At 40.9% G+C, this 144,179-nt stretch overlaps 1 pseudogene; it reads left to right on the forward strand.

Moving 5' to 3' along the window:
• The first annotated feature begins 49,139 nt into the window (after nucleotides 1-49,139).
• LOC146608642 (uncharacterized) lies at nucleotides 49,140-103,255 on the forward strand (annotated as a pseudogene).
• Nucleotides 103,256-144,179: the final 40,924 nt, after the last annotated feature.

Here is a 144,179-nt window from a genome sequence, read left to right on the forward strand (position 1 = left end):
TGTTAGCATGCTATCTGTGCAGATGATTGCAAAAATTTGATGTTGCATTAGCATTATTATGAAGTTGTTTTTGTTCTTGATGCAGTTTGCATTTGACCACTACACCTTTGTCCTTTTGTGCAATTAAAAGAAAAGATAATATCTCCACTGCTGAAAAGTTAGAGCCCTATCTACCATTTTCCTCCCTGGATACAAATGGACACAATTGTACTGCAAGTGTGCAGGAGGAGAAAAATACATGTTTGATCTTTTTTTTTTTTTGCATGTAATTCAAGTATGACAAAACTATAACTATGAAATAATTACTGAATCTAGTGGACTAGTACTATATTTACTTTATTATTGAAAGATGTAATGTGATTACAGTAATTACTGCTCATCAGGGCCTTTGTTACTTGCCTATCTTTAACATCACAAAAGTTCTTATCTATTTTTGTGTTAGCATACTGTCTATGCAGTGGACTTCAAAGAGCCAATGTTGTGTTTGCAATAGGACAATTTCTTTCTGTCCTGGACACAGTTTGCACAGTTTGTGTAGGACAGATTATACAATAGTGGTTAAGTAAATTCACCAGAGAAGTCATGTTGATGAATACAACCCATTGTCATTTTCACTCTTTGTCTTTATCAAATGCAATCCAATGACTTTCTGGACAAACCTTAGATGGTTCCCATCCCAGAGAGATGCCAGAACTACCCCTGGATGTAGACAGTACTCCCTTTGCATCTACTTTGTTATGTAAATGGCAGCAGCACAATCAATTTAGAGCTGACTTAAACATGAATAAGCTGCATAATTATTTTTCTTTGAACACGCGCATGCGCAAATATATAGTGTCACTCACTGCTGACATTTGTGAGTTGTGATTATTTTTTGCTAAGATATGTTTAAGAAATCAAGTTATTTGGAGCTTCAGAGCAGCTGCTTTGAAATGTCCGCGTGACCTCTGGTTAACAAGGAAGTTTTAATGGTCTGCATGTCAGTCACCGTTTCATACTTGTTTTGTTTTCTTAAAGCAAAATCATAAGAATTATGTAAATATGCTTTATTGAAAATTCATCTGCTTCTCCTTACTACTTTCTGTGTTCATACACATGAAATTAAGCAGACTCAATGTGTTGACAACTACTGACACTAAGCAGAATTTAAATATCATGGGATGAGGTCTTGGATACGCTGCTTAACACCTGATGTCATTCGAGCTGACTTTCTACTTTCCACTGAAGGTGGCAACAGTTTTGCAACATGAGAGTAGAGTCAATATTCAAGCAGAGAATTAATGTCTTATATTTTATTTTCAGTTTTATTAAAAGTAATTAAAATTTCCCACATGTGGCTTGTACTTAGTACTGAACAATTAGCGCTCTTTAGTGACGAAAATACCAAGATTTCAATACTAGAATACTGTAGGCTGCAATTTCTGGACACTAACCTTTAGGATAATTTTGTTTAATCCATATAATCTCTTTCAACATATCTTTATTAAAATATAAGCTTGCAGATTTGTGAAACTTCAAAGAGGAGAGCTGTTTTTGGATGCTAGGAAAACTCAACAACTTGGCTTTTGAACTTCCCCATTTCCAAAAAGAGCAAATTATCTTAGCTGGGTCGAACGCTCCTGTGATGACATCAAAAAGTGCCTTTGGCTCATTTGAAGTAAATATGAGAGTGCATTTATTGCCTACACTTTGTTTCTCTGTATCCATTTTGTGTCTACTTCACCACACTAATGCGTCGGCACATCTCAGAAACACAGTCCTTTCTCTCTGTTGACATCGAGCGTGACTTTCAGCACAGTGTTCACCTCAACTAAATGGCGTTTCTTGATGGTAGTGCATCCCTGTTGCCTTTTGACTCTTGCTGAGGGGTGCGAGCCAATAACTGGCCGACATTGGGGGTGTCTAGTCAATTTAAGCTGTTGGGAATGTTGCATCTAGCTGTGTGAGTCATGAGTGCTTTGATAAGTCCTTGAGTGACCTATGAACACTTGCTCGTTCAGTGAATAGATGGCAGTTGCCGAGGGGTGGATTCACTTTTTGTTTTTCATGAACTTAATGAGTGTGTCATTCATGACAGTCTATTTCAAGCCCTTTCAGATGAATGTCTTCATAATGTTTTATTCTGAATGCACTGTATGTTTTGATTAACATTAAACCAATTCTCTGCCACTACATGATTATTTGCGGAATATTCAGCATTCGCCCGTGCTGATAAACACAAATTTTGAAAATAAAGCTCACTGCTGCGGAGGCAAAAACAATGTAAATCTGATGAAATGAATCTATACAAGTTAAATTTGGATCAGACAAGCTCATTTCCATAATTAGCCGATTGTGTTTAGAGAGGGAGTCATTTAAATGTGCTCACTGTTGAAATGTTCATGTCTTGAGTCATATAAAGCAAGGAATTTAGCATCTCTAATCCACTTGCATGCTGTGGTTATTGAAACATCTTTTTGTTGAATAGCGTATGGAAGTCTGATTAGTGAATTTAGCTAGCATATAACCAAGGAACAATGTCATAGAATTTTATAATAGATAAAGATCTTCCTTCTTCATCATTATGTATGTGTATTTTTGTTATGTTTCTTTTGGCAATGACACTAAAAGATGTTAATTATCATCCAAAATAGAATGGACAGTGTAGAAACCAGCACGTTACTTGTGTGCATTACTTATTGAACATAGCAAGCTGGTAAACTAAACCTTCAGTGTCTCTTGCTGTTAAGAGAGTTTTGGTTTTGGTTACACTGAATCAACCGTGGTGTGACTTACACATGTGTATCTTCTGAACATGTTTAATGCTGACTGGAATATCTCAAATACAGCAACCTCCAGAGCTGAAAAAGGATTTCAGTGTATGAGTGCAAAAACTATAGTTCTTGGAGCGGCCTTGTGAGGGTAAACCCAGAGGTGAGTCAGTTTTGATCTCCAGTAACCTTCACTAATTCAAGTCACTGAATTGGACCCCTTAACCATGTGATGTTTGTGCTTTTGTGGAGCATTGTTAATGAAATTATTTGACAACAATAATATGTGCTGTGTAGTATTGACTATTCAAAATGTTTTTGATGAATAAAGGGCTAAATTTTATATTTTCTGCTACTCAGGCCTAGTTACCACGTGTCTGTGCAAATCGTAGTCTCAGTTTACTGATCTTAGCTCACAATAGGCACCCAGTGTGGTCTTCTGCTGTTGCTGATGTCCATCTGCTTCAGGGTTTGACATACTGTATATTCAGAGATGCTCTTCTGCATAGCTTGGTTGTTGTGAGTAGTTATTTGAGTAACTGAACCCTCCTATTAGCTTCAAGCAGACTGGCCATTTCCTCTGACCTCTTGTGCAGGAAAATCCCAAGAGAACAGCAGTTTAAAAAGACCATCTAGTCTGACACCAACAACCATACCATGTTCAAAGGCACATAAATCACTTTTCTTCTCCATTCTGATGCTCAGTTTGAACGTCAGCAGGTCGTGTTGATCATTTCTACATCTCTAAATACATTGAGGAGCTGCCATGTGGCAGTGATTTAGGACCTTTATCCTTTCTATAATTTGGATTGTGCAAGTGATCAAAGAGTGGAGATAACTTCTCTTTGTCTCATTTCATGGTACTTGGCTTGTGTTTTCCTTGTGTGATCACGTGACTAGATCAGATAACAGAGTTCATAAGGCAGCTTTGACTCACCATGACATCAACCACTAAGATTCAGGTAAGGCAGGCACTGGCACTGCAGGAGTAGCTGTTAATGCAATGTTTGGCATTTGATAAACATTAAAAAAAAACCCTACTGCTCAAACATCTTTATGTCAGACTGCACATCTTTCCAGCATCTTTAGAGTTGCATTCTTATGGTTTGGGAGCAGGTCTTTTCTTACTGTCAAAATTCAGTGAACAAGTATCTGGCACATGTAAACACAGGTATTATAACATCAAGGCTTGTAGCTTTACACACTACTATATATCTCTGCCAATTTTTAGATATATATACTGATGGAGGTATATACCTGGTTATTCACCAAATAAACCACTGCACCTTCATTATCTCATTTGTCATGTCATGTTTTCAAATATTCACACTGGCCTACTGGAGTCTCGGTATTGCTGGTGTTACAGCACTGAATTATTTTTATTTTTAGAGTTACCTCATTTAGCATGAGGAAAACATTTTTAAGCTTGAATACCCAATCAAACGTTAAAGTAATGCATCACTGAATGTAGCCAATAATGTTGGAGTTATCAGTTATCAATAACCATCAGCCATAATTACTTTTTAATTTAATTCCAATTAACTCCATGGGTGTTTTGCTAAACTACTTGAAATCCTTTCTTATCTTACTGCCCACTTTTTTTTATTTTATTTAGAAAACTGTTGCTGATAAGATGATAAACGTCTTGTATTTATCATCACCCTACCTCCAAAACATTGTAAACTCATGACCAAAGATTACTTCATAACGCTGCGTGTATCCATCAGGTTATTAGAAGCAAATGTAATTTACAGAAGTCTAAGACAGAAAAAGCTGCCAGCATTGCATGAATATGCCTTAGGGTGCATCATTCCAGGCATGTCTGCAGTAGTTATTTAAATTGTGGAATACCTCCTTTCATTTGCTCCACTTGGTTAAACAAAGGCATCCAAATTGGGGTGCACACCAAAAAAAAAGCCAGAGGGAAAGTGCTTATAAGTCTTTGTTCTTTTTCAGGCAAACTGAGGTGCAGTTCATTAGAGTAAAATCTAAACCAAACATGGGAAACAAATGAAAAAAGGAAAATGCAAAAGACTTATTACTTTGTGATGTGTAATGACCTGTGTTTACAGCCTTTGCTTAAATTTAAAAAAAAAATCAGCAACAAAAAGCAAAAAAGCTATAACTAGTGTTTATCTCAAGCAATTAACCTATGTTTTCAAAGCGAATCACCATAAAAAATATAACAAAGAAAAATTAAATACAAAGACATTTTTTAAAACCCTTTTGCACTTCTGCCAAGTGGTGTAGTTCGGTGAGGCCACAGAGAAAAAACTTGTTGGTGCTTTACTCACATGGTGTATAGTGCAGGTGGGGTACTGCATACTTCAACGGAGGACATACTCAAGCAGTGGAAAAAATACTTCAAGGGGCTTCTTAATCCCACTGACATGTTTTCTAGGCACGAGTGAGATGACTAGCACATCACTGAGGGCGAGATCACTGAAGTAGTTAAACAACTCCTTGATGACAAGGCCCCCAGGTGGAAGAGATCCACCCCAAGTTCAATAAGGCCCTGTATGTTGTAGAGATGTCTTAGTTGACATGTCTCTAAAACATCACATGAAGCTCTGGGACAATGCCTCTGGACTGGCAGACTAGGCTGATGGTTCCCGTCCTTATGAATGATATGTCCAACTATGGAGGACTCACACTTTTCAGTGTTCCTGGGATGGTCTATGCCAGGGTACTGGAAAGAAGCAGGTGCAGGAGGAACAATGTAATTTTCATCCTGGTTGTTGAAAACTGGACCAGCTTTTTATCCTCTTGAGGATATTTCATTATGGGAGCTTTTCCAACCAGGGCACTTGGAAAAAGCATTCAACCACGTTCCATGGGCTATTGTGTGAGCTGTGCTTCGGGATTAGGGGTGTTTGGCCTGTTGGTAGGAGCCCTGGCCCTGTACAATCATTGCAAGAGCTTTGTCCACATTACCGGAAACAAGTCAAACTCATTTACAGTGGAAGTTCGACTCAATCAGGGCTGGTCTTTGTTCATAATTTTCATTGACAGAATTTCTAGGCAGAGCCCTTCACTTTGGAGGTCTCAAGAATGGCATCTCTCTTGTTGCAGATGATGTGGTTCAGCTTATACTGAATCAGTTTGCAGCACAGTGTAAAACACTGGAAAAAAGTATTAGCATTTACAAATCTGAGGCCATGTTCCTCAGCCAGAAAAGGGCAGAATGCTCACTGCTGGTCAGAGATGAGTTGGTGCACCCAAGGACAGGAATTAAGTATCGGGGTCTTGTGAAGCCAAAATTAAGAAAGGTTTTTTTTTATTGATGCTTGATAACGAGTTCAAAAGGAAACTGAATTATGCGGAACTTGTGGAAAACATGCTGAAAGCATATCCACTAATGAGTGCCAGAATGGTGTTGAAAATGCACTTTTTACATTCTCATTTCAACTTTTTTCCACCACATCTGCAGCATAATCTGTGACTACTCTTGGTTGTTACAAAGAGAGACAAATATGCAGAATGACTGCAAAAGCAAGTGCCTCAAGGATTATTGAGCATGTTGACCTTGTATTGTTTCTTGGTTTGTTTATAACCACATTAAAACTTTTTTTTTGTGTGTGTGTAATAGTTAAAATTCCAGACATTTTAATGATATGTTAGGATTTAAAGTGTCAAAAAACACTGATGTGTATCTCGAAAACTTGAGGCACAAGCTTAAATCCGATTTCATATCTCAAACCAGTGTAACAAATTGGATAAACCAAATTGGATGATCTTTTTGTATTATTTTGTAGACCTATGAAATGATTTAATATTGCATTGCTATAGCAACACACAAATCACATATCATTTATTTTCTGTACTTCAAGGTCATGGACCAAATCCATTAGGCTTTTGGAACATACTCATGACTTCAAAAAAGTATTGATGTTTCTATACCACTGGGATCAGTGTCAGTGTCCGCCCAGACAACCCCCCTCAGTATTAGCAATCTGCAGTGTGTAAGCAGGCCAGCACTCAATCCCATGTATGCATCTTCCTCCCTGTGGGCCAGCTAATGCGCTATACTTTGATCTTCGTGGCCATTTCTCATGTCTAAAAGGAGCGAAAAATGAACCAGAAGGATGGACTCTCCCCCTTTCATTTGAGAGAAGGAAAAGCAGACGTGTCGTTTTTTGCTGCGCAGTGGGTGAGGGCGATTCATCTTTGCCTGTGTCTTGTTTCCTAATCAGCTCACGGGGTTGCAGTGCACTGCTCTATTTGTGAATGGTGCTGACAACAGAGGCTACTTGGCTGATAATCCACTCCATCTGCTGTGATCGACACCGCCAGATTGGAGACGCTTCCTGGGTCTTTTCCACATGTCGATGCTCTCTCTAGGTGATTGGGTCCGCACCAAATTACTTGTCGCTTTGATATAACTGCAAACATTAGTCTCCTGCTATATTTTAAAATAATCAGCTTAAGTTGTTTGAATATTACCATTGTCTAAGGATGCATTTAGGATTATGTTTTTTCATCATACACCATATACTGCATGTGATTAGGTCCATATTTCCTCAGCTTTTTAATCACACTTAAGTCCCAGCACAAGCAGGTATTACATAACAGCTCGGAGTGTGATTTATAACACAGTGCCTTGCTGCAAGAAAAGCCCCTACAATAATGTTATTGTGTTTTAATGGTGCTATCTGCAAGCTTTAAAGTTCTCATTGAAAGTAGTTCCAGCTATTGTTTACATCAAATTGCATAGTAAGTGGCTTTCAGGACTTGTGTAGTGAACATAATAAAATCAAAGTTTAGTTTGCGCTTCAATGTTGAAGTTAGAAATTAAGGAGGATGAACACTAAGGTATTTTTTCTCTGCACTGGTAAGATAGCTTTGAAATTCAGGGCTGTCCTTGATCTTCACATATTTTTAAAAACGTGGATGGCAGCAGTGAGACATTGGTTTTAGGCACCATCGTGCAGAGCTTGCGTCAGAAGCAATCCCTTTACAGGCTGGGAGTCAAAAAATACAAAGTTAAGATTGTCACGCTGTCCTAGCAGTGAATATAACAGAACTGGAATGGCTAGAAAATGTAAAAAAAAAAAGAAAAAAAAAGAGAAAGAAGTTACTATAATACAGGTAAATTATGAAATAGATTGACAAATTCCTTTTTGAAAGGTGGGCCTTTGTACTTCTTTTTAACCGTTTTGGTATTAAGATCAAGCTCTGTCCCAACACTTTGAATTTATACTTTCAACATAGCATAAAAAGATTTGCCAACAACCCCGGAGGTGACTTCCTTCCAAGGTCAGGTTTGTTTTTCTCTGAAGAAAAACTTTTTTACCAACTGTGCGGCTTATTTCTTTGTTGCCGATCAATAAAGAACTGACAAAGATCATGTACACATTAATGCTCTCTGGTAGAATTACCCCTTCATCTACAAAAGGAAACTGCGCCAACACTTTTTTGTTGTTATTATTACATAATATTAAACAAGCTTCAGGGTCTGATGCTCTGAGAGGTGCTCCCAAAGTCTCAGAGGTGTTATCACAGGTTGGGTATGAGCCTTGAAGCTATATTACACACAGGATGTGTAGAATCTGACAGATGTGGACACACAGGAAGGTTTGATAAGCTTCTGCCAAGAAATGTAGAAACTGTTATGTGCAGATCTCATTTCAGAAAAAAACACCAGTGAATTATATTCTTGTATTTAGAATTGTGATGTATATGATTAGAGGCTATAACAAACTGCTAAGGCAAACTACAGAGACATGACATTTTGACATTAATGTGAAATCAGCATGTGATGTAATGACAGCCTTTCAGCTGGACAGTTTTAATCCAACAAAACAAAAGTGCTTAAATGCGGGACTAGCTAGATGTCAGCTAAAGAAACAATGTAACTGCATTAGTGTTATTTAACAGTGTAACCATCTGGTTACTTTTCTGAATCCACAACAGTTATGCCCTGATGTTACTTAGCAATTGGCTTTACTTTATAGGCCCAAATGCTACAGCTCACTTTTCTAAACAGTTTGTGCTGGAGATGACACCGAGACAAGCTCATGTTTGTCCAACTGATGTAATTACCATAATAAAGAATTACTGAAGAGGAAGCACAGCCACAATAAAATAAAATGAATTATGGAGCCTACAGTACTTATTTCCCAATGGTGCCCATCTGCCTTGGGCATCACAAGGCTAACGCATTCCAATCGTAGCTCCAAACCATAGAGAGGACAAGGGAGGCCTTTTGTTTTATTGTTTTTACTCTACCCTGGCTCATTAACAGGAAACTTTTACTCTTTAAATCAACTCTGCTGTGATGATGGGGAGGAACATATAGATTAACACTGGCAAAAGCAGGTTGTTTCTTCTTTTATTTTAGGGCAGCAAACACATAATAAACCTTCAGTCTAACATCTATTCTTTGTCTTGTTTAGACACATTATTAGCAGTAACAACTTGGTTACCCATTTTGGCATGCACTGAAAATATTAGTTCTTCTACACAACTGTCACCCACCTACCCTAACACGGAACCTTTGTCACTACCCCCGAAATGTCACCCCATATGCCCCTTACCCAATTTTTTACTTTAAAAAAAATAAATAAATAAGTGTAACAAATTTAATTTTAGATGTGCCACTTCTCACAGTAAGAACTGCAAGCAAGCATTGGTGAAAACTGGCAATGAGTGGTTCACATCACTGTGGAGGAATTTTGATCCACTTTTCTTTGCTAAATTGCTTTAATTCAACCACACAAGAGGATTTGAAGCATGAATCAATTAAGATCATATCAAATTATCCCATTCTGATTAAGGTCCGGACTACTAATAGAGCACTCCACACCTTAAATTAGTCTTTATTCTACTACTTTATTGCCATTCAGAGGTGCACTAGCTGTTGTCTTAGTTTTATCCCAGTTACGGGACTCAAAACTTCAAAAAAGTTTTTTGCCCTCATTGGACCATGGGATATTTTCCCCAAAACCTTGAGGATCATCAAGATGTTTTGGGGTAAATGTGAGATGAGCCTTTGTGTTCTTTTTGGTCAGCTTTGGTTTTTGCCTTTGAACTCTCACATGAATGCAATTCTGGCCCATTCTCTTTTTTGTTTTTGAATCGTGGACACTGACCTTAACTGAGGCAAGTGAGGCCTGCAATTTTTTAGATGTTCTTTTGGGTTTTTTATGACCTCCTGGATGAGTTGTTGACCTGCTCTCATGCCTGGAAAGGTTCAAGACTGTTTTAAGTTTTCTTCTTTCATGGATAATGGCTCTTACCATGGTTCAAGTCAAAAAGATCTTTTAGCCTACTTCACTTTGTCAGACACATTCTATTTCTTTTAAGTGAATTCTTGGTTCAACAGATCTGGCAGGAATCAAGCCTGGTTATAGTTGGTAAAACTGAACTCAGCTTTATGGTTAATCACATTTCAGTCATGATTTAACGAGGAGGACAACTGCTTTCTCACACAGGGTCAGATAGGTTTGGATAACCTTTTTCCTGTTATAAATGAAATCATCATTTTAAAAACTGCTTTCTGAAATATTTAAGTATCACAAATATGCAAAAAACTACCAAATCAGGAAAACTTTTTCATGGCACTGTATATGCAACCCTGGCCTGTTTCTTTTTAAACAGTCTGTTTATATGTATTCAAATTATTGTAAAAGGGAATTATTATTTGATAATACATTATATTGCAAAAGAAAATTAGTATGTTTGAAGCATTGGCATGAAAAGCCAAATTCCATTCAAATTCTGATTTGCAGTGTTATGCAGGGCTCATGGGAGGCTGCCCTACGTTTTAACAAACCACCAACCAACAGCTGTGCAGTGGGAGTCAAGTACTGCTGCAGTAGCCAGCAAAAATTAAATATGTGAGCAGCATCCATCAAGTATTTAACCATATGACCTTTATCAAAAGTAATTTGCAGCAGGGAGTTTTATCATACTCCACACGGACTACATGCATAATACACCATTGGATAACTGGGTACTGTTAGTGATTTCTCAGCATTTTATTTCTCAGACATGTACTCCATCTTGGCACTAGAATCTGATCCAGCTCCATATAACATAAAAAGTCAAGAGAGGAAAACCTGATGTTTTTGTTGATGAGCGCCAGGCAGCATCAAAACCCATCAGCCAGCCATCCGCTGTTATTACTTTTCCTCATTTTACATCTTTGGTGATCAACGGTCTATGCCAATCCAGTGTGGTAATTGCCCGTACATCTTCACTAGTGAAAAGGTTAATTAGTATCCTATTATGCGAGGTGATTGAAAGCTATGATAAATAATGTAATGGGTTTTACTCAAGCTTTGTTTTGCTGCAGTATGCTGTAACCAGCAATGTCCCCATTCTGTTGAATGCAAATATCAGGATCTCCTTGAGGATATGTATGCAAAATACAGCACACAGTTGTACTCCAAGGATGAACTGATTAGATTTTTGTGCTCAAAGGTCAAGGTCACAGTGACCACAGTGACTTCAAATCTGGCATAAATGCTCAGTTAGACTCAAAAATGTTCTAATTATAGTTTGACAATCCAAGCTTAGACTAAGAGGGTTCATCTTAAAAGAAAAATTAAAAAAAAGACCCATTTTTGGATGAAACTCAACACTCCACAAGGTAATTATGAGAAAGTTTCAGAGGAGTGCATAAAAGGATAAAGAGATGAAATGATTTAAATCCAAAAGGTCACTTACATCAGATTGTTCTTCAAATTTGCCATTATTCACCATCATAATGTAATGTGCTATTCTAACTATAGATGAATGAAAAGTGAGACACACAACACGTTAGGTTTCCTGTACCAACCCTACAGCATAGTTGTTTGCTTATAGCTATTTCTAATTACTTGCTTCACTTACCTGTTTTGAGCTGAAAAGGTGCTTTTTAATTGCTGTTTCCATATTTCTCCATATTGCTTGCTCCACCCTTGTTAGAGTCACTTTGTTCAATTAGTCCTGTCCTTTCTTGCCGTCAGTTTGTCTAGTTGTTCACATTTTGTTCCGCTGCCTTTTATTTCCTTGCAGATGCTCTGTGTTTTTTGTTTTTCTCTCATTTAATCTTATTTACTCGTTGGACCTTCTGTTGACCTTATTTAGGATTCACCTAGCTCACCTCAGCAATGGCTTTTGTTGTCTTTATCCTCAGTAAGTGATTAAAGCTAATTTTTATTTCTCCGCCTGCCTGTCCAGTATTTCGGTCCATTTCATTAACTTTTCCCCAAGAAACATTATCTTTCAGATAATGATATTGCCCTACTTTACAAAAGTATGTGCAAACGGAATGTTCAACATTTTATTAAGTCTACTAAATTATAAACTAGAAAATGTTTGTTGCTTAAACATATGGTGTTGCACTACTGAATATTCACACATTTTTTGAAAACATGAGCCGTTTGGATTTGATACCTAAAAACAGGGGCAGGCTGTAAAAACAGACATGTGCATTAACATTTTTGGGATGTTTCTGGATGAAATAACAGCACCATCTCACTGACACTACATCTGACAGGATAGAAAACACACATAATCCATTAGTATCCAGGCTGTGTGGAGCTCCCAGTGTCTTCTCATGAACATAATGGAACAAAATGGACACATTCCTCCACTCACCACATGAGTCATTTGCACGTATAACGCAACAAAGAAGATGAAGTTGACGCTGCATCTGTCATGGTCCTGGGTCATTTTGGCCCAGCGTTTTGTGTTTCCTTGAAGTTCATTTTTGTGCTTTGTGTTTATTCTGATTTTGTATTTAGGGTTTAGGGTTGAACCTGTAGTTTGGTGTGTGTATTCAGCCCTACCTGTGTCTGTCCTTGGTGTTCTGTTCATGTCCCCGTGTTGTGTTGTAAATCAGTCTGTGTGTTCCTGCTTTACTTTGAAGGCTCATGTTCTGGATTTCCTATTCTATTTTGAAGGTCTGTGTCTGTTGTCATTGTGTTCAGCTTGTGTCCTCCGGTCCTCATGTGTATTAGGTTCAGCTGTTCTTCCCTCCTGTGTGTGATTACCTGATTACCTTGTGTGTGTATATTTAGTGGGTGTCGGTCTGTGTTCATTGTCGGCTCGTCTGCGTTCTATGGTGTTCCTGTCTCTGCGTCTCTCTGCCCCGCACCCCTTTTGTATGGTCTCAGGTTTGTCATTTAGTTCTCCCAGTTTAGGTTTCTTCAGTCGTTTTGTCATGCCTCACTGCCTGTTTCTGCCATTGTCACTTTGTAAATAAACATCACTCGTATCATCAGTCACTGCTGCATTTTGGGTCCTCCCTTTCCTCCACACCACACGGCTCATTCCGCCAGCCGTGACAGCATCTGGCTTTAAGTGTAAAGATATGCCCTGACTGCAAAATAGACCTTGGTGAAATGCTTAACACACTTTTGCACACACACACACACGCAACCAAAGTTTATTTATATACAAAATACTATTGTATACTCAGTTCCGCATGAAATTTAACAACTAGCCTGCAAAACTAGAAAACAACCAGCAAACATAATGCAAAAACAGAGCATATATAGGGTTATTGTATATAGATTATATAACATATTAGTAGTTATGCGTTTTTCTGCTTTCCTGCCATTTACATATACAACTCTGGAGTTTATTTCCTGTTGTCACTGTGGTAGAAATGTAGTGTAATTAACTAAACTACATTCTTAAGTATTTGTTGTATTACATAGCAGTGGAATTCACAGTGTACTTTTTTTAAAATATATTTTAACTGTTATAAGATCTTAATACTTTGTGTAAATGAGCTGCGGAAAAATATTTTAACCTTTGTGAAAAAATATTTCACAGGTTGAAATGTGCAAAAAATCATGCTTTATAAAGAACTAAATAAAGGCAACTAGGCATCAGGAAAACATGCAGTAACCACATCCGATATATTTGATATTACCAACTTTGGTACATTTATAGATCGCTGTGCAAAAGTCTTGAGACACCCTTCCATTCTTTCCCACATGGAAAAGAAATAGAAGAAACTTATAAAAGACTTGCATCAGGTTTAGCTTACTTCATATAGTGAATCATATAAGGCTTATATGATTTACTCATCAAAGTGGCCACTTTCTCATTACTTTCATATATTGTTTTAGGAAGTATCCAAAGCATAGTTTCATTTATATAATTTTTCAAGGGACCTTATATCTGTTTTCACTCTTGTATGCTTTTCATACAAGTTTCACACAAGACAGATACAAACTTTATGAGGTTTATAAATATATTTTCCATATGGGTTATATTTTACTTCCAAGGAGCCACAACTTTGTACTCTTTAAGTTGGTCTTGAGCAATATTATTCCAGACTTTCTGAGGTCCTTCAAATTTTTCTGTGGCTGATTATTTACTTGTTTCCTTTCCAGTCCTTGTACAGTATCTTAGACCATTTTCCTAAGAAACATCAAAGAAATGGATCAAGTGGGGCACAAAAGAAGATGTGGCAGGTCTAAAAAGAGTGAACAACCAAATGAACAGTACCTCAAAAACATGCCCCCTCAGACAGTGGTTCCCAAACTTTTGTGGCTGGGCCCCCCTTTATTTTCAAGAAAATCTTTGTAAAACTTAGTTTTTGCGTTTACGAGGACGAGGAAAACGGAGGTCGTTCTGCAACGTCAAAGGTATGTGCCTTTTTTCACATCACGCTGTGCACCACGTTATTGTTTACATGAGATTAATTTCTACAATGACAGATAGAGACAAAATACTGTTACTGTTAATCTTAAAATCTGAAGGTTTTACACCCTTACATATGCACACACAGTTACTGTCGCTCCATTTAGAAAGACGGAGGCGTCATGGTGTAATTATTTTACGTGTAGTTGTATTTTTTTCCTGTGTAATAATATTCAACATTGCTATAAATCCATTTTTCACAAAATGCCTCTCTGTGAAAAATGAGTCCCACTGTAACTTCACTGTATAAAGAGCTAACATCTCCAAAATGTCAGGAATCAAGAATGTTTGTCCGTGCTTCGGACATCCCAGCGTGTGCTCCCGACTAGGGATGGGTACCGGTATCCGGTGCCATTATGGCATTATGGTTCTGACATAAATGGTAGTAACCAGACCGAAAAGCAGCGCACATTTCGGTGCTTTATTTCAGTGCTTTTTTTCCCTGAGATGTCATACACTTTGGATTCTAGCCAATCATTTTCCCTTTCCAAGGACAGTAGGCAGGCACAGGTACGTACGTTCTTTTAGAGCAGAGCTACAGATTAAAAATGCCCAAGGCGAAGCGGTCAAACATCTGGCTGTACTTCACAGCAAAAGATGCAAACTCAGCAGCCTGCAACAAGTGCTTTAAGTGATACTGTGCAAAGGAGGTAACACCTCGAATGTGGTGAAACACCTGAAGATGCATAGCGTTTTTTTTTAAAAGCCGAGAAATGCACCGTATTTGATAGCTTGCTGCAAGACCTCACACCGAGCACATCTACTGCGGGTGTGGTGCCTGTTATCGGACCCGGAGTTAGCAACATCCCCAAAGAACCTGAAGAGGAGAGTCCTGGCCCCTAGCCCTGCCAGTGTAGCAGAAATGATGACGGATGATGATGCAGCAGCAGCCGTTCTTCTCTGGGTGAGTAGCTTAATGTTGTTTGTGTGTAATTTTAGGTTAACCACGTTATTAAATTAATGCACGTAAGGTGAACTAGCAAACACTGTCGTAGTTACATGCGGGTGTCTTCTTGTTTGATGGCAGATATTCCCTTCACCCTGGCTAAAAAGGCTAAAATGACCAAAGAAAAAGTGGAAAACAGCTAAACATGAGAGGTTTTTGGACAAAGTTTGTGTTTTTTCCATTGTTTAAGCACTGCTTCCAGCCAAGAGTGATACCATATATGCCCTATAGCTGCAGAAAAGGCTAACATTGTTATCTTTTTACCAAAAAACAGCTAAACATGAGAGGTTTTTGGACAAAGTTTGTGTTTTCCATTATTTAAGCACCGGTTTGAGCACCGTTTAAGCACTTGCACCGTTTCAAAAGTACCGGTTTGGCACCGGTATCGGATAGAACCTATTCTGTAGGGAAGATCTACCTTGGTGCTTGTGTAGGTGAAGCCAAAGGGAAGATATGCTTCACCATATTTTCTAGTATTTGACTTGGAAGGAAATTGGTTCGGAAACATATTTGGCAATGCTTCATCTTTTGCTTTGCGTTTGTGTTTGTGTTTGCATTGTTTGTGGGAGCCCCGTCAGAAACCTGTCCATTATGCTAGCAGTATCCAAGCGTTTTTTTTTTTTTATTCATACCGCGCCTCCCTTGCAATGGCTCTGCGCCCTCACCCACCCACTTTGGGAACCTCTGCCCTAAGAAATCATAAAAATCCACCCCCTGGAGAGACCTTGCACCTGGCACAGGTGAAAGGTACACAGTGAGTGTCTACAGCCATCTCTAAAACATGGTGGAGGAACTGTCATTGTTTGTGGTTACATGTCTTGTTGAAATTGTTAAAATTATGCATAAAGAAATACTGTCAGATTTTGATTCACCATGTAATAACATATGCCTCTGGTTGGCGAAGGCTTTATTTTTCAGCATGACAATGATCCCAAAAACATCATTGTTTTTCCAGTAAAAGCATACCTGAATAGAAAAACACATAATGGAACATTATAGTTCATGGATGATCCTACCCAGAGCCGGGACCTAAACATCATTGAAGCAGTGTGGGATCATGTTGACAGAGAACAGAACAAAAGGCAGCCAACATCCAAAGAGGAGCACTGAATATCCTTCAAGAAGCCTGGAGAACTATTCCTGAAGACTACTTAAAGAAATTACCAGAAAGCTTGCCTATATGAGTTCAGGCTGTATTGGATAATCAAGGTGCTCTGTTTTATGTCTTCAGTACTGTATATCCATGTATTTATGTACATATTTCAATAAATCACTGCACATATTTCCCATTTGTCTCAAGACTGTAAATGCACAGAAATGTAGATATCAAGCTATTTTATGATATCATTCTGACTTCCTGTTAATATTCTATTTCTGGCTTTGATGGGAAATCCATATCTCTAACAAGGCTTTGTCTTTGAAGTATCTTATTATCCAGTTCATGTCACTTACATTGTACCATGAATAGAGATGAGAATATGTTGCGAGAATAGAAATTGACACTTTTTAGCTATTCTGTTCTGGGTGCTCGGTAGACTTTCTTTTTCCATCTTCAAAAGTTCGGGCTCACTATACAAAAAGAGCATAAGGACTGAATGGCAACCAACTTTGACAGAAGGGCTCATCTCATTTTACAATTTATAACGGTGATTGCATTTCTGGAAATATCTGCAACTGCACATAAATGAAAGCACTGATGTACAGCTCTCTGTCATAGTTTATTTCTTTTATGAAGCAGTACAAGATCTGTTCTACTTCCGATAAGACATAAAGAAGAACCTCCCAAAGTCTGACAGGAAAGTGCAGGCCCATATGCTCCTAAATCACTGAGGTAGACATCTATCTCCATCATCCACTTATCCCTGGTCAGTGTCGTCCTCAGTCATGCTTGTTACTGTTATTTGCAGATGCATCAAGCTATTATTAGTTAGTTAGTTTCAGCTGATTGAAAATGACTTGTTACTGTGGGTGGTTAAGCGATGCCGCTTGGTAATGAAATAATTTAGTTACAGTATTGTGTGTTGTGTTGTTCTTTATTTCTTTATACTTTATATGGAAAATTGGAGATAGGTGTACTGATTTCTTTGAAACATGTGCAAGCTCCCATGGAAAAAACAATATATAAGCCAAAACCAATCACAGCTCGATCTGCATTTACCAATTTTATCCATTAACACAGCCTGAACTCTCTTAGGCAAGCTTTCTTGCCATTTCTTTCAGCAATACTCCATGCAACTTGATGGACATTCAAAGCTTGTCTTGGAAAGTTGGCTGCCTTGTGTTCCATTCTCTTACAACATGATGCAGCACAGCTTCAATAATGCTGAGGTCTGGGCTCTGGGGAGGCTAATCCACAATTAATAGTTGTACCTTTGTGTGTTTTTCTATCTGGGTATGCTTTTACTTCATTGTCAGTATGTTTGGGAAACTGTCATACCAAAAACAAAATGAGGCCATTGCCAGTAAGATGCTTTCCACATGGTACTCCTTGCTGGATGAAAATCTGTAATAGTATATTTTTGCATTCATAATTCCATCAATTTTGACAAGCTCCCCAACATTACTCAAAAATTGATCGCCCAAGCCATGACAGAGCCTCCACCATGATTTACAGATGGTTGTAGGCACTCACTAGTGTACCTCTGTACTGACCTATTGAGAATGACTTGAAAACCTAAACTTAAAAATTTAAGTTTAGATTAATCTATTCATCACTCTACAAAACCGACTGCTAGAGGGTTTTTTGCATATTGTTTTTACTATTTACTATTGACTTAACAACATAACTTTACTGTAACTTTACAGCTACTGTTCATCTGCTGTAAACAGATTTTATTTACTCTTATCCTATAACTTTTTTTTTTTAAGGAAACACAAACTATGAGATATTAGACCTTTAGATAGCCTGGAGAGCTACTATTCAAGACCACTTATTAGAGTGGATAAGAGATTAGAAGAAAGGCTGACTCCCGGGAAGCAAAATATAAAGAAATAAGTGGTGACTCGAGATTTTTACACAGTTCTGCACAGTAGTGTATACAAGTATTGCAAAAATTCAGCACAATGGGAACATCTTTTGGGGATGGGACTGGACCAAAGCCAGTCTGTAACACCAAAATTATTGTGCAACTGGATTTCAGATTGCACCATCAATAAATAAATATATATATACACTGTTGCTTTAAAGAAATCACTAACATACACAAATAGTTCTTTGGTTTAATCAGCGGCAGTTGATTAATCACTGTGACAGACTAACCAATGACTCTATCCCCTCCATACTTGTGAGTAGACGTGGGTACCCTGCAGAAACAGGCCTTTATGCCATTCCGGCCTCCAAGCCTCAATTTTGTCAACAGGCCATAAAATATGCATAATTCTTTGAATCACAATTATGTACGCAGTTTGCAATCTCTACCAAAAGGGGACTGCTTAATCACACCAGAGAGGTGAGATATCACTGTCACTGTGTTTACTTTGTTGGTAATCTATAGCCTCGTTCCCAATCATGATAACTTTATAATCCACACATAGAGACAAAGGGGACACAAATGTTTTTCACGCTCCTCATACATTTCCTTGATTAAAATTTCCATAACATCCTGAGGGGGAATCTTTGTCATGTATTATTCATATCAAACAACCTTTAAGCATTTAATAGAATCTTGTAAGAATGCACGCATATGCCCATGTTTTAGATTAGTATGCATGTATAAAAAAAATCAGATTTTTGTTTTTTTCATTAAACAATGTTAATGGCTGAAAAAAAAAAACAGACAAAAGAAATAAACTGGCCTGGACTTTGATGTAAGGTTTCCCCCCAACAAACAGTGCACTGATATGCAACAGCCTTTGGCAGAGCTGTCAAGATTACTCAAGGCTGCACTGACACAAGGTCATGATGCAAAATAGCATGAAAACAGCATCCTTGTATAGACCACAATATAGCGCTGACCCTGCCCTTAAGGGTACCCTAAGGAGGATGTGTTAATGTGACCAACAACAAACAACTCTTTTTAAATCAGCTTCTACTTCTGAAAAGGAAAAAAAGTGCACAAAGAAGAAAAAAAACTATAAATACATAGCCACGCAGTCATTTGTAACACAAAGTAATCAAAATTGTTGCCAGTTTCTTTAATAGTAGAACTAGGTCGGCATACTGATTGGCAGACATCCATGTTAACAATGAAAACCAAACGGTCGACAACGTATTTAACACTAATAGTGATATTTTCCAAAACCTAACCAAGTAGTAAGCCAAACCACATAGGGACTGATAAAAGGTCCCTATGCAGTGAAACCTACCTCTTAGTATAGAGTTTTGTGGGCTTTTATACTTCCTTATCTCAAAATAGTTATTCTTGAGCATTACTCAGCACATTGCAAATTATGCTAACGACTACAGACCTGTCAGATAAAGCTTGCCAATGTGCTGCTGCTAGCCCATCTACTAGCATATATCATCACAACAATGATCAGGACGAGTAACTGAATATATCGAAATAGGTCAACAATGCTATCATATGGCAACTGCATTTCAAAAAGTACCAAAGAAGTCTGTGTTGACATTTGTTTCCCTCATAGTCTATAGACTATATAATTATATTATACAATGATTAGTCAGAAACACTGCAACATTGGAAGCCAATCATAAGTTCCACTGCTAGTTGGGAGAAGCACTTATAAGTAGGTTACATCTTTGTTTACATTGTTGGTCATGGCCAAGGCATTACATTTTAACACACTAGGTAGTGTTAATGCCATCAACACATGTATTTTGAACTTAGCCCTGAGCTACGATCTGCCACTTACCAGCTATCCTCATCCCTTCATATTTCTTCTTTCCCTTCTGGGTGACAAGTTATGTTTCTTTGGAGTCTTCAATGGCCTGAGAGACTACATTTAATTTTGGGGGAGGACTGCAGCTGGCAAGGGTGGGTAGTGGAACAAGGATTGTTGTGGAGTTCAAGATCATAGAGTCCACCTATGAGGCAAAAGATTCACCAAAAAGACTGTTACTCCATTATTTATATGTCACAAAGTACTTGGCAATTAAACTATTTGCAAAGATGCTCATTCTCGTGCATGCATACATAGGTGCACTGATTAAATGACCTTAAACTCTGTTTGCTATTGTAAAACATTATACTCAGCTAGTGTAAAGCAGATGAGAACCACATGTAATAATACTTCATATTTCCTAGGTCTGCACAGACTTTGTGATCGTAGATTGGTGTCATCTGAGATAGACTCCAGCTCTCTTTTGCTTGCAAGATTGTAGCATTTGCTTTCCCACACATAAATTTGTGTTGACTACCTTGTATTTTGTGTTTTGTCATCTTCTTACCTTATCTAAATGTATGCTGTTCTCAGCAAGAAGAAAAAGGAACTGTTAATCTTCATATTGTCTTGAAACCAGCAACATTATTGATAATATAATTATGTATTTATGATATGGAAATGTAAAAGTGTAGCTTAAATTACTCCTTTAATAATAAATCTGATTTCAGAAATCTTTAAAAGTTCAGTGAAAGTTACATGTGGATTATACAGACGTACTACAAACCCACTGTGGGCTATAATTATGTAAATTAACAAGTTAAACAGAACATTTGGTGAGGGGCATTTTTTCCCCACTCTGTGTGGATACGACATGCATGTGAACGGTAGTTCAGCTGCCAACCTCATGCACAGGTAGAGGTAGGCAGTGTGCAGTTGACACAGAAGGGTCATCAGCTCATGCAGTTCTCCGGTGCCTTCAAGCTACAACAGCTGGGCCATGTGTCAGTTGTGTCTCTCTTTTCCATCCACCTGCGTACTCCAGTTTGTTTCAGGAAGTCCAGTCAACAACCAGCTTTCTCTGATGAGGCTTTAGAATGCTCTTCCTCCAAAATCTATTCTTCTCCCTTAGCCCGCAGTCCCTGCATCAGCAGTTTACCCATGACATATTTGTTCCGTTATCCCAATCGCTTTCCCTGCTTTATGTTTATACTCTCACACTACCTTGACAGTTATTTTGTAATTTCCACCACTGAAGCTGCTTAAGTGTAGCATTGTGAAAGCTCCATTAATTAAAAAAAAAGGCGCGCGTGCACAAAAGGGTCCAGACGCAGACTCAAGCGCTAGCAGAAAATGACACTTTATTATAACAACAAAAGGCGACCCGGGAAAACCAGAGGAGCAAAAACGAGGAACTAAAAAACCCGAGGAAACAATGAGGCGAGGATGCCGGAATCGGGACCGTGGGAGGCTGCAACAGAAAGGGGAGAAGATCACTAGGGGGCCCGGAAGCAGGGGAAACACATCAAGACTGAGTTAGACTAGTTGGTTTACGATTAGAGCGGGACAGTGGGAGCTCAGAAGGGAAGTCCGTGAGAAGGGAATCTGTGGAGGTAGTGAATGGGCCAGATGATGCACTGTGTGATCCAATTGAGCAGGAGGACAGGCAGGTGGCAGACGCTGAACGCCAGATCGAAACCACAGAGAGGTGATTAACGGATTGGCGTGGAGCATCCGTCAGCGCCGGGTTTAGTAGCTCTTCAGGCAATCACCCCGATGGAGAGCAGGTGTGCCGGTGATGGCCCAGCCTGGGGGTGTGGCTACCCGAGCATCACACATTCCACATACACACACAGGACCACGGACCATGATAGTGCCGCCCCCCCTCAAGGGTCGCCCCCTGGCGACCGACCGGACTGCGGCCTGCGTAGAGAAGCATGGAAGTCAGCGACGAGGGATGGATCCAGAATGAAGGACCGTGGAACCCAGAGGCGGTCCTCAGGACCGTACCCCTCCCAGTCCACCAGGTACTGCCAGCCCCGCCCGCGCCGGCACACATCCACGATCCGCCGGACCGTATAGGCTGGGTGGCCATCGATAAGCCGGGCGGGAGGAGGGGGCTCAGACGGAGGGCACAATGAGCTGTGACGAACAGGTTTGATCTGGGAAACGTGGAACGTGGGATGTATGCGCCAGGAAACAGGGAGTTTAAGCCGAACTGCCGCCGGGTTAACAACCGCATCAACTTCATACGGGTTGATGAAGCGGGGGGCTAGTTTCCGGGATGACACACGCAGCGGAATGTTTTTGGCAGCCAGCCAGACCTTCTGGGCGGGGATGCGATGGCGGTTGGCATGGCGTGTGTGCTGTTCCTTTGTCCGCAGGAGAGCTTGGCGGACCCTGAGCCGGTCTGGCAGCGCCGGACATGATGCCGTGCGGAGGGGACTGCAAGATCGAGTTCATTCTCAGGGAAAAGTGGAGGCTGATAACTGAGGGAAGCTTCGAACGGGGACAAACCAGTGGCAGACGAGGTAAGTGAGTTATGTGCGTGTTCCACCCAGGGTAAATAGGTGACCCAGGAGGTGGGGTTTTGGGACGCTACGCATCGTAGCACAGCCTCAAGCTCCTGGTTAAGCCGCTCGGTCTGGCCATTAGATTGCGGATGGAAACCCGAGCTTAAACTAACTCTCGCGCCCAGAATGGAACAAAACTGCGGGCCTCGGTCTGAGACAATGTCAAGGGGAATACCATGGAGCCGGAAAACGTTCTCAATCAGGGCTTGGGCTGTGTCAGAGGCGGAGGGTAGTTTTGTTAGCGGAACGAAGTGAGCGGCTTTAGAGAATCGGTCGATGATGGTGAGGATGACGCTCTTTCCCGAGGAACGAAGAAGACCTGTAACGAAATCTAATGAAATATGAGACCAAGGCCAGTGAGGCGTGCTGAGCGGGTGGAGCAGGTCCGCTGGGTGCTTAGTGGATAATTTATTGCGGGCGCAAACAGCGCAGAGAGACACGTACTCCCTAACATCTTTTCTTAAAGTCTTCCACCAGAAATTTCGTTTGAGAAGATCAATGGTTCTACTCACGCCATGGTGACATGAAAAACGTGCGGTGTGGATCCAATGAATTACCGCTCCACGGGCAGCAGCGGGTACAAAACGCCGTCCGGGGCGGTCCGGTACCTGGGTCAGGGTCTCCTGGGAGGGCCTGGCGGATAACCTCCTCAACATCCCACGAGAGGGTGCCCACCACACAGGTGGGGGGGGGAGAATGGTGGTTGGTGACGATGTTTCCGTGTCTGGGGAGTACTGACGGGAGAGCGCATCTGGCTTGACATTCCGTGAACCTGGGCGATACGAGAGAGTGTTAGTTAAAGCGGGTAAAAAACAGAGACCAGCGGGCTTGTCGGGAGTTTAAGGTAAATCAGATTCTTATGTTCCGTCCATATGAGAAAAGGCTGCTTGGCTCCTTCCAGCCAGTGGCGCCACTCCTCCAAAGCAAGTTTTATGGCCAAGAGCTCCCTATCGCCTACGTCATAATTTCTTTCAGTAGGAGTGAGCTGGCTAGAGAAGTAGGCGCATGGCTGGAGCTTACCTTGAGGCCCAGACCGCTGAGAGAGAACAGCCCCGACTCCGGTGTCGGACGCGTCCGCCTCAACAATGAATTGTTTGGTGGTGTCGGGGTGGAGTAGAATGGGTGCCGCAGTAAACAGTTCTTTTAATTTAGTGAATGCTGTGTGGGCCTCCGGGGGCGAGGTGAAAGGTACCTTAGAAGAAGTGAGGCGAGTGAGAGGCGCGGTGACTTGACTGTAGTTTCGGATGAAACGTCGGTAGAAGTTTGCAAACCCGAGAAAGTGTTGAAGCTTCTTCTGCGAATCTGGGACTGGCCACTCCAGAACTGCCTTGATCTTAGCTGGGTCCGTCTTCACCTGCCCTCCTGCTAAGATATAGCTCAAAAAGGAAACTGATGAGGCGTGGAACTCACATTTCTCTGCTTTGACAAATAGTCTGTTCTCCAGTAACCGTTGCAGGATGCTCCGGACGTGAATGGGATGCTCCTCCATTATCCTGGAAAAAACAAGGATGTCATCCAAGTGTACAAAAACAAACACGTTCAGGAAGTCTCGAAGCACATCATTCACTAGAGTTTGAAAAACTGCAGGGGCATTTGTTAAGCCGAATGGCATAACCAAATACTCAAAGTGGCCCAGTGGAGTGTTAAAAGCGGTCTTCCACTCATCCCCGTCTCTTATCCGGACCAGATGGTATGCGTTTCGCAGATCCAACTTCGTGAAAACGGTGGCTTCCTGGAGAGATTCAAAAACAGAGTTAATCAGCGGAAGAGGGTATTTGTTCTTTACAGTGATGTCATTTAAGCCCAGGTAATCTATGCATGGCCGCAACGAACCGTCTTTTTTCCCCACAAAGAAGAAGCCTGCAGCGACTGGGGAAGAAGAGGGCCAAATAATACCTGCCGCTAGTGATTCTTGGATGTAGTTTTCCATTGACTCCCTCTCATGGCGCTCCAGGTAACAGGTCAATGGCGCAGGGAGTGAGCCTTGTCCTTGTTAAACACTTCCTGTAAATCATGGTACTTGGGCGGGATGGAGGAAAGATCAGGTGCTTGTGAAACAGGTGGGGACAGATTCGCTGGTGGAGCAGGAACTGCTGATCTCAAACAATTAGCTAGGCAGAATAAGCTCCAACTGGCGATCTTGCTCCCTGCCCAGTCAATGTGGGGATTATGTCTTTGTAGCCACGGGTAACCTAAAATGAGCGGGGTGTCGGGGGACGAGAAGGTAAAGAATGAAAGTGATTCATTATGATTCCCAGAAGTGACTAATTTTCCAGGCGCAGTCTGATGGGTGATGAAAGCAAACACTTGATTATTCAGAGCAGAAGCAGGAATGGAAGGTTCTAACGGAGTGAGTGGTAATTCTAGCTCTTTAGCCAGCTTCTCATCCATAAGATTCTGCTCCGCCCCTGAATCCACTAATGCGCTGCATGTAACAGTCCTTTTGTTAGTCACTATGGCAACGGACAAAACTAATTGGGGTCTGATAGAATTTAATGTGCTGCCCACCTGTATCCCCGAACCTACCGGTGAGCTGGTTCGTTTGGCTGAACCGGGCAGCTGGCGATGCGGTGTCCCGGCTTCCCACAGTATAAGCAGTCCCCGGCCCGAAAACGGCGTTCCCTCTCCTCCGGCAAGAGCCGAGAGCACCCGATTTGCATTGGCTCTGGCGGAGGAGGTGATGGTGAGCGAGTGCACACCGCTGGAGAACTAAATGAGGACAGGGACGGTGACATGCGAAACTCCGGGTGCAACACGGGTTTCGGCCTCTCTCTCCCGCAGACGCTTATCTATTCTACGGGCGAGTGACACCAGATCCTCGAATTATTTAGCTGCTTCATGAAATGCGAGCTGATCCTTCATTTGTTCATTCAGGGAGCGGAAAAAATTCCCCTTAGGGCCAAATCGGGCCAACGGCGGCAACACTATGCTGGCCTTGGCGGAGCGCCAATAGCTTTTGAGCGGCATTGTCCTCGGAAACCGGAGGAGAGAAAGTTACTTTGAATTCTTCGAGGAAGTAATCGAAGTCGCAATTATGTATCGGGTTGGAAGATAAATAGGCTTCAGCCCACGCCAACGCTCTTCCACTCAGCAGTCCCACAAAGTGGGAAATTTTGGCTGCGTCAGTGGGGAAGGTGAGTGGCGAGCGACTGAAGAAAAGGGTACACTGAAAAAGGAACCCCCCACACTGGTCCAATTCACCGTGGAAGGGTTCCGGCGGCGGAGACGTCACACAACGGTACGCCGGGTCGGGTTGTTTAGCGCGCATCTCTCCCTGTGTCTCGCTAAGCTCTTGATACTGATCCTGAAGTGATTAAAGTAACTGATCGTGTCGGCCGAGCATAGCACCCTGCTTATTAATAGCTGAGCATATTGAGTCTGCTGGATCCATTCTGGCCAGTCTGTACTGTCATGAGCCGCCGTGCACGTGCACAAAAGGGTCCAGACGCAGACTCAAGCGCTAGCAGAAAATGACACTTTATTATAACAACAAAAGGCGACCTGGGAAAACCAGAGGAGCAAAAACGAGGAACTAAAAAACCCGGGGAAACAATGATGCGAGGAAGCCGGAATCGGAACCGTGGGAGGCTGCAACAGAAAGGGGAGAAGATTACTAGCGATCCAGGAAGCGGGGGGAACACATCAAGACTGATTTAGACTAGTTGGCTTACGATTAGAGCGGGACCGTGGGAGTTCGGGAGGGAAGTCCGTGGGTGATCACTGGGTGATCCAATTGAGCAGGAGGACAGGCAGGTGGCAGACGCTGAACGCCGGATCGAAACCACAGAGAGGTGATTAACAGACTGGCGTGGAGCATCTGTCAGCGCCGGGTTAAGTAGCTCTTTAGGTAATCACCCCAATGGAGAGCAGGTGTGCTTGGCATTCAATATCTCCCCACTGTCCCCATGGCAACAGGCCATCTTCAAGAGATATACATAAAGAGGAGTCTGAAACAAAGTTGATGGAAATGGAAAAATGATAGAAAGTCAAGAGAAATACATTTACTTAAGTAACAGGAAGCTTGGTTGCTCAGTGTTTCTTTGTATGTATTTGTTTAGATTTTGAGAGTTATTAAATTTTAATAGACAACTTTTCAGTGAACACCAAAAATGAAAATCATCTAAAACAGCGGTCCCCAACCCCCGGGCCTCGGACCGGTACCGGTCCGTGAGTCGTTTGGTACCAGGCCGCGAGAGTTGAGGCTCAGGTGTGAAATGTATGGTTTTCAGGGTTTTTATCGCTTTTCAGCGTTATTTTGTTATTGTTTTTATCGTTTACTCGGTTTTCCTGGGTATTTTCATGTGTGTTATGAATAAATCTTCTTTTTTTCAGTACCGGTACTAGTTTTATTTTGTTGTATTTATCCGCGACACTTTAAAGGCTGGTCCATGAAAATATTCTCGGGCATAAACGGTCCGTGGCGCAAAAAAGGTTGGGGACCGCTGATCTAAAATGCCCAATCTATGCTTCACTGGTCATTTTGATCTGCCCAAGCTTTGCATTTATATAAAGTAATCTTTATTTAAATGGTGAACTAACTTTAACAGAAATCTTAAATTGCATATTGCATATGCTTTCCATGTTACATTGTGTAGCTTATTTGTCAAAAGTTGTATTTTTTCATAGGACAGATTTGTTTATTTATTTATTTTTTGTAAATACTGAGACAAAAGGCATCCATGTGTAAAGAAATCATTAAATTGACAGAAGGCAAATATTCTAAGTAGTTGGATCTCACCCACCTCCACACACACACTCAACCACAGGCTGAGTTCACAGGCTAAAATTTGTTACATCATTATGGATGCTTATCCTACACAAGTGGAAAATTCAATATCTATGTATACGTATAAATGAGTCAATACAGCACAAGGAAACCACTTAAATAGAACGATTTATTGGATAATTAAAGCTAAAAAACACATTACCTGTGATTTTTAAAGGGAAAATAGTAATATGTTGTGAAGGAGCCCCCCTCCCCCCCAAATGCTTAGCATGATAAATTCACGTTATTTTGCGTTTATAAAACTATAAATGTATAAAATTGACTTCATTTTCAAAACTTTAACTTGCTTTAACTGCAACTTTAAGTGTGAAAGGCTTATTATTGTTATACAATAGCTCTATTGTCACTGTATCAAGCAGTGAGTTAGTCTTTTAGATTGCTGATTTATTTCTTGTATTATCATGTGATGAACATGCACCACAAACACATGGCTTGGGGTCCAATGAAAGTTTCTAAAAACCGCATTCTCTTCAATTTCATGCCAAAACTACATATAATTACCACAAACTTATCTCGTCATCATCTTGCCACACATGCCTTCAAAGCCCTGTCAAAATGCATATATGCTTTTGATCCAATTTATCTACCCCTTTATCAAGTTGCAGCAGGATTATTGGGATCACTGTCTGTCGGAAGCAATCTGGGGCCCCAAGATAGAAGCATGACCAGCCAAACTCTGTTTTTCTGCTTGGTTAATCCGACAGCACCTTCTGAAGAGTTCCAATTAAATCTCTCCTTCAAAGAATATGTGACTGCTGGCGCATAGACAGGATGAGAAGGCTGGGCGGGAGGAAGAGAAGGATAGGGGAGGGGGGACGAGGTGTGCGGTCTTCTGTTTTAATCATTCCAGATCAGTGTCACCCTATTTAACTAGGCCCATGCACACCAGAAGAATGAGTTTGCGAGAACAGTGGCGATTAAGCATATTCACTTTGTGCATGTGTGTGTACACAGACGTCGTGTGGATTGGATGCACGCGGTTTAGAGGGCTGAACTGATAAACACATCATATATCTGATGATTAAAGGTGATAAGATAAATAACATCTTAGATCAGATTTGTCAGCGCCTGTAATTACAGGGCTGAACATAAATTTCATTATGACATACTGTATTTGCCCCTTAAATTAAATTAAAATAATAATAATAATAATTTTATATATAAAATTATAATTATTTTGGGGACAAAATCTATAATAATCCTTACTTTTAATATTTCTAAAGTCATAATTCCAGTCTTGCACAGTGTTGGATGGTCGTTTTCCTTGGGCACATTTCTCAAATAAAGGAGAAGTAGAATATTCTGGTTTTATTAGTAATACAAAATAAATTATTTAGGTTAACGCCCTAACATTATAGCTTTTGTGTAAGTTCATGACTTACTTTTGCTGCCTCTCCGGACCACTCCTCCTCCTGCAGGGAAACCAGAGACGCAGCCGTCAACACTAACCCTCCGCGGGCATATATGAACAGCACAGACTTAAGCTAACACACACTGACTTGGTAAGATCACTCAATGATCCCGCGCCGGTGGGAGCTCCAACTCTCTCCTAAGTAGCTCCCCCGATGAGCCCTGATCACCAACCGGTGTGGCATGAACTTCAGGTGTGGCCAGTCCTGAGCTCCATCCTCCAGCCACACCCGCAGACATACACACCCATAGCCTGCCTATACATATGAGTGGGACACAGACTAACACAGCACAGTGCAGAAAAACACATACATCACCAAAATAATAATAATAATAATAATAATAATAATAATAATAACAACATCAACATCAACAGTCAAAACTGCTCACGGACCCCGAGTCCTCCAGAGCTGGGTCCGTGACAGTACCCCCCCTCTAAGGGTCGGCTCCCGACGACCCCAAAACAAAAAGGCAAAAAACAGGAACACCAACCCAGGGCGGGCGGCGGGGGGACCAGGACGGAGGGCCCAAACCCTCCCCGACAACACCACTAAACAGCAAGAAAAAAAAAAAAAAAAAAAAAACGAAAAAACTCAGTTCAGTAGTCCAACCCCAGCCCTACTGGCAGCAAACATAGTTTTGGGTGCCGACCCGGTGGGCAGCAAAACGGGCGAGACCCGCCGTGGGCAGGCAGAGGCCGAAAACAGTTCAGGTGGCCTACCTCTAGCCCCTTGATGGAAACGCAGCAGCTCCGGCGGCCACGGGTCCGGCAGCAGCGGCGGAACAGTTCAGGTGGCCTGCCACGGGTCCGGTGGCGGCGCTGCTCCTCTGGCGGCCTGCCACAGGTCCAGTGGCGGCGCTGCTCCTTCGGCGGACGGCCACGGGTCCAGTGGCGGCGGCGTTGCAACAGCTCCGGCGGACGGCCACGGGTCCGGTGGCGGCCGTGTGACAGCTCCGGTGGCCTGCCACGGGTCCGGTGGCAACGGCGTTGCAACAGCTCCGGCGGACGGCCACGGGTCCGGTGGCGACGGCGTTGCAACAGCTCCGGCGGACGGCCATGGGTCCGGTGGCGGCGCTGCTCCTCTGGCGGCCTGCCACAGGTCCAGTGGCGGCGCTGCTCCTCCGGCGGACGGCCACGGGTCCAGTGGCGGCGGCGTTGCAACAGCTCCGGCGGACGGCCACGGGTCCGGTGGCGGCCGTGTGACAGCTCCGGTGGCCTGCCACGGGTCCGGTGGCAACGGCGTTGCAACAGCTCCGGCGGACGGCCACGGGTCCGGTGGCGACGGTGTTGCAACAGCTCCGGTGGCCTGCCACGGGTCCGGTGGCGACGGCGTTGCAACAGCTCCGGCGGGCGGCCACGGGTCCAGTGGCGGCCGTGTGACAGCTCCGGCGGATGGCCACGGGTCCGGTGGCGGCGGCGTTGCAACAGCTCCGGCGGCTTGCCCCGGGTCCGACGGCAATGATGCTGCTCCTCCAGCGGTCTGCCCTGGGTCCGACGGCAACAGCGCGGCTCCGGTGAGCAACAGCGAGGAGCGGCACACGACCTATGAAGCGCCGGTCGCTGACGTAGACGTGGGCGGCGTGGAGGGCGTGCTAGACGTGGACGGCGTGGAGATTCATCCTGCGCGCCGACCTCCGGCTCTGGTCGAGCGGGTCCCTCCGGCCCGCCGAGCCCCTCTCTCGATGGTGGCCGCTCCTCCGGCAGCGACGCTGGCTCCACCGGCTCGCTGAGCTCCTCCTCCCACTCTCCGGGCTCTTGCTCCGGCTCGCAGGGCTGCTCCGGCTCCGGCTCCACCGGCTCCTGCTCCGGCTCGCAGGGCTCCTCAGCCAGCCGTGCGGGCACCTCCCGCTCTCTGAGCTCCTGCTCCGCCTTGCTGAGCTGCTCCTCCCGCTCTCCGGGCTCCTGCTCCGGCTCACAGGGCTCCACGGCCGGCCGTGCGGGCACCTCCCGCTCTCTGAGCTCCTGCTCCGCCTCGCTGAGCAGCTCCTCCCGCTCTCTGGGTTCCTGCTCCGGCTCGCCGGGCTCCACGCCAGTGTGGATGTGGTTGAACGCTGCTTGCGAGGGCGCCTTCTCCTCCGTGAAGGCGGGGCCGTGTGCATGGAAATCCGCTGTTCATCTGTGTTTTGATTGTCAATGACAGGGTTTATTATTGAAACAATTGAGTCTGGTTTACTCACTGCGGTAATGAGCGCTGTCGGTCCGTTGCCAGCTGACCGGGCTGAAACCGCAGGAGTGGGTTGAGGCGTAATGGAATGGTGGTGGAGAGTGCGGCATGCCTTCTGTAATGGCAGATCAAACGATTGTGCCGCGAGCATCGACGGGAAAGCCCTCCGCCGACGCGTGAAAAACCAAGCGGCTAGAGTCTCTAGGAGAGCAGCCGAACTGTCCGTGCTCAGGCCACCCAAGCCAAATAATTCAAAACTCGAGCTCTCCCTTAAACTAGTGACCAATTGCCTAAGCTTGTTAATGTCCAAAATGTTCATGGTGAGGGTAGTGGATGTGAGGTAATTGTCAAGGAACACTACCTGTAGGTGTCTCTTGTGTGGGTCTACAGCCTGGATTACGCTCCGGCAGTAATCCCATAGCTGCGCGAGCGATCTCTCCTCCGTGGCAACTCCTGAGTTTGCTGGGTCCATGGTTGTTGGCGGGATCATTCAGTCATGGTCTGGCTGGCAGACCGTGGGGATGTGGGGAAAGGAGGACCCAAAACGCAGACTCTGCGATGCAAACAGTGCTCTTTATTTACAGTGAAAAGGCTGTAAATACAATAACTCCCCGTTGCTTCCTCGAACCCCGTGTGCGTGCTTCCCTCCGATATCTGTGCTCGTGCTCCCCGCTGTAGTGTTTCCGCACCCCCGTGCGTGCTGCCTCTCCGGACCACTCCTCCTCCTGCAGGGAAACCAGAGACGCAGCCGTCAACACTAACCCTCCGCGGGCATATATGAACAGCACAGACTTAAGCTAACACACACTGACTTGGTAAGATCACTCAATGATCCCGCGCCGGTGGGAGCTCCAACTCTCTCCTAAGTAACTCCCCCGACGAGCCCTGATCACCAACAGGTGTGGCATGAACTTCAGGTGTGGCCAGTCCTTCCGCAGGGCCACACCCCTCAGGCCTGCAGGTGGCTGAGCTCCATCCTCCAGCCACACCCGCAGACATACACACCCATACCCTGCCTATACATATGAGTGGGACACAGACTAACACAGCACAGTGCAGAAAAACACATACATCACCAAAATAATAATAATAATAATAATAATAATAATAATAATAACAACATCAACATCAACAGTCAAAACTGCTCACGGACCCCGAGTCCTCCAGAGCTGGGTCCGTGACATTATTATACTTCTCCTGTTCCTTATCTGGCTCGACTTAACCTAAATTCAACAATTAAACGAAGCAAATCCTCAAACAAAGGTGAGTAAAAACTCGATTTAGTACCAAATACCAGAGCTTCAAATGTGATTGCACAATGTCTATTAATAATTAAATAGATTGGTACATATATACACATTTCTACTTTATATAAATACTCAAGCTTTATCTTACAAGAAGCCTCATTCACCCATCCACACACACACATATCTTTGCCTATCCCTGCAAGCTTTTAATCTAACATTCATGCACTCACACTCTGGTGGTTTCAGCATCTTGCCCAAGGATGCAGACCACCAACCAACAACCCGTTCTACCTCCTGATCCACAGCCAGCCCTTTGTACACTGTAATTCAGATGACAGCTAAATGAAGCAAAATGGGCCAGAGACAGAGTATTGGCATTGGCCTTTGCATATTCCCCTTGATACCTATGAGAGAGCGTGACAAACAGAGTAAGAGAGAAGGGGTCGAGGATGGGGCACAGAAATGAGAAGAAACAGGTATGTAGGGCAGCAGGCATTTACAGACGTATGAGGTTTGGGACTGCTTGTGAGCTTATTTACAATAAGTCAGGTAAGGTTTTTCTAGCTATAGGTGCCTTTAAATGAAAGAGGTGGAGGGAGTGGCATGTAATATTACTGCATATTACTCATTAGTTCTCTTAAAAGTAATAAAGACAATGCAGTAATGTAACTGTAAAGTAATTACTGACTCCTAGTACGGTTACCCATTACATTAATGCATTGCTAAAAAAAAATGTAATGTGGAAGTTGTAATATAATGATTACAGTAAGGCGTTACAGAATAACGCCTTACAAAGTAAAGTGTTACACCCAACTAATGACAAGTCACCAACATGGACAGGACTACAGAGCAGCTGACAAAGGCACAAACCTCAATCTGTAATATTAATAACTGTAGTATTAAAAATATAAGTAGAACTTAGACATGTAATGCAGGCTGAAAGCAACACAGCTGCTGAAACCAAAGTAGCAGTGTGTGAGTGTGTTCAACAGGAAAAAGGCTGTGAAGTAGAAAAGTGTTAAAAAGCTCTGTGTGACAGTGTGTGTGTACTCTTCATGGTCTGGTCAGTATGACTAAAAAAGCACTGTAAAAGGACTGCGTAAGTAAGTTAAGTGTGAGTCATTTAATTCACAGCTCTGTAGGATAAATATAAAGAACTATTGGAAAAAAGTGTGCTTAGTCTACTTTATTATTACAACTTTAGTACACCAATTAATACTATTACATGTACTACCTTAGTACATCTCAAAATATTACAACATTGTGAAAAAAGGTATTTTTCATAATTTAAAAAAGGTGTAATATATTCTATATTATGGTATGTAATATTCTGTTACATATATATTATCTTAGTGTGCATCCTCAACAGTCTGTCACAGGCTTAACTCTCGACCTATAATTGTTGTAACGCACTCCAGCATCCCAACTATGACTTATAGTTTGAAAAGTGGAGAGGTTTTAAGACCAATCTAACACCGTTTGCAATATACAAATAACCAGCTTCATTAATGTGTGTTTATTTTAGTGGTCCTCAACTTCAATCTTCAATTTTTGTTGAGTGTTTCTCATCTTGAAAATATCCCAAATATTCTCTCTGGGGTTAAGGTCAGCCTTGGTCCACTGCTTGTCAAGCTTCCCAAAGTTCTTAAATTAATTTTTCTTGACATCCCTCTTAAGGCTGCAGTCATCCCTGTTGCTTGTGACACTTTTCCAGTCAACTTTCCATTACTATGCTTCAGTGTTGGGGAGTAACGGAATACATGTGCCGCCGTTACGTATTTAAAATACAAAATATGAGTAACTGTATTCCGTTACAGTTACCGTTTAAAACGGTGGTATTTAGAATACAGTTACTTTGTTGAAATAAATGGATTACACGGTGGTACTTTCCTGTTTCATATTGTTGCGGGTCGGGACTGTTTGGGTTTTGTTTGACAGTTATGTGCCGTTGTTCCAGGCGGGGCGGCGTTGTGGTTGCTATGGTTACAGGGTGACGCTCTCTCTCTGCATGTTTCCTGGGTGAGAGAGCGCCTTTTTGTTGTTGTTGTTGTTGTTGTGCTAAGCTAATAGGCAGAATGCTACAGGCATAGCTCTAAAGAATGTAGCCTCGTGGGCAATGTAGTCCATGCTGCAAGGAGAATGGACTGCGACACGCTATGTGTCTGTGAGTGTGAGGAGGAAGAAAAAGGAGAGTGGAAAAGTACAAGCTGTCATCGAGCAGAAATGGGAGCTGGAAGCATGTAAATATAATAATAACCACTGCAGCCAAGAAGAGAGCCTGAGGAGCCCAGTTGTAAGTAAGCTATTAAGACTCGACTGTACGCTGTGTTCGTGTTTTCCTCCGAAAACAATAAGTTCCGTTGGAGCAGCCTTTCAACTCCTCTCTCTGTCTCTTGCTAGAAAAGTTGACCCAGACAACAAAGTAAAGCTAGTTTTCAGCTACGAGCCCAACTCGAACCGAGTATTAGCCAGAGGTCCCTTTACTACGGTTCGGAGCCGCGGACCTTCAGTAATAGTAATAAATCACACAGCAATAGTACATTCATGTAGTTGTAAAAAGCATGATAATATATTAAGTAATCCAAAGTATTCAGAATACATTACTCTCATTGAGTAACGTAATGGAATACGTTACAAAATACATTTTGGGGCATGTATTCTGTAATCTGTAGTGGAATACATTTTAAAAGTAACCTTCCCAACACTGGTATGCTTCGATGCATCACTGTGCAAAAGTCAGCCAGCCTTTGCAGCATTAAACTTCTTGGGTGTCAATGACCAAGGTCAGAACTCTCCAACTGAACTAGTATTTATAATGTTTGAATAGCAAGTTACATAAACTGAAAATGAAATATTATATTCTAAAAGATTTATTTATTTTTAGGCTTTTTAGGGCAGGGTATTGTTAGATTCAACTGAAATTGGAAGTATAAGGTGTAGAACTTGCTTTGATTATCTCTCTTGCCTGTGATCTTATTCTTCTAATCAACTTCCAAATTATACTTTGATTACACTTCAATACAGGTGCATGCTTCCATGTGAAAGGTGTAGATAATCATCACTAGGGATGGGTTTTTAAATTGTTTTTTTTTCCACAATATTCTTTTTTTTTTCTAAGACCCCAGTTAGTTTTAATTAGTGATGACTTTGGTGAGTTACTCAATAACTTAAACTTAATTCCCTATGTTTCCATTCTGCTTTCTTTTCTGAACTCTGTCTCCCTGCATCTCTCTATTTGGTTTAACAAAGCATGACACTGGCATATAAGGTCACCATGTTCAAGACTTAAGTGCACTATTTTAGGATCATATCACTATTTTAAGGCTGACAGGTGCAGCAAAGTTGCCATGGTGATGTACTCCAAAAGGAAGTGAACCACCTTGCTAACACTGAAAGCTCACGATTAAACCTGAAGTTACCTCACTAACCCCCAAATCCTGCTTTGTAGTACAGGCCTCAGGTGTGTGAGTTTCCTCTTGTTTTCTCCCCACTGGGTTCCATTGTTTATTCTTGGTTTTCCTTTCAGTTACTCCAATTGTTTTTGTTACCTTTGCTCTTTTTCCAAGCTCATTAATGTTGTGTATTTAGTCTGTCTGTTCCTTGATGTTGATTATTAATATCTATCATTTTAAATCTCTTTCTTTTTCATTTACCTCCCTGCCAGTCCATTGGTATTTTGTTATATTTTTGTTATATTTAATATATCAGTGTTGCGCAGTTTCTGCAGAAAAATTTGAAATGTAATCACATCTTTGCCTAATTACTTGTGGATGGTGTGTGAGGGAGGAAATCCTATTGCAATGCAAGACAAAGGAGATAACAATCTCCTTGTTAATACAGATGATATGAATTTTCTCTCTCTGCTATTGTTTTTTTTTTCAAAACAAAGAAATGTAATGAACAAAAGAGAGCACTGAAAGTTAGTGTCAGTAAAGTATCTTCAGCTTGTTTCCTTTCCATCCTCCAGTCATCTCAAAGTCAACAGTGCGTGCCAGAGGCAGCCTCTGCCAGAGTGAGTGGCCAGTAATTATAGTACGCATGACAGGTATTTTTCTGCTAATTAACTTTAGGATAAGCAGGCAACAGTGCATGTTTTCCACTTTATTAAGCACTGATGTTAAAGTGGTGGCAGTTTAAAGTGTGTCTTACTGTCCTAAAACTGTCAGTATAGATAGCTGAATGGATGAAGGGTGAAGTCAGCTGACATTAGAGTCTACTGCAGGGTGAAGAGGAGTGGACATCAGGCTCGAATTTGCAGATGAAAGAGATAAATATGGATGAATGGCTAAGTATATACAGAGGACCCTGTGTTAAGCTGAACCCACTAAAGCTGAAATTCCACTACAAAGTATCAAGACTCTAAAGCACCAGAGGTGCTGACACCCTCTCTGTCCTCATCCACACATTTGTGCGGGAAAAAAAAGCCTCTTAGGGTTCAAAACCGATTTAATAGAAACTCCTCAAATTTTTTTGCAAGAGTGTACACAGACACTTTGCCACAGTTAAAGAGATCTAGAACACAAATGTAATGGTCTCCCATCACAGTGTGACAGCTGCTTCAACACCCCACCGTGACATCCCCGAGTGGATTGTTCACAGTAGAAGTGATCCCCCACGAAATCTTCAAATAACCTCTAATTGTCAGAGTGAAGAGTGTGCAACTGCCCCAGCTTTCTGTGGCATGCTGAACCCCTCTTATGGCAGCATTGTATTAATGATACACACACTTACTGTGTGTATCATTTTAGATTTTAGATGTCTAGATTGCTCACAATAAAAGCCTGAAATGCACATAGTACTCTATTTTTAGATGAGAACTGCTTATTTTGTTGTGGTCTTGTAGAGTTATAATTTTAGTTCTGTCTGTCTGAGTTGAATTGTATGAAACTTGGTGGAGTATGGACAAATGAAGAACCCATTAAATTTCTGTGGGCATCTGGAGAGCATTCTTAATGATAAAATTGTGATTGAGGGCTTTGGCCTTGACAGAGTGTGCACTCTCAAAGTGCCCTTGAAGTTTAGTTTTTGTGATTGTGTTATTTAGATATAATTTTAGAGTTATTATTTATACTTTATAAAGAATACTTGTTGTGTTCATTTCCACCTTCCCAGCTGGTAAGGTTGTAAATCATGGAAAGCTGCCTTATTAAATGTATATATTCTTAGTTATCGACTGCTGGGACTTGGTGCAGTTTCTCGGTTCATTGTCTAAGACAACCTGTTTTTGGTTTCATCCTTCTGTTTTACTGAATTGTACCTTTGTAAACAGAAGGATTGGATAGAAGTTCAATGAAACGTCTGTGCTCACATTTTTGTGCCTGAGACGACCATATTGACAATGTTCACTTCCAGTGATAACTTAAAGGGTAAAATATGGTTTATAGTTTATATATATTCTTATTATGGACATAAATTTTCTAATCATTTCTTTGAACTATTCTTTCTCCATTGTTACGACCCAGCTCTGCTAGGCAACAGGGGATGTAACATAAATGAGCCCAGAGACAGGAGGGTTAGATAAAAAGAAAAACAGAAGGTTTATTACAACAACTGAAAACTGTTAGTGAAACAACTCACTAGGCAATGAGGGGATTTAGGCAAACACAGCAAACAAGTCATATATTCAAATAACACTAGTGGAACACTAATCATCTAAACATCTCACAGGCGGCAACTCAAAAACAAAGGTTGCAAAGGGCAGCAATACAAAGGAAAAGGTAAAGGCAGGAGGGACAGTCTACACATCAACAAGTCCCCCACGGATGAAGACTCCTCAGCCTTTTATACTCCCAGGTAAATGCAGGCAGCCGCGTCATTGGTCCATCGTATTCAAGGCTCCTGCAGCAGCCAATGATCTGTGTGTGGTCTGGCACACTCTGATCTGCATGAAGTTGGGCGGGCATAGGTCCCTGGCCAGCCAATCACCCGTGAGTCCTGGAACGCTTTGATTTCCATAGAGGAAGGCAGGGCCACATGAGGCCAGGGGCCGTAACACCATCGTGGAGTGATTGTATGTATTACTTCTTTTCTGACTTGAAAAAACAATAATTCAGGTCACAATTTTTGAAGGCACAACTGTATAAATACATGCCAACATTTTAACCATCTAGCTGTTTAGTTGAGGTAAAGTCGAAAAATTGGGAGAAAGTCCTCCTTCTCTATTATTCCATCCACTGTAACATTCTGCCACCACAATACTTGACAGCTGGTACTGTGATCTTAAGCTTGAAACACTCACCTTTACTTCTCTGAACATGCTTCTTGTCATTATGGCCAAATACCTCAATCTTTTTCTTGTCTGACCTTTTTTTCCAGAAGGCATGTGGCTTTTTCATGTGAGCAGTTGTGAATTACCGTGAATTCTAAAGGAGATGATTTTGGAGCAGGGCTTCTTTTTTAGACATAATCATCTTGGTCCATGGCATTGTAAAACTTATTTCACTGGAAACAGTTTTCCAGCAGGTTCCAGATCATGACAGGCTTGAGCTTTGGTGGTTCCTGGGTTGTTAGCTAGTTCTTTCAAAACCACTTAGCAGAAAAATAACATTTTTGCATGAACAGAGCTTCCATGAAGCTGTGTTATAATTGACATACTTTCAGTTAAAGAAATTGGAATAATTTGATACTGGCAAGTAACTGAAAATAAGCATGTGTTTATCTTTACGATCTTTGTGGGTTTTTTGCAAAGTTTTGGGTTAGATAACACTGCTTCATCCCTTGAGTTTGGTCACCTTTTATAATCGAATAGGTTAGTGTTACGTGTTTTACCCAGCCAAAAAACATTCCTTTTCCTGCTTCTTCACTCCCTTTGAATCGAGTTTATGTACCTGACCATTTTCACTGTTCAAAGAAAATCTTTTACAAACCTCACCAAGCCCAGAGAACTATTGCTCAAGATTACTTTATAAGAGAAAAGTCAAACTACTTTCAAGCAAAATTTAAAGAAATCCAGGGTAACTCAAGACTTTTGTTCTTACCTGTCTGAATTCAACTGATGTGGAACAGAACTCGCTGAAGCACTATGGTACGGTGCATTAATATCCTCATATGATATTACTCATAACAAGTTGTCATTTTTATAAATTGCCATCTCACATTGCACAGTTTATGTAAATGAAAGTAACTTCTCAATGACCAAATGCATCACAGGTATGCAACATTAATTGCTAATGGCCTGTCAGGTGAAATGAACCACAGAGCACACATGAAGCATGGTCAGGCTTTAAGTATGCTCGAGCAATTTTTTAAACTCCTACTTGCTAGCAAACATTTAAGGTGCAAACCAAAAAGGTAAACAGATAGGTCATTTCACAGATTTGGCTTAGTGGCTATATACTATTTATGTTAAACATCTGTGACTAAGACATACTTTACACATACTTTACAGCAACCATGCCCTGTAGCACTGTGCCACACATTAAATATTTTTTATTTGCAAACATAAACACAGTGTTGTTGCTGCATGAAAGAAAATCTTTGTTCCAAGACAGCACACAGTGATGCAATTTTTTTGCCGCTTCCCAACCCAGCAATCCTCGTCTCTGGGAGGCTCTCCCTCCTTGGCTACAAAATGATGGCACATATGCATGACAGAAAAAGAATCACCGGGTCTCTTTGATATGATTCTTCTCTCCATGCCTTCTCCTTAGTTCTTCTTGCAGGCCCGATTCGCTAGGGACAGATAATTGTTGGGAATCTTGCTCACTCTTCTTCCACCTTTCTCTGCTTGGAAGTAATGATGGTAAGCCTTTTGAGGTACAACAGGTCTAGGGAACCAATTACGAATTCCGAGTTTAGCTGGCATCAGAGGGAAGGCAGGAGGACCACACTGCTGAACTTTGTTAGGTAATAAGTCAGAAATAAGCCATTAACAGTGAATTTACTTTGTTTGAGATCTCACCCTGGATGAATTCAAAGGATTCTTTTGTGAACAAATTTGCCAGAGTCGATGGGACCTGCTAATGCTAATTGTTTAATTACAAAGACCACAAAACGAGGAGATGATAGGAAATGAGAGGATTTCTTGTCGTTGGAGGCAATAGATTCATTCCATTTTAAGCTAGATAATCCTTTAAATCAAGTCAAACATGTAGCCTGGACCTCTTTCTCAAAGGAAGAGAATCAATTACAGAAAACCATAATCAGGGTTTCTTAAAAAATCTCTAGAACAAATGGGTCAACATGTTGTGTTGCATGAATAATGGTGCACTCCTTGCACTTTCTGTATTCACTCCCCCTGCTTGCTTGCTCTCCTCGGCTACTCTTGCTATTCAGTTGCTCCCCACCGCCACCCGCCACACACTTGAATGAATGCCTCAGCTGCAAATTTCCATCAGACTTGTGAAATGAGTGCCAAAAACAAAGACTGCAGCTGTGTTTTTAACCAAGGGAAGCCTTTTGTCTTAGGCACAACTTGCAATGCTGTTGCCTCCCCCCTTCATTCCACACTGTTGTCTCATCTGAGTTAGCAGCCGGGTCCCTTTGCTGAAAGATTTGTCTCCTCATGAGACTTTGAGTTTGAATGTTCCATTCTGCCGCTTACATTTTCACCCAGACTTATTAGGTCTGCGATAAGGTCCGTGGCTGCACACACAGGAAATATTGATTATCCCACAAGGCAGAGCAGCAGGGACATGAGAGCTATTGGTGGGGGGTTGACAAAAATCAGTTCAATTTCTCTTGAAACATCAGAACAGAGTAGCGTCAAGCACAATCAGTCTTTTTTCTTTAACTGCAGCGGAGTCAGGGCCCTGGCTGTGTGCTTTGTGAGTTAATGTGAAAAAACTCCCTTGATGATAAAACACTATCTGCCTGCAATAATCACAGAAAGTGCAGTGTTCTACTTCTTCAATCTGCAAACGTGTCTCACTCAAATTCTGTGATCGCGTGCCAGCAGGTGGGATGTGAGGTCAGAATCTTTGAGAAAAGACGCATGCCGACAATCGCGCTCCAAATACCCACAATCTCTTAGTAAATTTGCCAAGAAGGTTTTTACATTTAGATGCTCTGGAACTCTTTGAGGCAAAGCTTCCACTTTGGGAAGATAATAAAGCAAATGCCCCTGAAACCAATAAGAGGTAATAAATGTGAGTAGGCAAAATTTCTCAAAAAAGAAAGTTGTTACAAATGTTTTAAATACTATTCCGAATCTCACAAAAGTCCTTAAAGCAATAATTCAATAAACTGTTTTAGATTCGATAGACTGCCAAGAAAGGCATTGCTACATTACAAACTTGGCTAGAGGTTTGGAATGGATCAATATAGCTACACATTGTGATATCAGAGTACAATTTCTGTAAAAAGCTGGTGACACCTTTTGATATAACCCAATTATGCCTGGCTTATGAATAGCATAACGAGAATAACAGTTTCAGTATTTAAAGAACTGCATTTGTTTCCCGTCCTTCAACCCATATTAAAAATAAATAGATAAAACTCTTTGCTCGTGAAGATTATCCAGAAAGGCACAATATCATTGTAAGAGAATGTTGCAAGGATCCAAAAATCAATAGCAGCAATCTTAAACATGACTTAACTCATCTACTGTTTTCTTCTGTGGGAGAATGAAAGGGAAGGATAGTGAACTAGTAGTGACAGATGAAGTTATACTGTACATGTGTTGCAAAGTTAAGCATGAAGTTTCATCAGAGGCAGCCGTGTAGACAGTATAAATAGATGACTGCAGCAATTGCAAAATCCTAACTTTAAAGCTAACTTTAAAGTTTGGCCCCTGGTGTACCAGTCACACTGGACAGGATTACGCATTTGATTATGTTCACCGTTATGGTGCAAACTGCTTGAATGCACTTTACCACACAGCAAACCATATTACTGTTACATATTTAAATTTAAAAAGTTTCAGAAGACATCAGCAGGAGAAAGATAATCCAAGTCAAGTTCACTGACTTGAATTAATGGAGGTGAGTCCTACCACCCAGGTTTTTGGCTTACCTGTCAATCATGGCTGCTATGTGTCCAATTTAAAAAAACAAAAAACAAATGAGTGACGCACAAATAAATAAATTAATTAAGAAAACATGACTTATAGGCATGAAGGATTAGGTTAACAAATAAAAAATCAAATAAGTTGCATTTTTAGAACATTATGTATTGGCTAGTGCAGTGGTTCCCAAACTTCTTTTGCTAGGCCCCCCTTTGTTTTACAAGAAAAATGTTTGCGCCCCCCGTGCACGCGCGCACGCACATGCACGAACACATCCTCCAACCACACACACCGATATTTTGCTCCATTGCGGTTTCTTTCACACCTCAAACATTTAGTTAACAATTAAGCAAATACAAGTAATCTGCAATAAACGACAGATAGTAATAAAATAAACTACTAACTCTTTTAGGCTACCTTCAAACATATTTTTGAAAACGCAGCTGTTTCGTCCACACGTAAACAGCGGTTCCTATCACCGAAAACAGAGATTTTTTACAACTCATTTTTTTCCGTTTACGTGTGGACGAGGAATACAGATTTCGTCACGCAATATCAAAGGTATGTGCCTTTTTTCACGTCACGCTGTGCGCCACGCTTACATGAGATGAATTGCAGAATGGGAGCTAGAGACAAAATACTGTTACTGTTAATCTTACTATCTTCAGGTTTTACACGCTTACACATGCAGTTACTGTCCCTCATGTAGAAAGGCAGAGGCGTCATGGTGTGATTATTTTACTGTAGTTGGGTTTTTTTTCATGTGTAATAATATTCAACATTGCTATCAATGCATTTTTCAAAAAATGCTTCTCTGTGCAAAATGGGTTTGAAAACATAAACAACTCTGGGATACTGTTTGTCCGTGATTTGAAGAGCCGATCCCACATAGCAAGGAAACATTGAAACATCCATCCATCCATTCGCTACCGCTTATCCTTTTCAGGGTCACGGGGGGTGCTGGAGCCTATCCAAATCAAATTCAAATTCAAATTCAAATTTTATTTGTCACGTACACAGTCATACACAGTACGATATGTAGTGAAATGCTTGGACAACTGCTCGTGACCTAAAGAAAACAAAAAAGGAAAGGCTATGAATAAGATAGGAAATAAATATGAAAAATTAAAAAGAGTAAATGTAACTAGGAAGGAATAAAATATAAATTAAGGTTAAAAATGAAATAACTGTACAACACAAATTAGAATGAAGGGTAAATTTAACTGGGAAGAATAAGATAAAATATATAAATTAAAGTCTCAGTGAACACAGGAGCTAGCTGGTATGCGCAGTCTCTGAGGATACGACCTGGGATGCCGTCTGGTCCTGCTGCTTTCCTGGTGTTCACTCTCTTGAAGGCTCTCCTTACTTCATTCTCGGAGATGACGAGCACGTTTCCGGTGCTGGCAGTATCTTCCTGTCTGCAGCCGTTAGCGCCGCTAACACTAGCATTGTTGGAGACCTTAGCTGCAGCCTCGAAGCGAGCATAGAAAGTGTTCAGCTCGTCTGCCAGAGTCATGGCCGCGTTCGTCATACCGGTTGTTGGTGCTTTATAGTCCGTTATTGTCCTTAGTCCCTGCCACAGGCTCCTAGAGTCACTCTGTTGGAGTTGTGACTCTAGTTTCCTCCCGTAGCGCTGCTTCGCCTCTTTCACCGCCCTCCGCACGTTATATGACGCGGCTTTGTACGGGTCCATGTCCCCCGTCATGAGTCCCGTGTTGTAGGCAGCGGTGCGGGATCTCAGAGCGTCGCGGATGGTTTTATCCACCCACGGCTTCTGGTTGGGAAACGTAGTGATAGTCTTTGTCTCCACGGTATCATCCGCTAGTTTCCCGATGAATCCCACAACCGCTTCCGTAAACATGTTGACGTCATCGTCGGAGCTGTTTCTGAACATGCCCCAGTCTGCGTCATCGAGTGCGTCCTGTAACGCGGCCACCGATTGATCCGTCCAGCGCGCGACCTTCCTCTGAACCGGAACTTCCTGTTTCAGCCTTTGTTTGTATTTTGGCATGAGGAAGATGGCGGCGTGATCAGATTTGCCAAACGGGGGGCGGGATTGTGCCTTGTAGCCGTCCTTGACCGTAGTGTAGCAGTGGTCCAGTGTCCTTTCACCCCTGGTGGGGCAGGTGATGTGTTGATAAAAGTTCGGCACTGCGCGTTTGAGGTTGGCGCTATTAAAGTCCCCCGTCACAATAAGCGCAGCGTCCCGGTGTTGTGTCTGGTGCTGTGTGAATGCCTCATGCAGCTCGCATAAGGCGGAGACCGTGTCCGCTTGTGGTGGAATATAAACGGCACTTATAATGACCGATGTAAATTCCCGAGGTAGATAAAAAGGACGACACATGATGGACAGTAGTTCCAGATTTGGTGTGCAGGAGCGTGTGAGAGGAACAACGTTCGCACTGTTGCACCAGTTGTTGTTCACCATTAAACACACGCCGCCTCCCCTTGACTTCCCCGAGTCCCGTGTCCTGTCCATGCGGTGAACCGAGAAGAACTCGGCCAGCTGGATGGCGTGGTCCGGCACCGCTGGGTTCAGCCATGTCTCGGTGAAGCAGAGGAGATTGCAGTCCCGAATGTCTCTCTGGAACTTTATCCTGGCCCTGAGGTCGTCAAGCTTGTTCTCCAGTGACTGGACGTTGGCGAGCAGGATGCTAGGCAGAGGTGTGCGGTGTGCACGAGCTCTCAGCCTGTTCCTGACGCCGGCTCGCTTCCCTCTAGGCCGCCGCCGCTTCCCTTTGTTCTCCCTCAAGATCTCACTCGGCCAGCTCGGATCCGGAGTTAAAAACTTCGAATTGTGAGTACATTGTAAACCAATAGAAACAAGAGTGTCACTGTCATACCTAATGTACCCAATGGTGATGATTTTGCCGATTTAGAAACGCTGAAAACTAACTTAAAAAACAAAGACAAAGAAAAAGTGGTCGGAGCAGTCGTGATGGCAGCCGACCTCACCGGCGCCATCTTATCATCAATCCCAGCTGTCCCAGCAATCCCAGCAATCCCAGCTGTCCCAGCAATCCCAGCAATCCCAGCTGTCATAGGGCGAGAGGCGGGGTACACCCTGTACAGGTCGCCAGTCTGTCGCAGGGCTAACACACAAGGACAAACAACCATTCATACTCACATTCACTCGCACATTCACACCTAGTGGCAATTTGGATTATCCAATTAACCTATCCCCACAAACTGCATGTCTTTGGACGGTGGGAGGAAGCCGGAGTACCCGGAGGGAACCCACGCAGACACGGGGAGAACATGCAAACTCCACACAGAAAGACCCCGGCCTGATGGTGGAATTGAACTCAGGACCTTCTTGCTGTGCGGCATTGCTGTGCGGCATTGAAACAATGTTTAGTCAATATCAGGCGATGTCATTGAATCAACGTTGAGGTGTGACGTTGACCTAACGTCACTCTTGCACCCTTTTTTTATATTGAAACAATGTCGGGTTTTGATATTGAATCAATGTTGAAACCTGACATTGATTCGACGTTATATTTTCTAATACTGTTGACATTGAAACAAGATTCTGATATTGAAACACTGTTGAGCTATGGTGTTGATTTTACACCTCTTTCGCAGTTGCTTTTTATTAAAACAAGAGTTAAATCATGACTGGAAATCTACCTTTCTTTATAGGTATTTTAACCAATACTAAACTACTGCATGTTTCCATCAATACTTAAACCACCTAAACACATAATTGTACTTATTCCTCAAATTGGACACCCTTTATAAAAAAAAAAAAGTCTCACAATGTATCATGTCAATATTAATATCCTAAAATTTAGGAATTCATGGCACCGAGACAAAAATGTGGCGCACAGTGTGACGTCAAAATAGGCGCATACCTTTGACGCTGCGTTTTCTCCGTTTTCCTCGTGTGCATGAACTTTCTCCGGTCAATTCCGCTGAGAGTAAATCTAATGTCCCGCTCTACTGTACAAGACAATGGTTACCTGGAGGGATGTACCACTGTGAGAGGGGTGCTGCGGAATAGTCCAAGTGATCGCTGTTTTAATTTCCCAGTCAACTATACATAAATTGCACGTCGACACGATTTTTTAAAGTTGGTGAACTAGACCAAAGTCATTGATAACAAAAGAACAATAAATCTACTTTCTCTGGTACTTTATACCCTCTCAGTTGCAATGCAATTTAACGCTCAACTACAAATCGATGGGTTTTTGATGGTGACCGGCGCCGAATGATGGTCAACTATAAATAGACATTTTCTCTACGTTGTTGTTGTCACCTGGTCGACTACAAAAAGATCAAATATCAATGACAAAAAAACAACGGTAAATCAACATCATTACAACGCCCCTATAGTAAGACCGTCGGTTTACCACAGTATTTCAATATTGTTACAACATTGGCATTTCAACCCTGACCATAACGACGGATCGGATGAAAAATCAACATCAATTCAATGTTGTCTTGCCATCTGGGCGTGTGCTCCCGACACAGGGAAAACCAATTTTGCAGGGGAGACCTACCTTGGCACTTGTGCAGGTGAAACCAAAGGGAAGACATGCTTCACCATATGTCTTTGGCTTAGAATGAAGTTAATTTGGAAACATATTCAGCTATGCTTCATCTCCTGCTTTGCGTTTCTGTGGGTGCCCTGTGCTAGCAATGTCCAAGCGTTTTGTTCCCCCCCTCCCGCCCTTTTCATACCGTGCCCCCCCCCCTGCAATGGCTCTGCGCCCCCCCTAGGGGGCGGGCCCCACACTTTGGGAAGGTCTGGGTTAGTGAATTAAGCAACATGATTAAAGTGGCATTGGCAAATGCATAAAAGTATTATGATAGAGAGAACTTTTTTCAGCCATATAATAGAAATACTAATTGAATAAATACCCCACTTCCCCGTAGCCTGATGTGGAACTCTTGGACGTTTTTTCAAGATTGGGAGGTCTTCACTCAGTTAATGAAACCCTCATTCATTAACTTTTAATGAAAATTGTTTCAGAGTTGGGCAATTTTAAATCCCTGATCCGCTTTATTTCAATTTGTTCAATTTGTTTCAAGGTAAGTTAGACACCAGGAATATCTTCAGGGGCATTTTATAATTACAGTCAAATGGGAGATCTCAATTTATTAAGGAATTCTCAAATAACATTGAACATTTAAATTTAATTTGATTAGAAATATTCTCTCTGAGACACCAACGATAAGCTGTTGTTTATATGCCAATGAGCAAAAACTTGGTTTATTGGTGAGGTTGTCAAGTTTCATGCATTATATCAATCACACTTAGAATCAATGTCAGTCCCCGCTGTTCTGTCTCCTAATCAACATACCGCAAAATGTGTGGCCTTGCTGTGGGGAAGGTGGCAGAGGGGACAGCAAGGCTTGGAGCACAGACAGAAAAGAAGTGAAAGATCTTCAAAGCATCTGCTTTACAAGTCTGATGCATTCTCACTAGCTGTGTTAAAATCCTTTGTGTCTCATTAGGCTGCGATTTTGGGACTGTGCCTTTGTGCAGTGGACAAATTCTGTTTGAAATGCAAGAGGGGAGAGCGATCTTTCTGCTTTCAGCAAACCCATGGGCTAAGGCTTTGTTAGTGAAAAGATGAAGATCACTTTTTTCAACAGTAACTAGATTATTCCTTCTTTTTTAGGAGGGGTAAGTGTTTATGAAAACATAGTTTTAAATATGATGAAAATGTGTGATTAAAATGAGCGACATCAGGGTCATTGGTTGATTTGGATAAGATTTAGAATTACTATCCAAAAAGGGCAAATTGCTGTACAATGATTATAGCACATCCAAGAACAAGCTCAAACAACCTCAAGAGTAAACGAATGTACTGTATAACCATCATGTCAAATGTGAAGAAAACAAAAACACCTATGGTAAAGGTAGCAGCAACAGTAGCAAAAATAAAACAGCCATACCAATAATGACTAACACCAAAAATAGAGTGATTAATTTCCATTACTCCAACAGAAATTGTGGATGTCTGTTAATCCAGCCTTCGAAATGGATCTTTGTATTAAGCCTTTCTGGTAGGTTTTTAATATCAAAGTTTCAGAATCAATATGAATAAAGTTTCCTTTTTCTCATCTGTACACACACAAAACTCCACCATGAAAAGAAAAATAACTGGCATCATAAATATGAAAGATTGTACTTTGTCGTTGCTTTGCATAAATGTATTAAGATTATTTAAACATTATTTAAACCCTTTGTTCAAACATTCACAACTCTGTGTTAGAAAGACCCAGAGATACCTATACTCTTTCACTTGAGAATCAGCACTTCTAAATCTGATGCTGCAAACATGTGGAGTGTCCACTCTGGGTCAAAGAGAAATTGTTGACCAATTTCCACCATTTTACACTTGGCTGTGAATCGCTCCAGTGCAAGCTTGAGGTCACCACCTGATAAAGCCAACAGAACCATCATCTACAAAAATCAGAGGTCTGATTCAGAGGCCATCAAATTGTAAGCCTCCCACCATTTGTCTAAGCCTGTAAATTCTGCCCATAAAAATGATGAGGGACACAGTAGAACACCTTCTTCAGGTTAACAAAACACATGTAGGCTGGTTGGACAAACTCCCACGTACACTTAAATATCTTTGAGATAATAAAGATTTTGCTCTCTTGACTCTTGGTGGCGCTGTCACTTGGTGTTTGCTCGCTCTGCGGTAGAGTATCACTTCCTGTTCCTGCTCAAACACAGTGGTGTTTCTGAGTAGCTTATCTACTTAGCAATTTAATTAACAACTTTTAAATACATTCTTTTTTCATAGTATAATCTTCACGTGCTTCATCCGAAGCACACTTTCTGTGTAGTCACTACCTAATTTATAGCCAAAGTATTCACTCACTGTGTCTGTACTGTTGCGCTAGCTTAGCTTAGCTCATAGCCGACTCATTAGCACCATGGTTACTTCAACTGTCCCTCCTGCACTTTCCTGCTCGTTGTGTCAGATGTTTAGTTAATCCTCAGCCTCCTTTAGGAGTAATGATACTTGTAACAAATGTAGCCTATTTGCAGCTCTGGAGGCCAGGATTACTGAATTGGAGACTTGGCTTCACACCCTTCATTCACCTATAGCTAGCCAGGCCCCTGTAGCTGGTGCAACCGAAAATAGCGTAGGCCCCGCTAGCTGTTCACCGGCAGACCCCAAGCAGCTGGGGAAAGAGGGCGGCTGGGTGACCACCAACCTGTTCATGTGTCAAACCATTTTTCCCCACTCGACGACACACCCGCCGGGGGTCAAACTCTGGTAATTGGTGATTCTGTTCTCAAACACGTGAAGCTAGAGACACCAGCAACCATAGCCAATTGTCTTACAGGGGCCAGAGCAGGCGGCATTGAGGGAAATTTAAAACTGCTGGCTAAGGGTAAATGTAAATACAGTAAAATCATAATTCACGTCGGCAGTAATGACACCCGGTTATGCCAATCGGAGGTCACTAAAATCAATATTGAATCGGTGTGCAACTTTGCCAAAACAATGTCGGACTCTGTAGTTTTCTCTGGTCCCCTCCCCAATCAGACCAGGAGTGACATGTTTAGCCACATGTTCTCCTTAAATTGCTGGCTGTCTGAGTGGTGTCCAAAAAAACATGTGGGCTTCATAGATAATTGGCAAACCTTCTGGAGGAAACCTGGTCTTGTTAGGAGAGACGGCATCCATCCCACTTTGGATGGAGCAGCTCTCATTTCTAGAAATATGGACAAACATATTAACCCCCCAAAATATGACTATCCAGAGTTGGGACCAGGAAGCAGAGTTTCAGTCTTACACGCTAGTGTTAGTTTAAATGAGTCAACACCCCCGAGTCATTCTAACTACCAGAAATCTCGAAGCACAGGCCGAGGGGGCGGTGTGGCAGCAATTTTTCACACCAGCTTATTAATTAATGAAAGACCAATACAGACTTTTAAGTCATTTGAAAGCCTGATGCTTAACCTTGTCCACCAAAACTCAGAAACCAGTCTTATTTGTTATCATATATCGTCCACCTGGGCCTTACACAGAGTTTCTCTCTGATTTCTCAGACTTTTTGTCTGATTTAGTTTTCAGCTCAGATAAAATAATTATTGTGGGTGATTTTAACATCCATGTAGATGCTAAAAATGACAGCCTCAACATGGCATTTAATCTGTTATTAGACTCAATTGGCTTCTCTCAAAATGTAAAAGAACCCACCCACCACTTTAATCACACTCTAGATCTTGTTTTAACATATGGCATAGAAACTGAACTTTTAACAGTGTTTCCTGAAAACCCTCTCCTGTCTGATCATTTCCTGATAACATTTACATTTACAATAATTGATTACACAGCAGTGGAGAGTAGACTTTATCACAGTAGATGTCTTTCTGAAAGCGCTGTAACTAAGTTTAAGAATATAATCCACCCACTGTTATCATCTTCAATGCTCATAGAGCAGAGCAGCTACCTGAACGCTACCCCAACAGAGGTCGATTATCTTGTTAATAATTTTACCGTCTCACTACGTACGACTCTGGATACTGTAGCTAAGGTCTCAAATCAGAAGTACCTGACTCCGTGGTATAATTCTCAAACACATAGCCTAAAGCAGAAAACACGTAGGCTGGAGAGGAAATGGTGTGTCACAAATTTAGAGGATTCAATTCAATTCAATTTTATTTATATAGCGCCAAATCACAACATAAGTCGCCTCAAAGCGCTTCATAGATACAGAGAAAAACCCAACAATCATATGACCCCCTATGAGCAAGTACTTTGGCAACAGTGGGAAGGAAAAACTCCCTTTTAACAGGAAGAAACCTCCGGCAGAACCAGGCTCAGGGAGGGGCGGCCATCTGCTGCGACCGGTTGGGGTGAGAGAAGGAAGACAGGATAAAAGACATGCTGTGGAAGAGAGACAGAGGTTAATAACAGATATGATTCAATGCAGAGAGGTCTGTTAATACATAGTGAGCGAGAAAGGTGACTGGAAAGGAAAAACTCAATGCATCATGGGAATCCCCCGGCAGCCTATGTCTATTGCAGCATAACTAAGGGAGGATTCAGGGTCACCTGGTCCAGCCCTAACTATATGCTTTAGCAAAAAGGAAAGTTGAAGCCTAATCTTGAAAGTAGAGATAGTGTCTGTCTCCTGAATCCAAACTGGAAGCTGGTTCCACAGAAGAGGGGCCTGAAAACTGAAGGCTCTCCCTCCCATTCTACTTTTAAATACTCTAGGAACAACAAGTAGGCCTGCAGAGTGAGAGCGAAGTGCTCTAATAGGGTGATATGGTACTACAAGGTCATTAAGATAAGATGGGGCCTGATTATTTAAGACCTTGTATGTGAGGAGCAGGATTTTGAATTCAATTCTGGATTTAACAGGAAGCCAATGAAGGGAAGCCAAAACAGGAGAAATATGCTCTCTCTTTCTAGTCCCTGTCAGTACTCTTGCTGCAGCATTTTGGATTAGCTGAAGGCTTTTCAGTGAGTTTTTTGGACATCCTGATAATAATGAATTACAGTAGTCCAGCCTGGAAGTAATAAATGCATGAACTAGTTTTTCAGCGTCACTCTGAGACAGGATATTTCTAATTTTAGAGATGTTGCGCAAATGGAAGAACGCAGTCTTACATATTTGTTTAATATGTGTTTAATGTGTGATCATCATTTAGCCTAGGTTAGGTTTCTCTTCAGCACTGTAGCCAGGCTGACAAAAAGTCAGAGTTCTATTGAGCAGAATCAGAATCAAAATCAGAATCAGAATGGGTTTTATTGCCAAATGTTGAGCAGGTTTACAACATTAGGAAATTGCTGCGGTGCTTCAGTGCAAACATGCTGTCATAAATTGCGCTTAAATAGACATGAAAAAATAAAAGTAAGAATAAGAATTAAATGTGCTACGTAGAAAGATATATGCATGAGATATACATGAGAATAAGAATTAAAAGTGCTACGTAGAAAGATATATACATGAGTGCAGGTGGTGATCAGTGCCAAAACATGGAATCATGCAGTGAACACAGCGTAGGGTCATGAGTTAGTGGTGGGGACAGTCGTACGTTTATTGTTCATGTGTCCAACAGCAGAGGGGAAGAAACTGTTCTTATGGCGAGAGGTTCTGGTGCGAATGGACCGGAGCCTCCTGCCTGAGGGGAGCAGGTCAAACAGACTGTATCCAGGGTGAGAAGGGTCAGCTGAGATCCGAGCTGCACGCCGCAGTGTCCTGGAGGTGTACAGGTCCTGCAGAGATGGGAGTCTGCAGCCAATCACCTTCTCAGCAGAGCGCACAACACGCTGCAGTCTCTGTTTGTCCCTGATAGTGGCTCCAGCGTACCACACGGTGATGGAGAAGGTGAGGATGGACTCGATGATTGCGGTGTAGAATTGCATCATCGTCCGTGTTGGCAGGTTGAATTTCTTCAGCTGCCTCAGGAAGTACATCCTCTGCTGGGCTTTCTTAATGACGGAGGTGATGGTGGGCTCCCACTTCAGGTCCTGAGTGATGGTGGTACCCAGGAAGCGGAATGAGTCCACAGAGGTGATGGGGGTGTCAGTCAGGATGATGGGGGGGAGTGGGGCTGTGTGCTTCCTGAAGTCCACAATAATCTCCACTGTCTTCTGGGCATTCAGCACCAGGTTGTTGTGGCTGCACCAAGACACCAGACGTTCAACCTCCCTCCTGTAGGCAGACTCATCCCCGTCCGAGATGAGCCCAATAACGGTGGTGTCATCTGCAAACTTGATTAGCTTGACAGACTGGTGGGTGGAGGTGCAGCAGTTGGTGTACAGGGAGAAGAGCAGAGGAGAAAGAACACAGCCCTGAGGGGAGCCGGTGCTGATGGTCCGGGAGTCTGAGACATTCTTTCCCAGCCTCACATGCTGTTTCCTGTCCGTCAGGAAGTCAGTGATCCACCGGCAGATGGGATCAGGCACATTCATCTGGGAAAGCTTGCCTCGGAGATGGTCTGGAAGGATGGTGTTGAAGGCAGAGCTGAAGTCCACAAACAGGATCCTGGCGTAGGTTCCTGGGGAGTCCAGATGCTGCAGGATGAAGTGTAGGGCCATGTTGATGGTGTCATCTACAGACCTGTTGGCTCTGTATGCAAACTGCAGGGGGTCCAGGAGGGGGGCCGTGAGGGTCTTGAGATGGGAGAGAACTAGGCGCTCAAATGACTTCATGACCACAGATGTCAGAGCCACGGGTCTGTAGTCATTTAGTCCAGTGATCCTAGGTTTCTTGGGGACAGGGATTATGGTAGAGGACTTGAAGCAGGCAGGCACATGACATGCCTGCAGTGAGGAGTTGAAATGCCAGAAAACACTGGGGCCAGCTCGTTTGCACAGTGTCTGAGGGTGGCAGGAGACACACCGTCTGGGCCGGGAGCTTTTCGAGCATTCAGACTCTTAAACTGCTTCCTCACATCTGCTTCATGAATATGAAGAGTTGTGGTGGGAGGAGGTGGTGTGAAATCCTCTTTTGTGTGGGGTGAGGAGGGGGGTGTTGTAGGTGAACAGTTTGAAGGTGGTGATGGCTCTATGGAGGGGGGAGAGGTGGGGGAATTAGTGTCTAAAGTGCCTCTATTGTTGGGGCCGTTGGAGGTGTGAAGGCTGCCTGATGGCTCGTCAAAACGGCAGTAAAAGTCGTTAAGGGTGTTGGCCAAGAGCAAGTCGTCAGTGGAGTGGGGGGTTTTAGGCTTGTAGTTTGTGATATTCCTAAAACCTTTCCACACAGAGGCCGAGTCATTCTCTGAGATCTGCTGCTGCATCTTCTCAGAGTGCTTGATGTTTAGCAATGTCCACTTCTTTAGTGAACCTGTACTTGGCCTCTCTGTAGCAGTCCCTGTCTCCGCTTCTGAACGCCTTTCTCTTTTCCAGCCACAGCTTTTTGAGTTTAGGAGTAAACCAGGGTTTGTCATTGTTATAACTCACCCTGGTGCGTGATGGCACAATGCTGTCCTCACAGAAGTGGATATAGGAGGTGACAGTGTCCGTAAACTCATCCAAGCTGTTAGAAGCAGCCTTCATTGTGTCCCAGTCTGTAGACTCCAAACACGTGCGAAGCTCCTCCACAGCCTCGTTGCTCCACAGTTTTTTTGTCCTCACGACAGGTTTGGAGAGCTTCAGCCTCTGTCTGTACGCGGGGATTAGGTGGATCATGACGTGGTCAGAAAGTCCGAGTGAAGCGCGGGGCACCGCGCGATAGGCCCCGCTGATCGTGCTGTAACAGTGGTCTAATGTCCTCTCCTCTCTGGTCGGGCATTTAATATACTGCTTATATTTTGGAAGCTCATGGCTCAGTTTGGCTTTGTTAAAGTCCCCAAGAGCAATGATGAGAGAGTCCGGGTATGTCTGCTCCATGTGGAGTATCTGCTCCGCGAGTGCGCACTGAGCTGCCTGCGCATCCGCGTCTGGCGGGATGTAAACAGCGGCCAGGATGAATGAAGCAAACTCCCGCGGAGAATAAAACGGTTTGCAGTGAATAAAAAGGTATTCCAGAGAGGAAGAGCAGTGCTGAGCAATCACTGTTACATCTGTGCACCAGCCACTATTAATGTAGAAGCAGACACCTCCACCTTTGGTCTTACCAGAGAGAGAGGCCTGCCGGTCCGCGCGCAGCAGATGAAAGCCCTCCAGCTTGAGCGCGCAGTCCGGGATGTCCTCACTGAGCCACGACTCCGTAAAACAAAACAGAAGTAACGCACCGAAGCACCAGGGCATCCATACGCGGCGCCATCTTGGAAACCATCCCGTTAACATTAACTAGTACTAACTAACACGCACATCTTCAACCTTTCCCTCTCTCTGTCTGTAGTCCCAGCCTGCTTCAAAATGGCCACCATCGTCCCTGTACCCAAATCCTCCACCATCTCCTCATTGAACGACTGGCGACCTGTAGCCCTGACGCCCATCGTAAGCAAATGCTTCGAGAAGCTGGTCAGGGACTTCATCTGCTCTGCACTACCCGACTCACTGGACCCTCTACAGTTCGCATACCGCCACAACAGGTCCACTGATGATGCCATAGCCCTGACACTACATACTGCCCTGTCACACCTGGAGAAGAGAGACACGTATGTGAGAATGCTGTTTGTAGATTACAGCTCAGCATTCAATACCATCGTTCCCTCGAAACTGGACAGGAAACTGCAGGATCTAGGACTGAGCAGCTCCCTCTGCAGCTGGATCCTTAGCTTCCTGTCTGACAGACGCCAAGTGTTCAGACTGGGCAGCATCACCTCATCCCCCGTCACACTGAACACTGGTGCTCCACAGGGGTGTGTACTGAGCACTCTCCTGTACTCACTCTACACCTACGACTGCACGGCCACTAACAACTCCAACATCATTGTGAAGTTTGCGGACAACACTACAGTGGTGGGTCTTATCACCAACAGTGATGAGACGGCTTACAGGGAGGAGGTCAGCGCCCTGACCCACTGGTGTCAAGACAACCATCTCACCCTCAACGTCGCAAAGACAAAGGAGTTGATAGTGGACTTCCGGAGGTGCAGAGAAGTACACACCCCCATCACCATCAACGGCGCTGCTGTGGAGAGAGTGAGCAGCTTCCGGTTCCTTGGTGTACATCTGGCTGAGGATCTTACGTGGTCAGTACACACAAACAAAACAGTGAAGAAGGCGCAGCAGCGCCTCTTCTTTCTCAGGAGACTGAAAAGATTCGGCATCTATCTATCACTGTGCCATTGAGAGCATCCTCACTGGATGCATCACCACCTGGTATGGCAACAGCACCGCCTACAACTGCAAAGCTCTCCAGCGAGTAGTGCGGTGCTCTGAACGGATAATTGGAGGTGAGCTTCCCTCCCTCCAAGACATCTACAGGAAGCGGTGCCTGAGGAAAGCGGGGAGGATCATCAAGGACTCCAGTCACCCCAGCCATAAACTGTTCAGACTACTTCCATCAGGAAGGAGGTTCTGCAGCATCCGGTCCCGTACCAGCAGACTGAGAGACAGCTTTTTCCATCAGGCCATCAGACTGCTGAACACGTCATAGACACCTCACCTTCACTACTGGAACTTTAACATTTTGCACTCCATACTGTACAGTAACGCCACTGTTTTGCACATGTCTCACTCTGTATATTTTATTTTATATATTTTATTTATTGTTTACTCTATTTAAATTGTAAAATATGTGTACACACACACACACACACACACACACACACACACACACACACACACACACACACACACACGTAGAAAAATATTTAGTATACACATCCAGAAATGCATATACTATTATATATTGTACATATATTTATTAGTTTCAGATGTAGCCATTCTTGTATTTTGCTTGTTTACATTATTGTATTTTGCACAACTCTGTTGCTTGTGAAGCTCGCACACAAGAATTTCACTCACATGTGCTGTACCAATGTACCTGCACATGTGATGTGACAATAAAAGTGATTTGATTTTGATTTGATTTGATTAGTAATGACTTCATGAACTTCTTCACAAATAAAATTTTAATCATTAGAGAAACACTTACCAATAATCATCCCACAGATGTAATATTATCTACAGATACTCTTAGTACCATTGATGTTAAGTCAGACTCTTTTTCTCCAATTGATCTTTCTGAGTTAACTTCAATAATTACTTCCTCCATACCATCAACGTGTCTTTTAGGCTACGTTCACACTGCAGGCGAAAGCGCATCAAATCCGATTTTTTTGACCCTATGCGACCCATATCCAATCATGGTATGACAGTGTGAACGGCACAAATCCGATATTTTCAAATCCGATCTGGGTCACTTTTGTATGTGGTACTGAATCCGATACAATCCGATGTTTCAGAAAGTGACTGCTGTGTGAACGGTCAAGTCGCATTAAATCCGTCTTTTACGTCACTGACACAAGACAGACGCCAATTATCAGCGCCAGAGAAGCGCCCGATAAGACATCGCGAATGCTTCCTGGCCATCCGGTGAAACTGCTGGGAAGACAACGTTGGAGAAACGTTAACATTTTATTTGTACTGCATAATCTGCAGATTCTGACAGAAATCTGCAACTATCCTTTGAAGCACCGCTCCTCTCTAAAACAGCAATAAAGATAATTATTAGGTTATCTGCATTATTATGTAAATAACAAAATAACTTAAAGCAAAAATTGGGAAAAGTGAAGTCCGAGGTCTTTATATTAAGGGCCATCTGTCAAAAAATATTGTTTGCTCTGGGTCTAAACAGAGCGCGTTGTGTGTGACATCTTCTTTTGCGCATGCGGGCCGCTTTGAGCATTCACACTAGAGCACGTTTGCTGTCGCATTTTGTTTGTAGTGTGAACGAGCAGACAAAAAAATCGGATTTGATCAAAAAATCGGAATTGAGCATTAAGACCTGCAGTGTGAACGTAGCCTTAGACCAGCGGTCTCCAACCTTTTTTGCGCCACGGACCGGTTTATGCCCGACAATATTTTCACGGACCGGCCTTTAAGGTGTCGCGGATAAATACAACAAAATAAAACTACCGGTACTGAAAAAAAGATTTATTCATAACACACGTGAAAAGACCCAGGAAAACAGAGTTAACGACAAAAACGATAACAAAATAACACTGAAAACCGATAAAAACCCTGAAAACCATGCATTTCACACCTGAGCCTCAACTCTCGCGGCCCGGTAACAAACGACTCACGGACCGGTACCGGTCCGAGGCCCGGGGGTTGGGGACCGCTGTTTTAGACCCCATTCCTACAAAACTGCTCAAAGAAGTCCTGTCATTAATTAATGCTTCAATCTTAAATATGATCAACCTATCTCTAATAATCGGCTATGTACCACAGGCCTTCAAGTTGGCAGTAGTTAAACCGTTACTTAAAAAGCCATCCGTCCACCCAGCAGTCTTACCTAATTATAGGCCAATCTCCAACCTTCCTTTCATATCAAAAATCCTTGAAAGAGTAGTTGTCAAACAGCTAACAGATCAGAGGAATGGCTTATTTGAAGAGTTTCAGTCAGGTTTCAGAGCTCATCACAGCACAGAAACAGCTTTAGTGAAGGTTACAAATGATCTTCTTATGGCCTCTGACAGTGGACTCATCTCTGTGCTTGTCCTGCTAGACCTTAGTGCAGCGTTCAATACTGTTGACCATAATATCCTATTAGAGTGATTAGAACATGCTGTAGGTATTACAGGTACTGCACTGCAGTGGTTTGTATCATATCTATCTAATAGACTCCAATATGTACATGTAAATGGAGAGTCCTCTTCACACACTAAGGTCAATTATGGAGTTCCACAGGGTTCGATGCTAGGACCAATTCTGTTTACATTATACATGCTTCCCCTAGGCAGCATCATTAGAAGACATAGCATACATGAAAAACTAGTTCATGCATTTATTACTTTCAGGCTGGACTACTGCAATTCATTATTATCAGGATATCCAAAAAACTCGCTGAAAAGCCTTCAGCTAATCCAAAATGCTGCAGCAAGAGTACTGACAGGGACTAGAAAGAGAGAGCATATTTCTCCTGTTTTGGCTTCCTTTCATTGGCTTCCTGTTAAATCCAGAATTGAATTCAAAATCCTGCTCTTCACATACAAGGTCTTAAATAATCAGGCCCCATCTTATCTTAATGGCCTTGTAGTACCATATCACCCGATTAGAGCACTTCGCTCTCGCACTGCAGGCCTACTTGTTGTTCCTAGAGTATTTAAAAGTAGAATGGGAGGGAGAGACAGACACTATCTCTACTTTCAAGATTAGGCTTAAAACTTTCCTTTTTGGTAAAGCATATAGTTAGGGCTGGACCAGGTGACCCTGAATCCTCCCTTAGTTATGCTGCAATAGACGTAGGCTGTCGGGGATTCCCATGATGCATTGAGTTTCTCCTTTCCAGTCACCTTTCTCACTCACTATGTGTTAATAGACCTCTCTGCATTGAATCATATCTGCTATTAATCTCTGGCTCTCTTCCACAGCATGTTTTTATCCTGTTTTCCTTCTCTCACCCCAACCAGTCACAGCAGATGGCCGCCCCTCCCTGAGCCTGGTTCTGCTGGAGGTTTCTTCCTGTTAAAAGGGAGTTTTCCCTTCCCACTGTCGCCAAAGTGCTCACTCATAGGGGGTCGTATGATTGTTGGGTTGTTCTTTTTTTTTTTTTTTTTTTCTCTTTTTTTTCTTCTTTACCTTCTATCAGGAACCTTGATGGTACTATTGACTCAGCTCTGACTTTGGACGCTCATGTTGAATCTCTGGTCTGCTCCTGTTTTTATCACTTGAGAAACATTGTTAAGCTGAGTCCCATTGTATCGCGCTCCGAATTAGAAATTGTCATTCGTGCATTTGTTTCATCTCGTCTGGGTTATTGTAATTCTTTGTTTACTTGTTTATGTAAAGCCTCTTTGAAGCATCTGCAAGTTGTTCAGAATGCTGCTGCAAAGCTTCTGACCAAGTCTTCCAAGTACTCCCATGTCACACCCCTCCTGATTGTTGGGTTTTTCTCTGTATCTACTGTACAATATAATGCGCCTTGATTCGACTTATGTTGTGATTTGGCGCTATATAAATAAAATTGAATTGAATTGCATTGAATTGAATAAAGAGCCAGACCAGTGTTCGGGCAACCAGAAAGAAAACCACATTGTTCATCCTTTATTTCAGGTTTGACTGACGGAGCGGTTTGAGCCCCCTGTAGTCGGAGCACAAACTCCACTCTCCCTTCTAGGGTGGTAGTTCCCATCTTTAAGATATCCACATGACGTTACAGAGTCATGCCATCGAAAGCAGCATCAACATCCAGAGCCTTTAGGAACTCAGGGCAAACCTTTTCCACCCCAGGGCACCGCCATTGAGAAGCTGTTTGACCTCACCTCTTCACTATATGTTTAGATTAGCTAGGTCTGTCCAGTAGCCTCCCCTGCCATCTGATCAAAGCTCAGGTCCTCTCTCTCTCTCAGAACATACGGTCGGAAATCCCATGATTCCTCTGAACTAAGGTTCCTGGTGCCATGTTCACTTATGGACATCATTTTATTTAAATATGGTGTTCTTTGTGGAAAAAAAAAGTCCAATAACAAAACAACACTGAGATTGAGATCAGGTAGGCCATGCCTCCAACTAACGTTTCTCCGGGTTGCTTTTTACATTCAGCGTAAAAGCAAAGCTGTGGATAACGTTTATGTCCCTTACGTCCCTTTTGTCATCAATCGTCACAAGCTTTGAGTAGTGACCAAAAGAACAAGATATGGATACAAGTGGGAGAAATCAGCTGTCTCAAAAGGGTGGCTGGCCTCTCAGCTAGAGAGAGGAGCTCAGAATAGACGTATGACCCCTTGATATCGAAATTGCTAGTTCAGTCCTTGCATCTGACAAGGATGCCTCCTTGGTGAGGTGTTCCAGCTGTGTTTCTGACAATATTCAGACAACTCTAGGCAATATACAAAATCTCCAAATTGTCTTATTGTCCAAAAATCTTTGGATAAACTAAACAGCTTCTCTGTGATCTTTGTCTAGCGGGAACAGTGATGAATGACTCAATTTTTCCAACGAAGCGCAGCAGTAACAAATATGTATATCTATATCTATCTTTGGTAGCTACCAATAAGGCTATCCCTGGATAAAACTCCAGAGGCTGTTTTGTTTTTCCATGAGTACTAGCATTGAGAAAAGTCATCCATTCCATCCAGCACTTATCTAGGTGTGCTTTTTAAGCTGATATTATAACTCTAAAAAAAAACAAAACTGAATCCAAGTCTGAGACATAACAAAAATGGAAAACTGATAAACTTTCCTATGTTTTACATGTTCATAATAGGTTTTGTCCATTAAACTAAAAAAGAGTAGACAGTTTAGGAGAGATATAGTATTTTGTTTAAAATAGAAACAAACTGGGGCTCCAATTATGTTGTGAAGACACTGTGAACCTGCCCTTTACACGTCTTCGCTGTTCATTCGCTTCTTGTCTTCTCTAATTGCCCCAAGGCTGGCTGTTCATTTATTCACATTCAATAATAAGGGCTATAATTGAGCTCAAAAGGAGGACACAGTGAGGTTTATTCCCTAAAAGGATGTCTTCTCTGGTTTTCTGTAATCACCTAATGTAACCACAGCTCGAATGGATGTACTGATTTGTATTCGCTCTGAAGTTATTTGAGGTAGGAACAAGTTCTTCAGTAAACTATCACAGTGTAAAATCTCACTCATCTTTGTGAGCAGTTTTGGCTGTGTTTGGTGAAAAGAGCAAATCTGTCTATTCAAAAGTTTCTTTAAACTGCAGCAGCCAGTTTATTTTTGTGAGTCATTCGCTGTGATATTCTTTGTACTTGGCCTGTGCAACAAATGATTATGTCTGAGATGAGAGCTGAATCATCAACATCACCATCCCTCCAAATTAAACAGCTGAAAACATTTAAAGTAAGTATATGCCAGTTTGAGGATATTTAATCTCAGTGGGAGCTGCTCATTTAATGGTATAGAATTAAGGAAACCTGGACAGAAATCAGTATTCCAATACCAAAAACATATGGATGCCAGCTTGTAAGTTAATCTTTTTTAATATGACATCCATATATTACCATAAGACAAGGCCTTAGCAAAAAAAAAAAAAATCCATGACATTTCCCTTTTCTTACACCTTTTTTCAGTATATATCAGGTTCAAGGTTCTTTATTTGTCACATGCATAGTTATACAAGTATAACACACAGTGAAATGTAGCCTGACACGCTCCTCGACATGTGCAAAAATGGGGGGGGGGGGGGGGGGGGGGTAGAGGAAGAACATATATATATATATATATATATATATATATATACCCGACTCACTGGACCCTCTACAGTTCGCATACCGCCACAACAGGTCCACTGATGATGCCATAGCCCTGCCCTGTCACACCTGGAGAAGAGAGACACGTATGTGAGAATGCTGTTTGTAGATTACAGCTCAGCATTCAATACCATCGTTCCCTCGAAGCTGGACAGGAAACTGCAGGATCTAGGACTGATCAGCTCCCTCTGCAGCTGGATCCTTAGCTTCCTGTCTGACAGACGCCAAGTGGTCAGACTGGGCAGCATCACCTCATCCCCCGTCACACTGAACACTGGTGCTCCACAGGGGTGTGTACTGAGCCTTCTCCTGTACTCACTCTACACCTACGACTGCACAGCCACTATCAACTCCAACATCATTGTGAAGTTTGCGGACGACACTACAGTGGTGGGTCTTATCACCAACAGTGATGAGACGGCTTACAGGGAGGAGGTCAGCGCCCTGACCCACTGGTGTCAAGACAACCATCTCACCCTCAACGTCGCAAAGACAAAGGAGTTGATAGTGGACTTCCGGAGGTGCAGAGAAGTACACACCCCCATCACCATCAGCGGCGCTGCTGTGGAGAGAGTGAGCAGCTTCCGGTTCCTTGGTGTACATCTGGCTGAGGATCTTACGTGGTCAGTACACACAAACAAAACAGTGAAGAAGGCGCAGCAGCGCCTCTTCTTTCTCAGGAGACTGAAAAGATTCGGCATCTATCTATCACTGTGCCATTGAGAGCATCCTCACTGGATGCATCACCATCTGGTATGGCAAGAGCACCGCCTACAACTGCAAAGCTCTCCAGCGAGTAGTGCGGTGCTCTGAACGGATAATTGGAGGTGAGCTTCCCTCCCTCCAAGACATCTACAGGAAGCGGTGCCTGAGGAAAGCGGGGAGGATCATCAAGGACTCCAGTCACCCCAGCCATAAACTGTTCAGACTACTTCCATCAGGAAGGAGGTTCTGCAGCATCCGGTCCCGTACCAGCAGACTGAGAGACAGCTTTTTCCATCAGACTGCTGAACACTTCATAGACACCTCAGCTTCACTACTGGAACTTTAACATTATGCACTCCACACTGTACAGTAACGCCACTGTTTTGCACATGTCTCAACTCTGTATATTTTATTTTATATATTTTATTTATTGTTTACTCTATTTAATTTGTAAAATATGTGTACACACACACACACACACACACGTAGAAAAATATTTAGTATACACATCCAGAAATGCATATACTATTATATATTGTACATATATTTATTAGTTTCAGATGTAGCCATTCTTGTATTTTGCTTGTTTACATTATTGTATTTGCACAACTCTGTTGCTTGTGAAGCTCGCACACAAGAATTTCACTCACATGTGCTGTACCAATGTACCTGCACATGTGATGTGACAATAAAAGTGATTTGATTTGATTTGATTTGATATCAGGAAGAAGGAACACGAGAAGCTGGAGAAATACCAAGGGCTCAGAGAAGAGCTCGAGAGGATGTGGAGGGTGAAGGTAACGGTGGTCCCCGTGGTAATCGGAGCACTAGGTGCGGTGACTCCCAAGCTAGGCGAGTGGCTCCAGCAGATCCCGGAAACAACATCGGAGATCTCTGTCCAGAAGAGCGCAGTCCTGGGAACAGCTAAGATACTGCGCAGGACCCTCAAGCTCCCAGGCCTCTGGTAGAGGACCCAAGCTTGAAGGATAAACCGCCCGCAGGGGCGTGCTGGGTGTTTATATATATATATATATATATATATATATATATATATATATATATATATATATATATATAGTATGGGTATGGGTGAATGTGCAGTAGTAGCAGCAAGCAGGTGAATTCTGTACATTAATATGAATAGACATCTGACATCATCTATGAGCTAACACTGCACATAAGTTCCAGTGTCATTTTTCTGCTTTTGCAGACGGTCTGCAGTTCTTTGAGTAATGATTTCATCCTGTTTCACCTCCTTGACTCTTTTTAATGAGCTCTCTTCAGTTGCTTTAACTTTGAGCTTTTCACCTTAGCTCTGTCACATATTCCAAATCATTATTGCACATCTATGTACAGTATATACAGTACTGACAATTATTCACTTTAATGACTTACCCTTTTTTATATATAAAAGCAGTGCACTGAAATCCAAGTTGAAATAAAAAAAATCCAGGGCATTTTTTTTGGAAAATTGCTCTAAATGCCAGCCAAATCATGCAACATGGACAAATATTTTAACTAATACATGCGTGAACCAGCAAGGGGGAATGTATCTGAAATATTGATGAACAGAAAAGGGTGCACAAAATGAAATTTAAATGAGGTTATGAATCAAAGATCTGTAGAGGTTTCGAGAAGGCAGTGAGAGTGACCCCCCCATCCTGACCTTGCTAACACACACATATGGAGGCATTTTTACGTGTTTTTTTTTTTTTAACTACCAGTACAAACCACAGCTGTAGTGTAAGCAGACCTGTGGCTGCAATCAGACATGACGGGATGCTCAAACAACTGAGAGATGCAGACAACAAGGAATACTAATGCCGAGCAGGATTCCAAAATGAAATAAATCACAGTGGAAAATGTTGCGTGACCAGCTTGACTTATGCAAAATGCTTGCATATCTTTGCTGAGGGCGTTTGTGGTGAGAGTTTATTAAACTTACACACTGCTCACAGCCATCTCACTTTTCCAGAACATTTTTCTCACCTGTCAGTTTACTGACAGATGTAAATTAGGCAGAAAATGCTGGAGCAATGTCTCTCAGAGCTCTGCCATAGATAGAAATGGTGTTAGGGAAAAATAACAACAACAAAAAAATCAGATTTCATTATCAGCGACATAGGATGCAGACTAAATGAAATCTATTGTAGTATTGTATTAATATTAGTATCATGTCGCTGCATTAAGTGACCAAATTAAAAGTGACAAAGCATCGTTTGCAGAAGTGATTTCCTATTTGTGTGAGTGATAACTGAATGTTTTCAAAGGGCAATTCTACTGTCTATTTTTTTTTTTTATAAAGCAAAATCAAATTTTACAAACTCATTGCCTCAGAAAATAAGAAAGTTCAACTTAAGGGGGGATGGGGGCATCATAGTAACTTTAACTTTTGATTTTCCCTGTGCTGTGCTTAAGAGGGAGTTAAGAAGCTAAATACCCTTTATCCCAGAGGTGTTCCAGCCTATACTGAAGTGGTTTACACATTTGCCAGTCAATTAAATGGTTCAGTCTGAGGAGGAGACATAAATCCCTTAGGGGCTGTGTTAAGAAAGGAATCCAGGGTAAAAATCTGCCCCTTGTGAATGAAGTATCAGCTGCTTAGCACACCACAGGTGTGGTGCTAAGCACTGTTGCCTCACAGCAAGAAGATCTTGGATTTGAATCTAACATCTGGCTGGGTTGTTTCTGTGTGGTATTCCCATGAAGACTTCTTGCACCAATACAGATGACATTACATGGAAAAGGTTGCTGGTTTAGCTCAGTTTGTTGAGCAGGTGACCACATGCAATATGGCTGAGAGTAACTGGCCTGGGCTTGAGTCTCATCCGCAGCCTTTTGCGGCATGTCGTCCCCCTTTTGTCTCTCTCTCCTTACCTGTCACCTCTGTCAATAAAGCTGATATTGTCATGGTCTGGCGGTCGTTGCCGGCTGACCTGCCAGTGTGTTTTTTGTCTTCAGGGTGTGTTTACGGAAGTCGCTCTTTCTGATGGCGGAAGTTGAGCGACCTCCGACCTTGAAGCGCCTCCTCGCGAGAGCCGTCACACCGGCAGCTGATTTGGGCTTTCCAGCAATCAGACTCCTTTCTGTGGGACTACTTAACTGAGGGGTTGAGCGCCGACCATCGGTGCTGGAGTATTGCACCAAGCTTGGTAGTGACTCAAGTGTAGTGTTAGGAGAGTGCTGCCGCTTGCTAGCGGAGCAAAGCTAACTGTGTTTGTTTTTGCCTGTCCCCAGAAAGAGGGACGAGACAGAGAGACTGAAGGAGAGATTCACGGAGTTTCGGGAATTTGTTGGACACTGACGCACTACCACGCATCACAGGGAGAAGGGAGAGGATCACAAAAGAAAGACTTGCACTGTGGATTACTGTTTACTTGTTTCTTCACTGTAAATAAAGGCACTGTTCAACTCAGCGAGAGATCCACATTTGGGTCCGTTTACTCATCTGCCATGACAGATATTGACAGAGACACTGCATATCAGTCATGAAATACAAAATAATTTTCAGGCTTTTTACAAAGTGATGAAATGATTATTTAACCCCTTTACCTCAGTAAAAGTCACAATCAACCATCCATCTATCCATTTTTTTCCACTTATCTGGGACCGGGTCATGGGGGCAGCAGAGAAGCCCCCTTTTCCTAGCTGCCTCCCCTAACTTGTTCAGGGCAACACCAAGGCATTCCCAGGCCAGCCAAGAGATATAGTCTCTCCAGGATGTCCTGGGTCTGCCCTGGGTTCTCCTCTCAGTGGGACATATCCCGAACACCTCACCCAGGAGGCATCCTTGTCAGATGCCCAAACCACCTCAACTGGCCTCTTTCGATGTAGATTATCGGCTCTACTATGAGCTCATCCTGGGCCGTGAGAAAAGTAAACATTTGGAGGAAGCTCATTTCTGCTTCTTGTATCCATGATCCCGTTCTTTCAATCACTACCCAAAGCTCATGATCACAGTTGAGGGTAGGGACGTAGACTGACAGGTAAATCGAGAGCTGAGCGTAAAAGCGAAGCTCTCTTTTCACTGTGATGGACCGGTATAATGTCTGCATCACTGCAGCTGCATCATCAATCTGTCTGTTGATCTCTCGTATCCAAAATCTTACTTGAGAAATAGACTTAGTATCTATAGATTTTTTTTAAATTGAAAGTGCTCATGAAAGGCATGTTGTGGTTTCCCCATGCATGAGTATGCTAGAGTCCGGCTGATTCAGAGTGATCTAAATTTCATTATCAGATGCTGAAACATTTTGATTCATATGGATGTCTGCATATGATCACAAATAAAGGGCAGCCATGCAGTCATCTTCTACCATAACAAAGTTATGCATGAGACTTTCAAGTAGACATCAAAGTATAAAGTGTAATAGCAGTGATTACTTTTCCACAGTGTTTGTAGCAGTCTCTGAGTATAATCCTTTACTTACACAGCATTGATCTTATCAGAGTCAGTACATTATACGATTACATTATAATTGTTGATTAATTATGTATATTGCTTTAATGGTACAGCAGAAAGATTGTAATAGTACAGTCACATTTTTGGGTAGAAGGAGAACAAGTTCATGCTTTAGACAGGAACCAGGTCTACCTTAGTTGGCACATGGTTAAATGCCATCTAAAAGAGTGACTTCAGTGCATCAAGGCAGCCATAAAACAACAGTATGTTGGAGTCAGTCACCAATCAGTTTGCGATTCAATGCAGTCAGGATGCCATTCTGTCTGAGATAAAGTGGTAATTAACTTGATCAGTCAGTGAAAACTGCCATCTGTTGCAAATTTGTTGCCATCAAAACAAAAGGAAATTCACATTCACTACTTATGTTGAAAGTGTTGCCAGTACAAGCTCAAACTCAGAAATTCCTCAACTAATAGTGATGCCATTACTGCAGGACAGAGTTTTAATGGCAAAAATAACACGAGTACTCAGCAGCTTTGCTTTTATAGCAGAATATTATCAGAGTACAACCTGTTGGAAAGCAGTTTAGTAAAGTCCCCTGTTGCAAACAGATGTATCGCAAGTAAGTTATGCTCATCGGCACCGACAGACAGCTTATTTAGACTTATGTGGTGAATATGGTGGTTTGGTTTAAGATGCAATGCAAACCACAACAGAAACAAATAAAATGGTATGTTCACACTCTTTTTTTGTGCTCATTTTTTTTTCTTTGGTCGAGGCAAGCATATTCATTCCCAAATGTTTCCCCAACTATATGAGCTCATTCAAAAATTGCTGAAAAACTAGCTGAAAATTCATAGCAGGAATCATTGGTACTAAACAGGCCCATCGTTGCTCTGACATGACTTGTAGCTAGGTGCATGACAAGTTGCAGTCTACGTAATGGTTGAGGTTACAAGGCAGAGTTACACAGGGGTCTTTAGCTATGACGTATGTATGGCGCAGATTTAACATATAAACATAAATTCCCTATGATTCACTTTGATTGCAATGTGTTGGTGGTCTGCCTGCAAATCCTTGGAATTGTTAGTCTGCCTGCCTATCGATCCGCTTATCAGTTGTTGAACTATCGCTGCGATCAGCCTATTTCAGTTCATGTGTCGGAGGAGGAAAACAGTGGCACAGTTTACAGCGTGGATTTGGACATAACATTTCTGTTGCACAAAGGATGAGAGTCCAATGGTAAAGTGGAGACTGCTCGAAGAGAGAAACAACTGCATCAGACATCATACACAACTTTGCCCTTGGAAGCACCTGCACAGACAACATGCTAACGCTAAGTTAGCCAAGTCAGCCGCTGCAGAACTTCAGGTAACAAACTGATGAACAGTCAGGCTGCAGCCTCCATTTCTACCTGTTCATCTTTCTACAGCAGGATCCACATAGTAACATAGTAGTATAACAACTGTCTTTCTCCTGGTTGTAATTGAGTAACATACTGCATTACTTTTAAGAAAAGCGTTTCACTGTGTGTCATACAGTGACGTTACTTTTTGCAACATTCATATTTCCAATATGCCATACATTTATAAGATCACTTATTTTGATAATGTTTGAGCTACAAACCTGGGCAGAAACATAGAGTGGATTAATTGCTACCAGTCTCAGTCATGTGCCCTGCTGCTAACTAAACCAACTGCTGCTAGCTAAACATATTTCTGACCACATATACACTTGAAATGAGATCGCACAGTCCATAAAAAAAAGGTCTAAACTAGACATAAGTTATAGGGTAAATTAATGACAGCTGCAATAGGCTCCAATTCATTGATGACCCTGAATTGAATAAGCAAAAGAAGGATGGATGGATAAATGGATGGATGAATTGATGGAAACATTTTGTAGCCAGAAAAATCAAGAACAAACTATACTCGTTACTATCTGAAAAAAATAAAAGGATAATCATTACAAAAAAGTAAACATCGAATAATTAATTTTAAAAAAAGGAACCTGTTAGCATTTTCACTCCATGTGTGTATGACAGGTCACTGATCGTTTCAGTCCAATAAAGAATAGGTGCCCCTACATCATTTGCCTGTTTTCTCAGCTGTGCATGAACCAAGTCTTTTTCTTAGCTTTGATTTATCTGTGATGTGCTAAGTTCATTAGCGGCAATCACTGAGGCTTGTCAGAAGTGCACTAAAGTGATTTTGTTAATGACTCTGGAGATGGATCATCCTGATGTATGTAGGCGTCTTGCAAGGAAAACAGAATAATGTGGCTGCACTTGAAACTCGCGCTTCCACAGGCTCATTGAAAGCGCTATCAGAACAGTCAATACGTCCTCATTAGCTAAAGAAACATCAGGAAAAAAAATATATCAAAAGTATACTTCATCCCACACTGTACACACACACACACACACACACACACACACACACACACACACACACACACACACACACACACACACACAAAGCTTCTTGTTTGATCAGGTCAAATTGCTAAAATACAAAGAAATGCACCTAAAAACCGCACTATGTAGAGGTAAGAAGATTCTTGGAATACGTTCAAAACCCTTTGTAGGTATGAAGTGGTAAGAAGAGGAGAACAAGGTCATAAAGTATATTTTTGTTTCATGTAGGCGTTCTGACCTTCAATGATTATGTTGCATATTTATTCAAATACAAATTGTAGCTGTAATTTTTACATTTCTTGCTGCAAGATTTTGTACATGTTCAGTCATTCACACGCATACAAATAAAAGCACACATTCTCAAGTTCTACTTTACGAGAGGCATTTAAATTCATGTGAATAGATGTAACCAGTACAAACCACAAAATAAATATTGGATGCGACTAGAGAACATATATGACATGTTGAACAATTATGTTCCTCATTTTGTGGCCCATGTGTAATTAATAGACCAGCAACAAGCGTTATGCAGCTGCTATTGATCCTAAACATCAGAAAGAATAAGCATCTTACAGTGATGCTGCCTGCTGAAGTGTTATCACGTATGCAGTGAAGGCCTCAGTGGGCACACAGTGCTCTCAAGGGTCCTACTGTTGAAAGTCGAGCCTTCCCAGAGCTGTATCTCTTACCCATTCACACATGTACCACTGGTTCCCACGGGCTCCACTACACCATCATAACCATTAGGCTGCTGCATTGATATCCGCTCTTCATATAATATGGCAGCAAAACAGACACAATGCAAGCAGCTCTACTAAGGAGCTTAGTTCTGCTGCAGCCAATGTTGATGCATTTAATGTATTATTTAGCAGAATCAGTGATTAGAACACGCACATTTAAACTTTTAGCATGCCACAATATGGGATGCTGTCATTTCCCCTGACTATTGGTGTAAAGGCAGATTACATGGGGAATGGGAAGTCATTGTGAAAGCACACACTGCAGCACAGTCTTCCATCTAATAAATACTAGTGGAAAACAATACCAATTGTGGACAAAATTATAGGGATCCTAAAATACATACTGTTTCTCCGAGTGAGCATTTGCACTAACTGTGGTAGAATCCGCTTTGTCGGAGCTGCCTGACATGCAGTTTGAAGGGTGTGTTTAAGAGGACTGGATAGGGCAGGGGTGCCCAATCCCGGTCCTCGAGAGCTACCGTCCTGCAGCTTTTAGATGCATCCTTGTTCCCACACACCTGAATCAAATGGTTTGATTACCTCTTCAGCATACCATCATGTTTGGCAAAGGCCTGATAACAAGCCATTCATTTGATTCAGGTGTGTGGGAACAAGGATGCATCTAAAAGCTGCAGGACGGTAGTTCTCGAGGACCGGGATTGGGCACCCCTGGGATAGGGTATTGATTTTAAGACTTCAGAGTTTATCAACTGTTTAATTTCATTGCTGCCTTTTGAAAGGCTCCTTGTTAAGATATTAATTCAAACTTGGCAATAAAAGCATTTATGACAATTCAGTAGTTCCTATTACCTTGTAAAGCCATTGTGGAAATGTGTAAAATGATGAATCAAGTAGGGACAACAAAGTTGCAAACATTTATCTGACTCACTGCGATAAAACGGGTGTGTCATCTTTTTTCAAGCAGCTTTTTCATGGTATGCAGAAGAGCTAAGTGTAAGCACCATTTGTTGCTCAATAGATATGAAAAGTCAGTGTTTGCTGATAACTGGGTGAATGGTGTTATAATCCAATTTTATTTTGAGAGGAAATGCAGTGAATCAAGGATTTGTCATAATTACGTGGCAGCCTCTGAGGGTTGACATCGATGAACCCAACGATCAATTGCCAAAAAGTGAGGTTCTTTCAGTGACCACTTGAGACTGACACCAAAAGCTAACTGGTCCCCACAGGGCCCATCATGCTGAAATGACCAACTTCACAGCATATAAATAAACTAATTTCTCATTTCATTTGTATAAAAGCTTAAAGTTGTACGCAGTAAAGGGTGTTGCAACTTTACCATGTATAACTTGGTATTATGGCTATAATACATGGTATTGTGGCTGGCTCTATGGTTACCAGACCAAGTTAGCACATTTTCTTTTACCCATAGTCTATTGATACTCCTTGCCAATCCAGCGTATTAACATTATCTGATGACTTAGCTGTCCATGTGTCTTCCAAACCAACAAGACAGCCAAAATATTTTCTGTCTTTTTACTTGGTTATGTAACCCAGCTGGAGAAACGGGTTAAAACAAGATGAGCTTTATAAGGTATTTGTTTAGTTTCAGAATAATTCTTTTATTTGTTTTATTTTATTGTCACAAGAAGTGATAATGTGAAAAAAAGTTTTATTTTCACACTTCCTGCTGTGCCTAGCAGGAGCTTTATTTTGAAGTTTTCACAGGAAGTTGTGTGTTTACATGGCGTATTGTTACGAGCCATTAGAGGAAAAAGAAAAATCTGACGCTATCTTAATTTGCAGCAGAAACTGCCTTGGTTACGGAAGCAAGGCTTCATAAAAGTTGTTAAAAAGTGTTCAGAAGTTTTCGGCTAACATTTCAATAGTGAGTTGAATGTTAGACAGAACTGTCGAAATCAGCAGAGGTGTCAGCTAAGTTAATAGCGTTCCACATGTCTCTGTAAGCTAACTGATTTACCTTCTATGTTCAATGATCATGACAATGATGCTTATCATAGTAGTTAATGCACATTTCTCTACTGTAGGTGTCATGTCAATGATGAGCCTTTGTGTTATGAGGGAACAAATGCAATTTGATAGCTTTTGTGCCGAATTTAGTGTAACGTATGTTCTGAAGAAATTTAAGCTTTAACATTTGTATTTCATTTGTCTAATAATTGTGTTACATGTGTGTCTATTGCAACTATGTTGGTTAAGCAGAAGTTCTAACACGAGTTACAATTTAACCTGTTAACTGAAGAGTACCACACTTTTTCAGGATGTAAGTAATTGCAAATTGCAGTTATCGTTGTTGAGTTTATGATTAATTTGAATGCTGAAATAAGTGATAGATCAGAGACTGTAAACCTGTTTCTAAATACATGTCAGGTCTTTTAGTAAGCTATGAACTCCATGAGGAAAGACCAGTGATTCCAATTGATGGCGAGCCTCCCAGTGTGATTTCCAGGATCCAGATCTGCACAGTCAGACGGCCAATGGTTTATCTGATTTCTGGTAGGATTCCACCAGTCACCCCGACTGGCAACAGTGAACAGACAAAAAAAGTGCACTCTAGACCAGCGGTCCCCAACCTTTTTTGCGCCACGGACGGGCTTATGCCCGACAATATTTTCATGGACCGGCCTTTAAGGTGTCGCGGATAAATACAACAAAATAAAACTAGTACCGGTACCGATAAAAAGAAAATTTATTCTTATGCTTTTGGAAGAATATGAAACTGATAAAGTTGATCACCCATTGTATATATAACTATGCTAAATTTTATCTAAATTATATCTATCACTGTAGCTATGTTTATACATGTTCTCCTTGTTTATTGTGTGGGGTAAGTGATGATGGGAATTAGGTGAATAGTGGGATTCAATAGAATGTTGAGCATGGGGTAGGGATTAATAAGTATGCTATACTTCTTCCTGCTCCATTTCACACCTAATAATTGTCATTTCATGTCATTTAGACTCTGTTTTATTTTATTTATTTTATTTTTTTTGTTTTATCTGAGCACATACGTGTGTGTATTTACATATATATTCGTATTTGTAAATGCAAGTATGTGTACTTGTGTATATATTGTTTTTTTTTCTGTATATGTCTGAAATAAATAAAGAGACAATACGATACAATACAATAACACACGCGAAAAGACCAAGGAAAACCGAGTAAACGATAAAAACGATAACAAAATAACGCTGAAAACCGATAAAAACCCTGAAAACTATACATTTCACACCTGAGCCTCAACTCTCGCGGCCCGGTACCAAACGACTCACGGACCGGTACTGGTCCGAGGCCCGGGGGTTGGGGACGACTGCTCAAGACTATAAAAACACTAAGTGTGAAACTTCACTGGACTTTTTTGCTGACTGACGGATCATTACAGATCATTCCCTCATTCGATCTGTGCTTTGACTTGACTGACCCGCTATAAACTCCGAGGAATAAACTGATCTATAAGGTTGCAACCTAATAAATACTTTCAAAAGGACAATTTCAGTGATTAAGGACAATGCATTTTTTTTCTTTTTTTAATTCAATTCAATTTTATTTATATAGCGCCAAATCACAACAAAAGTCGTCTCAAGGCGCTTCATAATTTTAAGGGCCCTAGTTGTTGTTTTGTTGTGAAACTGTTATGAAACTGTTACCTGTTGAAACTAAAGTCACAGTTAACTGAAATTTCTGTGTTATGATTATTCGCACTCATGTCCAGCTCCTCCCCGAACCTAGAGTGAGGTCTTACCCAGGAGTGGGTTACAGTTAGATCACCTTAATGCCTTTTTTTTTAACTGTTACTTTTATTTCCCGTAAGCTTAATAACCATTGTTGTCATACCTTTTTGCCTTTGGCAGGGTTTTTAAGTTTGTAAAATCAGTATAGTATATATCAGCGGTCTCCAACCTTTTTTGCGCCACGGACCGGTTTATGCCCGACAATATTTTCACGGACCGGCCTTTAAGGTGTCGCGGATAAATACAACAAAATAAAACTAGTACCGGTACCAAAAAAAAGAAGATTTATTCATAACACACGTGAAAAGACCAAGGAAAACCGAGTTAACGATAAAAACGATAACAAAATAACGCTGAAAACCGATAAAAACCCTGAAAACCATACATTTCACACCTGAGCCTCAACTCTCGCGGCCCGGTATCAAACGACTCACGGACCGGTACCGGTCCGAGGCCCGGGGGTTGGGGATGTATCTCAGGTTGCATGTTTTCTTGTTTTCTTGTTCTCGTTAGAAACAGCAGCATGGCCTTATTTAATTAAATGTGAGAAATCTTCCCTCCTTTTTCCTGTTCCAGAAAATGTTGATTAATACTTTTTTGTGGAACTTGGAACTACTAAACATGCCCAGCTAAGTTACAGCTGGATTTCTTAACCATCTGTCTAGTGTGGTTTTGAAAAAAGTGAAATCTTTTGAAAGTTATGTCTTTTTTCCAGAAGTTGTATAATTTATGTTATTCTGAAAATACAACATTTTTAAAGTACATATAAACCTAAAGGGAAAAAAGTGCTTTTCCAGTTGGCCCCTCAAGTGAAAGTTTTATATTATGGTTACATCTCTTTTGGCAATTAGATCACTGTTTGAGGTTCATTTTTCCATTTATGGGGACCTAAACCCTATCATTTGCAACATAATGCCAGGATATTATTATTATTGTTATTATTATTATTATTATTATTATTATTATTATTATTATTATTGTTGTTATTAATAATAATAATCATCAGGGGGTCCTTTTGTCCCTCTGTGGGGGGATACTCCCACTAGGTTTATATCTGGGACTCTCCACCATTTGACCTTAGAACTGAAGAAGCTTCTCGGATGAGAGGTGAAACGTCTTCAAGCAACTTAAAGAAGTCCAGACGCTTTTCTTTGCAAGCTCCTTTGACTTCAAAGTTTTCTCATGTGCCTATAGGTTTTTTTGTAGTGCGTTTTGATTCTTTTTCTAATTGGTTCTTTTAATCCATCTTGGGTCACCCTGTGTGTGTCTTCTTGTCTGAGGTACTGTTTGGCACCTTTATAACTTTTAAAAACTTTCAAAATTAAATTCAGTAAGCAACAATGTCATGTGGCTTTTCCATGTTTTTACTTCTCTCTTGTGTACCATGACTCAAGTTCAATATGGACATTTTAATATGAACAATTCCTCAGTTTGTGCAATTTTGACCCTCCCAGCCTTAAAAAAGAGACTAGTAAATTTGTTGCCATATCAAAATGAATTCTTGCTGTTACTAGCTGTTACTAGTTACTTGTTAATCTTGCTTCATAGTTTATGCCACAGATATGTACATTTCTTTTGCTCTTGTTGGATTTTGTGACTTTTTAGCTTTTTGGTTTCTTTACTGCCATCTCAGTGCGCTAGATAAACTTTAAGTTTATAATAAATGGCATTTTACATTACTGGACTGTGCATGTTGCTTTGTGAAAATGATGCATTCTATAAAGTTTGAGAGGCAGATCAATTGAAGCAGGAGCATTTTTATTTATTTAATGAATTTTCTTTACCCTGTTCATTTACTTTTATGGCAGGTGTTATGTTTATATGAAAAGCACTGACAGGTGCATAGATTTCATCTATACACTTCAGCTGTGGGATGACTCCTTTTTAAAGAGAATACTTATAAGCATATCCGCATCAAATTAGAAGAAAGCATAATTAAAAGCAGTGGAGCTGTATCCAGCACATCCTCACCTGTCTCTGAGAATGAACACCTGTCAGTGATAGAACACACTCTCTCTCGCTTGAGATGTCTGAACGGTGATAGTCTAATTCAATTGGAGTTGAGCCCAAAGGCAACACGGTAGCCTGGAATGTAATTTGTAATCAGCTTCACAACAACAACTCAATAGCGCATGATTAGAGCTCTTCTCTTAAATGTGCTCAACTCAGTGTTAAATCCACCAATCAGTATGACACCTTAGCTTCTCCTCTTCCGATTCACATTACCTTGAATAAATAAAATCAGGGGTTTTTTTTGCAATGCATTGGTATGACACAGTCATTCATTATTAAGGCTTCAGGTCTTTGAAGGCTAAGAGTAATAATCTTGTTTGTTTTTTTTGTTTTTTTAAATCAGATCCAACACTTCATCTGGACACACAAGTCTGTCACATACAGAGTAGCATGTGGATAGCCTTGACAGAGGGATGTTGACATAGACTGGATGTGTACTGAAAAGCCTCTTGCCTCCCTGTTTGCACTGACAGTGGGTGGATGTAATGAGAGGAATGAGCTTTAGCCGAGGATTCAGTGAAGTTTACCTTGCACTTTTGCGGTGCTCTCACCTCAAGCCTATTGCTTCTTTCTTCCTTATTGACTATATTGAGCTGAATGCTGTAGTGTGCATGCGAATCAGAAGATGAATGGCATTTAATACGCATGAAAGCATGTTATAGTTCTATTAAAATGTTGCACAGGAACACAACACTTCGAGCACAGTGAAATGTCACTTCTTACTACTTATCAAAAAGAGAATGAATGAAAATTTCAATGATCAGGATAAAGGTGGAGGCATGTGTTTTCTGTGCCCTAGAGCCTTTCTTTTTCTTTATATGCTACATATGTATTGCCTTGTAACACTGAATTAACTAGTAGTAATACTGCTAGCTGGCATAGTTCAGACTGCAGTTCGCAAGTGTTACATAGTTCTAAGGGATGATCAATTGAGTTCTTTAGTGAATGCTGATATACATTTAAACAAAGGATGTTCCAGACAACTAGTATATGAACACTAATGATTTCCCTGCAACAATTATCACTGTTCTTTTCTCAACCATTGTTGCTACTCTTCTGTGAAACGGACAGCATAGAAATGCCATGTGTCCATCGAGTTGTAATTTTTGCCACTGGCAGTTACTTGTTACAAGCAAAATTAAATGTAACTTTTTATTTTCTAATTTTGCTGTTCTGCAAGAAAAAAAAGAAAAAAAAGAAAAAAAGAAAAGTTTTTTAAAGAATTCAAATCCAATCTAATATAGAGCAAAGGAAAAATAGGCCAACTTTACCAAAAGAAATTGAGATGGGGCTCATGGGAAACTGTCATCATCTAGCCGCAGCTGGTGGTTTGTATTAAAATAGGGCAATTTTCATGTTCAGGTAAAAATCTTATGTTTGAAAACCACACGTATGCTTAAAATCTTAACATGGCTCTTATATCCAAAATATTTTGTATTTAATGGACATGCCTTAATGAAGTCTATTTGAAAGCTCTAGTGTAAACCGGATGCCATACTACTACAAAACTCAAATAAAAGAAGATGAAATTATTTACAGATTCATTGCTCTTATTTCCCACTAATACATGTAAATATTCTCTTACATATTTAAGTGTACGTGACATCCAAATTACTTTAATTAATTTTCCACCTGATCTGGGCAAATTACTGAGACAATGTATAAACGCTGTGCTATATGTGATGATACTATATACATTTTTATAAAATGTTAAATTTCATATCACAATATCATTGCTACAGCAATGCCATGCATCTGGTGTGCAAAACAACAAGACGGGCATGTCTCATAGCAAGAGCCGCATATCAGTTTCCAGTTATGATGTAGTACCTAACACTGGCGCTACTTCAGCATCACGCTCCAAACAGTATGTTGCCAAATATGCAAGTTTCACTACTTGAGGCCAAAGCACACTATTGAATGCCACTACAACAAGAAACTAGCAGATGGTGATGTAAAGAAAATCACTAGTATTTATATACTGCTTTTCTATTGAATTTTAGCACCCAAAGAAAGAGCTTGCTTACAACAGTCCCCATTTCCTTTTCTTCTACGACTAAGCACTTTTAACCTAAAATTCATACACTTACACTCAATGGATGCATTGGAGTCAACTTGGGATTCAGTCCACACTAGGGATCAAACCACTGACCTTCCATTTCAAATTGCCCCCTGTACCTGCTGAGCCACACCTGCCTAATATGTTAAGAAATTATGTAAACATATGACAAGAAGAGCAAACGGTGATTGAAATTGCCGATGGGGTTCATGATGGTAAAGCAAGGCTTTAAGCAGGTTCTTCAAAAGCTGGACCCAAGATACAACAATGCAGGTAGAAAATATTTTTCAGTTGTATTATGTGAGACAATATTGTGCAGGCTCCTGAAGACTTACAAGATTCATTTACTTTAGTTATTGTTAAGGCATCTTGTTTTAATAGATTTACACTTAGGTTGTCTGTCATCACCGTTTACTCACACTAAATGCAAGCTGGAAGCACCAATAAAATGTTCACATTTTTTTTTCTATTTTCAGAAATATTATTATTGCAAATATTCTTGAAATGTTGTCTTATAATTTCAAAGCTATGTTGTCCATGTCTATAATTTAAAATAGTATTATGCTCCCTCACTTCCCTCAGTGCATGGCTCTGTTGCAATCTGGCAGCAAATGAGACTAATGGAAAATAATTTCAATATGATTTGACTTCAGTTTGACTGAAGCTTGTAAGAACATTGCAGTTACAAATGAAAAAGTTTATCCTCAAAAAGTTCTATTTTTATGAACTGACATGGTAGAAATAGTTCAGTTATTTAAAATTCAGCATGCATTATAAGCCAGAACTAAGTCAGTTAAGCAGTTAGATTATATAAACATGTACTGATGATAATAACGTTGTTTTTTTGTTTTATTTTTTCAAGAGATTAGATCAAAACCTTCAAAAAGCCTGAACTTGCTGTTATAGATATTATTTCTTTGTTCACTGCATTAAGCTGTCAAGATGAAGAGGACATTGTAATTGAAACCATACAAAACATTTTAGTATTTCTCCTACTGTGGATGATAAAGGTGGGACTTATTGTTTGTTCATTATGAGTATCACCTTCTTGGAGTATTTTGGATAGTATAGCGAAGAAATGGAACCAGATTAATATATATATATATATATATATATATATATATATATATATATATATATATATATATATATTTATTTATTGACTAAAATTGATTGAAACAATTAAACTAATTTCAGTGGTTTTCTTTTGAAAACTGACATTCACTGTTCTATTTCTATTACCAAACCTCTAGGCTAGAACATGAAGTTAATGAGGAAGTGCCAAAAACCTCATCTCCAAACATGAGTCAGTCCACACACACTTGAAATGACCAACAGGACTGAGACATGTTTATCTACTTTTTGACCTAGATAGCTTTCAGGGAATTCTAACAAGGTTGGTTAGCAAGTTGCATTAATAAGCTGTACACAACAGTAAACTGTATTAATGCCATTAATAGTAAAATACATCTGCAGAGAAATCCCCTCATGTGGCTTACTATACATTATTTTATAACTTCACATGTCCCCCCCTAAATTTTAGTAACAACTACAAGCTAACAGAGCTATTATGCATTTCTAATGTACTGAACAATTAGTCACGTAACTCCTAAAAATCCCTTAAAACCAACACAATCATTGTAACTTTTACACAGTTTCAGACATGATATACCTCGCTCCTCTTCAACTTTTCTTTTTAGTTTTTTTTGTGTTGTGTTCCAAAAGAACTGGAATGTTCTGTCTGTAAAGGCCAGTTATGCAATAGAAGAATTAAATACCTCACAAGTTTTCCCCAAGCTCAAGGTGATAACATCCTAATGCTTTATCATTATATAACCCCATACTCTTTTATCACCTGGGCATTCTCACCTAGACTTCTCACTTTCTCAGATAACCGCATAAGCGTTTGCATCTTATATTCCTTCAAGCCATACACAGGAAAAAAGATAATTCAACAAGAGCTACTATAGAGAAGATGCATTGTAATCCACTGATTTTTATGCTGTTGTGTAAAAAAGATATGGCAAGGTGGTATCTTTTTACCCTCTTTCCTGAATCTCAAAGCTCGAAGGTGCCTGAGCAACAGCACCACAGTTATTCTTCCCATATTTCCTGTCATTCCCTGTGTGCCCAAAGTTTGAACTGAGATTATTGTAGAGGGACAGCAAGTCTCCTGTCTTTGTAATGGCTTGCAGAGAGAGTGACAGTACATTAGGAACTGCACATAGGTCTTTTTCGGTGGGTTTAAAGTCCACTGCATCAAATCAATTGAGCAACCAAAGGCTTTGAAACTGCATCAGGTATATATTTTATTGTCAGAGCAGTTTCAGTTTATTGGTTAAGTTGCAAGAACTGCAGGGTAGAAGTTTCTTGTCTGACCTTGGAGTCCCTGCCTTGTTCTGAATCGAAGGGTATCAATTAATGTTATTTTGTCCAACAACAATGATTGATGCTGTTGCTCCTTTATACACAACATATCTCACTTTTTCTTTCACAACTTGGTGCACCTGGTTATGGCATTAGTGAAGTTGACCAAACGACCCGGTGTGTTGTCTTTGCAATGAGCAGGATTAACGTGAATAGGTTGATTTTTTTTTAAAGAGATATATTATCTATTACTAAACCTAACCAAGTCGTTTTAAGTGGTGAAACTTTACCGAGCAGCTTTTAGTGCCCAAATCTATCCAGTAAGTAAAAAGAAAAAATGAACTGAAAGGGAAAAAAGGTAAGTAAAACAAGTTTAACCCAAAAGAAACAAAAAAAAAAAAAGTCCCAGAAAAATTCAAACCACATCCGCTGACTGCCAAATCAAGAATGTATTTATTCCAGAACACCTCAAATCTACTTACGTGGCCATTGTGGGGCTTGAAAACAGGGCTGTTATCGCTCTGTGGGCAAAATTGCTACAGCTGATGTGTAAAGGCATAGAGGGTGAAGGACACTGGCACATTACCTTAATGCAGACCTTCCCAAAGTGTGGGGTCCGCCCCCTAGGGGGGGGGCGCAGAGCCATTGCAGGGGGGCGCGGTATGAAAAAAAAACGCTTGGACACTGCTAGCATAATGGACAGGCTTTTGACAGGGCGCCCACACAAATGCAAAGCAGGAGATGAAGCATCACTGAATATGTTTCCAAACCAACTTCATTCTAAGCCAAAGACTAGAAAATATGGTGAAGCATATCTTCCCTTTGGCTTCACCTGCACAAGTGCCGAGGTAGGTCTCCCCTGCAGAATTAAACCAATTGGTTTTCCCTTCGTGGGGAGCATGGGCTGGGTTCTTCAAATCACGGACAAAAAGTATCCCACATTCTTGATTTTTAGTTCACAAACACTTCTTGTAATGACTAACTACTCATGACATTTTGGAGATGTTAGCTCTTTATACAGTAAAGTTACAGTGGGATACAAATGATATCAGGCTGATCCTGCCACGATTTGTTCCCCCGGTTCAAATCACGGACAAACAGCATCCCACAGCTGTTTATGTTTTTGAACCCATTTTGCACAGAGAGGCATTTTTTGAAAAATGCATTGATAGCAATGTTGAATATTATTAAACAGGAAAAAAAACAACTACAGGTACAATAATTACACCGTGACGCCTCTAGCTTTGTAAATAGAGGGACATTAACTGCATGTGTAAGCGTGTAAACCCGCAGATAGAGACAAAATACTTTTAATCTGAATATCTGCCATTCTGCAATTCATCTCATGTAAACAATAACGTGGCGCACAGCGTGACGTGAAAAAAGGCGCATACCTTTGAAGTTGCATGACCAACTCTGTATTCCTTGTCCACATGTAAACGCAAAAAAGGAGTTTTCTCAGTTTTCGGTGATTCGAAATGCCATTTATGTGTGGACGTAAGCAGAGGTGGGACCAAGTCATTGTTTTGCAAGTCTCAAGTAAGTCTCAAGTCTTTATCTTCAAGTCTCAAGTCAAGTCTCAAGTAATGTCAGGCAAGTCAGAGTCGAGTCTCAAGTCACTGGTGTAAAAGTCCGAGTCAAGTCACAAGTCTGAAACTTTGAATTTCAAGTCCTTTCGAGTCTTTAAAAAAAAAAAAACGAAAAAATAATGTTGCAGTTATGCTAAATGTAAATGTTAGACCATGTAATTTTTTAATCTGTGTTTTTCTCAACACATGACAAAATAGTGAACTTAGAAAATATACACAAATTGTGAAATTGCACCTCTATAAAATGCAGCTCAATTAAACCTAGCTCCAAGAATAATTTTCACCGACAGTTCTGAGATAAGCTGCATGTTATTCTTGGATGCGCTTGTAGGACCGGCTTTAAAATCACATGACAAAAATATCATACATATTAAAAAAAACTGAATCACCAACGTAGCCTGGAAAACATTTGCTAGTTAGATGAAGTCAGCTATCTCATCTTAGCATATTTATATGCATATTTATAATCATACGGTTCTTGGAGTGAGTGCACACACTCATGAAGTTTAGTAACTTCCGGTCACTGCAACAAGCCCAGGTACAGTTTACCGACGGATGGGTACAGGACCTTGAAATGCACCGTGTAGAACGAAAGACCATCGTACATATCATAAGTTTACCAGTCTCACAAATCGTCGTCATAAATACACATTCGTTAACCGTTTATTAATAGGACCTTTGAGCTCAACGGTAATTAATTAGTAGTGGAAATAATTTCTGGTACCCATCACAGAAATGTAGCAGTGACAATAATACTGTATGCTGTAATCGTACTGGGCAATTAGTGATACAAAAAACCTGTTTTATCCTGTGAATAAAAGTATATGTTTTTGTCAATGTACCATAATAACAGAAGCGAAACGCAATATTGTGTCAGGACAATTCACTATTTATGCACAATAAATAAAGGAGCATAGCGCGACAATTTCTGTTCAGCGCCAGACTTGCTTGTAACCTATATCACCAATTATGTTATGAAAATGACGTATTAAGTACTAAAAGACACTGACCTTCGTGTAAATGCTTGGAGCAGACTAACCTGTGAGCTGGAGTGTTCTGGGACGTTATATTTGATCTTTGAATGGCTGCAATCCAGACCATCCGTCGCGTCTTTGTTACTTTGGAAACATGGCTCGAACAATTTCTCTTCAACGACGTAATCCGATAACAACCGATCTCTTTACCCGTCGGCTTCCCGTGGCTGTCATGCGACCGGCTATTGCAGTTAATAATACAACAGCTTCTTGACATTTTTGTGTTTCTTTTTATCGCTGTGTGACTGATTTCAATTGAAAGCCTGCGTGCGCTAGTACCGCTTGCCACGAGTTCCCAGAATCCTTTGCGGTTCTACCCGTGAATGACGTCACATTTTCAATCTCTATATAATATGCATGTTAAATTTTATATTTGGGGTAAAATATCAAGTCTTTTCAAGTAAACCGGTTCAAGTCCAATTCAAGTCCCAAGTCATTGGTGTAAAAGTCCAAGTGAAGTCACAAGTCTTAGAACATTTTTTCAAGTCAAGTCTAAAGTCATAAAATTAATGACTCGAGTCTGACTCGAGTCCAAGTCATGTGACTCGAGTCCACACCTCTGGACGTAAGGTCCAAACACATAGAAACAGCTGCGTTTATAATACCCATGCAGGTGTGGACGTAGAGTAAAAGAGTTAGTAGTTTATTTTCTTACTACCTGTAATGTATTGCAGATTACTTGTATTTAGTTAATTGTTTACTAAATGTTTGAGGTGTGAAATAAACCACAATGGAGCAAAATATGGGTGTGTGTGGTTGGAGGATGTGTTAGTGTGCGCGCGGGGGGGGGGGCACATGCAACAATGTCCCTCTGTGGGACATTTTACTTGTAAAACAAAAGGGGGCCTGGCAAAAAAAATTTGGGAACCACTGCCTTAACGCATTCTTCTTATGAACACCAATACTGCGTTTTAGAATTCATAGGTACTCATTTCAGTAGGACATCATTGGAATCTTGCTCCATTGCCCCCTTCCAACAAATGTACCACATATAACAATCTGCAATGTATAAAACATGTTTTAGAGAAAAAATGTAAAGACAATAAAAAAAGTTTTGTGTTTTTACTTTTAAATTCATGTATACTACAGCATTGAGTTTATCTTCTGTATGTTCTGGGCAATGCTTAAAAAGCAGAAGGGTCTGTGTAAGACTGGTAGCATCACACATGAAGTATATATTAGCCTTCACAGCTGTGGTCGCTCTGTGTGTTAAAAGATGATTTACAATGATTCCTTATCCGGAAAGTAAATTGCAAGGGGGGTATGGGGTCCTTTTGTGATGATTCTGCCGCAATTTTCCCCTTTACAATGCGAGGCCAATGGAGCGTTCTCTCCTTATCTCCATGAGTCCTGGTTGGAGTTTTTGAAAGATGTTCCCTTTCCTCTATCTAGTTCTTGTTCAGCCATGAAGATAACAACCCCATACCTCCTCCCCACTGCCCACACCCGCTGACACATAATCACAACCCCGACTGAAGTGTGTATCTGTAAGAGCAGATTCTCACACTTATAATTCAAGGGCATAGTGCAAGCAAGGGTGGATGCGTGTTTTCCTGTGAATGTGTCCTGGTCAGATGCCATGGCTCCGTGTGCCGTAATGTATTTTCAAAGCAAAGGGCTTGTGCAACATTCAGAATGTCCGAACTCTGAGATTGAGGTGAAAAGGAATACATGCTTTTACTTTTTGGAGATGTTTTTCATAAGAAGCCTTGCAACACCTTCAAAAGCTGGGCAATAGAAGCTGTAAGATTACCAAACAATTACCTGACATAATAAATGGTCAGAATCTTCAGGGATCGGACCAGATGCTGCTAAATGGGAAGCATTTGGTTGACATTTTCCTTTGACTCCCTCACTGTGCAGAGATGCAATGCATGGGGGGGCAGACACAGCTCTAGGTAATGCAATAACACTCACAGCGAGCTTACAACCACATTTCCCTGCTTTCCTATGTATGTATTCTCTTTCAGCCACCCATGCTGGCATGGCATTTCGTCTTCAACGAATCTCTTATTCTGTTTGTGAAGTGACAGCGTAGCTTACTGTGACACTTAACCACTTGGAGAGAACATCAGTACGACATTATTCTTGCTCCTGCTGCAGATTCCCTATTCCTTTTTCTCCCCATGAGTCCATAAAGATGAAAAAGATGAGGGTGGTTACGATTACCATATTACATAGTGGTCCACGTCATTCCTGAACCATGCAATCTTATAGGTGAAAACTTTTCAGGTAGCAAAAAAAGTTAAACTGTGTTCATTCAGCTGGATGCCCAGAGTGGCATCATTTGAGGATTAGCTCTAACAGCTTGAATCTATTGATGAGCAGGTCTTTATTATACTGGGATTATATCTGAGTGCCAGACAAGATTTAAAACAAATATGTGAGGAAGATCAGGGTAATATATAAACCACTCTTGTGTGTGTGTGTGTGTGTGTGTGTGTGTATCTTTCACAAACAATGACCCCTGTTCTGTAGAGGGAAATCATCAGGGTGCAGATGAAAGGCACATGGGCCTGTCAGTACAGAATTCTGCTGGCTCGTTCTGCTGGAGTGCAATGAGCTTTGTTACTCGTTTGCTCACTTTAGCTTGCCAGGCACTTTAGGCCCATGTCCAGTGGCTCCAACATGAGTGGGTGGATTGGCACAAAACTTGGTGCAAAGAACTGTGGTTTCCAGACAATGTAACCCAATGACCTCTGTGATCCCCTGACTCTTTCCAAAGCCCAAACATAAGGTGACAATTCAACGTGTACCATCAAATTTGATAGATATGTACAGTGGGGCAAAAAAGTATTTAGTCAGCCACCGATTGTGCAAGTTCCCCCACTTAAAATGATGACAGAGGTCAGTAATTTGCACCAGAGGTACACTTCAACTGTGAGAGACAGAATGTGAAAAAAAAATCCATGAATCCACATGGTAGGATTTGTAAAGAATTTATTCGTAAATTAGGGTGGAAAATAAGTATTTGGTCACCTCAAACAAGGAAAATCTCTGGCTCTCACAGACCTGTAACGTCTTCTGTAAGAAGCTTTTCTGTCCCCCACTCATTACCTGTATGAATGGCACCTGTTTGAACTCATCATCTGTATAAAAGACACCTGTCCACAGCCTCAAACAGTCAGACTCCAAACTCCGCTATGGCCAAGACCAAAGAGCTTTCGAAGGACACCAGGAAAAGTATTGTAGACCTGCACCAGACTGGGAAGAGTGAATCTACAATAGGCAAGCAGCTTGGTGTGAAAAAATCAACTGTGGGAGCAATCATCAGAAAATGGAAGACATACAAGACCACTGATAATCTCCCTCGATCTGGGGCTCCACGCAAGATCTCATCCCGTGGGGTCAAAATGATCATGAGAACGGTGAGCAAAGATCCCAGAACCACACGGGGGGACCTGGTGAATGACCTGCAGAGAGCTGGGACCAAAGTAACAAAGGTCACCATCAGTAACACACTACAACGGCAGGGAATCAAATCCCGCAGTGCCAGACGTGTTCCGCTGCTGAAGCCAGTGCATGTCCAGGCCCGTCTGAAGTTTGCCAGAGAGCACATGGATGATACAGCAGAGGATTGGGAGAATGTCATGTGGTCAGATGAAACCAAAGTAGAACTTTTTGGTATAAACTCAACTCGTCGTGTTTGGAGGAAGAAGAATACTGAGTTGCATCCCAAGAACACCATACCTACTGTGAAGCATGGGGGTGGAAACATCATGCTATGGGGCTGTTTTTCTGCCAAGGGGACAGGACGACTGATCCGTGTTAAGGACAGAATGAATGGGGCCATGTATCGTGAGATTTTGAGCCAAAACCTCCTTCCATCAGTGAGAACTTTGAAGATGAAATGAGGCTGGGTCTTCCAACATGACAATGATCCAAAACACACCGCCCGGGCAACAAAGGAGTGGCTCCGTAAGAAGCATTTGAAAGTCCTGGAGTGGCCTAGCCAGTCTCCAGACCTCAACCCCATAGAAAATCTGTGGCGGGAGTTGAAAGTCCGTGTTGCTCGGCGACAGCCCCAAAACATCACTGCTTTCGAGAAGATCTGCATGGAGGAATGGGCCAAAATACCAGCTACTGTGTGTGCAAACCTGGTAAAGACCTATAGTAAACGTTTGACCTCTGTTATTGCCAACAAAGGTTATGTTACAAAGTATTGAGTTGTATTTTTGTTATTGACCAAATACTTATTTTCCACCCTAATTTATGAATAAATTCTTTACAAATCCTACCATGTGGATTCATGGATTTTTTTTTCACATTCTGTCTCTCACAGTTGAAGTGTACCTCTGGTGCAAATTACTGACCTCTGTCATCATTTTAGGTGGGGGAACTTGCACAATCGGTGGCTGACTAAATACTTTTTTGCCTCACTGTATGTTCTTCCTAGGAGGGATTTTAATTTCTAAGAAATCAGTCTGAAAAATTTGTGGAAAAACCTTTTCCATGAATTCCTCAGTTGTTCATAGGTGATTTAGCCTACCTACAGTTGTTTCACATCTATAACCCACTTTGAAACCGCCTTCCTTTTATGTTGTATTTGACTATTAATGCAATTGTTGTCAGTGATAACTGCTGTTCTGTGCTGAGGTCTTGCCACTGTTATCCCCACCTCCAGATTTCCATGTATGCACATGGAAGGGGAGGAAGTGTGCCCCACTCTTGGCTTCGTTTAGTGTTAATTAAAAAATGATTGCCAGCTAACCTCCAAAACTAAGCTTCTGAAAATGGCAAGCACAGTGGTTGCTAAACATCAGAATGTTTTCATTCTGAGCGTGACATTTAACTCAAAGAACTACTGTACCTCAGTACAGACTCACAGATTTGGCAGCATAGCAGGAAACGTTTTTGTTTGCTGAAAATATGCAGGGAAATACTTACAATCTGGGCTTCTTGTAACTATATATAGACACGCCATTTTTAGTCAATCGGACATTAAAAGAAGTGCAGTTGCTTCAAATGTGCAGTCATTGTTATGATCAGCATCTGTTTTGAGCTAGCATAAAAAGAAAAGGTCTTTTGCTAGTACGGTACATGTAGTTGGTCTTCTAGAGTTTCCAAATGACATGACAGCATCCTATAACTGAGGCATTTTCCATACTATTACTTTAATACAGTCTAACTAAATTAGTCATGGGTGAGATGGTTGGGCGCTTTGAAATGATTCTTAAAAAGAATCCTTTAATCTCTGCTCTTGGTTCAGTTTCTCACTGTGCAGACAATTAAAAGAGAATGAAATCATACGTCCATGGGTGACATGCCGCCACCTCAAGGCATTAATTTTGTGCTGAAGAAAATCCGTCAGTTAGAATCCATGTTGATCTTTTAAAAAGTGACCCATGGCATTTAAGATTTGGCTCCCAGCTGAACTCTGTCTCACCTCCAGAGAGAGAGAGAGAGAGAGAGGAGAGGAGAGATAGAGTAAGAGAGCAAGTTACATAACAAGCGACACCATCTTGTTTCTTTAAATAAAATCAAAATTACACTGGGGCATAAATTAATGGCCCTCACTCCAAGGCTCTAGTTGTTACACAAGGCAAAGAAGGTGGAAGATAGATTAGTCAGATCCTACTTTATCCACTGCCTCTCTTCTGTATCATTACAGTGGTATTGTGTACCTCAGGTTTCTGCATGGATTGCCTCCAGGACTAGAGAGGGCACTGCCTCTAGAGGCATGAACTTGCACTGTGGTGAGGAAAGCAGAAGAGATATTGATTCAACTTTGTTAGCCAACCGCTTTAGGTATGCAAAACTCTTGGTTTTCTTTTCAAGCTATTTTATAGCCTTCCTGTATTTACAGACAAATGTTTATTACTAAACATACATATGGTTGACTTAATCAAACTGTAACTGTTATTTTTGCTTGTTAAAGTAATTGCTGTTTTGTGCTGAAAGAAATAGTCAAGCAGTCTTAATTATAATTTTTTTATTGCAATGCATAATTCCAATTATTTACTTGCATCCCTGAACATAGAAATTAATTTTAGTAGTTAATTTACGAATTCTCAGGTAAGTCCAGTGTGCCACCTTAAATGTGGGAGTATAAACATCAATTCGGTTACTTTATAGATTGAAACATGTTTTTGACTAACATATCTGTGTTCTGTGTCAGATCTTTGCTGGATTGATTCTTTTCTTATTTATATATCTTTATTTCTATTTTCCTATTTCTCATCAATTCAATTCAATTCAATTTTATTTATATAGCGCCAAATCACAACATAAGTCGCCTCAAGGCGCTTCATAGATACAGAGAAAAACCCAACAATCATATGACCCCCTATGAGCAAGCACTTTGGCAACAGTGGGAAGGAAAAACTCCCTTTTAACAGGAAGAAACCTCCGGCAGAACCAGGCTCAGGGAGGGGCGGCCATCTGCTGCGACCGGTTGGGGTGAGAGAAGGAAGACAGGATAAAAGACATGCTGTGGAAGAGAGACAGAGGTTAATAACAGATATGATTCAATGCAGAGAGGTCTGTTAATACGCTCGATCTGATATCCTCGTGTTGGTGTTGTTCCCAGATCATCATGAAAATGTTGTTCCAGGATCAACATTGCAAGTGACCAATCAGAATGTTGTGACGTCATACTTTTGCGACTTCGGGAAAAACCGGCGTAAAACAAAAAACTGTACTTAAGCTGCGAGAAACCGCCTCTGTCTGCCGATCAACGGACCCTGACCCTAACCCTAACCCTAACGTCACAACAATGTGATTGGTCACTTGCAATGTTGAACCTGGAACAACATTTTCATGATGGTCTGGGAACAACACCAACACGAGGATATCAGATCATCCCTGTTAATACATAGTGAGCGAGAAAGGTGACTGGAAAGGAAAAACTCAATGCATCATGGGAATCCCCCGGCAGCCTATGTCTATTGCAGCATACCTAAGGGAGGATTCAGGGTCACCTGGTCCAGCCCTAACTATATGCTTTAGCAAAAAGGAAAGTTGAAGCCTAATCTTGAAAGTAGAGATAGTGTCTGCCTCCTGAATCCAAACTGGAAGCTGGTTCCACAGAAGAGGGGCCTGAAAACTAAAGGCTCTCCCTCCCATTCTACTTTTAAATACACTAGGAACAACAAGTAGGCCTGCAGAGCGAGAGCGAAGTGCTCTAATAGGGTGATATGGTACTACAAGGTCATTAAGATAAGATGGGGCCTGATTATTTAAGACCTTGTATGTGAGGAGCAGGATTTTGAATTCAATTCTGGATTTAACAGGAAGCCAATGAAGGGAAGCCAAAACAGGAGAAATCTGCTCTCTTTCTAGTCCCTGTCAGTACTCTTGCTGCAGCATTTTGGATTAGCTGAAGGCTTTTCAGTGAGTTTTTTGGACATCCTGATAATAATGAATTACAGTAGTCCAGCCTGGAAGTAATAAATGCATGAACTAGTTTTTCAGCGTCACTCTGAGACAGGATATTTCTAATTTTAGAGATGTTGCGCAAATGGAAGAACGCAGTCTTACATATTTGTTTAATATGTGCATTGAAGGACATGTCCTGGTCAAAAATGACTCCAAGGTTCCTCACAGCGTTACTGGAGGCCAAGGTAATGCCATCCAGAGTAAGAATCTGGTTAAATACCATATTTCTAGGCTTTTCAGGGCCGAGTACAATAACCTCAGTTTTATCTGAATTAAGAAGCAGAAAGTTAGCGGCCATCCAGGTCTTTATGTCTTTAAGACATTCCTGCAGTTTAACTAATTGGTGTGTGTTATCTGGCTTCATGGACAGATAGAGCTGGGTGTCATCTGCATAGCAGTGAAAATGTATGCTATGTCTTCTAATGATACTGCCTAAGGGAAGCATGTATAATGTAAACAGAATTGGTCCTAGCACTGAACCCTGTGGAACTCCATAATTAACCTCAGTGTGTGAAGAGGACTCTCCATTTACATGAACAAATTAGAGTCTATTAGATAGATATGATACAAACCACTGCAGTGCAGTACCTGTAATACCTACAGCATGTTCTAATCGCTCTAATAGGATATTATGGTCGACAGTATCGAATGCTGCACTAAGGTCTAGCAGGACAAGCACAGAGATGAGTCCACTGTCAGAGGCCATAAGAAGATCATTTGTAACCTTCACTAAAGCTGTTTCTGTGCTGTGATGAGCTCTGAAACCTGACTGAAACTCTTCAAATAAACCATTCCTCTGCAGATGATCTGTTTGACAACTACTCTTTCAAGGATTTTTGATATGAAAGGAAGGTTGGAGATTGGCCTATAATTAGCTAAGACTGCTGGGTCTAGAGATGGCTTTTTGAGTAAAGGTTTAACTACAGCCAGCTTGAAGGCCTGTGGTACATAGCCAATCATTAGAGATAGGTTGATCATATTTAAGATTGAAGAATTAATTAATGGCAGGACTTCTTTGAGCAGTTTTGTAGGAATGGGGTCTAAAAGACACGTTGATGGTTTGGAGGAAGTAATTATTGAAGTTATCTCAGAAAGACCAATTAGAGAAAAAGAGTCTAACTTAACATCAATGGTACTAAGAGTAGCTATTGATAATATTACATCTGTGGGATGATTACTGGTAATTTTTTCTCTAATGATAAATTTTATTTGTGAAGAAGTTCATGAAGTCATTACTAGTTAACGTTAAAGGGATTGTTGGCTCAAAAGAGCTCTGACTTTTTGTCAGCCTGGCTACAGTGCTGAAGAGAAACCTGGGGTTGTTCTTATTTTCTTCAATCAGTGATGAATAGTAAGATGTTCTGGCTTTGCGGAGGGCTTTCTTATAAAGCAGCAAACTATTTCTCCAGGCTAAATGATGATCCTCTAAATTTGTGACACGCCATTTCCTCTCCAGATTACGAGTCATCTGCTTTAGGCTACGTGTTTGAGAATTATACCACGGAGTCAGGTACTTCTGATTAGAGACCTTAGTTTTCACAGGAGCTACAGTATCCAGAGTCGTACGTAGTGAGGAGGTGAAATTATTAACAAGATAATCGACCTCTGTTGGGGTAGCGTTCAGATAGCTGCTCTGCTCTATGTTGGTACAGGGCATTGAAGATGATAACAGTGGGTGGATTATATTCTTAAACTTAGTTACAGCGCTTTCAGAAAGACATCTACTTTGATAAAGTCTACTCTCCACCGCTGTGTAATCAATTATTGTAAATGTAAATGTTATCAGGAAATGATCAGACAGGAGAGGGTTTTCAGGAAACACTGTTAAATGTTCAGTTTCTATGCCATATGTTAAAACAAGATCTAGAGTGTGATTAAAGTGGTGGGTGGGTTCTTTTACATTTTGAGAGAAGCCAATTGAGTCTAATAACAGATTAAATGCCATGTTGAGGCTGTCATTTTTAGCATCTACATGGATGTTAAAATCACCCACAATAATTATTTTATCTGAGCTCAGAACTAAATTAGATATAAAGTCTGAGAAATCAGACAGAAACTCTGTGTAAGGCCCAGGTGGACGATAGATGATAACAAGTAAGACTGGTTTCTGAGTTTTACAGCTGGGGTGGACGAGGCTAAGCATCAGGCTTTCAAATGAATTAAAAGTCTGTCTTGGTCTTTCATTAATTAATAGGCTGGTGTGAAAAATTGCTGCCACACCGCCCCCTCGGCCTGTGCTTCGAGATTTCTGGTAGTTAGAATGACTCGGGGGTGTTGATTCATTTAAACTAACATAATCATCCTGCTGCAACCAGGTTTCTGTAAGGCAGAGTAAATCAATTTGTTGATCAATTATTAAGTCATGTACTAACAGAGACTTGGAGGAGAGAGACCTAATATTTAATAATCCACATTTCACTGTTTTACTCTTTGGTTCAGATGTGGATACTTTATTGTTCTTTCTTTGTAATTGTTTATGTTTAAGTTGTTTGTAGCTGGTTTTTAGTTTGTTTTTTGTCTGTTTGGGAGCTGACACAGTCTCTATGGAGATGGGTTTTTGGGGGGGTAGCAGGAGGAGAGAAGCTGCAGAGAGGCGTGTAAGACTGCAACTCTGCTTCCTGGTCCCAACTCTGGATAGTCATATTTTGGGGGGTTTAATAAATTTGTCCATATTTCTAGAAATGAGAGCTGCTCCATCCAAAGTGGGATGGATGCCGTCTCTCCTAACAAGACCAGGTTTCCTCCAGAAGGTTTGCCAATTATCTATGAAGCCCATGTTTCTGGGACACCACTCAGACAGCCAGCAATTTAAGGAGAACATGCGGCTAAACATGTCACTCCCGGTCTGATTGGGGAGGGGACCAGAGAAAGCTACAGAGTCCGACATTGTTTTGGCAAAGTTTCACACAGATTCAATATTGATTTTAGTGACCTCCGATTGGCGTAACCGGGTGTCATTACTGCCGACGTGAATTATGATCTTACTGAATTTACGTTTACCCTTAGCCAGCAGTTTTAAATTTCCTTCAGTGTCATCTGCTCTGGTCCCTGGAAGACAATTGACTATGGTTGCCGGTGTCTCTAGCTTCACATGTCTGAGAACAGAATCACCAATTACCAGAGTTTGACCCCCGGCGGGTGTGTCGCCGAGTGGGGAAAAACGGTTAGACACATGAACGGGTTGGTGGTGTACCTGGGGCTTCTGTTTAGGACTATGCTTCCTCACCGTGACCCAGCCGCCCTCTTTCCCCAGCTGCTTGGGGTCTGCCGGGGAACAGCTAGCGGGGCCTACGCTATCTTCGGCTGCACCAGCTACAGGGGCCTGGCTAGCTATGGGTGAATGAAGGGTGCGAAGCCGAGTCTCCAATTCAGTAATCCTGGCCTCCAGAGCTGCAAATATGCTACATTTGTTACAGATATCATTACTGCTAAAGGAGGCCGAGGAGTAACTAAACATCTGACACAATGAGCAAGAAAGTGCAGGAGGGACAGGTGAAGTAGCCATGGTGCTAACGAGTCGGCTACGAACTAAGCCAAGCTAGCGAAACAGTACAGAGACAGTGAGTGAATACTTTGGCTATAAATTAGGTAGTGAGTACACAGAAAGTGTGCTTCGGATGAAGCACGTGAATATTATACTATGAAAAAGAATGTATTTAAAAGTTGTTAATTAAATTGCTAAGCAAATAAGCTACTCAGAAACACCACTGTGTTTGAGGAGGAACAGGAAGTGATACTCTACCGCAGAGCGAGCGAACACCAACAAAAAACAAAGAAAGAAACAAAAAAAAGCAACATTTTACAACTTCAACCTAAAGCGCTCTCCATCTATGCAAGATAGCATGGGTGCTGTGTAGGAGTAAAGTCAGTTTCAGTCCAGCTGTGCTTCATCGACATGAGAGTCAGATGCTGTCCTTCTGCTGATAGTTTTTTAAACCATTGCACTGCTTCTTTTGTTCTCCACTCAACCAGTTTTCACAACTTCTATATGGAAAACATTGTATTAAGTATTTATGGGCTATTAGCTCTTTGGGAATCACCTTGTTGGTGCAAAAATACTATTTTACTGTGCTTTGTTTTTGGTACCTATTTGGTAGTATTTGTCTTTTATTAGCTAGCCCGCACTCCTCTTTTCCTTTGACTTTCCATTTTGTCCATTTCTGTCAAAATGTTATGAGTAGACTTGCTAATTGTTGCTGGCCAAGCTTAAAGTTCATTGGGGGTCAATGCAAGACCTCAGGCCACCAGGAAAACATCCTGTTATTCCCAACAGGGTGTCCTGTGATTTTGAATGAGCAATTGGTGTCACAAGCTAAGTTTTTAAGATCATTCCCTGAGAAGTTTCTTTACAAGCACTAGATGTCAACTGTCACTGAGATCTACAGTGGTTTCCAATGATATTTATCAACCATTTCATAGTCAGGTAACTGTTCTAGGATCTGTTTGGAATGCCTTAAACCACAGAGATGTGTGGATTTATGGATTGTAAATATGTTCCATAAACAAGTTTCGAAACAAACTGTTCAAATCTCATTGCAACACTTTGAATTGCAGATTTATTGATGAGAAAATGAGTTTAAGTCAAACCTCATATCCAGAAAAGGGCCTAGAGAAGATGGAGGATAAGGAATACATTTTACCTCATAGGTGTAGGTAATATGCCAAGGTGCATAAAGAAACACCTCTAAATCCATGCAATTCAAAATAGTCTGGATTTTTAAAATTGGTTTAATCTATTTTTACAGCCTCAAGTGCAGGACATTGATATGACATTGTGCAAGAGAAGAGAACATTTTTGATAAATCACAACTTTCCAAATCATTGGTATAAACTTACAGTAACGTGTAAAAGAACAAAAATAATCAGATATGTAACTCCCACTGTCCGAATCACCTGACAGATTACGGAAATAATCAGAATTTTCATGTGATGACCAGCTGTGTTTCAAAATTCAGTGGCAGTCTTTTTAAGTGATTTATTCCAATAGTTCCTGCACACAAAACCCAGAGGCAGCATGCCCATCCACAGTTTCCAAACTTATTTTCTACCTTTCTTGGCACTGAATATTGGTATTGGACATGCTGGGAGAAATGTTTAATACAAACTTAAACCCAAGGCAGAGTGGGCCAACTTATTCAAAGTTGTCAGAGAATTCAAACCCAGAATGAATACTGAAAGAAAAATAAACCCTCAACTTCAAACTGCATTCACCTCTAGTGTAATAGTACACCATAGCAGTGTAATACCACCAGTAGAGCTGCCAGTGTGCTCTGCAAACAGAGCAGGAAAAAGGACAATTATGCAATACTCAAGAAAGGTTTTCTGTCTGCTCTGGTTAAGGTTTTAGTGGCACCATCGACTTGAAAAGCTGATCTTTGATCCCAACTGAGAACTGACACCAACAAATGCAAAAGAAAACATTGTTCTGTATGTCACTTGTTATTTATGTTTCTTTGACTTTGATATGCTATTCACCCACAGCCACAGTCACAACCAGCGGAGAGAGCAAAGCATTCAGGGTTTTTTTTTCTGCTGTACCTGCAGTGGAGAAATAAAAGTTCAGATTTTTTTTCTTTAGCTCTAAAGATGGCTTGAATACAAAAAGTATATCAAATCATAAAATATAAAGGCAAAGTGATTCAACATACTGATTAGTGCACTAACACTGTGTTCCTAATAAACTAAGAGATCAATGCAATCAATCATTTTCACCAAGAAAATGGATCAATGGATAACTTGATCATATGAGCAACATATTAACTCATTCACTGCCAGCCATTGGCAGTGAATGAGTTAAACCCATTGACTCTGCTCCTCATTTATGGGAGTAATGTGATTTTTTTTCAAGTTCAATGGACTCTAATAAAATATTCAGGCAAAGCATGAAACCCTAATGGCACCTTTCAGCATATTTTCCAAAAAGGCACATTTAGGGTGCTTTCTTAAGTAACTTGCCTGCTTAAATTTCAATTTGATGTGGACTGAAAATACAGAATGCTTTCTAGGCTAAATAAAGGTTAAAGCATATATTAAATGAATAAATAAAGTTCTTGTGGACTGATTTAAATCTTCCTCAGTTTTTCATGTTTAAAAGTTGAAAAAGACTTCTCCAACACATCTGCAAAAATTTTAAATGTTCCACAGCTGCATTACGTGCACAGCTGCAGTAAATACCTGATTTCCTTTTATAACAAGGCTTTATAATGAGGCTGTGGGAACAGTAGGAAGTTCTGAGTATTGGAATACATGCAGCATCTCAATTCATCAGGTGTAACTAAATCTATAATGTGAGTGGAAGCAAGACCATGTAAGGCTTTAAAGTTTTAATTAATAAAAGTCTTAAAACAATTTATTTGGTCTTGCTTCTCAAAATGTAAGAGTCTTGGAGATGTAATGAGATGAAAGCAAGAATGATATGTACATTTTTCACATTTTTTTCTCAATTGGAACAGCATGACAGTTGTCATTAGAAAACACTTAGTCATTAGACTTAGTCATTTTTCTATCTCAACTAATGTCTGCGATATCTTATGACGGCCTCTCAGTTTCATTTATCATTTATTCAGGAGCATTTATTTGTGTATTACAACACATAACAGTGGAAATTACCATTGTATTTACAGATCATCTATCCCAAGGGAGGCATAGAGATAAGAGATGAAAATGGGATCAAGAATCGATCCCTGGGGAATACCACATGAGACAGTTGCTGAGCATAAAGAGAATTCTCCCATTACCACAGAAAAGGATTTGTCTGCCAAGCTGAGCTGAAGCTGAGCGAGACATTCAAGACAGCGTTTAAAGATATCATGGATCCAGAGGATTCCGTCTACTCCGAGTCAGCAGCTAGCACTAAAACATTTGCAATGGTAATAAGAACTGTTTCTGTTCTGTCCCTGATACATAACTGTTACATTCCCCTAAAAAGGTCCAGGGGATAAAGGGAAGTAACAAAATGTGTCTGGGTCGAAAAAAGGAGACAGAGAGGAAAAATGGTTCAATTAAAGAGTTTTATTAAAGTTTCTATTAATAACTCAACTAAAAGAGTCGGACAAGCCGCTATCACCATTTAAAGAAACAAAACAGAAGCATTGGTCAGTATTACTGAAAAGTAAGTCAAAGAGAAAAGGGTTAGACACCAAATAAGCTCCTCTTCACCGAGCAGGAGCAAACAATCACAAAACACAGCTCACTACCTGCAACCACTCACATGGCATTCTGGCACCAGAGCTCACTTTTCTCTGCCCTTAAATACCTTTAATTGTTGATGGGAGGCAGCAGTACAAAAGAAAAAGGTGGCACCTAAGGCAGGAGAGACGATAGGACACGCCCACACAGGCAACTTCAGGAGGAGGGCCGTAACAACATATGCAAAACATATGAATAAATAAAACATTGATTTGATTTGATTTGACAAGGAACTATTAACTTTTTTAAAATGTTAGCAAAGCGTAAAATTGACTTGACCATGGTCTAGTATTGGTTTTATTAAAAGAGGATGAGCTGCAGCATTATAAAACAAAATGGTAGGGGTGAGCACATCGATCCAAATATTGATCATATTGATACCAATGCTGATGCTGATACCAGATAAATACTAATACAATAGGATTAATGTTTCCATCCTGTATGTTCAGCGTGTAGTCCACTGAATTGTGTTAAATGAATATTTTTTTCATGAAAAAAAATATACCCTAAACATGTAATATTAAAAATGTCTGAAACGTTTTGCTTTGGCTGTCACCTCAGTTTTATCTATAGCCTATAGCACGTGTAAACAACAGACATTGACAGGCATTCTCTACATTCCAGCTTTCCAAAAATAAATAAATAAAATAAAACAGTTTTGAAAGACATGAAATGTTGAAAGGTGTGGTCTTTTTTGACTTATTATTGTGAAAAATAAAAATCAGGGTGTTTTATCGGTCATTAAAATCTTTTCAGAATGTTCAAATAATTGATGACTCATCTCATAAATCATGACACACAAAACACCAGGGGTCGAAGAACTTACTTGAGATAAATTGGAAAAATACGAATACCTTGTTTCATTGACTGTACAGTTATAGGCCAATACCAGTTCTTTTGCACTGCCTCTTATATATCCACTGTGTGCTCACTGAGCAATGGGAGCAGGGCATTTTATGTAAATGGTGTTGTTTGATTGATATTATGCAAAAACTCACTGACAGCATCTACGTTTTTTCACATAGAAGCTGCTTGTTGAGTTTGTGTTAGGACACCAAAACACAGTGTTCTAAAGCTAGTAACCATATTACTAGCTGATGATAGTGATTTTTTTTGATAAGGGATTTTATGAGTGCTAGCCGCTGTTAGCCAGTGTTACTGAATCTTTCATTGAAGTGGATCTAACCTCAGACTGAGATAGCGAATAAACTTTCACACAATGTGAGAATATAATCACACTATTTTGAGGAGGACAATGTGATTTTTTTAAGACACTCAAGCCCAACGTAAGCTAGCATAACTTTGTTTATTACTAGCTGTTGTTGTTTATCTTCTTGAATAATTTTAATGTGATATGAAAACAAGTTGGATCAAATATTTACAGTAGAATATAAACCTTGATTCAAATTTCCAGGTGTGAAAAGGCCCTCTGAAAGCCCAACAGCAAAACATTAATTTCCATCAACATAAACTCTTAGCAACACATATGACTGCCGATCCAAAGCTGAGTGCCAGTTCAGTATGTACCATTTAAGGCTCTGGGACCTGCTGACTCCCCACATGATTTCTCAAAGCAGTACAGAGCTACATTTAAAAAAAAAAGTGTTCATTCCGCTGGGCAGGGGTAAACATCCCTTGGGCCCATCACTCACTGCTAGCTGTTTGAGTGCAGTCCAAGATGGCCTCCACACACACCAACCCTCCCGTAGAGAGAGTCGGAGAAAACCTGCATGCCCCATGCGATGTTCCAAATGCTCCATTCTGCCAAGAGTGGTCGGTGTGAATCCAACACTAAACTCTCCCTTATTTTCAGAATTCGTTTTTCCATTGGGAGCCATGCTGAAGGGGAATACCTGCTGTCGCAACACAGAAAGTGAAGCCAGGCCGTGACCATCCTGAATCCAAAGTGATATCCGGTATTGACCAAATTCATGGTGGATGGCTATGCAAAAAGAGAAATGGAGACTTGTTGGAAAGCAATCTGTCACTTAGTCAGCTGTACAAACTTGAGACCATGAATTTGCAGTTAATATTCATTTTTTCGTGTCACTTCATACAATAAGTAAATGCAGGAGGGAGCGACTGACTCAGTGGATGAAATTTGACTACTGTAATTTCATCAAATAAAGTGTGCATTGATTTCTTTACATATGGATAGCAAAGACAGGCCTCCATCTACAGAAGCATCATTAGAAGTTTTGGCACCAACAGGTACCAATAAAGGAAATGAGATACACCCCCCCTACCCCCCTATTACTTGGCCAGGTTTCGATTAATAGACCAGTTCTTAGAACTTGTCTGTCATGACTTGTTCAAACATGTCAAATCTCATTTGAGTACAAGTCACTTCACCCACTAAGATAAATGCAGGGGAAAACATAGAAGGGTCCCAGCATGTTTCACACAATGTCATCACTGTGTCCATTTGTATTAACTCAGTTATTTAAAAGATGACACCCTCAGCTGTTCCTTTTTTGAAAGGCATAAAATAAATTACATTTCCTTTGCATTTGAGTTTGTGTTATTAAAGATGTTACTTGATATTTGAATTTCATGGGAAGACTCTCCGCATTGCTAAATATCATACTGTATATATTACCAGTGTTACTGAAAAGGATTATGTTATTTATTTATTTATTTTTTTAATCTCTGGAGACCTCAGAGTCAAACAGAAACCAGGCTGCATTTAGCTTGAAATAAAGCAAACAAATACAGTGCTGTGCATCCATTAGGTGGATGTAGCTCAAGAGTTAGAGCAGGTTGAGAAGGTTGGTGGTTTGATCCCTGGTTGTTCCAGTCTGCATGCTAAACATCCTTGGACAAGATACTAATTACAAGTTGCTCTTGGATGCATCCATCAGATTGAAATGAAATTCTTTTGCTTTTAAAGCCTTAAATGGTCTTGCCTCCAAACTGTTTCTTTGAGCTACTGTAACTACACACCCCTTCTCAGTCTCGTAGATCTGCTGACCAGTTGTTGTTCGATGTGCTGAGGACACATCGGAATTTTATTTTTAGTATTTTTATTTTTTCTTATTTTATGTTCAGCACTTTGGTCAGTGCTCAGTGTTTTTAAAGTGCTTTATAAATAAAGTTGGCTTGCCTAGGAATGTAAACATTAGACAGAAAGCACATAAGCATAAAAAAAGTCCTTGTATCAATGGCCAAATAAGGCATGTTATAGAAAGTTTTTTGAGTGGTTAGGTAGATGAGAAACGTGCTATGTAAGAACTGGTCCATTTACCAAATGCTTTGAGTAACCCATTTATGTATATTTTGCTTAGTTACTGAAACATACATGAAAATGCACCGTAGAAGGCAAACAGACTTTCTACAGTTCTCACAAGCTTGAAAGTCAATATTTGGTATGACCACCTTTATTCTTCAAAACAGCCTGAACTCTCTGAGGCAAGTTTTCTTCTCGAAGGACATTCTTGTTTGGATGACCTCTCTCCTGACCTCCTGCATACATATTGAAATAGATTTTGATTAATAGGCTCGTAGTCATTTTTGAACAGTAATTGGCTTGAAATGGGTGAAATAAAGATTTGATTCTCATTCTGCTTTGAAACTAAAATCTCAAACCAGTACTCCACCTCCACCTTGCTGGCGTCTGAGTCGGACTGGAGCTCTCTGCCCTTTACCAATCCAGCCACGGGCCCATCCATCTGGCCCATCAAGACTCACTCTCATTTCATCAGTCCATAAAACCTTAGAAAAACCAGTCTTGAGATATTTCTTGGCCCAGTCTTGACGTTTCAGCTTGTGTGTCTTGTTCAGTGGTGGTCGTCTTTCCGCCTTCCTTACCTTGGCCATGTCTCTGAGTATTGCACACCTTGTGCTTTTGGGCACTCCAGTGATGTTGCAGCTCTGAAATATGGCCAAACTGGTGGCAAGTGGCATCTTGGCAGCTGCACGCTTGACTTTTCTCAGTTCATGGGCAGTTATTTTGCGCCTTGGTTTTTCCACACGCTTCTTGCGACCCTGTTGACTATTTTGAATGAAACGCTTGATTGTTCGATGATCACGCTTCAGAAGCTTTGCAATTTTGAGACTGCTGCATCCCTCTGCAAGATATCTCACTATTTTTGACTTTTCTGCACCTGTCAAGTCCTTCTTTTGACCCATTTTGCCAAAGGAAAGGTCGTTGCCTAATAATTATGCACACCTGATATAGGGTGTTGATGTCATTAGACCACACCCCTTCTCACTACAGAGATGCACATCACCTAATATGCTTAATTGGTAGTAGGCTTTCGAGCCTATACAGCTTGGAGTAAGACAACATACATGAAGAGGATGATGTGGACAAAATACTCATTTGCCTAATAATTCTGCACTCCCTGTATTATTGTCTCGCAATATGAGATGAGAATCATAACCAGATCACTGACGCTGAGAAGTCAGCTTGACACACTAGTTTGCCAAAACATTTTTTCTAAACTTTTTTCTAAATTCAAAAATACTGATTTTTTTCCTTTCCTGTTGACAAAGATATTTGTGTAACTATGTAACACAATGGATGCAAATAGTTTAATACATTTAAGTCTTCTTTCGTGATTATTAGCTTATCCTGGGTGCATAAGAAATTTATTTTGAAATAATCTTTTATTATCTGTAAACTTTAACCTTTTACCAACAGTTCTTTCAGTGTGTCTATGTAGAGATTCACTAGGGTTAAATGACTCCAGTTGCATGTCTTTTTATTCATCTTTTAAATCTCGTACTATACAGTTACAGCCACCTATTTGCATGTTCACTACCTGTAGCTCACTGTTTTATAACAACATAGTCTAGTTACCTTCATTTATATAAAACTGAAAATTGTTGTAAAACAAAGTTTCTCACTTGGTAAAAACAAGACTGATGATCATTCAGGAAACAAATCGCATGTCGTAGTTTTTGCAGGAATTCTGGTCGTATTATAGTTTTTTAATTAATTAGAGGACACCAACTTCCAATAACTTCATTTGGCCTTGGCATGATCAGGCGTGGTGTCAAACATGGTTTTGCTGGTGTGATGGTTACATCAATTACGACTTACTGTAGTTGATGAAGCCATGAATTCTGCTCTGTACCAGAAAATCCTGAAGGAGAATGTCCTGCCCTCGGTTCTTAGGTAGAAAGATAAATATCCATAGTTTTATTCATAGTTCCCACATGCACTGAAAATATCTTCTCTCACTGGGTCAGGATTCTATCAAGTTCATATTCTCAGTCCTTGTCTATATCTGCTTTGTCCCAATAGCCCAGTTCTCATCAGTATGTCCTGGTTCTCCAACAGCTAATGCAGATTCTGTTAAGCATCAGAGGAGGTATGACTGTTTAAATCATTTGATTCTTGGTTAATATGTTATTTCTCTAGGTAATTGTTGTGTAAGCTTTTATGTTTTCTGCTATTTTTGCAGAGAAAAAAAAACAGTTTCGGCAAATATGAATTTTACATTTCAATTTTATGTTTTACTTACCCAACTCATATCTTTTTTCATCAAATAAAATGGTTTTGAAAGTACATTTAAGAGTGAAAAAAATCCAAGACTTCAGTGAAACAATCAATGAAAAATATGCTAAAAAAAATAAAGCCTTATTATACAATTACTGCTTGTCACGTTTTAGCCTTCGAGTTTGATGAGGACAGAGTCTAATCCTATTTTAAAGTGGCTAAAAAGACAACGCAAGAGTAATGGAAAGTCTCACAATAAAATGTGACAATAAATTAATTACAGAACAGACTGTTAACCTTGATTGGTTGTTTTGCATGGAAGCCAGGTTTTTTTTAAAAAAAATAAAAAAAATAAAACTCCTAACACTGCAGCATGTTGAATGTTGTTCTAATCAAAGTGGTAGCAATAGAACACAAAAAGCATTTTCTTTTCATCTGGAACACATTGCAATTGGCAGCATTTCAAGGTACAATTTCAGAATTTATGACAAAAGCACTTGCAGAAACATGTTCAGCATTGAGATTCCTTCAGCTATTCAAGTGCAGATTTAATGGTGCGTACACATACACACTTGAATACAGAATGAAGGGTAGAAGCCAAAGTCTATTTGCAGAGGTGTGGAAGACTTGAGAGACAAGCTCATTATGCAGTTCGGGACATACTGTATCATTGATTAACATTCATCATGCTCAATCTACCTCAAACTCCTCATCGCCCAGCCTGTGCTGCAAATGCAAAGCAACCCCCAGCCCACCACCCCCAATCCACTGCCACAGCTATGTTTATAGACAGAGGTTAATGGGAGCGGAGCACTATGTCACTGTATTGCCATGTATTGAGAAGACCTACAGCTGGAAAGTTCAGGACAAGCGATGTTTACCTAGTGATACCTTAACAACATGTCACAATGATTTGCTGCTGTTCAGGTCAGGTAGTAGAGAACTGAAGCTGAAGTGTATTGCTCCCTAGGGTAAGGAATGAGCAAATAAGCATACGGTAGGAGTCTAATGTTGTTGTAAGGAATATTAATTAAAACATATATCATACCAATGTGCTGTTTACAGTGTTTACTGCATTCTGGTGACTTTGTCTCTGAGAAGACACAGCACCTACAGGGGAAAGGCACAAATTCTTTACATCAGACCATTTACAGGAAGTTGCAGGCTTATTTTCATTTGACAAAGTACAGTCATCCAGCCTAAGTTTTTGGTTATTCCTAAGCTAACAGCAGTTACTCATTACAAGTAGCAGTAAGTGCATCATTCCCCACCTGTCTCCTGATCCCCAGACACACACATTCCCCTTTCATCCAACCTAAAAGCTCAGGTCCTCTACCAAAGGCCTAAGAGCTTGCGGGTCCTGCACGGTGCCTTTGCTGTTCCTACGACTGCGCTCTTCTGGACAGAGACCTCAGATGTTGTTCCTGGGATCTGCTGGAGCCACTCGCCCAGCTTGAGAGTCACTGCACCGAGTGCTCCATTTACGACTGGGACCACCGTTACCTTCACCCTCCACATCTTCTGCAGCTCTTCTCTGAGCCTTGGTACTTCTCCAGCTTCTTTCTTTCTGATGTTGCTGTCATTCGGTATTGCTACGTCTATCACTACGGCCATCTTCCTCTTATCCACCACTACTATGTCTGGTTGGTTAGCCATCACCAATTTGTCCGTTTGTACCTGGAAGTCCCACAGGATAGCTCGGTCATTTTCGACCACCCTAGGGGGCGGGCCCCATTTTGAACTCAGGACTTCCAGGCCGTACTCTGCACAGATGTTTCTTTATACTATGCAGCCACTTGGTTATGGCATTCCATGTATGCCTTGCCTGCTAGCATCTTGCACCCTGCTGTTATGTGCTGGATTGTCTCAGGGGCATCTTTACACAGCCAGAACCTGGGGTCTTGCCTGGTGTGGTAGACGCCAGCCTCTCTTGTACTTAGAGCTTGTTCCTGTTCTGCCATGATAAGTGCCTCTGTGCTGTCTTTCAGTCCAACTTTGTAAAGCCACTGGTATGATTTCTGTATGTCAACCACTTCCTCTATCTGCTGGTGGTACATACCATGCAGAGGTTTGTCCTTCCATGATGGTTCCTCGTCTTGCTTCTTTTTCTTGGGTTTCTGCTGCCTGAGGTATGCTGTTGGTTGTGGTCATCTTCCTGATGTACTCGTGGATATTCGTTGTCTAATCCTGGACTGTGGTACTGACACTCACTGACACTCCCCTAGTCCCCTTACCCTTAGCTCAGGGTGCTGGACTTGGGGTAAAACTCTTCATGCATGGTCAGGAGCCTCCGCGTCTTGATGTTGGTTTTCCTTCTATCTCCTCCTTTGGCCAGCTTATTATCCTTGTAGGGTACCTGATTGTAGGTGGAGGTGTTGATAGCATGGATCTTGTTTTTACCATTCAGCTGACTCAGCAGGACTGGCCTGACCCTCTGCAGGTATTTGATGGTTGTGGCTTTTCTAGCAGCCTCTTCCTGGTTCCCATTTTGTCCCCTGTGGGATTCCCAGGTACTTGTAGCTGTCCTTTATGTCTAGAATGTTGTTGTTCCATTAGCCCACTTCTCAACAGTGTGTCCATGTTCTTCCACACCTGACGTGGACCTTGTTAATCCGGGTGACTACCGAGCCGGTATGACTTCCGTTTTCTCTCTCACTCATATCTGAGGTAGGCTTGGTTAGCATGGGGGGTCTAGCCTAGGGACCCTTATTGGATACAGATGCCCTGGTTGGGAGTTGAACCCAAGACTCCCATTCCAATCAGTGCACTCAGTGCAGTGACCCCCAAGCTAGGAAAGTGATCGCTGTATAGAAGAGTGCAGTCCTAGAAACCCTGCAGGGGCGAGAAGGGATAATATAGAGCTCTGTCTTCCCTTTGTCAAGGTGTCTGTTATGTCTACCCGTGTGTTACATTCTACGAAATCATCTGCCTCTGGGTTTCATTTATTTATATTTGGCCTCAATAACAGCCTAATTTTGTAATCTCCCTTCTGTATTCCGCACGTGGGTCCTCATTCCTACACCCTACTTTAGTAATGTTATTAGCTTTGTAAGAACTTGTATTTTGGATCTATTTCGAGATCTTATGGCTCTTCCACATACATACATGGGGAAGCTTAGAGAGGTGCACAGAAAAAACTTGGATATAAAACAAAGCAGGAAGCCACTGATAATTATCTATACTAGGAAAAGGAGGAACTGGGGTAAAGGTAGGTTGCATAATGGCTTGCAGAGGAAGCAACCAGGACAGAAAGGCTAAGCTAGTTTAAAAAAAATGCTTTATGAGACTTGCCAGTTGGATTTGATAACTGGTTCAAATATATTTATTGTCAGCTCATCACAGATGCAGAACAGAACAAAGCTGCGTATTAGGGTGGACATCATGGTGACATGGCTTACTGATTTAGACAGCTGCTGTTCAAGATGATGAAGTTGCAGTGGAGGCAGCTAAATGACACTGTTAACTCTACCAATAACTGGCCCAGCAAAGAGTGAAGCTTCAGCTGAAGATCATTATGTAACATAGCTGTGGAAATTGAAGTTGAATAAAATATGTTATAGCTATATTTTTTCTCTCATTATAGCCTTTTTCTTTTTTAGTGGACAAATGCTGACTGAGCGATAACAGTATTCTGAACTCTATAAGTTAAAGTCTCAGCATGTAAAAGATTATATAAAAATATTTTTTTCTGGAGAGATTGAATGCTCAGATGAGAAATCCACAGGCACATCTACAGCATCTACACTCTGTTGCTAGATAGGTAATTCAATTTTTGCAGTGTCAAAGAAATGTTTTGGTACAAACACTACAAAAAAAATTGGAAAGAACGAGCAGATTTTTTTTAAAAGAAACAAAACAAAATATCCATCCATCCATCCATCCATCCATCCATTCGCTACCGCTTATCCTTTTTCAGGGTCGCGGGGGGTGCTGGTGCCAATCCCAGCTGTCATAGGGCGAGAGGCAGGGTACACCCTGGACAGGTCGCCAGTCTGTCACAGGGCTAACACACAAGGACAGACAACCATTCATACTCACATTCACTCGCACATTCACACCTAGTGGCAATTTGGATTATCCAATTAACCTATCCCCACAAACTGCATGTCTTTGGACAAACAACCTAAAACACAATAAAAAACCCAAAATCCCAATCTTTGACACGCATTCTTGTTTCTTATATTTCTTGTTTGGGTCAGTTCAGTGAAAAATAATATTAATAAAAAATATCCAGCAGTAAAAATAGTCAGTAGCAGGTTAATCTATTGGCATCAGTAAAACTTGTAGTGATTATGCTGAACCTTGTCTGCAAATGGCACGTGGGTCAAGTGCAGTAATTTAAATACTGACTTGCTGACTGAGTGTAAAATAGTTACATACTAACTGATGCAATATTCAGGGAGAGAAAAAAAGTCTGAATAGATGTGGAACACCATATTGAAAAAGGCAATGGAAAAATTTAAAAGACTTGGGTAGTTACATATTTTCCATGAGCTTTCCTGACCTTTAGGTTTGCTATTCGGTGCATGATGCGCAATTATTTTGAAAAGTTCCTCCTAAGCCTTTCTGGAAAAACTGAATGATAAGATGCCTTTTAAATGATAAATACTGTAATTTTGGGGTATTTTCTTAGGTTATGTAGTTCAAGTTGAATAGACTGAACACATGGAGCTCTGTTCGAAGTGTTGAATGCCACTACAACAGACTGCTGAGGTTGGGAAAAGGCTGTTTACTTTGATACCATCCACTGCTTCTTTTGTGCACAGTCTTCTTCAGAAACTAAAAATATTTTTGGTTATCTTTTGTATAGCTAACAAACAAGGTTTTTCAGTTATATGAAATGGTTAATTGCAACCTCATTTTGAAAAGAAAACCAATAAACATGTAGTGGTTTCACCACTGAAATTCCAAAATTATCTGGCCTATAAGTTTATAGGCCAGATAATTTTGGAATTTCACCTAAACCAGTCTAGGGAGATTTTCATTCACCACAGATGGAGGATTCCCATTGGTGCAACACCACTAGAAAATTGAATTTTTAAGTTCTTTTTTTTAACATCACCGTGCAATCACAGAAAAATCATTTTAATAACTATTGAAATCAGGAGTGCCTTGGAGTCTTTTGGTTTCCAGTTTTGTTAACATCCCATTTCACAAGTTTCCCAACTTTACGAAGAGCAAAACTAAATTACTGAACTGCCCCTTTGAAGCCCCCATGACAAGTATTATTGTTTTTTTGCTCCTGTTGTTCCTTTCACACAAAGAAGTGGTTTGGGATAATAGTTTTTCTAGGCACCTAATTTACTTCTGTTTACATTCACAGTATGTGTGTGCATATCCCTAAGTGTGCATGTGAATTTCCCTCACTAACTCAACAACAGTTTTTATGTTTCTTTCCCCCCTAAAAAAATGAGAGAATGCACTTATTTGGGAATTTTATTTTCTTACTAGAAGAGGGAGAATAAAGGTAGACCCAACTGCACTGTAGAAAAAGCTGTTGGTATTGAACTGTAAGCCAGATGAGGTACAGATTATATACAGTCATGCACACATACTGGGTATTTGGTACAGCTTTTTTTTTCTCCTCAAAGTGGTTCCAACAAAGAGCAAGGTAAGCTAGGTTAAATGGCCCCTATAGACCACCTGACTGATTTAAAGCTCCAAGGCCACCTGCTTGGCACCTCTGGGCCTGTAATTGCCATCACTACACTGACAGCTAGAAAATCGCACAAGAGAGGGATTATCTTGTGGCAAAAGGTTCTTGTGTGCAGCAGGAGCACACGGCTGATTGCATTAACGTGTCCACTGAGCCCACCCCTTTGGAGGAATGAAATAAGAAAGCTGTGGATGCTGTGTATTGTGTTTTTACAGTAGGTAGTTTCAGAGTGCTATTAATCAGCTGTGATGAAGTTGGAGGTGTACACATTGTATTCAGCTTTTAATCCACTTCTATACAGAGCCAGTAAAGGTCCAGGGCTATGTACTGCATGTAGCTGCCTTCAAATATAAATTACTGCATTTGGAAATAATGGTCAATATTTTATCTGCACTGTTGTATAAATATCTCAAAAACCCTGTAACCTGCAGAGAAAAGTCAAATGGTGATCAGTTAGTTGGTTACATATTGCTCTTTGGGTTGTTATACTATTCCGTAGCTGTTTCATGAATTTCATAGGGGACAAGAACTTTTCAGCTTTCAGATAAACCTTCCTTACTGAATTTATATGCAAGCTTCATTTCTGTGAAAGAATAAAGAAATTATTACACCATAAGGGCGACCGTGGCTCAGGGGGTTGGGAAGCGCATCTGTAACCAGAAGGTCGCCGGTTCGATCCCCGGACTCTCTGTCCTGGTCGTTGTGTCCTTGGGCAAGACACTTTACCCTCCCGCCTACTGGTGTTGGCCAGAGGGGCCGATGGCGCGATATGGCAGCCTCGCTTCTGTCAGCCTGCCCCAGGGCAGCTGTGGCTACAACTGTAGCTTGCCTCCACCACTGTGTGAAAGTGAGTGTGATTGAATAGTGGCATTGTAAAGCGCTGTGGGTGCCTTGAAAAGCGCTATATAAATCCAACCCATTATTGTTATTATTATAAGGTCTTGAGTCATTCTCAAGTAAAATCAATTAAACTACTTATTTTGTAATATCCTCACGTTACCCTTTGCCCTGGGCCGTGGGTAAACTGCTACAGCTCTTGCGTTCTTCCAAAGGGGATGTATGAAATCTTGAATTAAAAGATACCCGTTGAAGTGTAACAGTGCAGCAAACTAACTGAATGTAGTAACCCAAAGGAAAGTTTTACAACCTGTATAAATTGGGTTTTCTTTCTTAAGTCTCTGGTGACAGACTATCCTAACCACCCTTGGAGGAGTAGTAGAACTGTACAGGCACTACTGGCAATATTATGTGTGGAGCAACTTCTCCCATTACTGAATTTTGCTTCTGGGCGATACTACTGAATTTGCATTTTTGTGCTTGAATTTTGGAGCACATCCAAACAGCAACGAGCTTGCTGCTGCTGAATGGAAGCTGAAAAAAAAATCCTTAGAGGGCTGGTGTTCTTTCCCCACTGTTTAAAACTCAAACATTTTATCTGCAACTCTTAGCTCTGCGCCAATAGTTATCGCTAAAAAGAGTACATATGGCTACGACATGTATTATTGTTTTGGATTATTATACATATGGGTTAGAAAAACATAAAGATAAAAGTTTTTTAAAAAACTAGTAAAAAGCAATACCCCACAGTGATACATTCTTTACATTTTAAGGAAATTCATATAATTTCTTTGAAAAATGAAACTTTTTCCCTGCAGGTCCTTTCGGGTAAAAAGAGCGTCGGCCCTTATAACTTTAATTTTACTCTTTAATAAAATTTTGCTTTGTTCACTGACTACATGCAATGATTTAATATTTTAGGAATATAATCCTGCACTGGTTTTAATTATATGTTTTCTAACCTTAAAGTTAATTAAAACTTGGAAAAAATAGATTTTTGAAAGGCGTAATGAGACTCCCTGCTCGGCAGCTCCATCTATTTCTGTACTTTGGACTGAGATATAGAGTTAAATAAACTGAACATAAGTAACTGATACAAGTGTACAACTGTATGCAAAAGTATATGCTTTTCTTTTGAAGAAGAAATGATAAAAAGATACATTGCCTACAAACTGGAATGCATTAGCAATCTAGAAATTGTATTTTCTATTAATTTGACCTTTAAACTCTGTTTATACTCAGTCTTTGGTCTATCAGTATAAAACTAAATGTTTATAAAATGAATATTACCAGGATTCAAATATAGATCTCTTGAACATGTTTTTGATCTTCTTTAACCCCCCCCCCCCCCCCCCAAAAAAAAAAAAATATTGGCAAAATGAAGATATTTACTTTCTCAGAAAGAATCCTAAACTGCTCTTCTCACTCTCAAAAACAACATGTCCAATGAGGTGGATAAAATACATTTACATGGTTATGTGTAATAGACTTGAAAGGATGGGGAAAGTGGTCCTATTTTTCTACCATCATCAGGAATGGGTCTTCGGTCAAGGACAAGAAAGGTACATTTCTGTACCCTTCTACTTCTTTGAAAAGAGAAATTTCCTTTCTCTTGTAAGATTCCTTCAACGTTAATAGCACTGAGAGATGCCTACCGCTTATCATTTTGTGCTACTGTTAAGTTACACAAGTCAGCCATGCATAGGCTTTCTGTTTGCTTCCTTTATTCATTATTACTATAATCAGTTAGGCAAGTGTCACTTTGGAGACTATCTCCCATCAGTATCTCCAATTTGCCCAAGGCTGCCTCATTGTCTACTTTAGCCTTGAAGCATGAATACTGTGTTCACCTCAAGGAGTGACAAGATCACTTCATCTTACACAACACACAACACTTGATGTGACACAAATGTGTCGGATCCCCATACTCCGCTCTTTATAACGCAAGTTGTGACTGGGGATAGCTTAGCCACCTAAAAGAGACTTAATTAATATTAGCTTAATTAATGCCAGAGGCTGAATGCATAATTCAATATGGTAGCCACTGTGGAAGTAGCGGAAAGGGAATCAAGTGTCATGGCTTGATGACACTCTTGAGCAGAAAGTTCTTGTTGCTCAACCTTCAACTCTGCTATTTAGACAGTAGTGAAAAATAAAGCATTAAGAGTACATTTCTAACATTACTGACTAGATTTGGACTTCAGGCTTTCTGAAATGTGTTGCAGTTTGATGGCAGTTGCATTACTTGGACAGAAAATAATAAACTAACCCAACTGTAATTATACTTGCCAAAGGTGTTTTTTTCTTCTGTTTTTATTTCAGGCAAGAAATGTGAGAAGGTTGCATTTATAGAACTGATCCATACATTCACGATAGATTGCCACTAAGTGCAATACCGGCCCATTGATAGCAGATGGGACTGGAAAAATGCAGCTGTGTAGTAGTCAGTCAGTCAATATGATGCTTTATTTAATGCGAAGTGTAGGAAAATAATAAAGAATATGAAGGCACTGTGTGATTCCTTTTTTTGTTTGTTTGTTTGTTTCATTTTTAGTACTTCATATTTTAGCTTTGGTGGTATTTTTAGAAATCTTATTGAACTGGGAACAGAAGATCTCACTAGTATGAATCACACATAATTTTGGAAGTGGTGGCTGTGTTTGCACTTCTAACAATTCTACAACCCTCAGTCATACTAAGTAAGTAATGAGGAAACAGGAAATATCTATACCAATTTCAGCATGGCTTATGGTAACTCAGATTGATTTGCAAAAAGGTAATACCCTGTTTTAATACACAAGAAACTACAATAAATGTTAATAGCTGTGGCTAGTGATGGTAAATTTGATTCTTTTTACTGAATCGAGTGTTAATAAGTCACTCACCAAAGTGAATCGGGTGTTTTGAGTCATTTGATTCACTGAGTCAGTTGACCAGAGAGTGCAAAAATTTTACATTTTCACTCAAACTTAATCTGTTTCCCTTTTCATGTAAATCCCACTGCTAAGATGAATGATTCAAAAAAAAAAAAGTCTTCTCTCACCCCCATTCTCTGCGGCCTGCTGGAGCGGGGGGAATAGGAGGAGGAGTTGGCCGTCCAACTGCGGTCTGGAGTGTGGGGCCTCCCTGCTGCTGCGGAGTCGGGGCGGTCTGCCTCCCCCCACCGCAGGGAAAAAGGGTAACACCACCTGGTTCTGGGTGCAGTTCCCCGTTCCAGGGGCAAGGGTACCTAGACCCGGTTTGTAGAGTATGCTTGGGGAGTGTGATCGTGTGTACAGCGTCTCTTTATGTCTGTCTCCACGTTGGTTGAGTGTGGAGTAAGTGCATATGAGAGCATGAGGGTGGGAATGGATGTTTGTGTGCTCCTGTATGTCTGTGTCTATATGTCAGGTTGGGTGTCAGACGACACCTCTCTGGGGACATCTCAGGCCCTCCAAGGTTTGGAGGCCTATCTCCACCCACCACCACTTCCCCTGCCAGTGGCGGACTCCCTCAGACATCGGTGCGTCGGTGGCTCTTTGTGTCCGGGGATGGGCGTCCAGGTACACACCGGCTCACTCCTTGGCGGCCGCTTATTGGGGCCTGGAGCCTGGGGCTCGCTCGGGCCACTTTGGAGGTGGGGTGCCCCCGGCCTCTCGGCCTGGGGCTCGGTCACTCAGGCACAGCTGGCTGCCGGCGGAGCTCACGGGCGCGTCACTGCAACTCCCCCTGGCTTCTGCTCCACGGCTGCTGAGTGAGCCCTCATCTGGGACTCTCCTCAGCTCTTACTGGGACAGTGGCGCGGCTGCCCCTCTGTTGGTCTTCCTTGGTCTCTTGTGTTCTGGGGACCTCTGGATGTCTGGAGTTTTGATCTCCTCCATACCTGCTTCATGCCCTGGAGGACGGGGCTGTGGCCCCCCCACACCCTCTAGCAGATCATTACATGAAGGAACCTTTTAAAAAAACAAGCGCATCCATGCTCACAGGTGTACACACGGGTGATCACACCCACAAACTACACCCTTTTTGGCTCCTACCTCAAAGCGCACTGTGTTCTGTTGATCTTATGTGCTGCACAATAATGTTTAATATTTAGTATTTACTGTCATATTCCCATATATCATTGTGATGTTGTTTATTCTATTACTCTTGTTCTCTTCTGCTTGTTTTCTTTTTTCTTTCTCAGCAGGTGATCCAGGTGATTGATATATGCATTTTTTTTTTCTGAACGTTCTGTTGGTTTTTATCTTTTGCCCTTCTCCCCCGTCCCTCTTCTCAGCTGTTTCTCTTTCCCCCAGTCAAGTCTGTCCCGTATTCAGTAAGTGAAAATAAAATAAACAATAAAAGGTGAATCAAATGGACCATTACGGCAAGGCTGGGATGGTCAATTTGGTAAAGTAAATCCGTTGGGCATCTTTCTTTGCCTTTAGACAACAATTCTGATGGCAAAAGAGTCAAACGGGACAGGCAAAAAAAAAACCCCAAAAAACCCCAAAACTATTTTATAGAGAAAAAAAAGAGCAAAAACATTTCTAAAATTAAGCAATTTCCTATCAAAATTGCTTAATAAAAATTTATTTTTTAAAATTTGTATTTTATTAGTATTTTCCTTAAGTGTGTCAAATATATATTTTCTCATCTAAATGTCCACTGCGCTGTGAGCCAGGGGGCGGTAATGCGCCTTAACATTGGTTGCCAACCAAGAAGAAGAAGAAGCTGTGAGCCAGGAGGGAGGGGGTGAGTGAGTGATTCGTTCGTTTGCTCTTTGATTCAGCACAGGAGGGAGGGGGTTAGTGAGTGAGTGAGTGAGTGATTCGTTCGCTCTATGATTCAGCACAGGAGGGAGAGGGTGAGCGAGTCCTGAGTGATTCGCTTATGCTTACGATTCAGCACAGGAAGGGAGGGGGTGAGTAGCTCAAATGTGTTGTTAGCATGTTAGCAGCGTTATGCTACTCTGAACCGAGGAGCTATTTTCTTGATGTGAGCTTCTACTCAGGGTTTTTTCTTCCAGTTCAGAGCAGAAATGCTTTTGTTACGAAACTGGCTGTTGTTTTTCCCCCCACAATTTTAATTATAAGCCAGATATATTTCTACTAATGGAATTAGTTTGCTAACAGCAACAGGGATGAGTCAGTGAGTCAGTTGGGCTTGTGAATCATGATTCACGAGTCAATAAAGTGATTCTCGAGTATTGAACGATTCGTTCACGAATCGAACATCACTAGCTGTGGCTGTGGCATCTTTTTCCATGCTCACTCGTTGACATCTGGGTTATCAAATCCCCTTTTTAAAGTGGTCTTGAGCAATAGTTTTCCAATGTATTGCTCAAGAGTTTCCTTGGACCTTTGCTACTCTTTCATTTATTTTCTGTCTGGTCCTGGTATTCAAGCATTAAAAAGGCATGTAACTCAATGGCTGGACCAGTGTTGAATCTACCTATAAGAGGCAACTTAGAAAAGAATAAATTTTAAATTATATATTTAAGCACTTTGCCACTAGTAGCCACAAAAACATATAACTTTTTTCCCATTTATTTAGTTGAATCACCAAAACATGCAAATGATAAAACAGTTTGACTGACATAAAATGGTGCTGTACCAATAAAGTGAATACCCAAAGAGCTACTAGCCAAAACTTTCACTGAATAAGTGGAGGACAAAGTTTTTAGGCCTGACACTTTCTATCTATAGCAGATGAACAGCATCTAAAAGTCATAAAGAAATAGGGGAGGGGGAGGCAAAGATGTGACACAGGACCTGAAAGATTTATATTTATATTCCATTTCACATGATTGATCTACTGTTGCCTAAAGCTTCATTAGAAATGGTCTCAATGGAAGGGTAGCTGCCAAGAAGAAAACAGAGCAGGCTTTGTCATGATTTGGTGCTGAATTTCACCCAGTGCTGTTTGGAGATATTGTTAAAATCAATTAAATTATGAATATAGAAAAGTACAATCAGATTTTATTCCACAATGCTATTCCATCTGGGAAGCTTCTGATTGGCAACAGCCTACTTTTTCAGCATTAAAAAGATGTTAATATAGTAAAAGCATACCTGGATAGAAAAACTCACAGTAACATTAATAGTCATGGATTGGTCTCCCCATTGACAGAGAACAGTTAAAAATGCAGCCAAAATCCAAAAAAGAGCTTTGGAATGTATTCAAAGAGCCTGGAGAACAAATTTTCTGCTATGTTGAAGAACAATGTTGGTCATAATAACTATTTACTTTGAAGCTCGTTAGAATTGTATTGACTCTGTTTTTGCTTTATATTTCCATCCAAATCTGTATGTTTCAATAAATCGCTATACCTGTTTCCCATTGTTTTAGCAAAATATAAAGAAATAAAGGGTTGCTCAAGCCTTTTGCACAGTACTGAGGTATAATTGTATGCAAAAGTACTGTACCACCTCCAAGGATTCTAGGTGAGGCTCTTCTTTAGAGACAGACATGAATTGACCAGCATGTTTAATGACATTTCCTTTCCTAATGCATTTGGCTCTTGATGTCTGATTATGAAAATTGGTATCCTGTGGAGAGATCCAAGAATTTTTTTCAAACCATTCATTTTAGTTTGTCACAACAGACCATGGGATATGCAAATCATAACAAATGCTGCCAGGATCCTTCCTCCCCCTAGACCCAGGCTCAAGTGGATACAGTATTTGTTTCCTAGTTTTATACATATAAAACACAGAAATAAAGGCTGCCATCAGTTTCTGAAGGATTGGCTGCAAGTGTTTACATGAAAAACATGGCCGTGTTTAATCAGAAACAGCATTGATTTGTTTGCATCCATAATTTTGCTCATATAAGTTGTTGTTGTGTGCCTGCAAAGACCACAATATGTTGAATTAATTTAAACCTCCTCCTGAGAAGTTTGCAAAACATTAATTTATAATGTTTACAAGGCTACAATATTTATTTCCCAATTTCAGCACAGTGGTGGAAATCAAACAGCTGTACATCCTGTTGAGAAGGGTTCGACTTTCTCACAATGGTCCTGCATTTCTGCTAGATGCCCCCCCCCCATTATTATGCAGTATACCCTTGTGATGAGTGAAAAAAAATCCTTTCTCAAACATTTTTTGAAATATTGCTTTTATTAGGAGTTTCCGGGATTCAATGTAAAGTGTAGTTTGCCTATTTATCAAATGCAAGAGTCTTGCATTTAAGAAACTTGGCAGTGCCAATGGTCTCTACAGTAATGCACATTTGTGAAAATGCTTATCTCACTTTATGTTTTATTCACAACACTCAGAGCTCATTTCAGAGAGGCAATCAGTGGAAACTAAAATTTAGAACAGTTGACTTTAATCTTTTACTTAAAGTGAATTTATTATGTTCTTCTCCAGCTCCATAGTTAGTTTTATTATTCTTGTACCCTATTGTAGTTTCTAATGTATCAAAATTATTAAATGTAATACATATATCTCAGAAAACACTATATATCCAATGATATCTTCAATACCACAGGGCCAAAAAGGGCATTAAGAGACTACTTTAAATAAAGATTCAAACAATGCAAACATTGGTGACAGCACTATTTTTAAGATGGCTGATTCAGTTAAAAAAAAATATACTAACATTAATGTTTAGTTGTATAGGATACAGTTATATAAGTGATATATTCCTCTCATAGGTAGCTAAATGGAAATATCTTTAGATTGCCACAGGTACTGCTGTGACACCATATGTTCGTTGCTGTAGACCTTTCTCAGCTTCCGTCTGGGAGCACACATTTTACACACAGATAATGTGAATTTAACAGGATAAAACAATTGTCTATTAATGTCACATTTGATAACATTTGCTGCCTAGCTCAAACGTTAACATTATCATTTTATTATTAGCCATGGCCACGGGTCACTACCTTAAAGATGGCTTATAGTTATGTTACTATCATTAATGTGTGTGCTTGCCAGGCAATACAATAAATGTTTAACAGTTTCACGCAGTGAACAGCTATTCAAAGGCTTGGATTTGTGTCTTGGATTTGATTCTTGGATTTGTGTCAGTGTTGATGGTATACTTGCACATAAACACAACATACAGTGTATATTATTTATTTGTTTTTCAAATTCATAAATCAAAAGGTATGTTGTCAACCTAAGTGGACATGTAAAGAACTCTTTGAAAAGTACATGTTTAAAAAAATGAAGTTCAAAAATCTTTTTTTCATGCCTAATGATAAAAGAAAAGAAATCGTGATTGAGGTTGTCATAATTCATGCACAAAAGGGTTAATACAAAATAATAAAAGAAATATATTATATATAATAACAAAAAAATATTATTGTTTAATTCTTTAGTGTTGTTGACTTCTCGAAATTCCTTCTATGGTGTTGTAAAGATGAACTTCAGCTGCTCTTGAGGAAGGCCTGGATACCTGCCTGTCTGCAATGGTACTGTGTGAAGTTGTGTTTCAGGTGGAGGAATTGAAGACAGGATAGTTAATGTTGCAAATGCGTATCTAATTTACTAGGCAAGGCAAGGCAAGTTATTTATATAGCACAATTCAACAGCAAGGTGATTCAAAGTGCTTTAAAGAGACATTAAAAACAAAAACAAATAAAAAGCATGATTTAAAATGGAGAAAAAAGGAACAGTAGATAAAATCAGTAGTTAAAATGTAAGTTTTGAAATTTAAGCTTAAAGGTAAAACAGTGCGAATTTGGTGCTTTATTCCAATGCAACTGAGAACAGGTGAGTCTTCAACCTGGATTTAAATAAACTGAGTGTTTCAGTTGATCTGAGGCTTTCTGGGAGTTTGTTCCAGATATATGGAGCATAAAAGCTGAATGCAGCTTCTCCATGTCTGGTTCTGACTCTGGGAATTGATAAAAAAAACAGGATCCAGATGACCTGAGGGATCTGGAAGGTTCATAGTGGGTCAGCAGGTCACTGATGTAATTTGGTCCTAAACCATTCAGAGCTTTATAGACCAGCATCAGAACTTTAAAGTCTATCCTCTGACGGACAGGCAGCCAGTTTAAAGACCTCAGAGCTGGACTGATGTGGTCCACTTTTTTGGTCTTAGTGAGGACTCGAGCAGCAGAGTTCTGAATGAGCTGTAGTTGTCTGACTGATTTTTTATAATGTGAGCATAAATTAATGAAGAGTAATGAGAGGGACTTTAGTAATAGTTGGTAGGATTTTTATGTTATGTAAATTGCCCAAAAACAGTGTTAAGGCTGGATATGTGCTACCCGTTAAAGGGAGTGAAAAACCAGGAGTAAATTTTTGAAAGAGGAAACGGGTTAACTCTATAGAGGCTGTTTCCAAAGAGTGACAAAAGTAATGTCGGACCTTTTACTAGAAAAAGCTAATTATATCTGTTTTAGTTCACAGTAGTTATTGAGGGAGTCAGTTAAATAGGTTAACTAATAAAATTAGTTAAAAAGGGGGAAACTGTTAAGGAATAAACATATATTCTCAGTGCTTATTTTCTGATTATATTGTTTTATGTATTTTAGTAATAAAGGCTTGTAAAGCAAGGCCACTTTTGACTCACAAACTAAGTGCTCAGCCAGACTGAAAAACGGGAAGTTAGTTTAGAGCTGTACAAGGATATAAATAAATACAGGAAACCAGACAGACAAAAGAAGATCTAGTAACATATAAGGAGTTGTTTTGATCAAAACTTAAGGTGTGACAATTTTTTCCAGAGCTGTGGATGCGTGCTCGTCTCTACAGTTCTACATTTCTGGAAATGTGAAATAAAGATCATTTTTTGAGTTTTAGGTGTATAGATTGAAGTTCTCTGGTGACCTGTAATCATTTTCTTTGGCACCAAAGACTATTACCTCAGTTTTGTTTTTGTTTAGCTAGAGAAAGGTTTTGCACAACCAGTCATTAATTTCTTCAATGCATTTACCATGAGCCTGTACAGGGCCTCAGTCTCCTGGTGACATTGTGATATGTATGTGTGTGTGTCATCTGCATAGCTATGATAGTTTATTTTGTTGTTCTTTATAATCTGTGCCAGTGGGAGCATGTAAATGTTAAACAAAAAGGGTCCCAAGATGGAACCTTGGGGAACTCCACATGTGATACTTGTCTGCTCAGATGTGAAGTTACCTATTGATACAAAGTATTTCCTGTTTTCTAAGTATGTTTTGAACCAGTTTAGTACAGTTCCTGAAGGACCTGCCCAGTTCTCCAATTGTTTGAGTAATATGTTGTGGGCAACTGTATCAAATGCTGCACTGAGATCCAGTAAAACTAAGACTGACATTTTTCCACTGTCTGTATTCAGACATATTTTACCATATGTCATTAAACATTTTGGTCAGAGCGGTTTCAGTGCTGTCGTTCTGCCTAAAACCTGACTGGAAGGCATCATAGCAGTTATTCTGTTTTAAGAAGTAATTGAGCTGTTGAGAAACTGCTTTTTCAATTATCTTACTTAAAAATGGGAGATTTAAGGTCGGCCTTTAGTTTTAATTTGTGTCTTGTCAAGATTATCCTTTCTCAGTATAGGTTTAATTACAGCAGTTTTTAGTGGTTCTGGAAACACACCTGACATTAAAGAAAAGTTGACGATCTGTAACAGGTCTGACTCGAAAGTCTTTGAGACCTTTTTGAAAAACCTTGTTGGCAGGACATCTAAACAGCAAGAGGAGGAGTTCAGTTGACCTAAGATGTCCTCCAGGTCTTTGCTGTTAACAGGGTGAAACAGTTTCATGGCGTTTAAACTGTTTTTTGGTGGACATAGTACATTTCCTGAATCTGCTGTTGATTTACAAATTGCTTGTCTAGTCTTTTGGATTTTGTCTGTGAAGAATTTGGCAAAGTCATTGTAGGCCATAGTCGAATGAAGTTCAGCTGCCACTGACACAGGAGGGTTTGCTAGCCTGTCAACTGTAGCAAATAAGACCCGAGCATTATGACTGTTTTGGGTGATGATGTCAGAGAAGTAGGACCTCCTTGCACTCCTCAGTTGTAAATTATAATTGTGAAGTTTCTCTTAGATGTCATAATGAACCTGGAGGTTTGTTTGTCTTCATCTGCGCTCAGCTTTCCGACACTCTTTTTTCATTTTCAGTACAGTTGCTGCGCATGATAATCCTTATTTATTGTATACTAGACCTTAATGAAGCCACTTAGTTTATCCATTGCCTAAAAACATAGGTCACAGGTCACCTATTGATCAGAAGGTTGGTGGTTCGATCCCTGGCTCCTCCAGTCTGCATGTCAAGTATCCTTAGGCAAGATACTAACTCCAAGTTGCTCTCCGATGCATCCATCGGATGTATGAATATGTGTGTATATCGTTAGACAGTATGGAGAAAGTGCTTGTGAGAATTTTTGAGTACTCCGGGAGAGTAGAAAAGCGCTATATAAGAATCAGTCAATTTGCCATCTTGAGCATGACATCACCCACTGTAATCTAGATGTTACATTTTGAGGCAACACAATTACCATGTTGGCTAAGTAGCTTGGAAAAAAAAGTGTCTGGACATCTTTAAGTTGTTTGAAGAATTTTGACCTCTCATCTGAGAAGCTTCTTCAGTTCTAAAGTAAAATCTGGGACTCTCCACCATTTGACCTTGAACTGAAGAAGGTTCTTGGATGAGAGGTGAAATGTGTTCAGGCAACTTAAAGAAGTCCAGAGGCTTTTCTTTTCGAGCTACTTAGACTACTTTGGCCTGGATGACTGAGAACCTTCACAGACAATAGCCATGTTGTGTTTTTTTTGGATCAAGAGATGACCATATTAGGAAAAGAGAATAAAATCCTAATCTGCTGGACGATGCTCCCAAGCTTAGTGGATAATCCATGAACTATTATCTATATGCAATCTGCCAGTCTGTGCAAAGTAAAAGACAAATTCTACAGTTCTGTTCACTAAAAGTGAAACACGAACTTCTGACACAGGCTATACCTGTATTCAAAAAGCCGACTTTTGTTTTGTGATGAAGTATCAAATCCACTGTTCCTACCAGGGTGTAAACATGTAAACATGTTGAGGGCATTTTAACATGGGGACATGGGGACTGACTCACTTTCTGAACATTCGAATGGCTGGTAGAGAAGCTGCACTGCTTTTGGCACTTCCCAGTTGGCTTCAATATCCAACCACAGAGGACGCCAGTTGTCTGGAAAAAGCCATTTTAGCTCCTCTTGCTTTAATGCGCTCTCCTTTTAAGCTAACTTTCTTCCTATTAGCTACTCAGCAGGTGGGTGGGACTTCTTTGCTCAGAATGTGTGTGAGTTGATTATATTAGGGATGCCCACTCTGACCACCATAATCCATATGAAAAGATCAGAATAGAGAAAAAAATGGTCTGAACTAAAGACGTAGAGCAGTCTGAAACTTGAGCATTTAGCTCATTGCTCATTGATTACTTACCAAAGCTTCAAATAATGAGGTTAGCATATGTACCATACGGCATATGTAATATTTAACATGATAATCTATTTAGATAAGAGATGTTGTCCATCAGGGATGACAGCTTAGCCGCCGTTCTCCTGTCACTCACCACCTCCACTGGGTCCAGAGGGCATCCTAGAACAGAGCTGGCCCTTCGGATCACCCTGTTCAGTCTCTTCCTGTCCCCAGCAGAGATGCTGCCGCCCCAGCAGACCACGCCATAAAAGATAGCAGAAGCCACAACAGAGTCATAGAAGGTCTTCAGGAGTGGGCCCTCCACTCCAAACGACCTGAGTCTCCGCAGCAGGTACAGCCTGCTCTGCCCTTTCCTGTAGAGGGCGTCTGAGTTATGAGTCCAGTCCAGTCTATTGTTCAGATGAACACCAAGGTACCTGTAGCTGTCCACAGCCTTAAAGTAGAATTTGAAACAAAAAAATAGTTTATACTATATTACTTGCTGAATTACATTGCTGGGCCGCAAGTAGCCCCCAGGCCATGAGTTTGCGACCACTGGTTTATACTCTAAACCTTGCATTACCTTGAAATATTTCCCTCACTATCTACAGTATGAGGCATCCTGTCAAGAGGTGGGCATTAAGAGCATAACACACAGCTTCTGTCTTCTCAGTTCATTTTCGGTAGGGACATTTTTGATGTTTAATAAAGAAACATTTTATTTACATGTTATTTATTAAAATATTCTCCTATACTTGTAATTTCCTCTTGTAGCCTTTCAAACTCCAATTAAAATTCATGCATGGAAAATGCTGAGAGCTGTACATATTTAGGAAATTACATCAACTTGACCCCAGGTCGTTGCGTTCCTTTCAATAAAAATGATAATTATATGTACTTGTTGTTGTGTTTTCCAATTCAGGGCCACAGTAGATTTCGGAAATGTACTTTTCTGGTACTTCATGCCTAAATCAAAGGACATTTAGGCATAACCTTACATGAGGTAAAAAAAAGAAAACCCATTCACTTCATCTAAGATCCACATTTCCTTAGTTGGTCGGCAGCTGCTTCTCTCTGGAGACAATGCGATGTTCATGGATAATTCAATTTATACTCAAGGGCACTAAAATATAAAAAGGCACTTTGGGCTACTTATGTCATTGTTACACTGCCTTCCACTGTAGATGTTTAAGAATTTAATGTCCTGTCAGAGACATGGATATCAATTACCCAAAGGAATATTCTGCACTGGCACTGTAAGGGCAGTCTTAGGTCAAAAGTTGTACGCTAGTATTTGCAGTTACTTTAAAAAGGTCGTGAACTGAATTAAGCAGACAGAAATTTTTCAGTATGACTGTACTGACAAGAATACCAGTTTCTTTGCTGTGGCCACATTGTAATTGCGTGATGTACATGACAGCTAGCATAGCACTTATAACCGAACTATCATTGGCTGTCTCGGCCTCACGGCTCGAGTTCACATTAATGTCATCACAGTGCGTCCTCTGGCTGAAAGTAAAACGGCTCCCTCGAGAGAAGAGCATAGCAAAAAAAAATACATAAATGCAGACATCCAGTTTTAAGTGTGTATCACATCCACAGCGAATTGGAATAAATTACATCAAAGTCTAACTGTGTATTCATTTCTGTGGGGTTACAAAATGAAAAAGCATGCATATGCTGGTCATCACTGCAGCAGGATGGAAAAGAAATCACTCCAGGGGGTTTAGGAGGAGTGTTGTTTTAAAAGAAAACCCCTTTAGCTAAATTAAAATATTCCTCCTATGCGGTATTAAATTTAATTACAGTCCCAGAAGCTTCAGTTGAATTATTTTCACATCCATACTTTTGAAATCAAAATAAATAAACATAAGGAATAAAAAAGACCCCTTGCTGAGGTTCACATTAGGAAACATGTCTCGAGTCATGCTGTACAGCTGGAAAACCTGTTTTGTTACTTTGTTGCTTGTATCGCCCGCCTGTTAAAGAAGAAAAAAAAATGATACTCTGTCTCACCTTTTTTCAAATAGGACAAACAACATTGTTTTCAAGGGAGTCTAACATTACATTACAATAAAGGAGGGGGAAAAAAAAAATCACATTCCCTTGCCAGCCTGGATGTATGAGCATCACTAAAAAAAAAATCCTTGAAGAGTGATTGGAGCAAAGAAACTGTTGAAAGTTTCTGTACAGAATGTAAGATTACCACAGGGTCCTAACCTCGAGGCCTGAGTCCGAGGTGACCCAAAATGTGTCAGAAATTCCCTCATAATAGATTAATCTGCAGAGAATAATTACTGATTTTGCTGCTCTTTCCAAGACACTTAAAGAGATAAGAACAGGACATCGGTGACGGGTGATGATCCTTTATAGTACGAGTGTGGAGACTGGCTGAACCTCTCAGGGCTAACTTGATGTCAAGAGACACTGCTCTTGCCTTAGCAGCTATGCCAATCTAATATATGCAAATAATTAATCAGCCCTTTCTCTCTTAAACTCATTCTAACAAGTTGCTTCTGACACAGTGGCAGTTCCCAAACGAGTCCATTAACACTCTTACCTCAACTTCATTTGCAGTGATGTTGACATTTCTGTATGAGGAGTCTCACCCCGAATGACTCTATGGCAGGGGACTTTCTTCTTGCAGGGCTAGTTGCACACATTAGAATTATTCTGAACAGACACAGGGGCACACACACACACACACACTCTCTCTCTGGACCTTTTCTAGCGCTTTCACACATGCACCCACAGTGAGGCAGAAAATGATCTCATCTCCTGCAGCATTAGCATCTCCACTGACGTCAATCATTGCATGTGAGCAAGAACACCCTCAGACTGCTCATTGACAGCTTCCCTGCAAAGGGAAAATGTCCGGTCTTCTAAGCAATTTCAATTACAATCCTTGGCTGTTAGTAGAGCCAACATACAGTCCTGTGAAAAAGAAAGCTATCAAAGGACTTTATGCAGTCCTTTAAAAGCACACCCTATCATTCAGCAGCTTCTAGAGCCACTTTTAACAGCAATAACCTGAAGCCCTTGTTTTCTATATGACTTTATCAGTCTCTAACACCAATGGAGGGTTGGTTCATTCTTCTTTGTAGGCATTTTTTTATTCACAGCTCTCTTAAGTTCCTGTCTGCATTTCAATTTTTGTGAGATTGGAACTTTGACTGGGCCGAGCCACTTTGATTGTCTTTTTTTTTTCCCCACCCATTCTGCTGTATATTTGTGCCACTGCTTAGAATTCGTCATTTTTACTTGGCAAAGTTTAAGCCAAGCTTTAGTTACTGCACAGAAGGTCTGAAATTTGACTTCACAATACTCTGGCATACAAAGGAGCTCATGGTTGACTCAGTGATTGTAAGGTGCCCAGATGCTGTGGCTGCACAACAAGCCTAAATCAACATCCTTCAACCATCCTGCGTGACAGTTGTTGGGATGTTTGTGCTGATATGCTGTTTGGTTTCTCAACAAATGTAGTTTATTCAGATGCATATTTGCTTTAAAGAGATAAGAGATTTCTTTGTTTTTACAATTAAACCAGGCATATTCAGTAATGTAATTAAGTCATTAAGTAATTCAGCCCTGTAATGAAGTTACAAATTTAACATGCTAACTGAGACCTGTAAAGTCAAAGATGTAGCTTTTAGGTTTTTGTTTGCAGATTCTCTGTGCACTGCATACTCTGAACTTGCAATGAATTTGTGGGATGTCAACTTTCAAGCAGATTGTGGCATTGTGCTAGCACACAAGTGAATGCTCCAAACTGCCTAAACTTATTTATTTATTTTTTGCAGAGATGGTTCCACCTGCTGATGATCTGTTAATGATGCACATTTGATTAGCAGCACAGGACTAAATGAAAACTTTAAATAAACAAGATCAGCTCATTTTAGATATTATGGTATATACATTGTATTGCCAAAAGTATTCATTCAACTATCCAAGTCATTAAATTTAGATGTTCAGATTACTTCTATGAACACGAGTGTATAAAATCAAGGCATGCGGACGGTTTCTACAAATATTTGTGAAATAATGTGTTCATTGCCAAGCACAATGCAAAATGTTGGACATGGTGTTGTAAAACACATGCCATTGGACTCTAGAACCATGGACACGTGTTCTCTGGAGTGACAAATCACACTTCTATTTCTGGAAATCTGATGAATGAGTCTGGGTTTAGCAGTTGCCAGAACAGTACTTGCAATTGTGCCAAATGAGAAGTTTGGTGGAAGCGAGCTTATGGTGTTGGGTAGTTTTGCAAAAGTTGTGCTAGACCCCTTAATTCCAGTAAAAGGAACTCTTCAGCATACCAAGACATTTAGGACCATTTCATGCTCCCTACCTTTTAGGAAAAGTTTGGGGATGGGCCTTTGTTATTCCAACATGACTGTGCACCAGTGCTCAAAGCAGGCTCCATAAAGACTAGTGGTTATGGGTGAGTGAGTTTGATCTGGAAGAACTTGACTGGCCAACACAAAGTCCTGACCTCAACCCAATAGATTACCTTTGGGATGAATTAGAGTGGAGACTGTAAGCCAAGCCTTCTCATCCAACATCTGACCTCACAAATGCCCTTCTGGAAGAACAGTAAAAAAAAATTCTCATAAACACCCCTAAACCTCGCAGAAAGACTTCCCAGAAGAGTTGAAGTTGTAGTTGTGTCGGTTGAGCTAACATCATATTAAACCCTATGGATTAAAAATGGGATGTCACTCACGTTTAGATGTATGTGAAAGCAGAAAATTGAATATTTCCATGTGCCATGTCCAGTGTTGGGTAAGTTACTTTAAATTAGTAACTTAGTTACTTCTATCAAAAGTAAGTCAGTTACTTCAAGTTACTCGTTACTTTCAGAGTAACTAGTTACTAGGGAAAGTAACTTTGGTTTTACTCAGAATTCTCTTGTTAATGTGTTGCTTCCGTAACTGGATACCCAGCCAGACTGCCAGTCTTCTAGCTTGCTTACTTGCCACAAGTGCACTGTGCCACCTACCAATAGAAAGGAAAAAAATAATGTGCACATTCCCACAAAAATCCCCCGCCTGGATCGTCGTTGACCGCCGCATGATTCTAGCCTGCTTTTTACATCCAACACAAAAACTGCAGTCGTGGTGCTTTCGATTGTACTCAGAACTCGGAAATTCCGCCTTCTGAATAGGAAGATGTAGGCAACAGACGACTGCAGATGAGCTGCTTACAGGGCTGGACTGGGACAAAAAAAAAAAAAAAAATCGTCCCGGGGAATTTGACTAGAGACCGGCCCGCCATTATAGGAAAAATCATAAAGCCTTTGCATGAAAACAAACGCTGTTGTGACAGTGATGTACACTGTTCTGATGGTATATATGCATTAATCTATCAATCGTTTGTTGTAAGACTCAGATAATTTAAAAAAAAACAAAAACAAAAAAAAAACGCGAGACATTTTAAATGAGAATAAGAAAGAGAAGTATTTCCTTGTGCCCCCCTCTCCCTGTTAATGCCCTGCCTGCCCCCTGGCAACACTTTGCTAGACCCGCCTCTGCACAGTTATCAGCTGTCAGCTAAGTAAAAAAAAAGGATCCTGGTGTTATTTGTCTCTCAGAAACAGTTCATAACTTCCATTCAACTCATTAATGTCACCTAAAAGGTAAACCTGTTTCTCCATCACCTGTTCTGCTCTGATGATTCAGTAAGGACATCTCCTGGTTTCATCTTCATGTTTCCCTCTCACCACATATCCAAACCGACATCCTGACCAGCAGCTTTACAGCTGTGGCTCCAGCAAACATCAGCTGATAGTAGAAATTAATATTAAATAAATTCTAACAACAGCTGATCAAGCTTAAACGCGCTGCTGTTGTTAAGCGCAACATCCGCTGGTTTCCTCTTTCTGGCGCAAAGTGGGCGATAAATAAACAAGAGAGAAAAGCCAATCAGCTGATCATTGATCAGTTTCATGATTGAAGTAGAAACAGGAGAGAGAATGAGAGAAGAGGCAGCTGTGCGGCATAAACACAGAATAACTCCAGCTTTGTGTCTTTTTCATTGTAGCTGAAGTCCGGGACAAAATGTTCCTTTTCACCTCAATACGAAACCCGTAATATTTTCTCTGAATACGAGACAATTCTGTTTTTTACGGGGCGGTTGGCAACTCTATTTTGTTCATACGGTTAATTATTAAAGTTCAACATCAGTAACATAGCACTCACCCAGCTGTATAGAAACTCCGTCATGCTAGCTAGCACGCAGTACGAAAAAGTCAGCATAACGAAAATAAACTCCACCTAAACTTGATTTATATGTGACTCAGATACACTGCAGGTCATAACTTCTTACCTGAAGTTCAGTTCACCTGATACTCAGACCGGCGGCTGCTTCGGGTCTCTCCTCGTGCCTCCAAGAGAAGAGCAAGAGAAATCTTGCTTGGGGATCAAATACTTATTTAACTTAGTGACATTTCTAACTTGCATAATTTTCTTTTATGTGAACTTTCATGTGTGTTTTTTTCCGTTTTATTTGTTAGTTTTTCTCTCTCCATTAAAATGAAACAGCTAGAAAAATCAGAGATTGTTTATTTCTTTGTAAGTGAGCAAGCTTACAAATTCCCCATGGACCAAATAATTATTTCCCTGACTAACGTTGCAGTTTCATGGTAATAGTAATCTGCAAAACAATGTGATGTGACTCCTTATGTCTCACCACATAGGTCTGAAATACATTTTTTAAATATTTTTTCTACCTTCTAAGATCAGTTTAAAATCTTGGAGGTGGCAATCAAAAATGTTCATCCATTGTGGTGCAGGCAGAGGTTTGTGTCAATGTAGGAAGCTATAGGTCATAGAAACTAGGACAACAGTGTAGAATTATTAGATTCATTTTTATTTCCACTGGACAGTGGTAAAAGGCAAAAACTAAATATGTCTCTGCTTCTGCACATCTGACTTAGGACTGACTGAGTGAAAGAAATATGGAGTTACTTCCCTTGCACTAGAAATCTGGAAATCTGCTTGAATGCTAGAGGGCTGGATGCATTCTGTCAGAGCAAATGGAATATGATTTGTCTCAGATTTGTCTGTTTTCCCAGGCAAGAATGGTAATTGTTTTCACACACTTGTAGGGTGTCAAAGTGTGAATTGTTTTTTAACCCAAACAAGCCCTTTCCAGACTCAAAACAGTAGAGAATATGACAGCTGGATCACTAACAGAAAACAAGAGCTCTTTGGTCCATTTAATTTTGTATTTATTCATCCTCCAAATATGAAAGATCAGAAGTCACAGGGAGGAGGTCAGGGTGGTGGTGGGGCAGATGAATCACTTTAAGGATAAAGAACAGAAGTCTATTCCACCTAGAAACCGTTAATTTTAATCTTGAACTGACATCATTTTTTTTTCCTTAAATAAAATAAGGTCTGACTTTACCGAAATGAGGCAACTGAAGATTTAAATAGAAGCCGTTTTATCCAATGTAACATGGAAACAGCCTTGACGCGCTGTCCAGATTTCTGGGAATTAATTATTGATGTTTCTGTATCTATATGGCAGATCAATCTCTCTACCTGCACATTATTTCTTTTCCCCATGAAAATAATTTGTCATTGCCTTGTCAACAGTAGCAGTAATTTTAGCTGCTCGGACACCTTGGAAGCTTGTTAAACCACCTATTAGTCTGATATATAAACACATGAAAAGCCACATAACGTTTAATGTAAATAGTGCAAATGCAGTACTAAATGTAAGTTATATATGTAGTTATATAAGAAAAACTCAATTATCTCCAATAAAAATGCTGAACAAGAGAGGGAAAAGAGAAAAAAAAAAGAAGAACTGTCACATTCCTAACATTCTGAAATGACTGTGGCCTTCCATCACTGCTTGAAAATACACAGGGGGTAGGCCATACCAAATAAAGGTGGTCATCTGGGAACAAGATGATAATTGATCACAATGATTATGAGTTCTATGGCTTAGGAAAATCAGTCAATGTGTGACAGCAGACCAGCTGTGTGGCTGTTTCCTGATATAAAAAGAACAGTTTATTTCCACTAGAGAGACTAAAGGAGAGTGAGGAGGCGTGGATTGAGACGGGGATGGCAAATCCACTATTTTGCTTTCCCCAGCTGCCTCAGCTGGGCTTTCCAAGCTGCAGCTGGTATAGTTGATCAAAGCACATTTATTAGAAAACATGTTTTAGGAAGCAAATGCAAACAAAGGCATAACCAGACAACTGATATGCCATTTCAAAGTACTCTATGTGGTATTTTTATGCAATCGGAATAATATAGGTAGGTACTTGTATTTTTTTCAGTGAAGGCAATAAACAGCATCTTCTGTATAAGGCAGGCAGCCTGAAAGAAATTACTGGTTAGATGTTGTAGTTGATGATATTATTATTACTACATGTCATTATATTCAATGCATGGAAATTTGTATGTAAGTAATAAAGGTGCTTAGGTTACTACTTTTTTAAAATCACCTTTTAATTAAAACCTGAAAACACAGTCATGGTACGCACACTATATGGCTCGCACTTTAAAGGCATCACATTATAACTATGCTGAATGGTAGTTAGTGTGTTGCTAATAGTTGACAGATGGCACCATCTTAAAAAAAAAACAAACAAATGGTAAATGGTAAAATGGCCTGTATTTATATAGCGCTTTTACTAGTCCGTAAGGACCCCAAAGCGCTTTACATATCCAGTCATCCACCCATTCACACACACATTCACACACTGGTGATGGCAAGCTACATTGTAGCCACAGCCACCCTGGGGCGCACTGACAGAGGCGAGGCTGCCGGACACTGGCGCCACCGGGCCCTCTGACCACCACCAGTAGGCAACGGGTGAAGTGTCTTGCCCAAGGACACAACGACCGAGACTGTCCGAGCCGGGGCTCGAACCGGCAACCTTCCGATTACAAGGCGAACTCCTAACTCTTGAGCCACGATCGCCCCTAACAAAAAAAAAAAAAAAAAACCCACACAATCAGGATTCACAATCACAAGTTGAATGAAGTCAAGATTAGTCGATCTCAGTGCCAGCCCATATTGGCTGATGTCTCAGCTAATTCCCATCTATACAGCCAATTGTTATTTAAGGTACTTTAGCTTTTCCATATTTTGTGTGCATCTGCAAAACATTTTGCAACCCACCTTCTCCTTTCATGTTGGATCTGACTTAATAATGTCAACTGACTTACTTACAAGTCCATGAAGGGGTAAAGAACTCTGAAGGGTTAAAATGCCAGGTACGTGCTATGGTCAAATTACATTCTACTGTCAGATACACTATATTGCCAAAAGCATTTGCTCATTTGCCTTCACATGCATATGAACTCGAGTGACATCACCTCATTATTCCATAAGGTTTGATTTATAAGGCCAGATATTGATGTTTGATGAGAAGGCCTAACTCACAGTCTCCACTCTAATTCATCTCAAAGGTGCTTAACCCTCTGGGGTCGATGGACGCGCCGGCGCGTCAAAATCACATGACCAATTTAAGACGACACAGCTACAAGATGCAGCATGTCAGAGTCTCCATTTCAACTTGGGTCGAAAGTGCGGACTTCAAACTATATACCAGTTTTTGAATTGTGTCGATGGGCCACGTCAAACCAGAGTTATGATAAAAAAAATACACGCAATGTTTTTTTCTGAACAAAACTGTGGTGTTTACAGCGGGAAGAACGGTAAAAATGGCGTTTTCTACAGACATCGCTAGCAAACACTCTCCGCTTGCGAGTGAAAAAAGAAAAAGAAAAAACACCCCTTCCCTATTGGTGTTAGTTTACCATGTCAGCCAATCAAAAAAATGATAAGGCAACGTGACATTTGGTTGTTTAGGGAGAAGGGGAAGTTTTTAGGAGTGACACCAGCAACGGAAAGCGGGCGAGCGAAAGAGAGAGAGAGCGAGTTTTCATATGTGAGACATTAGTGATGTTTAGTGTGTTTGGAGGCTATAGTTAGTTTGTTGTGTAGTTATTGTTTTGTATTGTGTGTTAGTTATACTGCTGAATTTCACATTTGCTCTAAAAAAGCCGTCAAAGGCAGATTCCAGTGTAAACTCTGTTCCCACACGGAAAACTGGACTGATGCACCTCCTGTTGTCAGACCTACAGGGTTTAGGCCTTTGGTGTTCTCCTCTGTCTTATACTGAACACAAACTACATTTTTTGGACTGGCACAAATAATTTGTGTGCCTTCTTATTTGGTGCAGCACACCTGATTGTTCTGTAAATAGATTTAAATGGTTATATAAAAAACGCCTGAGGCCTTGGCTGCATTTTTAGGTAAATACACTCAACAAAAATATAAACGCAACACCTTTGTTACTGCTCCCATTCCCCATGGGATGGACGTAGAGACCTAAAATTCATTCCAGATACACAATATAACCATCCCTCCCAAACAGTGGTCACAAATCAGTCCAAATGTGTGGTAGTGGGCACATCTGCTATATTGAGATAATCCATCCCACCTCACAGGTGTGCCACATCAGGATGCTGATCTGACATCATGAGTAGTGCACAGGTGTACCTCAGACTGCCCACAACAAAAGGCCACCCTGGAATGTGCAGTTTTGTCTCACAGCAAAATGCCACAGATGCCACAAGCAATGAGGGAGCGTGCAATTGGCATGCTGACAGCAGGAATGTCAACCAGATCTGTCGCCCGTGCATTGAATGTTCATTTCTCAACCATAAGCCGTCTCCACAGGCGTTTCAGAGAATATGGCAGCACATCCAACTGGCCTCACAACCGCAGACCTCGTGTAACCACACCAGCCCAGGACCTCCACATCCAGCAGGTTCACCTCCAAGATCGTCTGAGACCAGCCACCCAGACAGCTGCTGGAACAATTGGTTTGCACAACCAAACAATTTCTGCACAAACTGTCAGAAACCGTCTCAGGGACGCTCAACTGCATGCCCATCATCCTCATCGGGGTCTTCACCTGACTCCAGCTCGTCGCCGTAACAGACTTGTGTGGGCAAATGCTCACATTCGATGGCGTCTGGCACGTTGGAGAGGTGTGCGCTTCACGGATGAATCATGGTTCACATTGTTCAGGGCAGTTGGCAGCTGAGAATGTCCCAGTTCTTGCATGGCCAGCATACTCACCGGACATGTCACCCATTGAGCATGTTCGGGATGTGCTTGACCGGCGTATATGACAGCGTGTACCAGTTCCCACGAATATCCAACAACCTCGCACAGCCATTGAAGTGGAGTGGACCAACATTCCACAGGCCACAATTGACAATCTGATAGACTCCATGCGACGATGTGTTGCACTGCATGAGGCAAATGGTGGTCACACCAGATACTGACCGGTTCTGGGTCCCCAGACCCCCAATAGCGCAAAAAACTGCACATTCCAGGGTGGCCTTTTGTTGTGGGCAGTCTGAGGTACACCTGTGCACTACTCATGATGTCAGATCAGCATCCTGATGTGGCACACCTGTGAGGTGGGATGGATTATCTCAATATAGCAGATGTGCCCACTACCACACATTTGGACTGATTTGTGACCACTGTTTGGGAGGGATGGTTATATTGTGTATCTGGAATGAATTTTAGGTCTCTACGTCCATCCCATGGGGAATTGGAGCAGTAACAAAGGTGTTGCGTTTATATTTTTGTTGAGTGTAGTACCATATAACTTTGTTGTTTGCAAAACTTGTGCATAATTTATAGAAATGTACAATTTCTATTTGCATTTAAAGTTATGAAAATGATTCGTTAAACATGTTTGTGGGTTTTACAGTAAAAAATAAAACTTTTCTACTCGGATTTTAACTTTTTTTGTCTGAATTTAGATCAACTGTGCTAATATAGCATACCAAAATGAAAAAAATAACTCAAATTTCAGATATTTGAGGTTGTGCTGAAAATGATGATACCAAACAAGGCAAGAAAAACATATTTTAAAAGTGAAATATAGACGTAAAATCAAAAGTAGTCAAAAACGGTCAATTATACCCTGGACCCCAGAGGGTTAAAGGTCAGGACTTGGATCTAGAACAGGGGTGTCGAACTCCAGGCCTCTAGGGCCGGTGTCCTGCAGGTTTTAGATAAGACCCCGGGTGAACACACCTGAATCAAATGATTAGTTCATTACCAGGCCTCTGGAGAACTTCAAGACATGTTGAGGAGGTCATTTAGTTATTTAAATCAGCAGTGTTGGATCAAGGACATATCTAAAATCTGCAGGACACCGGCCCTAGAGGCCTGGAATTTGATACCTGATCTAGAAGAACTTGAATTGCCAGCACAAACTCAATTATCCATAACCAATAGCTCTTATGTACCTTGCTTTGAGCACTGGTGTGCAGTCATGTTGAAATAGGAAAGGGCCATCCCCAAGTTTTTCCCACTAGGTTGGGAGGATGGAATGCTTCAAAATGTCTTGGTATGCTAAAAAGTTCCTTTTACTGGAACTAAGGACCCTTGAACAACTTTTGCAAAACTACCCAACACTATAATCTCCCTTCCACCAAGCTTTTCATTTGGCACAATGCATTCAGACAAGCACCGATCTGGTAAACGCCAACTCAGACACTCAGATTTCCAGATGGAGAAACGGGATTCATCACTTCAGAGACCACATCTCCACTGCTCCCGTCTAGTGGGGGCATGCTTTACACCACTGCATCCATGCTTTGCATCCATGTTTGGTGATGCAAGGCTCGGATGCTCAGCCATGGAATCCCATTCATTCCATGAAGCTCTCTATGGACTGTTTTTGAACTAACCTGAAGGCCACATGAAGCTTGGAGGTCTGTAGCGAGTGACTCTACAGAAAGCTGCTAACCTGCGCAAACTATGCGGCTTTAGCATCCACTGACCCCGCTCTGTATTTTATGTGACCTACCACATGACTTCATGAGTTGCTGTCATTCCCAATTGCACCCACTTTTTACAATACCACTAACAGTTGATTGTGTTTGTAATAAATTTTATGATTAATATAGGCCACAAACCGAAATGTATTGGTCTAACAATAAATATGTTCTGTATTGTACATTTTTTGCTGGCGTTTTGAGTTTAACTAAAGATGCATCAGTTACAAAAACGGTGAAACTCAAACAGACTGTGATGTGATGCTGTTTAACTCTGTGCTAAATTTTCCATTAAACATTAATGGAACTTTCAGAAGTCACAGCGAAATACAAAATGTCAAACACAGTAATTACTGCTCTGCACTGCAGTGACAGGGATACATGCTGTGTTGCAGTATCTTAGACAGCTGACTCTGAAACCTGCAAGGGCTTATTGTTGCAGTTCTCACTTTATGAATTTAATGTGTCTGAGCTTTTAGTGTACTATCATACTATATGTGGATAAAGAGAAAATTTGTAAGGCTTTTTTCATGTTAAGAAAAACATACATTGTTATGTCCTTTGGCCTCCTATTTCCACTTTGTAGGAGTGCTACCTCTCTGTGTCTTTATTTCATCTACTGACAGTCATATTTTCCTCCTCTTTTGTGGTTAATCAGGGACTATTTTACTTTAGATGGAGCATTCCAAATTGTATTTTTATCCTTTGTTGTTCCTGCACCCTTCATTTACCCATCTTTATTATTAGATTTATTATCTTTATTCTCTCCCCCCCCCCCTTTCTTAAATAGACAACCATCATATCTCACAGTACAATAATATTGAACGGGTTGCATTGTTGCATTTTGTCATGTTTCTCAGGTCTTTGTCTGAATGTCCTATGAACATTACCTGTCTTGTTCTCATGTTGTTGCTAAGGATTGTCTCATTGCACTGAAGTCACACTGGGTTAAATATTTACACTTGGGTTTTAAGGGGTATTTGTTTGTTTTTTTTACGGGTTGTACGGAAGCCCCAAACGCAATTTCATTGTTCTTTGACAATGACAATAAAAATAAATACTTGACTTGAATACTTTAATAGTAAGCCTTGTGAACAATATATAGTTTTTTTCACTAAATAACATTCTGTGTATGATTGTCAAGAGGGTAGTGTTTTAAATTGAGCATGTTGTTCATAAAAAAAAAAATTTAAAAAAAAGAAAAAAAAAAGAGGCTACCTTAACAGTGGTGATCATGACTGTTTCTGGTGAACATTTTCAAGACTCTGACTACTCCTAAAGTATTCAGTAATTTTCTATTTTTTTGTATGTTTGTCACACTTACATGTTTCAGATCATCAAACAAATTTAAATCTTAGACGAAGATAACACACATTTCTAAATAAAGGTGTTTATTACTAAGGGGAAGCAAAAGTCCAAACCTACATGGCCCTGTGTGAAAAAGTAATTGCCCCTAAATCTTGTAACATAAATTAACTGTGTTGTATCACATATTTGGAAAGCCGAGTTCAATTTCTCTGGCTACACCTAGGCCTTCGGTCCATTCCTCTTATAACTGTGTAGCCAATATGGTGGCCACCAAACCGTTTCTAAGCAACAAACTTATTAGCGTTCCCTCAAAACAGTTGGTCACATCAGTAGGAACCAATCATATGGCTTTAATGCAGGGACAGAAACATCCTATCCAACGTGTCATGACAGAATTCACACTGTTAGCACAAATTAAAGAAAATGTACTCATCTGGGGAGAGGTCTGTTAGAATTGATGCTGACATGCAGTCATCCTGGCATCTCATATAGGAGACCTTTATATTGTATGATTTTTGTGTGTACAGGGTAGGTGTAATATTTGCAAAAAAGCGTTACCGCCATTGCCAGAGTGCAATAAGGACCTCAGAAACAACTCCTCTTCTATATTTTAGGTGAAAAAGCTGAAAAGGTGATCATTCTCATTTAGTTTATCATCAATGATGGCGGTGTCCGAGACTGTTTTACTTTTGTGTTTGTTTCATCTTGTTCTCTCTATAAACTTCACAAGATGCTCGGTTGAACTTTCCCTCCTCCGAGGTAAACTTTTATTAAACTCTTAATAAACAGTCATGAGTCTCCGGTTCTCACCTTCCGGTGTTACACTCTCCAGACCCCGGGTGGAACACACAGGTAAATGCAATTCCCATTGCTACATCCCTTTTCTTTTACAAAGACAATGAACTATTCATAAATTGAGAACTCAGTTTGCAACTGGAACAAAACTTAGACATGACATTTCTTTGTTGGACACAATTTTCTTCAAAAATAAAAATTCTTTCTTCCACTTACTTTTTTAGCTTTCTTTCTATTTTCCTTTAGTATTACTTTTATTCATTTTTTCCGTTTTGTTTCTCATTTCCTTATTTTTTTTTTCTTTTCTTTTTATTTATATTTTTTCTTCCAAACAAGAAAACAGATCACAAAGCCATAACTCAAAATAGTATCACAGATGTTTTGCTCTGTTCTCTAACCAGTAAACAAATCACAACATATAACTCAAAATGTCGTCACAGATGTTTTTTTTTTCTTTTGTCTTTCCTCTGACAAGTAAACAAATCACAGCGTATAACTCACAGATTACCCCTTAATTGCATACATAGTCCTTCAGATATCCAGGTTGTTGTACTACCCGTCCTGACCTGGTAGTGCTGTTTTGAGTGTTCTCTTTGCTCTGTGTCGGCACAGTAATGTTCTGTCCCTCAGGCTGGAGATGTGCTGACATGTCTTTTTTGACCTCCGCAGCTCGCCTCAGATGGCGACGATTCCTTCTGAGGACTCTGCCGTTGTCCAACTCCACATCATAGGATCTGTTTCCCAGAGTGTTACACACTCTAGCCTTGGTCCATAAGTTGTGTGGTTCAAAAGGTTGGACTCGCACCAAGTCCCCTGGGTTTAATGTGTCCATGTCCTTCGCTGTCTTGTTGTAGTACTTTGTTTGTCTCTCTCTGTTTTTCATCAGTGCTAACTTGTTGTCAGTCACTGTGGGTTGCAACAATCTGTCTCCTATTGGGAGAAGTGTCCTCGTCCTCCTGCTTAACAGTCTCTGTGCAGGGCTGGTAGTTAAACCTTGTGTTGGGGTGTTTCTGTGGTCCAATAAGGCCAAATATGGATCCTGTCCAGCCAATTTCGCCTTTTTCATGAGTCGTTTGGCAGTTTTAATGGCAGACTCAGCTTTGCCGTTGCTCTGCGGATAGCCAGGTGATGAGGTATGGTGTCGAAATTCCCATTTCCGGCTGAAGTTGGCAAACTCTGTTGAGCTGTACTGGGGCCCGTTGTCAGAAAAAACAATATTTGGGATTCCCTGACGTGCGAAATGAGCCTTTAGTTTCCTAATCACAGTACTCGACTTGGTATCAGGTAGATAATCTATCTCCCAAAAGTTGGAGTAATAATCAACAGTTATTAGGTAGTCCCTACCCTCAAAGTTGAATAAATCTGTCCCAACTTTGGTCCATGGTCTAGTGGTCGGCTCGTGTGGTTTTAGTGTCTCTTTCTGTTGTTTTGCATCCACAGACCGACATATGTCACATGTAGCGATGTACTTTTTGATGTGGTCGTTCATACCGTGCCAGTAGACGCAGTCTCTAGCTCTCCTGAGGCACCCTTCTGTGCCGATGTGTGTTGAGTGAATTCGCTGGGTTATATCTGCCTGCAGTGCTTCTGGAATCACCACTCTCTCTCCCTTGAAGACCAATCCATCCTGTGTGCTCAGTTCATCCTGCAAAGATTGGAACTGGGTTATTTCAACAGGTACATCTTTCTTACAGGCTGGCCACCCCTTTTGTATTGTTTTCATCAGCATTTGTAGTGTGTGGTCGGTTCTTGTCCCTGCTCGTATTCTGTCCATGCTTTCTGTTGAAACAGGTACATAGTCCACCATGTTGACACATTCTGTCTCCAACTCCGTCTGGCTTTTGATGCTATCCTGCAGGTAGGCCCTACTCAGCGTATCAGCAAGTAGCATGTCGCGGCCTGGAACATATGTTATGGTTATATCATATTTTTGCAGCCTTAATAACATCCTTTGCAGTCTCTTAGGTGCATGTAACAGTGGCTTTTTAATAATGTTCTCGAGTGGCTTGTGGTCTGATTGCACTCTCACAAGACGACCATATGTATATTGGTGGAATTTCTCCATCCCAAACACAATAGCTAAACATTCCTTTTCAATTTGTGCATAACCTCTTTCAGTGAGCGTCAGTGCACGACTTGCAAATGCCACTGGTTTTCCATGTTGAGTCAGAGCTGCTCCCAGTCCTGTCTCGCTGGCATCACACTGCAGCGTCAGCTCTTCTTCAGAGCTGTAATATTTCAAAACTGGGATTTGTGTTAGTTTTTCTTTCAGTCTTTTAAATGCATCTTCCTGCACGTCTGTCCACTCCCATAGGCTAGCTCTGTGCGTCAGTTGTCTGAGAGGCTCACAGTCGTCTGACAGATGCTTGTAAAACTTTGATAAATAGTTGACCATTCCAACTAGTCTCTGCACCCCTTTTATGTCAGTTGGTGCTGGCATTTCTGTGATGGCCCGTACCTTCTCTGGGTCAGCTCTCAGCCCCTCTGCTGTGAGTAGATGTCCGATGTATGGTACTTCCTGTCTTCTAAGCTTGAGTTTTTCCACATTTAATTTGATGTTTCTCTCTCTGCAGCGTTCCAGGAAAAGTCTCAGGTTTCTGTCATGATCCATTTCTGCCAACTCAGTCGTCTCTCCTTTTCCAGTGATCAGGATGTCATCAGCAATGATGTATGTGCCTGGCAGGTTCTCTAACGCTTGCATCAGTTTGCGCTGAAAGACCTCTGGCGCTGGGCTGATCCCCATCGGCATTCTCAGCCAACGAAAGCGACCAAATGGTGTTGCGAATGTCGTGAGATGGCTTGACTCTTCTGTAAGCTTCACATGCCAAAAGCCATGTTTCACATCACAAACTGTGAAAACTTTCGCTTTTGACACATCTGGCAAGATGTCATCTATTGTTGGTAACGGGAAGTGACTACGCTTCAAAGCTTTGTTAAGCGGTCTTGGGTCAATACATATCCTGGGTTTGCCATTTGGCTTCTGCACTGTCACCATCCCACTGATCCAATCAGTACTACCTTCCACTGGTGCTATTATTTGTCTGTCTGCAAGGCTCATCAGTTCCTCTTTTAGTGGTTTCATCATCGACACTGGGACTCTGCGTTTTGGCAGTTTGACGGGCTGCACTGTTGTGTCGATTTCCAGCTCATATTCACCTTGCAAACATCCATCTCCTGTAAGTAAGTAAGTAAGTAAAATTTTATTTATATAGCACATTTCTAGTAAACACATCCTGAAACTCAGTCTTTATCTCTTCCAACAACCATGCGTTTTTCTCTGATGGAGCTGTTGTCACTGAGCTGTCCAAAGCACAGATGTTATCATATTTAACTTGTATTAGCTTCATCGCTTCACTAGCTGTTCTCCCAAGTAGAGGTGTTTTACAATCCTCCTCTACCACTTGGAACTCGACTCTGTACTTTTTGTTGTTTCTTGGGTTTGTCAGCTTGACTTTACACTTTCCTAATGGACACAGCCTTGATTTATTGTACATCACAAGAACCTTGTCTGTGTGCTCCATTTTGGTGTTCGGGTTCAACAAGTTGATGGGAATAACGTTGCAGGTTGCACCACAGTCAACTTGAAACTTGACCAGGCTGGTGCCAATCATCATGCCTGCAAACAGCTGCTCTCGTTTTTTCATGTCTGATTCTTTGATCTGGTTCACTTGTACTGCAGTCTGTGTCATAGCTGTGACAGTCATTATGTCCTCACAGGAATCCGAGTCCTGCTCCGTCACTGTGTGGACCTTTTTTTCGTTTTCACTCTGTCCGCTTTTACTCCTGCATGCTATAGCAAAATGATTTTCTTTGCCACATTTTTTGCATTTTTTTTCCATATGCTGGGCATTTTGATTTGAGTCTTTCATGTGCTCTTCCACAAAATCTGCATGATATCTCTTTATCCAGTCTTTTTCTCTCTTTTTGTTTTACTGCATGCAGTTCCTCTACAGCCTGTCCCGCTATTGTTTTGTTGTATTCTCTTGAAATCTCCATTGCTCTACAAATATCTAGACATCTGTCTAATGTGAGGTTCTCTTCTCTGAGCAACCTTTCCCTCCAACTGGAGCTGTTCGTGCCACAGACGATCCTGTCTCTGATCAGTGAGTCTTTTAATTGTCCAAAGTTGCAGGTGCTCGCCAGCATTCTCAGGTCCGTAACATATTTATCAATATTTTCTCCAGGAGCCTGATTGCGTGCAAAAAATCTGTATCTCTCGACAGTCTCATTAACTTTGGGATTACAGTGTTCATCGATTTTTCTCATCAGCTCACTTACTGTTACTCTTGCCTCAGCTCCGATCAGCGTTCCACAGAGCTCCCTGCCCCGTTCCCCGATCAGATAGTAAAACAGCTTCACTCTCGCCTTTTCCTCAGCATCCGGCAGAGCTAGTTCCGTGTAGAGTGTAAACTCTTCTTTCCATGTTTTCCACGCTTTAGACAGGTTCACTGAATCCATACTCCACTGTGCGGGTGGCTTCAATCCATCCATCGTAGACGCCGCTGCGCTCTTCTCGTCAGCGTCTCACTTGCTGTCCTGAGCCGTTAGCACCTCCGAGGTTAACTAGCCTAGCTGGACGCGTCGATACCGTCCGCTCAATCTGTTGTCTTCAAAGCGCGGTGTGGATCACTCTAGACCCCGCTGCCACCATGTTTCATCTTGTTCTCTCTATAAACTTCACAAGATGCTCGGTTGAACTTTCCCTCCTCTGAGGTAAACTTTTATTAAACTCTTAATAAACAGTCATGAGTCTCCGGTTCTCACCTTCCGGTGTTACACTCTCCAGACCCCGGGTGGAACACACAGGTAAATGCAATTCCCATTGCTACAGTGTTGACCAATTAGCCCGAATCTTCTAAATCTGTAGCTAGAGAAGAAGAGGAGACATTATTCTTTGGTTATTTAGTGATCATTTCCTTTTTCCTACGCTTCGTTTTGCTGTATGCCTAATGTCTTTGCCAAACATATTCAGGCCTAATCTGTGCTACTTTTGGCTCAGTTACAGCAGTGGGAAATGATGTGTGCACAAAATGTGGCCCAAATGCTACATCACACCTGACATATCGGTTATAAGGCGGACTTGTGGCAGAGTTGAAGTAGCAACACTCACCCTGAGCTACCGTCATTAGTCAAGGCCCAAAGGAAATTGAAAATTTGGGTCAATCATTTATTGCTATGTAGGTAGGGTTCAGAAGCATGTGTTGCACAAAATATCATATGAAATATCAAAATAATGAGCAGCTAAATTAATAACCTTAAATAATTATTAGCTGCAGGCCTAGTTTTGATTAAAGCTCAAACAGTTCAGAATGTTAATACGGGGAAAACATTTTCTAGCAGATCTTTTCTAAGGAAATCTGAAGCCAGCATGTTTATGCAATCAATGACAAATTAATGAGTGCATTTATTGAAGTATTTTTTTATTTTTGACTCTGATTTCTATGAAAATGCATTATGTTATACCTAGATATTTGGGAGTGATTATGAGAACAGATGGCTGTAGGACAAGTAGGCAGCTTTTGGTCTTTCACTGAGCCGTATGTCAAACAGGATGCCATCATGGCCTCTAAGTACAGGTCCTGCACTTGAACTCAGCATGAAGCGACTGGGAGCCATCTGTGTGGAGTTTATATATCCTCTATTTTTTCCTTTTTTTTTTTGTTAATAGATGCATTACTTTTCTCTGTTTATTCAATTTACAAGATATTCTAAATCTCAGACTAGTGTCTCACTTTACAAGACTAATACATGTTCATCATGCTGTAGTATTGTTTCTTCATTTTAACCTGAAGTTAGGTGGTTGCCAGGCAATGTGATGACAACATGTTATATAAAATAATCATGATATTCTAAGTTTTCTTCATTTAAATGAGCTGTTATTGTCATGAAATGAAGATGACACATGCTTGTGTTAATGGTGCATAACTCCTACTATATAATACATTAAAGCTTTGTTCGCCTATGAACTCCAGCTACACAATCAAGAGCTGAGGAAGCAAAATTATATAGCACATCTTGAGTCGTGTACACGCTGGAAGTGATTCGCTCATCACATACCGCTTTGAAGCTACCAGCTGGTTTCTTGAAGACCTTCCAGGCTCCGGTTTCCTAGATAACCCTCTGTTACTTTCCCCTAAATGTCCAGGAAATATGGTAAAAGTAACAAAATGTCAAATGTCATTCTGGGGGCCTCTGGATGTCTGGAGTTTTGATCTCCTCCATACCTGCTTCATGCCCTGGAGGACGGGGCTGTGGCCCCCCCACACCCTCTAGCAGATCATTACATGAAGGAACCTTTTAAAAAAAAAAACAAAACAAAACAAAACAAAAAAAAACAACAAAAAAACAAACAAACAAGCGCGTCCATGCTCACAGGTGTACACACGGGTGATCACACCCACAAACTACACCCTTTTTGGCTCCTACCTCAAAGCACACTGTGTTCTGTTGATCTTATGTGCTGCACAATAATGTTTAATATTTAGTATTTACTGTCATATTCCCATATATCATTGTGATGTTGTTTATTCTGTTACTCTTGTTCTCTTCTGCTTGTTTTCTTTTTTCTTTCTCAGCAGGTGATCCAGGTGATCGATATATGCATTTTTTTTCCTTTTCTTTTATTTTCTGCCCGTTCTGTTGGTTTTTGTTTTTTGCCCTTCTCCCCCGTCCCTCTTCTCAGCTGTTTCTCTTTCCCTCTTTCTTTCTCCCCTTCTTTCCCCCAGTCAAGTCTGTCCCGTATTCAGTAAGTAAAAATAAAATAAACAATAAAAGGTGAATCAAATGGACCATTACGGCAAGGCTGGGATGGTCAATTTGGTAAAGTAAATCCGTTGGGCATCTTTCTTTGCCTTTAGACAACAATTCTGATGGCAAAAGAGCCAAACGGGACAGGCAAAAAAAAAAAAAAAAAAAAAAATTAATATTAGGTCTAAACTGTGTGGGGAATTCAGTCTTAAAAAGACATAGTGAATAAAAAGAATTGGGAATTATGACTTGTCCAACTAGATGCTCACATTAAAAACACACACTCCATCTAGCAGGTAAATCTGTTCAACTGCTTCTTAATACAAAAATCTAATTAGCCAGTCACATGTATAACTCAGCGCATTTAGTCATGAAGACATTGTTAGAATGACCTGCTAAAGTTCAAAGTGAGCATCATTGTGGGGAATAAAGGTGATGTGTAAAGGTGAAGTTATTTTGAAGTTCTCATTTTGGTTGGTACCAGGCAGGCTACTCTTGAAAAACTGCTGATCTGCAGGGCTCTCTGTAGGATTTACAGAGAATGGTCTGAAAAAGAAAAATATTTCCAGTTAATGGCAATTCTCTGGGTCAAAAGGGATTACTGATACTAGTAAGAGCAGACTGGTTAGAGTGCT

Source organism: Diplotaxodon limnothrissa, linkage group LG23 (assembly GCF_057381915.1).
Source record: "Diplotaxodon limnothrissa isolate DT_005_m linkage group LG23, D_limnothrissa_male_GT1.1, whole genome shotgun sequence".
Lineage (NCBI taxonomy): Eukaryota > Metazoa > Chordata > Actinopteri > Cichliformes > Cichlidae > Diplotaxodon > Diplotaxodon limnothrissa.